The sequence below is a fragment of the Vigna unguiculata genome, chromosome 3 (genome assembly GCF_037176805.1).
Source record: "Vigna unguiculata cultivar grain cowpea cultivar isolate G323 ecotype 2 chromosome 3, ASM3717680v1, whole genome shotgun sequence".
Classification (NCBI taxonomy): Eukaryota; Viridiplantae; Streptophyta; class Magnoliopsida; order Fabales; family Fabaceae; genus Vigna; species Vigna unguiculata.
The window spans coordinates 8,041,472-8,184,601 of NC_140794.1; the positions used below are offsets into that span (position 1 = coordinate 8,041,472).

The 143,130-nt window shown below is 32.8% G+C and overlaps 14 protein-coding genes, 2 non-coding genes and 4 pseudogenes across 21 annotated transcripts; 7 read left to right on the plus strand and 13 right to left on the minus strand.

The window, feature by feature from the left end:
- Window positions 1-554: 554 nt before the first annotated feature.
- Window positions 555-3,682, plus strand: LOC114177897 (heat stress transcription factor A-4c-like). Of its 4 annotated transcripts, none has more exons than XR_014994000.1 (4): window positions 555-1,568; window positions 1,695-2,732; window positions 2,898-2,986; window positions 3,313-3,682. XR_014994000.1 is itself a non-coding variant. In XM_028063488.2 (3 exons), exons 1-2 carry the CDS (start codon window positions 1,353-1,355, stop codon window positions 2,685-2,687), a joined length of 1,209 nt encoding a protein of 402 aa, XP_027919289.1. In that variant the 5' UTR covers window positions 555-1,352; the 3' UTR covers window positions 2,688-2,732; window positions 2,898-3,682. The 4 variants fall into 4 exon arrangements, 2 of the variants coding, with proteins under 2 accessions (XP_027919289.1, XP_027919288.1); XR_014993999.1 differs by having other exon boundaries at window positions 3,327-3,682; XM_028063488.2 differs by having other exon boundaries at window positions 2,898-3,682.
- A 4,436-nt stretch (window positions 3,683-8,118) lies between these two features.
- On the plus strand, window positions 8,119-12,352 carry LOC114178716 (uncharacterized). Its single transcript, XM_085671441.1, has 5 exons — window positions 8,119-8,569; window positions 8,640-8,790; window positions 10,087-10,198; window positions 10,325-10,426; window positions 10,679-12,352. Exons 1-5 carry the CDS (start codon window positions 8,119-8,121, stop codon window positions 11,495-11,497), a joined length of 1,635 nt encoding a protein of 544 aa, XP_085527567.1. The 3' UTR covers window positions 11,498-12,352.
- Window positions 12,353-19,774: 7,422 nt separating this feature from the next.
- LOC114179355 (uncharacterized) lies at window positions 19,775-21,365 on the minus strand. The gene has a single exon (XM_028065678.2). The coding sequence runs from the start codon at window positions 21,225-21,227 to the stop codon at window positions 20,004-20,006; it is 1,224 nt and encodes a 407-aa protein (XP_027921479.2). The 5' UTR covers window positions 21,228-21,365; the 3' UTR covers window positions 19,775-20,003.
- Window positions 21,366-31,291: 9,926 nt separating this feature from the next.
- On the minus strand, window positions 31,292-34,303 carry LOC114176417 (U-box domain-containing protein 17 pseudogene; annotated as a pseudogene).
- A 4,196-nt stretch (window positions 34,304-38,499) lies between these two features.
- LOC114176418 (fasciclin-like arabinogalactan protein 11 pseudogene) lies at window positions 38,500-39,752 on the minus strand (annotated as a pseudogene).
- A 2,231-nt stretch (window positions 39,753-41,983) lies between these two features.
- LOC114176590 (fasciclin-like arabinogalactan protein 11 pseudogene) lies at window positions 41,984-43,148 on the minus strand (annotated as a pseudogene).
- A 3,615-nt stretch (window positions 43,149-46,763) lies between these two features.
- On the minus strand, window positions 46,764-48,344 carry LOC114176661 (fasciclin-like arabinogalactan protein 11 pseudogene; annotated as a pseudogene).
- An 8,825-nt stretch (window positions 48,345-57,169) lies between these two features.
- LOC114165301 (uncharacterized) lies at window positions 57,170-59,614 on the minus strand. The gene is made up of 4 exons (XM_085671446.1): window positions 58,784-59,614; window positions 58,474-58,697; window positions 58,132-58,389; window positions 57,170-58,043 (listed from the first exon to the last, which is right to left on the minus strand). The coding sequence occupies exons 1-4, from the start codon at window positions 59,612-59,614 to the stop codon at window positions 57,170-57,172; spliced, it is 2,187 nt and encodes a 728-aa protein (XP_085527572.1).
- A 1,993-nt stretch (window positions 59,615-61,607) lies between these two features.
- Window positions 61,608-66,292, plus strand: ERD2 (ER lumen protein retaining receptor family protein). Its single transcript, XM_028062043.2, has 6 exons — window positions 61,608-61,844; window positions 62,063-62,328; window positions 64,998-65,113; window positions 65,515-65,588; window positions 65,668-65,731; window positions 65,821-66,292. Exons 1-6 carry the CDS (start codon window positions 61,754-61,756, stop codon window positions 65,855-65,857), a joined length of 648 nt encoding a protein of 215 aa, XP_027917844.1. The 5' UTR covers window positions 61,608-61,753; the 3' UTR covers window positions 65,858-66,292.
- A 2,296-nt stretch (window positions 66,293-68,588) lies between these two features.
- On the minus strand, window positions 68,589-69,810 carry LOC114176697 (glutathione transferase GST 23-like). Its single transcript, XM_028061816.2, has 2 exons — window positions 69,467-69,810; window positions 68,589-69,107 (listed from the first exon to the last, which is right to left on the minus strand). Exons 1-2 carry the CDS (start codon window positions 69,779-69,781, stop codon window positions 68,736-68,738), a joined length of 687 nt encoding a protein of 228 aa, XP_027917617.2. The 5' UTR covers window positions 69,782-69,810; the 3' UTR covers window positions 68,589-68,735.
- Window positions 69,811-70,626: 816 nt separating this feature from the next.
- On the plus strand, window positions 70,627-70,822 carry LOC114180060 (U2 spliceosomal RNA). The gene has a single exon (XR_003603635.2). It is a non-coding gene; the product is annotated as a U2 spliceosomal RNA (small nuclear RNA).
- Window positions 70,823-74,710: 3,888 nt separating this feature from the next.
- Window positions 74,711-76,915, plus strand: UNE1 (intracellular protein transporter, putative (DUF641)). The gene is given in 3 exon segments (XM_085670739.1): window positions 74,711-76,384; window positions 76,687-76,723; window positions 76,725-76,915. Coding segments are annotated over 3 exon segments (1,386 nt in total). The 5' UTR covers window positions 74,711-75,060; the 3' UTR covers window positions 76,750-76,915.
- Window positions 76,916-80,970: 4,055 nt separating this feature from the next.
- On the minus strand, window positions 80,971-81,044 carry TRNAI-AAU (transfer RNA isoleucine (anticodon AAU)). Its single transcript has one exon. It is a non-coding gene; the product is annotated as a tRNA-Ile (tRNA).
- A 5,256-nt stretch (window positions 81,045-86,300) lies between these two features.
- Window positions 86,301-87,027, minus strand: LOC114179960 (B-cell lymphoma 6 protein). The gene has a single exon (XM_028066477.2). It carries the CDS (start codon window positions 86,798-86,800, stop codon window positions 86,510-86,512), a length of 291 nt encoding a protein of 96 aa, XP_027922278.1. The 5' UTR covers window positions 86,801-87,027; the 3' UTR covers window positions 86,301-86,509.
- A 6,331-nt stretch (window positions 87,028-93,358) lies between these two features.
- LOC146887451 (uncharacterized) lies at window positions 93,359-93,907 on the plus strand. The gene is made up of 2 exons (XM_085671455.1): window positions 93,359-93,463; window positions 93,590-93,907. Exons 1-2 carry the CDS (start codon window positions 93,359-93,361, stop codon window positions 93,905-93,907), a joined length of 423 nt encoding a protein of 140 aa, XP_085527581.1.
- A 1,442-nt stretch (window positions 93,908-95,349) lies between these two features.
- On the minus strand, window positions 95,350-98,083 carry LOC114176004 (uncharacterized). The gene is made up of 4 exons (XM_028060881.2): window positions 97,719-98,083; window positions 96,344-96,515; window positions 96,113-96,206; window positions 95,350-95,780 (listed from the first exon to the last, which is right to left on the minus strand). The coding sequence occupies exons 1-4, from the start codon at window positions 98,036-98,038 to the stop codon at window positions 95,428-95,430; spliced, it is 939 nt and encodes a 312-aa protein (XP_027916682.1). The 5' UTR covers window positions 98,039-98,083; the 3' UTR covers window positions 95,350-95,427.
- A 1,692-nt stretch (window positions 98,084-99,775) lies between these two features.
- Window positions 99,776-105,768, plus strand: LOC114179609 (NAD(P)-binding Rossmann-fold superfamily protein). Of its 3 annotated transcripts, none has more exons than XM_028066017.2 (16): window positions 99,776-99,929; window positions 100,350-100,595; window positions 100,720-100,881; window positions 101,034-101,084; window positions 101,474-101,608; window positions 102,057-102,080; window positions 102,226-102,337; window positions 102,772-102,897; window positions 102,999-103,048; window positions 103,715-103,873; window positions 103,954-104,049; window positions 104,134-104,249; window positions 104,338-104,461; window positions 104,837-104,950; window positions 105,114-105,194; window positions 105,365-105,768. In XM_028066017.2, the coding sequence occupies exons 1-16, from the start codon at window positions 99,870-99,872 to the stop codon at window positions 105,509-105,511; spliced, it is 1,803 nt and encodes a 600-aa protein (XP_027921818.1). In that variant the 5' UTR covers window positions 99,776-99,869; the 3' UTR covers window positions 105,512-105,768. The 3 variants fall into 3 exon arrangements, with proteins under 3 accessions (XP_027921818.1, XP_027921819.1, XP_027921820.1); XM_028066018.2 differs by lacking the exon at window positions 99,776-99,929 and adding an exon at window positions 100,076-100,096; XM_028066019.2 differs by lacking the exon at window positions 99,776-99,929 and having other exon boundaries at window positions 100,736-100,881.
- Window positions 105,769-107,288: 1,520 nt separating this feature from the next.
- Window positions 107,289-108,038, minus strand: LOC146887452 (uncharacterized). Its single transcript, XM_085671061.1, has 2 exons — window positions 107,660-108,038; window positions 107,289-107,518 (listed from the first exon to the last, which is right to left on the minus strand). The coding sequence occupies exons 1-2, from the start codon at window positions 107,899-107,901 to the stop codon at window positions 107,437-107,439; spliced, it is 324 nt and encodes a 107-aa protein (XP_085527187.1). The 5' UTR covers window positions 107,902-108,038; the 3' UTR covers window positions 107,289-107,436.
- An 8,227-nt stretch (window positions 108,039-116,265) lies between these two features.
- On the minus strand, window positions 116,266-118,144 carry WRKY65 (WRKY DNA-binding protein 65). The gene is made up of 3 exons (XM_028060347.2): window positions 117,830-118,144; window positions 117,295-117,441; window positions 116,266-117,136 (listed from the first exon to the last, which is right to left on the minus strand). Exons 1-3 carry the CDS (start codon window positions 117,958-117,960, stop codon window positions 116,638-116,640), a joined length of 777 nt encoding a protein of 258 aa, XP_027916148.1. The 5' UTR covers window positions 117,961-118,144; the 3' UTR covers window positions 116,266-116,637.
- Window positions 118,145-131,157: 13,013 nt separating this feature from the next.
- On the minus strand, window positions 131,158-132,102 carry LOC114179201 (transcription factor bHLH35-like protein). The gene is made up of 3 exons (XM_028065450.2): window positions 131,945-132,102; window positions 131,672-131,818; window positions 131,158-131,535 (listed from the first exon to the last, which is right to left on the minus strand). Exons 1-3 carry the CDS (start codon window positions 132,020-132,022, stop codon window positions 131,254-131,256), a joined length of 507 nt encoding a protein of 168 aa, XP_027921251.1. The 5' UTR covers window positions 132,023-132,102; the 3' UTR covers window positions 131,158-131,253.
- Window positions 132,103-143,130: the final 11,028 nt, after the last annotated feature.

The following is a 143,130-nucleotide window of genomic DNA, read 5'->3' on the forward strand; positions in this document are numbered from 1 at the left end:
TAATATAATTTTATCATTGATTTGATATTGTCTCTCACATTTTTCTTTGCTTTTTTTTATTTTTATTATTTTAGTAAGAACTTTTATAATGGCAGTGAAGCTTAGCATAAACATATTGAAAAAAAAAAAACTACTTGAATTTGTTCAACACAATTTTAAGCCAAAGAACTAATTTAGCCTTATTATATTGAAGTAAATATTTTTTTTTTTCAAACTTTCTCTATAAATTTCACAAATTACTTGAACCAATTACACACGATTTTCACAAATTATCTTAAATCAATGCTATAATAACGAATGACTCGTATTAAATAAAATATCAGTTAAAACTAAGTTTACTTTAATGATGTATTAAAGATAAATATTTATTGAACTAAACGTTTACCTTTATTAAATGTAGTATTAAATGTATGAATAATTTTATTTTTCCATTTTAATAATGTCTCACTTATATATACTCGCTGCTAAAGGAGAAGTTAACATCATTCATTCTAATTCTCATAGTATATTACTATAAATCAAGATAAGATCTTAGTATTTCAATTTGTTTTTCTGAATTGAAGTATAATATTATCAGATATTATTCCTAGTTCTTGTTTTATTACATCTCTGCTTGCATTTGTTCACTTTTATTTTCATTGTTAATCCTTTGGTACCCTTCCTTTTTCAAATCAAACACGCGTTGACCCTCGTTCAACCCCAAAAACAAAACTGGAAATTGAAGAAAGGATCCGAGCAATTAGAAATTTGGAATCAGCCAGAAACAGAAGGAGACCTTCTTTTTCTTCTCTGCGATTTCTCTGCTCTCTCTCCCTCCCCGTTTTCAGGTGCAAAGCTCCAATAGCGTAATTGCCATTTTTCTTTTATATAATTTAATCACTGTTGCTTTACGTGCAAGCTTCTCCAATTTTTCCCATCCAGGGAAAGAAGAACACTACGTTAACATATTTGGGGAAATTCAACCCACGATTCTTCTGTAAAATTTGTCCGAGAATAAACGTTGTTTGTCTGGGTATTTGGGGTTAGCAGAGGAGAGAAAGTTGAAAACTTTTTCTGCCTCGTGGTTTGGTTGATATAATGGGTTATGGGTTGTTCTCCTTTGGCAAATGGGGTTTTGCAATAATTGGCTGTTATTAATTTTGCTGAAAGTGGGAATTTTATGTTATTGGATTTTGTCTTGGTCAGATTTGGGAAGAAAAAAGGTTATTTTTTGGTGGGAGGTTCTATGGAATGTCCCATTGGTGATTAAGGGTTGACTTCTTTTGAAAGTTTGGAGTTTGATTTTGTGTTTGGGTTTTGAATCTGGGAGGCTGAGATTTGTGAGTGGGGTTGATTGAAGTTTGGTTTGAGTGATGGATGAGGCACTGGGTAGTTCATGTTCCCTGCCCCCTTTCCTGGTGAAGACTTATGAGATGGTGGATGATCCTTCCACGAATTCAGTTGTTTCGTGGAGTGCCTCTAGTAAAAGTTTCGTTGTGTGGAATCCTCCAGAATTTGCAAGGGATTTGCTGCCTAGATTCTTTAAGCACAACAACTTCTCAAGTTTCATCAGGCAGCTCAACACATATGTAAGCAAATTTGATCTTGCTATCTTGAAATTGTTGATGTGAATACTAATTGTCTTTGTGTTGTGTGTATTGCTCTGTTCTGCTTTTGATTGCTTAAACTGAATTGTTGCCACTTTATTTGAGCAGGGATTTAGAAAAATTGATCCGGAACAATGGGAATTTGCCAATGATGATTTTGTAAGAGGGCAACCTCATCTTATGAAGAACATTCATAGACGGAAGCCGGTTCATAGCCATTCTTTGCAGAATCTCCAAGCACAGGGTCCATTAGGGGAATCAGAAAGGCAGAGTTTTACTAATGAAATAGAGAAGCTTAAACATGATAAAGAGCGACTTCTAGCCGAATTGCAGAAATTTCAGCATGAGTGGCAGACATATGAGATACAAGTACATTGCTCGAACGATAGGTTGGAAAAGTTAGAACAAAAGCAACACAGGATGGTTTCTTCGGTTTCTCATGTATTGCAGAAACCTGTGATTGCTGTAAATATCTTGCCTCTGACAGAAACTATGGATAGAAAACGAAGGTTGCCGAGAAGTGGCCACTACTATGAAGAAGCTAGTATTGAAGATGCTATTGAAACCGCTCAAATGTTACCAAGAGAAAATGCAGATAATAGCACTGTCTTGACATTGAATGTGGAGCGATTGGATCAGCTTGAATCATCCGTAGCATTTTGGGAGGCTATTGCACATGATATTGGCGACAACTTCGCTCAAATTCAGTCAAACATGGATGTTGATGAATCTACAAGTTGTGCTGATAGTCCATCCATATCTTGTGCGCAATTAGATGTTGAAATTCGGGCTAAATCATCTGGAATTGATATGAATTCCGAGCCAACTGTAGCTGCTGTTCCAGATCCAGTTGCATCAAAAGATCAACCTGCAGGAATCACTGTCGCAGCGACTGGAGTGAATGATGTATTCTGGGAACAGTTCTTGACAGAGGATCCTGGTGCATCAGAAACACAGGAAGTGCAGTCAGAAAGAAAGGATTCTGATGGCAGAAAGAATGAAGGAAAACCTAATGACCTTAGCAAATTTTGGTGGAATATACGGAATGCGAATAATCACTCAGAACCGATGGGGCATGTTGGTCAAGCAGAGAAAACTTAGTGGCAATAATTTATTCTTCTTGCTTGTACTTCTGTACAATCACATGTAATAAATATAGGTTTGCATGGTTTTTTTATTTTGTCTACAATAAATACATTCTCCTTATTTTGGATAGGATGCATCCTCCATTGATTCGTTGCTGATCACGGTTTCTTCTAGATCTATTATACCTGTTCTGAACTGTGGTTGGTTCATGCTTTCAAATTGTAGATCATGTCACGCATCTTCAGTACTGCATTGTGCTGCTACTGCAACGGCAATCATGACTGCAATCATAACCTTAATTTAGAACCTTGATGGTATGGTTATCACTAATCTACCTTTGTTCTTTCTTCCTTTTGATCCCTTATAACGTTACTTGTACCATATGGCAGATTTTTTTGTTCACAATTTGATACCACGAGCACTGATTTTTTTGTTTCTTTCATTTTTTTATCGTCTCTAAGAACACTGATAGTATTTTTGAGAAAGTCTTGCTTCTCTGGAATGGAAAAGACTTTTGTTTTCATGAATTTATTCATATCATAGTACTGCATTTAGAGATATTACTGGAAATGGAAACTAGGATTTGTCATTTGAGAATGGGAATTGCAGTAGAGTACTTCTGCCTAAATTTTCTTCACAGAATAATTTTCACAGGGACCTATATTGTCAATTTCACTATTCTATTATCATAGACAAAAGCTGAGGCTGACATGAGGAGGAAAAGGTTCACAGGAAGAAATTCATGATGGAAGGGTAAAGTTAAATTACTGTCCAATCATCAAACTGCTGAAGTGAAAATTACATTGGATTGAACTGAACCTACGATTCAAAATTGACCTGGGTTTTGAACTGATGTGGGAAGGCCAATAGGTAATGATTGCTGACTAGTAGTTTTCAAGGACATGGAGCCGAAAGAACTTAGAAATATTTGGGATTTGTTTGGTTTTGCAAAACTTTCTCTGTTTCTATTTCTTGTTTTCGGAAATAATTACAGAAATGTTACCTTGTTATCACTTTGTTGTTTTCAAAGAAATCTATAGAAACGGTGCTGAAAACAACCGTGTCCACCATTTGTTATACAAATCAGTGAAAACAATGTAATATTATGGTAATATTTACAAGAACAAGAAATCAAAACCAAATATTTAACAAATCAAACAGGATTATAAGTTGTCACTCATTCTATGACATATATTGTTGAATAGCAAAAGGATTTACAGAAGGAGAAATAGAGCTGTTATAAGATGTGTCATACCATTTTGTAGAAGTTCATTTAGAGCAGTTATTCTGTGTTAGGCACATCATGTTTAATATCTAATGCTGAAGACAAGAATGGAAAGTGGATGCATACTGCATTGCATTTTGCTGCCATGCCAAGATAGCAAGTTTGATAAATTATCAAAATTTTGTATGCCAGTTATTTATTCATGTTTATGAATAACAGAACTATCCGTAGACAGTAAAAAATTGATCAGGTGATAAAAAACAAAGTTTTTGGTGTCCTGATTCAATTTCTTTTTAATGTTTTTCTAGTGAAATTAATTTTCATTATTCATTTTCTTAAAATACTACTACAAAGTATGAGAAACTTGATAAATAACATCCGCATAAGAAACTTGTCACTAATAATTCTAATAGAACAAGTTAATTAATATTGTAATTTAGCATCGTATTTTATTTTCTTAGGATTCAAATTAAACTACAAAGAAATAAATATAGATATGTATGTTAGCAATTAAATTCTTAATTCCTTTTTTATTTTAGACAACCTTTCAGTTTCTTACAAATTTTTTGAAAAAAATATCCTTGTCATTAAATTTTTCCATCAAATTTAAGGTATGCCATTATTACATGTCATTTATTCAAAATTTACAAACTAATGATATTGACATTATAAAAATATGATGTTATTATAGACTAAAATAATATGTTTGTAAGGATTACGGTTAAAAAAATAACATAACTATTAGAACTAAAACAAAAATATGTATATTTATACAAAGTTAAAATATGAATGACTTATTTATGAATGACTCAGGACACATCAGTTATGGTTATGGGTGTTGATTGTAAGGCCCCATTTCTTTCCTGCCTTAAAAGCTAGTGGGCTGCCCTACAGTATTGGGCCTAAAAGGCTGGCCCATGATATAAAGACCCTTAGCGTTGCCTTAATTCCACACTTCTTGCATTTTCAGAAAACCTTGCTGCAGCCGTCAACCCCCTCTGCTAGGGTTCCGCCCCCGCTGTTACGTGAGCCAGAAAGTTCCGTTACTCCATGTAAGTGACTTTCGAGTTCGTGCTAGCTCCCTTTTCGTAACTTTTTCGTGATCTGTTGTAAGAGCCCTGGCTAACCCACCTATCTGGTCTTGTCCCACTCTCACCGCAGCCCTATAGTGCATCCTTGGAGCTGCCGTGCTCGTGGTCACATAGTAGAGGTCTTCGCTAAGTTTTCCAGGTACGGGAAGTTAGAGCTCTTGTTTTCCAGTAGTTTTGGTCTGTGATTGCGTTGGTTTCTGCTTGTATGCTTTAATCCTGCGATTTGGGTATGAGAATGCTTTGCATGTTGGTTTGGTTCGATTTACATGGCTGTGGCAGTGAAGAACAGTGGCGAGACCTGTTAATCTCGCCCAAGCGAGTCCATCTCGCCTAGGCGAGATGGGCGAGATGAAACAGGGAGCTCGCCTAGGTTTATTGCGCGAAAAGTCGCCCAGGCGGCTCGCTCAACTTTTGAGCGAGCAGGCAACTCGCCCAAGCGAGAGGGATCTCGCTTCAGCGAGATCCCGCGTTGCTCATGCCCTTGTTTTTTTTTAGCCCTCGCCTAGGCGAAGGGGGGCTCGCCTGAGCAAGCCTGTCTCGCTTGAGCGAGACCCTTCAGCCTGAGCGAGGGGTTTGGGCGAGATAGCGTGGTGTTGGGTTGCATATTTGTTCTCTTGTGCTTGGACTTGTTTGGGTATGACTGCTAGGATAAGATGCATGTACTGATGTATGAATATATGCCTAATGGGTTGCTATATATGCGTGACATGATTCATGAATGATGAATGATGAGTGTGGTGGGGACTTAGCATGTGAAATGAGTATGTGGTTTGAAACTAAAGGAACATGGTATAAATATGAGACTAGGCCCCAGACTCATTGGGGTGGTGATGATCAGAGGTGTGGATTTGAGATGTGATTGATATGAGGATTAAACTTCAAGGGTTGATATGGAATTGAAAAATATAATTCAATATTCTCTTATTGCTGATTTATGAACGTTGGTCCGTGTCAGCGTGTAATTCTTTGGGGTCTCTAGGTGAGACCTCCGGGGTCGCGCTTCAGTGGTCGGGACGTAATTCCATGGCCCCTGCTAGTGGGTGTTCATGGTGGTGCCCCATCTGTATAACTAGGTAAGGATTCAAGGTAAGGTTGCATCCTGACGCTCCGAGGAGCCAGTTAGTCTCACTTAGAGTGAACTGACTCTTGTGGTGGGAGTAGCAGGAGGCCTGAAACTCACTGAGGGCTAACCTTGTGGTGGGAGAGATTTTGATTCATTGTAACACTGGTAACACATAGCTCAGGATCGAGCAGAGGTATCCACAACAAGTGCAAGCATCCGCTGAATCCGACCGAGTTATACGTATCCGGATGAGTCGAGTCGAGTCGAGTCGTAGTGTATTGAATGAAGAGTCATAACATGTTTGGTTGCTATGTGGATGAGATGATGAAAATATATTTAATTGCATGTTGAATATGTTGTTGGCTCTAGCTTACCCGTTTCGTTGCATGGTTGTGTTGTATGTGGCTGTTTTCCTTGCGATGATCATCAACTTGGTTGATGGGAGCAGATGGGCGAGGTTCTCATGGTCAACAAGCGAATGGTGGTTCCGCTGCTTAGCCATCTGGGCTGGAGTTTTCTTTGTGTTTTATTTAGGGCTATGGCCCGTGTATCCCTTTCTGTATTTCTACGCTACACTCTATGTCGTATTCGTTTTCAGCTTTCCTTTGGCATCGTGGTGTGCCCGAGTTTTGTCGGGGTTGTGTTGGAGACCCCAGGACTACGCTACTGTACTTATATTGTGTGACGTTTTCCTTTAATTTCGCTTAATAATTAAATTGGACGTTACATTTATGGTATAAGAGCGGTCATTCCTTAGGTCTGTGGACTTGGATGTCCGCTTAGCTTTCTCTGCGTCTTCTGAGTGTTCTTAGTTGATTTTTTTTTCTGTCTTTATCAAGCCTAACCAAGTGATTTTCTATGTGCCAGTGGACTATGGCACCTCCTCGTAGGAATTCGCAATCATCCCAGGGAGACGTACCTGATATCGCCAGAGCCATAGAGGCGATGGTAGCAGCTATGACGCAGCAGAGTGCTGCGATGATGCAGCAGCATGAGGCATCTATGCAGCGGCAGGCGGCGTCGCTAGAGCAGCAGCAGGCAGTGATACAGCAGATGGAGGCTGCGAGGATAGCTGCCGAGGATGCTCATCGGCAGCATATGGAGGCCCTTCGCCAGTTGGAGGAGAACAGGGCGACTGCCCCTGTGTTTGGTCCTGAACCACGACCTGCAGTTAGGGAGTGGAGCCTGGAGGACTTTCTGAAACACCACCCGGCGAAGTTTGACGGGAAGACCAGTCCTGACGCCGTAGACCAATGGCTGAAGGACCTGGAGCGCATCTATGATGCGAAGATGTGCCCTGCAGAGAACAGGTTGGCGTTCTCTGTGTACATGCTCACGGGGGAGGCGGAGCATTGGTGGAGCAGCACCAGATCCATCCTGGAGGAGAGGGATGAGCCCGTGTCATGGGAGATTTTCAGGGAGAGATTCCTATCGGAGTACTTTCCTGATAGTATCCGGTACGCCAAGGAGGTGGAATTCCTCCAGTTGACCCAGGGAGGGAAGACAGTGGCAGAGTATGCTGAGAGGTTCAAACACCTCAGCCGTTTCTACACCCTACCACTCGATGAGGAGTGGCGATGCAGGAAGTTTGAGAACGGGCTCCGCGGTGACATTCGCTTGATGGTGGCACCCTTGTCCATCAAGGACTTTGCTTCTCTGGTAGAGAAGGCCAGAGTAATGGAGAAGATGAAGCGTGAGGTGGAAGGTCAGCGCCCACAGCAGCCACAGCCGCCTCAAAGGATCAGTGGACCATCCGGGTCCAGGCCCAGACATGAGGAGCGGAGGAGACCATATGATAGACCACACCATCAGCCTCAAGAGTCTAGGAGCTTTCCTCCGCAGCAAGGCCGAGTTCGGTGCTACTCATGTGGAGGACCCCACCCGAGGCACGCCTGTCCACGTAGGGAGGGTTACCGTAGATGCAACAACTATGGCAAGGAAGGCCACTTTGGGAGAGATTGCCCCAACCTTGCTAGGGCAGCGACACGCCCTCCAGTTCAGGCACCCTAGCAGCATCAGGGGAGAGACAGAGGCAACAGGCCTCAGGCGACGGGCAGAGTCTATGCTATGACAGGAGCAGAGGCGACTGGTTCAGGTAACTTGGTTATGGGTTGCTGCTTGATAGCTGGTGTATCTTGTTGTGTGTTATATGACTCTGGAGCGACGTACTCCTTTGTGTCAGATAGTTGTGTGAAACGTCTGGGTTTGCCAGTAAGCGAGCTACAGTGCGAGCTCGCGGTGTCTACTCCGGCGTCGGGATTGGTCACGACGTCGTCTTTGTGTGCTCGGTGTCCAGTGGAGGTAGAGGGACGCAGGTACAAGGTGAATCTAATCTGCTTGCCTCTGCAAGACTTAGAAGTGATCTTAGGGATGGATTGGCTCTCTGCCAGTCGCGTCCTTATAGACTGCCGGGAGAAGAGGTTGTTGTTTCCCGATTCAGAGGATCTTGAGTTAGTGTCCCCCCAGGGGGCGGTGAGGGAGATTCAGAGTGGCGCGCAGTGCTTCATAATCTTCGCTCGTATGGAGGTGGGAGAGAGAGAGACCATCAGTCATACCTGTGGTACATGAGTTTGAAGACGTGTTTCCAGATGAAGTACCAGGGTTGCCTCCCAGTAGAGAAGTGGAGTTCTCTATTGACCTGGTACCAGGGACGGGTCCGGTATCGATGACTCCGTATCGTATGGCTCCGGCAGAGTTGGTGGAGCTCAAGAAACAGATAGAAGATCTGATGGAGAAACAGTTCATCTGACCCAGTACTTCACCTTGGGGAGCACTAGTGTTGTTGGTAAAGAAGAAGAACGAGAGTTCACGTCTGTGTGTGGACTACAGGCAGCTGAACAAGATGACGATCAAGAATAGGTATCCGCTTCTGAGGATCGATGACTTGATGGATCAGTTGCATGGATCATCAGTGTTCTCGAAGATAGATCTGCGATCGGGTTATCATCAGATTCTGGTAAAGGCTGATGATGTACAGAAGACAGCCTTCAGGTCGAGGTATGGCCACTATGAGTACGTGGTTATGCCGTTTGGTGTGACCAACGCCCCCGCAGTGTTCATGGACTACATGAACAGGATCTTTCGACCTTTCCTAGATAAGTTTGTCGTAGTCTTCATAGACGACATCCTTATCTATTCCAGGACTCAGGAGGAACATGCAGAACACCTGAGGTTGGTGCTTGGTGTTTTGAGAGAGAAGCAGTTGTATGCCAAGTTGTCCAAGTGCGAGTTCTGGATGGATGAGGTTCAGTTTTTAGGGCATGTGATATCCGCCCAGGGGATTGCAGTGGATCCGGCAAAGGTAGAGGCAGTGATAAAGTGGGAAAATCCTAAGTCAGCCACAAAAATTAGGAGCTTTGTGGGGTTAGCAGGCTACTATAGGAGATTCATAGAGGGATTCTCCAAGATAGTGGCGCCTCTGACTTTGCTCACCCGGAAGGACCAACCTTTCACTTGGACGGAGAAGTGTGAGGAGAGCTTTCAGGAACTAAAAAGGAGATTGACGAGTGCTCCTATATTGGTAATTCCGGATGTGGGGAAACCGTTTAAAGTCTTCTGCGACGCGTTTCATCTTGGACTTGGTTGCGTCTTGATGCAAGAAAAGAAGGCAGTGGCATATGCTTCACGACAACTTAAGGTGCATGAGCGTAATTACCCCACTCATGACCTTGAGTTAGCAGCGATAGTGTTTGCCTTGAAAATCTGGAGGTATTATCTATATGGTGCTCAGTTTCGGGTGTTCAGCGACCACAAGAGTTTAAAGTACTTGTTTAATCAGAAGGAGCTGAACATGAGGCAGAGGAGGTGGATGGAGTTCCTGAAGGACTATGACTTCGAACTCCTATATCACCCAGGGAAGGCAAATGTGGTGGCAGATGCCCTGAGTAGGAAGACGGTACATACAACACACCTCATGATAAAAGAGGTAGAACTACTAGAGAAGTTCAGAGACCTGAGGATACAGGTGGAGTTGGGGTCCGAGTCCATTAGGTGCAGTACCCTTACTATATCTAGTGACTTCTTGGGCTCGATCAGAGAGAGGCAGTTGTTGGATGCTAGTCTAAACAGAGTTAGGGAACAACTTGGATCAGAGGAAGCCAGAGACTTTGCTATAAGTGATGACGGCATACTGAGGTTTCGAGGCAGAGTATGCATACCGGATGATGTTGAGTTGAGAAAGTTGATTCTTGAGGAAGGACACAAAAGTCGTCTTAGTTTGCATCCTGGCATGACTAAGATGTACTAGGACCTCAAGGAAACTTTCTGGTGGCAGGGGATGAAGAAGGATGTGGCTCAGTTTGTATCCGCCTGTCTGACGTGTCAGAAGGCGAAGGTGGAGCATCAGCGACCCGGTGGCGTTCTACAGTCGTTGGAGGTACCGGTGTGGAAATGGGACAGCATCTCCATGGACTTTGTGACTCATCTTCCACGGACTTTCAGAGGACATGACACCATCTGGGTGATAGTGGACCGATTGACCAAGAGTGCTCATTTCTTGGCGATGAACTTGAGGATGTCCATGGCCAAGTTGGCTCAGTTGTACATTAGGGAGATAGTAAGACTTCATGGAGTGCCCTCGAGCATAGTTTCCGACAGAGACCCGTGATTCACATCCCGATTTTGGCAGACGCTGCAGAGTGCTATGGGTAGCAAGCTCACCATGAGTTCAGCGTATCACCCTCAGACAGATGGCCAGTCTGAAAGGACGATCCAGTCGTTAGAGGATTTGTTGAGGACTTGCATATTAGATCATCTGGGCGCTTGGGACGAAGTATTGCCTTTGATAGAGTTTGCCTACAACAATAGCTTTCATGCGAGCATTGGCATGGCACCATACGAGGCCCTTTACGGCAGGAGGTGTAGGACTCCTCTTTGCTGGTATCAGGATGGAGAGGCCGTGTTGGTTGGACCCGAGTTGTTAGAGCAGACCACCGAGAAGGTGAGGATGGTGAGAGATAGGATGTTGGCTTCGCAAAGTAGGCAGAAGGCCTATGCGGATCGCAGGAGGAGGCCTTTGGAGTTTGCAGCGGGAGATCATGTGTTTTTGAGGGTGACCCGAACCACGGGCGTGGGAAGGGCTCTCCGCTCAAGGAAGCTTTCGCCTAAATTCCTTGGCCCGTATCAGATCACGAGGAGGATTGGACCAGTGGCTTACGAGATAGCCTTACCCCCGCAGTTGGCGAACCTCCATCCGGTGTTTCATGTGTCACAGCTAAGGAAGTATGTATTCGATCCGGCCCACGTGTTGGAGGCTGAAGATATACGGATCAGGGAAAACCTCTCAGTGGAAGTACCACCCATAGCTCTTGAGGATAGTAAGGTTAAGGAACGTCGTGGGAAGAGTGTTAGCCTTGTTAAAGTCATCTGGGATCGGAGGACGGGTGACTCGACTTGGGAGTTAGAGGAGGACATGAGAAAATCACATCCACATCTGTTTACCTGGTGAGTCTTTATTTTCGAGGTCGAAAATTTTGTTGGTGGGGAGAATGTAAGGCCCCATTTCTTTCCTGCCCTAAAAGCTAGTGGGCTGCCCTACAGTATTGGGCCTAAAAGGCTGGCCCATGATATAAAGACCCTTAGCGTTGCCCTAATTCCACACTTCTTGCATTTTCAGAAAACCTTGCTGCAACCGTCAACCCCCTCTGCTAGGGTTCCGCCGCAGCTGTTACGTGAGCCAGGAAGTTTCGTTACTCCATGTAAGTGACTTTCGAGTTCGTGCTAGCTCCCTTTTCGTAACTTTTTCGTGATCTGTTGTAAGAGCCCTGGCTAACCCACCTGTCTGGTCCTGTCCCACTCTCATTGCAGCCCTATAGTGCATCCTTGGAGCTGTCGTGCTCGTGGTCACATAGTAGAGGTCTTCGCTAAGTTTTCCAGGTACGGGAAGTTAGAGCTCTTGTTTTCCAGTAGTTTTGGTCTGTGATTGCGTTGGTTTCTGCTTGTATGCTTTAATCCTGCGATTTGGGTATGAGAATGCTTTGCATGTTGGTTTGGTTCGATTTACATGGCTGTGGCAGTGAAGAACAGTGGCGAGACCTGTTAATCTCGCCCAAGCGAGTCCATCTCGCCTAGGCAAGATGGGCGAGATGAAACAGGGAGCTCACCTAGGTTTATTGCGCGAAAAGTCGCCCAGGCGGCTCGCTCAACTTTTGAGCGAGCAGGCAACTCGCCCAAGCGAGAGGGATCTCGCTTCAGCGAGATCCCGCGTTGCTCATGCCCTTGTTTTTTTTAGCCCTCGCCTAGGCGAAGGGGGGCTCGCCTGAGCGAGCCTGTCTCGCTTGAGCGAGACCTTTCAGCCTGAGCGAGGGGTTTGGGCGAGATAGCGTGGTGTTGGGTTGCATATTTGTTCTCTTGTGCTTGGACTTGTTTGGGTATGACTGCTAGGATAAGATGCATGTACCGATGTATGAATATATGCCTAATGGGTTGCTATATATGCGTGACATGATTCATGAATGATGAATGATGAGTGTGGTGGGGACTTAACATGTGAAATGAGTATGTGGTTTGAAACTAAAGGAACATGGTATAAATATGAGACTAGGCCCCAGACTCATTGGGGTGGTGATGATCAGAGGTGTGGATTTGAGATGTGATTGATATGAGGATTAAACTTCAAGGGTTGATATGGAATTGAAAAATATAATTCAATATTCTCTTATTGCTAATTTATGAATGTTGGTCCGTGTCAGCGTGTAATTCTTTGGGGTCTCTAGGTGAGACCTCCGGGGTCGCGCTTCAGTGGTCGGGACGTAATTCCATGGCCCCTGCTAGTGGGTGTTCATGGTGGTGCCCCATCTGTATAACTAGGTAAGGATTCAAGGTAAGGTTGCATCCTGACGCTCCGAGGAGCCAGTTAGTCTCACTTAGAGTGAACTGACTCTTGTGGTGGGAGTAGCAGGAGGCCTGAAACTCACTGAGGGCTAACCTTGTGGTGGGAGAGATTTTGATTCATTGTAACACTGGTAACACATAGCTCAGGATCGAGCAGAGGTATCCACAACAAGTGCAAGCATCCGCTGAATCCGACCGAGTTATACGTATTCGGATGAGTCGAGTCGAGTCGTAGTGTATTGAATGAAGAGTCATAACATGTTTGGTTGCTATGTGGATGAGATGATGAAAATATATTTAATTGCATGTTGAATATGTTGTTGGCTCTAGCTTACCCGTTTCGTTGCATGGTTGTGTTGTATGTGGCTGTTTTCCTTGCGATGATCATCAACTTGGTTGATGGGAGCAGATGGGCGAGGTTCTCATGGTCAACAAGCGAATGGTGGTTCCGCTGCTTAGCCATCTGGGCTGGAGTTTTCTTTGTGTTTTATTTAGGACTATGGCCCGTGTATCCCTTTCTGTATTTCTACGCTACACTCTATGTCGTATTCGTTTTCAGCTTTTCTTTGGCATCGTGGTGTGCCCGAGTTTTGTCGGGGTTGTGTTGGAGACCCCAGGACTACGCTACTGTACTTATATTGTGTGACGTTTTCCTTTAATTTCGCTTAATAATTAAATGGGACGTTACATTGATTATTGATCAACAATTTAGAAAATAAAATAATATTTTATACTAAATATTATTTTAATATTTAATTTTTCATACTAAGTTACTAAGGTTCATTTTCTGCCTCTAGTAAGGTAGCAATGATAAATTTTTGTTATTTCACATATAAATAAATGATGTGAAAGAACTACATTTTTCTTAATCACTAAGAATATTTATCCTTGACTCAGTTCTTGAACAAAAAAAATAGTAAATTTAATGATGGGTTGAGAGGGTTCAGACTTACCCAATCCATTAAAAGCTCCGGGTTCTTTGCTATTAAGGTGACCATTGTTAAATATATTTAAGTAAAATATTTTAGAATAAATTAGAAATAAAATAAACTTTCATTATATAAATAAGTACAATTTTTATTTCTTAAATCGATTTGATGAAATTGAATTAGCCATAAATCTACCTTTTAATAAAATATAATAATTTATCACACATTTATACATTATTTCTGAGTTTAAAAGGGAAATTAGTGTGAATAAGCTCCTCCAAATGCCTCTTGATCCCTTAATTTATGCTCATGTTATTTAAACAAAGTATTGTTTCAGATTAATTTTGATGCATTAAATCTTTATAATATTTTGTGTGTGAATTATTTAAATTAAAAGTAAAATAGAGAATGAAGAATACTAATAACAGAAATGAATAATAGATAAATAAAAAAAAAATTATTGTATGAATTAATGGGTCATATCATATAAATGTAGGAATATATATATATATATATATATATATATATATATATATATATATATATATATATATATATATATATATATACACACACGAAATAATGGTCTTATTTTATAAATTAAATACGATTTTTTTATTAATAAGATTTATACTATTTTTATAATTCATTAAATAGTCGTTTAGAATTATATAAGATTGTTTGTATACTTTACCTTGGATAATTTTTAAGTGTATCTTATCTCCTATAATCGTAGACTATATTAATGAAAATTATAAAGTCTTAGAAAATATTTTAATTAATTTTTTTTAAACAGAAAAATGAACCCATAAATCCCTAATAAAGAAAACTATATAATATTTGATTTTCTGTTATGAATGAAACCATGATAACAATGCCATTTTGTTTTAAAAAGGATAAAACAAATGTATTAAAGGTTACATATTAGAAATCTACATTCAATTAGAAGTAACAGTGGAAATGATAATGTATTAATATCTTTTCTACACATAATGGACTTCTGATCTGACTTGATTTCAAAGATTATTTTCCTTGATAATTCTTTTATTTTTTTGTTTAATTTTTGTCATCTAGCGTTTGAGTTTGGGAAGCAAAAGAAAAGAAAAAGTATATGAAAGTATTTTTATATTAATCCTAATTAAAAATATATATTTTCTTTATCATTTTTCTTAAAAAAACTAAATATTATTCTTAAAAAAAAAATCTGTAAAACTCAACAAATAGATTAGCATTTACCTATGTTTGATGCCAATTTTGGAAAACAATTGTTTTGCGGTGAATCTCATCAATAATTTCTGTCTTCATATCTCCCTTCTTAATGAAATGAAGTTATATTTTTTTTTTCCTACAGGATTTGTATTAAAGTAAAATGAAGTTAAGAATTGTGTTGTCGCGTCATGAATTGAATGCATTGATTGAATGTTAGGACAACACATTTTGCGCCTTGGTGTAGTTGAATCCATGATGTATATTGCTGTTTAATACTACTATGTAACTCTTAATTTGATTGGACTGCTTCAGGATCAATATATTTAACCAGCATCAGCCACGTCAAACTGTTTAGTTTCTATGCCAAGAGTGCTTAATTTTATGACTCCTCTTGCTAGACTTATGGGATGCTCCTATGATAAAATTCAATAATATTCTTCTTCTCCACAAGTCCAATCCAAATATAATAAGATTATTTTCTTTTAAAATGAATTACTGTTCAAAGATAATTATGAATAAAGATTTATTATTGTTCTTTTGTGTTGAATGGAGAGTAGTGGAAGACGCTGATTTGGGAGATTGATCTCATAACAACACCTCGCTTTGTAGGTGGGATTTGAGAGTAATGGTGCTCCTTTTACTAAAGTATTTTTGTCATTTTATTTGAATGAACGAATGGAAAAAGTTACACCCTTTCATTCCTTAAGGTATATCCTCCTTTTAACCATTGTTGTTTCCTCCTCTCCACCATTGTTATTGGTGGAGGCCTTGCATGGTTCGAGACAACATAGCTTGGAACTTGATATGTTTTATAACTAGATCGGTGAACGAATGGAACCAGTTCCATTTTAATTGGAACCTGTTCTGTTTTGGTACAACATTCATAAAACTGATTTCATTTGACTTATATCCTATTATGTTTTCATGTTTGTTTTCGTATGCTATTCTCATTTTTATTTATTTGTATTCCATGTTTTGAGCTATTTTATCTCAAAAATAACTTTCAATACAATTTTAACTAAAATATGACGGTATATATATATATATATATATATATATATATATATATATATATATATATATATATATATATATATATATATATAATTATAACAAGGTCTAACCCATATTATTAATCGAGCAACAATATTATCATACTTCATTTATTAGTACAATAAGATAAAATGTTGAGAAGTGAACATTAAATCTAATTTAATTTTACAAAATTAACTTATAAAGAAAGGTTTGCATTTTCAGGTGTTTATAAATTTATCTTATCTCTAGTCAAAGCACTTACATACCAGATGTGAGAGTAAACATTAATGGATGATCTAATAATGATCTTATAACAGATATCATGTTAAGAAATAAACTTCAAATCTAATTTAATTTTACAAAATCGACTTATAAGATAAATTTTACACCCAAATATATTCTATAAAACTCTTTAATTGATGTGAGATTTCAGAAAAGAAAAAAAGAAAACTAATCTTAACTTTTAGTAATTTTCACGTGTTGAGTAATTTTTACCTGTTAATGATAATTTTCCTAAAAACTAAAAACGTTCCAGTACCGTAATTATTTAAAAAATTCAAATAACATTGACAAAATTAAAAATTTTGTAATAACTTTTTCTTCTTATTATAGTGAAAACGATATATGAATATTCTTTTTACATTCATCACCTTTTTACTCGATTCTTTCTTAATAGTTTAATAAATCATTTAACTTGCAATGGAATGGTTTTACAATTTGAAGAAGGTAATTTAGTGTAATAATTAATTGTAGTACATAATTCCATGCATTAATTTCTTATTAAAGTATATAAAAGACATAGTCGGTTATGCGCCTCTTTAATAACAAATTAATACATGTAACTATATACCGTGTTTTATGTGAAATAAATAAAGTGAATAAATACAAAATCATAAATGTATTTTAAAAATTAAATTATTTACATTTTAATACTAAACATCATTTTACTTTATTTTAAGGGTTAAATATGTTTTTTATTTCTTGACTTTGAGTGAATTTTGAAATTAGTCTATTTTGAAACTTTGAACCAATTTAGTTCTTCATTTTTTTTTTTTCAAAATGCATGGATTTAGTCCGTTTAATAAACTTTTGTTAAGTTTCTTTGACATTTCAAGCACATTTCATAATAGTATTTGACTTAACATTAAAGTAAAAATATGTCAAACAACATAAACAGCTCAACTACAATCATGAAATGTGTACGAAATATCAAATAAACCTATCAAAATTTGATTAAAAGAACTAAATTCATATATTTTGAAACATATTTAACCCTTATTTTAATTGAAACAAAGTTAAGCTCAATTAAATGTTAATTTGATATTAATATTTTTATTTTTATTGTAAAAGAAATGAATAAAATAAGTTAAAGTTGTACAAAAGTATAAAGTTATATTAAAATTTGAATGATTCTTTAATTCCACGTAATTTCATGGAATGCTATTAAAAAATTTTAAAATTTGTTTCAATATTACAAAATAATTACTTTATATTTACTTATTTTAAATTTTATTTCATACCTATTTTTATTAAGTGAACAATGGTATTTTTTTGTAATTTATATATTACTTAAATAATTTAACTATGTTATCACGTCAATTAAATTTATATAATTTTTTTACTTATTTTATTTATTTATTCTGAATTCAAACTACTTTACTTTTTTCACTATATTTCTCATTATTATTTTTCCTTTTCACCCCACCCGCAATTCAAAGAAGGGAAGTAAATTTTGAAGTATATTATCAGTAAAATCCTAGAATAAAAAGCAATCCAATTTTTTTAATTTAAATAAATTGTGTTTTAACCTATAGGTTTTGATAGTAAATAAATAATCATTTTCTTACTTAAATAAATAAATTTATTAATGATAGTGAAAGTTTTACACTATCTCGCTTTGTCCAATAATATCGGGCGACTCACCACTCAACCATTTTTGTTAAAAAAAATGCTATGCAGTTTATTTGTAAATGAATTGACAAAGACGTGAGAATAGTATAAGAAAAATAATAAAGTTAAACACTATATAAAAATAAAAATACAAAAATACGTTTTAAAATTTTGACACAAAATACTTTTAATTATAAAATTAATGTTATATGTATATATATATAACTACGGTCTCGATCTCTATCGTGTATTTAATATTCTTTCAACAATCCTAATAGTTCGATTCCATTGTTTTTCGTGGACGAGATTTTTACCATTATCCCTACAAAATTTCCCTGTTTTATGATAGCTATGAGTATCCAATAATCATGAAGCCAAATTGTAGAACAGAAACCTTTACTGCTACTATGAATTGATCACATTAAAACCCATTGAATTCTGCATCTAGCAACTTCTGCTTACGTTGAGTGATGAATATGAAGATGCATCTATATAGAATGATCGATGCCAAAATCATAAATGAAAACATTAATTTGATCATGCAAAGGCTACCTGCAGCATGATTAAAGTAGAATCACCAATTTATGAGACCCTAGCAAGTAGGTTAACTTTATTATTACTTCTGCTTTTTTATAGGTATCCCAAGTAACCACCCAGTTGACTTTAAGAGTTGCTGAGGTCTCATGTGTAATTGGGACTCACTGTTATGTTATTACCTAATTAAGCATTGCGTAGATGTAGCTTAAATGCCTCACAAAAACTCATTAGGTCATGGATACAGGTTTTAGGTTTTAGGTAAGGTACTCAAATTATGTATAATTAATTTTTCCCATACTGTAGATGTAGATTATAATAATAATACACATGCATACTATTTGCTTCTATCATTTATTCATCCCTTATGGTAGATCATCAGAAATGGTACCATTTTATGGCCTCACCTAATGCTCCCAACCCACTTAAGAAAGTTTTGAGAATTTATACCAAGCTTTATTGCCAAAACTAACATTGTGAACGTAATTTCATCACTTCTCAAACATTTTCAAGTGTGTGTGGTGTCTTCAGAGGGAGACAAGCCAATTCATTTAAGTAGTTTGGTTTAGACTACATATCACACTGAAATAGGGAGAAGGAACAACATATTCTTACAGGGTCCTAATCAACCATGTGACGGTAGGACATACATACAATGACTCAAACATGCTCATCATGATTCTGCTTATTTGCAAAAACTCAAGTGATAGTTTTTGGTTAAACGAGTCCTACTTCATCTTGCGCATATTCAGCTCATTAACTTGCAACCATGACATTTTAATGTTTAACTAAGTTATAAACTTAAACCCTACTGATACTTATGGAATGTATAGTCAGGGATGCAAATAAATCACTGAGCATAATTGAACATTACCATTTATGACATTCTTGTGATAGTTTATTTGCATATTGCCGCGATTTTTCAAAACTAAATAATTAAAAGGTGCAGGTAAAGCTAAAGGTGTATCTGATGGTGTCTAATACTGATCACGAGGAGTGAAGAACAGTCTCCTTTCTCTTTCTTTCATTTCCCATAAATATTTAACCACAGTTCTTCCACCGGCATGGGCAATGTCTTATGGGTCTAGGATCATGCTGATGTGCATAGCAACAATGTCTTTTGTGTTCGTATGTGCATTCTCTGTTTTTGGAAATTTTTATCATTTCGAATTTTGGATTCCTTGTTTCCTCTAAAAGTTTCGTGCTTCGGCCTTAAAAACAGTGCTAAATGATGAACATGTTGATACAAGCTTACAAGAATCCTAGCTTCAACAATATAATCATGATTTGATCATAAAAAGCTTGGATTATTTAGATTTATATGCACAAAGAACTCCTACTGTTAAAATAACTCGTTATTATTAATCTAAAGTATGAAGTTCGCTGAGATGTTGATGTAACTCCTCTTGAATTTTATACAGAAGATGAGAATAGAGAAATTCTGGTAAACTTAGAGCATAACTGGAACAAGGGTAAGTATTTACAATTCTGCAAATGTTTTCCTACAAGCTAAACATTTTGTTGTTAATCACAATAACAGCATTGCTTGTGTGATTGAATACCCGAACTGGCTCGGCTCATGCAAAACCATACTTGCTTGAAGACTTGGATGATGAGATCATGGTACTCATTAGAATTCAAAGTCAGATAACATGCTAGCAGATCTTGCATTTCTTCTGGCTGCCTGATCTGTTTCTCTGTGATCATCTCAATCATTGAATCTCTGAAATCCTTCTGTGGATCCAAAGAACATTTCACCACCGCAAAGCTATCTAACCCTTCTGTTTCCTCCACGATTTCCTCTTCTTTCTTCATCTTCAGTTTTGCTTTCTTCTTCTCTTCTATTGCCTTTATTTTGCGGACTTCAACTTTGGAACCCATTCTTGGAGAATGTACTCTAACCTTGGAGTTCTGCTTTGGTTTCCTCCTCTGGTTTTCTCTGCTCACATGAAGCGATTGCATTTGTTGGTTACTCTTTGCTTTCAATTTCATCTCCTCAGTTTGTTTCAGATTATGCCACTCAGAATCCAATTGGGGACTACTCACTCTAGCTTCTCTGAGATTTCCAAGGCCAGAACTTTTGGAATCTACAAACAAATGCTTCCTTGGCGTGCAAATTGTTCTGGGTGACTCATATTGCAGCACATCATTTTCTAAGAACGGACTTGATGCAAACCCAGCTTCCTCTTCTGCCTTTTCCAATTTCAAGAGCTGCTCTTGCAAAACTCTTTGTGCTTTCCTCTCATATCTCCTCCTCAAGGATTCGAGTTCCTTTACACTCCTGGCAGCTTCATTCAGCAATGTTGTTTCTTCTCTCAGTCCAGTGTCCTTCTGCTTCAACTTCTGAGTGACTTCTCTTCTACCTTGTCTTTTAGCATTATTCAATCCAGCGGGGAAACTTGAGGATGGAATGACATGTTCAGCATCCAATTTGTACTTGGGTGGCTTCAGAATATCATCACTTTTTCTGTGCTCATTACCCTCTTCACCAAATGAGAGTCTCCAGAAAGCCTCATCATCCCCTCCATAAAACCTGCCTCTATTATTCCCACAGGCATAATGGGGTGAGGTATCTGATGGAGTTGAATTCTGCTTTGCATTTTGCTTGAGTGCGCCAGGTTTTGGCTCTGAGTTCATTCTCATATGCTTGAACTTGGAAAGCCATGAAAAAGGAGACACATGAGATGCGAAAGAAGGCCTAGAAGAGGAAGAAGGAGAAGGAGAAGGCTTTTTTCCACCCCACTTCATAATTTGCTCTGTTGTTGTGTTTGGAACTCTAGATTTGGTGAAGATTTTCACTTGAGAGAAGATAAAGAGAAGAAGTGAAGTGCATAATGGGTTGGGGTGTGTGAGAGAGTTGTAGCAGTTAGTGGGACGGTTAGGCTGTTAAATAGGAACGTGGGTTTCTTACTGGTTTTTTCTGCTATGTTTTCAAAAGAGATACCCGCCCCAATTCCTGTGACCACTTTTCCCACTTTTCCTGCTTTTTGGTTTCTACTCAAAAAAAGATTTGTGCCAAGGGGGGACCTCTTTCTTAGGCCCACACGCTAATAATAACAAATACACAAATTCTTAATCAGAAATTAGGTTGCGGATATCAGAAAATGGTTATGAACATGGTACATTGTAATACTGAGGTAGTCCTTTGTAGTAACAACAAGAACTAGAATTGTAGAGAGTTTGAATGTTGCAGTGTATTTGAATGAACATTAACTTTGTTTTCAATATGTAGAAGGCTCTGTAAAAGGTATAAGACTAAAGAAGAAAACAGTTTCTTTTTGGATTGTGATGGAGTGAGAGTGTTTGGTCTTTGTTCTGGCAAGGCAAAATCCTTGTCTTTGTCTCATCTTTTGCTTTGGTGGCTTTATTTATTTGCAGTTTTCTCAACTTTTTGTTATAGGTCAAAGAGTCTGAGAGCAGCAGCACAGTGAGCATACACAACTTATTACTAGGTTTAAGCTCAATGTTTGGCGGTTGGGGTGCTCCAAATTTAGTCCTGTCTGTCTAGGCGTGTAAATTCATCTTTCACCCGCCACCAAATAGTACAAATATTATTTATGGACTCTCTACAAATTCATCTATCTGCACTTCTTGTATACTACTAAACAGTTCAAAAAGTTATATTGAATTTCGAGAATAGTGATCCTTTGGAATGTTTCAGCGTCAAGAAGATTAAGTTACGAGAAATATTTAAAAATTTAGGGAAAAATATGATGTGATTATGCAAGAGAAACTTGACACAATACCTACCATTTTAGCAAATGGCCCTTTCTCGTAGTAGGTGTTATATCATGAGATTCTGCTTGTCTCCTCCAAATTATGCAGTAAATGTTAAGTTCCATTCCAACCCAAAAAAATAACATTCTTAAGATCAACTAGGGGAACTTCATTTCCAAGCAAGGTATAAGACCAAAAAAGCTATTGGGTGGATAAATATTCGGTTATTTATGAATTTCTAAATTGGTCGTGTTGTAGTTTGTCAACATAAAGAGGTCATCAAATTGCTTCTTTAGTTTCCTATTCGATCATAATCTTTTGCAAGTTATTTCATTTTCACACACTTCCCAAATAAATCCTTCAACTCATACCACCCCATTCTTCTTTTTCACTCTCACCTAATCTAGGCATTTCTTATTAACTGGAAATGAAACAGAATCTTAGCATCATTATATATATATGAAGGAAGAAAACTGCAAATCCTTTTTGTTCAACTAGAATTGTAGACACCATTCATGACTCTTTGCGAACATCATGCACATAATCTGTGGTCTTGAAGATGATTAGGAAACGTGGAATCTTCTTTTTCCATTTTCTTTATTTGTATAAATAAATAAATAAATAAATTCCTTTTTTATTTGCTCAATAATTTTGAATAAGTGTTTTATTTTAAATTATATTTTTAACTGGGCTAGAAGGAATAGAAGAATTTGTGGCAAATTAGTTTTGAGTAATTAGAAATTTGTGTTTAAATAAAAAATAATTGTTAGTTGCGTGTGCAGAATATATTTAGTTGAGAGTAAATTAAATGATAGATGGGTATTAAATTAAATTACATTAATTAAGTATTTGAGTTTATAGGAAGTTAGTTGGGTTCAATAATATCTCTCTTATGTAGCCCAAAATCTACAGCACACAAACCGTACTAGATTTTGCTCGTGGCTCTTTCTTTACTTCTCCACCCCTGTGATTACTACCTGCACCCGCATTCTAAAAAAAACAATAATACCGTTTCTTGTTGTATCATGTTACCGCAGCACCTCCAACTACATCTGAATTTTAATTTTTTTTTTGCAATGCTTTATCATATGTTCTAGAAAGTTTGTGTCAGAAATTTTATTCTATAAAGTTCATTGCAAAATATATTTCATTATGTTGTAAAAAGTTTGTTTTGTAATCCTGTTATGAAAATTTTGTTCCAAAATCATATTCTAAAAGTTCCGGTAAACTTATTCTAGAAATATTCCAAATTAGATAATCATGAAGTCACCTTTATAAGAATAAACTAGTTATTACAAATTTTAGGTGCAGTTTGAAATTATACAGGTGCAAGAAGAAAAAACTTTGCGCAGTTTTTCTTTTTGCCGATGGCTGAATTGTTTCTTTATTGCTTATGGCTTTTCTTCCTGCACTCCATATTTTCTAAAATCTCAATTTAACCCTTTCTTAACATGAATACTACTGAATTGTTTTCTGGCTTAATTATTTTTTTATCTTAACATTCATAGTTGATGTAATGTGATTTTTTTTCTTTCGAAATTCAGTCTCCATTTTATTTATTTATTTTTTTTGTATTTTTTCATTTCATTCTTTTTCTCTTCTTTTTCCACTACCCTCTTTCTCTTTTTTTTTACTCTCTCATCCACCATCTATCTTTATTTGAAACTATCGATTTTTAGGAATTTTATTTGTCTGGTGAGTTCTGAATCCAGGTGGAAGTGTAAGAATCTGGAACGTTCCTCCATACAAAATCTTGATCATTCATTAATGTTTGATGTTACTTTAATTTAAATATTGTTTGTTCAACATTGAAGGGTAGTAATGGTGCTGGACTTTGAACTCAAGTTTCAACATTGTTTAGTTAAATATAGGAATGAAGTTACATTTTTGGTGGCCAATTAAGAAAATTCTTAAAAACTATTCCAAAATCATCCAGACACTTGGAAAGATAATAACAATAGAAGTTGGTCAAATAATAGTTAGTATTGCATTCAATACCTGAAATTCAACGTCATTCACTTCAAAATAATACTATTTTAGTATTGAAAATTTCCATAAATTGAAAGATGATTCAAATTGAGTCATGGCAAATACTTTTTTTAATGCAACCAACGAATTGATTATTGCCAGTTCCATGATATGTTATTTTATTGTCGGTGTGGGTATTTTGTTATTGTTGTTAAGGATAATGTTTGAAAAGTTTTAAACTGTAAAAATTTAAGCATTACTTGGTACATTTTTTTGGGACTTCCAATGATTAAAGGATTCTTTAATTTCCATGTCGGTATACGTATATGTAAACAAAGTGTGTATGTAAACAAAACTCGATTAAATTAGACTTTGTTTATTTGTAATTTCACTTTTTCACGTTTATTACCGACATATAATGCTGAGTGGTGGAGATTATACAATGTTTTAGATTCAAACTTCATAATTATTATCATACTTTGGTCGTGTTTGATAAACTAATTGAAGTTAGCTCAAAGATGAAAAGTTAGCAGAAGATTTTAAAATGAACTGGTATTTGAAAGTTGAAAGGTGTTAAGTTAAACTATTAAGTAATAAAAGATAAAATTATTTCTTAAAATAGCTAAAATTGTAAACTACTAAATATACAGTTGTAGCTTTTTTTTAACATTTTAAATTCCATTTTTTTGTGGTTAAAAATGAACCTTAGAATGTTTGTAACTTTTATTTTTAACTCTTACAAACTTTATTTGTAGATGAATTTGGTAATTTTTTTTTTCACATTATATATTATATTTCTGAAGATTTAAAAATCGTTTAAGAGTGGAGATGATTTTGTAAATGATACCGCAATATTTTAATATTAAGAAATCAAATTATAAATAGAATTCTATTAAAAGAGATTCATTTTATAAAAATTTGAGTTAAATATATTTTTGGTTTTTCAACTTTTAGTAAATTAGTCCTTTTAGAAAATCTTGAATCAATTTAGTCTCTTAACTATGTAATCGTGTGGATTTAATCTTTTTAACCATTTTATTAAATTTATTTTATGTTTCAAACCGTGATAGATTTTGAAATATACTCAAATTTCATATATTTAATTATTATTACTAATATAACAAAAATATATATAATTTAGTATTGAAATATCCTTGTACGTTTTTTCTTAAAAGAATGATATTTTTGAAGTTGTATTTGATATGAAATTCATTTTAAATAAGTTTTTCTAATTTCTTCTCTTTTCCTAAATATTCACATATTTGAGAAAGTTTTCTTATAATAAATTTAAAAGAATTAATATCAAACTTTCCGCTTATAATTCAAAAGAGTTAATATGAAACTTCCCACTTATAATTCTTTGAATCTTAAAGAATGGTTCTCTAATTCAACAATTGAAGGTGAATAAGTAAATTTGTATTGTTTTCATCTTCAAGGGTATCTTCCTTTTATTACTTTAAGAAAAATAAATATGTTATTTTATTCTTCATCAATAAACCTATATTAAAAAAAAATAAGACTAAAAAATAATTTATCAAAATCTAATCAAAAATTGAGAGACATAATTACTAAAAAATATTATGATAATCAAGTCAAATATAAGAAATGGTTATGAAAAAACATATATTACATAACTTTTCTTTTTATATTCATAAAAAAATAATTATATAAAAAACCTATAAGATGAAAAAAAGAATATCAAACTAATATTTTTATACGAAGAGAAGAAGGAGAGTTACTTTTTTATCTTAAAAGAGAACGAACGACAACTAAAAGCGAAGAGAATGAATTTATGTCTAACTTTCTATTTATTTTTTAAAACAAAAAACAAAACAAAAGATGCAAGAGTGTAAATGTATATAATACGTGTAAGAAAGAGAACAAAAAAATATCTTAATAAATTTATTATTCTTTATTATATTTAATTTTTAATTTTATTATTTATTAACATTAAATATTATATTTTATAAAAAAATAAAAATTAATCTAAAAAATTAAAAAAAAATTAAAAATATTTAAAATTTCTTGTAGGGCCATGGCCTCCTACGGACCTTCTAAGGTCCGTCATTAGTTTCAAACACATTTCATTATAGTCTTTTAGTTTGCTTACACTGTTTGACACATGTCAATACAAGAAAAGGCTTCATTAGTAACCCATTATAGTAACCAAAAGTTGATAGTCACTATAGTAACCAATTTAGAAACCAATTTAAAAATTAAAAAAATATAATTTAGTTACTAAAATAGTCACTATTATAAATAAAAAAACTATAATTGGTCATTAATTAATTAGAGACCAATTTAGAAACTAAGTTATTTTGATAGTCAAAACCTAGGTAGCTAATTTTTAGTGACCAATTTCCTTTGGTAGCCAAACTCATGGTACCTAATTTTAAAGACTAATTTAGTGACCAATTATAACTTTTTATTCATAATAGTGACTATTTTAGTAACTAATAATTTTTTACTTTGTAAATTAGTATCTAAATTTGTCACTATAGTGACTAACAACTTTTGGTCACTAAAATTGGTTACTAATTAAGCATTTTCTTGTAGTGTGTTCGCTTCAATATTAGTTGAGAAACGGGTTTGATAAGAGATTAAATTGGTTCAAGGTTTCCAAGAGGAACTAATTTCAATTTTCACTAAAAGTTGAAAGATTAAAAACATATTTAACCCTACAAAAATTCATCTCCCTAAAACTTTCTTTCTAAGCCTTCTTTGTCATCTCTCTAAGTTTTTGACTTTATCTCTCATTTCTTTGAAGATCTGACCCTATCTCAAGACTTTTGCCATTGAGAGCAACACATTTATCCGATCATATTTATGAATAGATTTGCTTTTTTTTTTCTTAAGCCAATTCTGATCCTATTGCATAAGGTCTCTAAGAGGTTATCATGTGACTTTAGGTAGCTACTCTTTTATAGTCTTAAAGTCGTGTTCAAATTATTAATCTAAGCTTTCTTTTGTAGCTAGAATGACCTCATGAGTTTGATTGTGTGGAATCTCTATGAGTGAAAACTCTCATTTTTTAGGTAAGAGAAGTTAATTTAATTATATGGATTGATTTTTGTTTAATGAATTGATTGTGATGATGAATTGAAATTGTTGGCATGTTGAATTCAATTGACTGTTCTAAATGAATGAAATTGTGTTTGTAAGATTAGTTGGTTATGACAAAATTGTCGAATTTGCTCTAAGATTTATTTTGAAATAAACTATGGTCACTAGTGCAGGAAAGACATTTTATCACGGTTATTTTGGTCATTTAGCCTCGGTTTAAGACCTGAGACATATGCAGCCGAGGTAAAAAGGGTCATCTTTCTGCCTCGGTTCTCAACCGAGGCATATCCCATCATTACTGCCTCGGTTCTGATGGCAACCGAGGCATAATATACATTAAAAATTAAAAAAAAATTGCAGAAATGAACTTTCTCTCATCTTCTCCGACCTTCCACACCATCTTCACCACACGAATGACGACGGAACACTGCTGACGGAGCAACTCGAGAAGTGTGACCACGGGCATATCAAAAACGACACAATACCTTCGAACCACCATTAGTGTAGCTTCGTTCACGGTCCTGCACTCACGAAACAAACCAGTTCTTCACCAAAATCCCATTGCAGCAAGACGGAATGAACCCAAAATCCATAACGCGCCATGGATTTTTCCACGCAAACGAACCACTACGGACCTAGCCAATACACATCCACCACGCCAGAAAACTCAACGCTACAACATCTGAACCAAGCAATCACGAACCCTAATCGCGAGATTCACTACATAGCAACGCCTCCATCAGATCTTCATAACCAGCGCAACCAAAGTCACGAACACAACAACATCACGAACCCATTTAGAATGCAACGCTTTAGCCACTCCATTGCTACACTTCTCTGATGAAACTTACGCAGAGGATCGAAGAGGGAAATATGAGGGTTAGGGTTTTTTCGCACCAGAGGAAGGAGATGGAATGTTTCTGGTTTTGAAGATTTGTATCCCACCTTTTGCCTCGGTTCAATTGAAAACCGAGGCATATCACCATCTTCTGCCTCGGGTCCTAACACCTGAAACCATAGAGTCCGAAAAAAAAAGAAAAAAAAATTGCTGACACTTTACTGCCTCGGGTTAGTAGCAACCGAGGCATAAACTGGCTTTACTGCCTCAGGTCAATAACAACCGAGGCATAAACTTGCTTTACTGCCTCGGGTCAATAACAACTAAGGCATAAAGCATTGCATAAATTACAAAACTGCCACCGCGTGTTTATATGCCTCGTTTCCGCTATAACCGAGGAATAAAGCTCGAGTTAGAAAGTCCAAAATGCACTAGTGGGTATTTTGAAATAAAAAAAAAAAAGATAGAATTGTTTGGATAAGCAAATTAGGTAAACTATTATAATTAGTTCGAGTTTAAGTTGGTGTTGGGTGGCACCACAAAATCGTCAGGAGGTAAGCATAAAATTGAAATCAAAGAATTATAGTAGTCTAAGGCATTAGGTGCTACCGAGGGATTGCTTGGTTCTTACTTGTAGTGAGCTCTAAAGGTTTGGGGCATTAGGTGCTATCCAACGACAATGAACTTTAGAGGTTTGGAGCGTTGGACACCTATAGATATCATTGGGCGCTCTACTGTAGCGTTAATTGTCAAAAATTTTACATTGGGCGTCATTTGAAACTAAATTCGAGTGTGCTCGAGAGATGGAACAACTTGACGTAAGAGAGTTTTTTTTGGGCTCTACCTTCTTCTGTAATAGATAATTTGCATGTTTTAGATTTTATAATTATGTATATCTGTTGATTTATTGATAATATTGAATGGTTAATATGAGATATGAATGATAAGGAAGTGTTGAATACATATGTTTGATTTGTATGGATGATAATATGAGATATATGATGTTTGATTTGTATGGATAACATTGAATGGTGTATTAAATTATTTCAAGTTTTTAAATTTTATTTATATAAGACACTTAAAATTCTGATTGAAAAGAAAAACTCATTCAATTTTGATTATATATTTTTTTTTCACGTTAACAATTATATATTCTATATTTTATGCCGTATTAGAACTAATTTATTTTTTCACTGATAATATTTATTGGTTCTTCGGATAGTCGATTCTATAAAATTCCGAAAAAGATAACTCAGGCCCTCTGAAGGTACAACAACCAAACAATTTTTTTTATATAATAGTCAAACATATTTTTAGTATCTTACAAATTAAAAAATAGACCTATTGAACAAGTTTTTTTTTTTAATGAAATTGTTTTTGGTATAATCAATTCACGTTGGTAGCAAACAAATCTTTTTCATGCTCTCTAGTGTTCTCGTAGGTGCGATTTTCAATGGATAAACACGACCGTAGCTTATTAATAAGAGTCACTAATGATTTTAAGTCTTAACAAACTCTTTCGTGACAGTCTATTAATTAACAACCTAACCACACATTATTAAGTCTTATGCTTAATATGTCAAATCAATAAAAAAAAATCTTATACATGCTAATTTTTTTTCCTCTGTTAAACCTTTAAATCAATTTTGAAGGACAACTTAAAGAAAGTAACAAAAATATGATAAAAATTTCAAATTACAAATGAAAAAACAATGAGAACTCATGAGACTAACTTATGGTACTCGAGGACTTAAAATGATAGGTGGATGAATTTGAATGAAGCAATTGAGAATCATAGTGTTGTTGTCATCATTAGCAATCTTCTCACCAATTATTTAATTGTTTTAATTTTTTTTTATTGTGCACTCTATGTGCCCCCACTATGAAGAATATTCATGTAGTGGAATTGGCCTAAGCACCTGCAATTTTCCTTTTTCCAGAGGTTCATGGAAACCATTGACAAACTTAAAAGCTTTGAATACTGAGGAGTGGCTCTGCTCACTACACCATAAATGGTACAACATCTTCTCATAACAACCATTCTTTTCAAGCCTTTATGTGCTTTTCGGACCACTTTCAAATATAATTCCAGAATCGGAATCCTTCCAACTAATAACTATTTTACAGAGTAAAGCTTATTTTAAAATAATTATACTTTTAAACATAAAAACACTTTTTAAAATTTGAGTAAACACTGTTTTGCTATTTATGTGCTATACGAAAATTTGTAAACAAAATTTTACAAACATAAGGTTCTATATTTTTTTTAGAAGATAATATATAACATATTTGGTGGAGCGTCTTTTATAATTAATGCATTGAAGGTGAGAAGGTACTTGGTTTTACTTATGTGTCTTTTGCTAAATTTTGACAGGGATTTGACTAAAAATGTTCATATATGAAGGGACATTAGACACGAACTTGTTCAATTATTATTCCCTTGAAAGGTTATGAGGGCTTTAGTCCCAAATAACATGATTATTACTTGATTTATCATAACACCTGGAACTATTTCTTTTAACATGTTTGGACCAGTTTATTTATATCATTAAACGTAAAGTTATATCATTTAACCTTTTGAATATTATTTTTTTAACTCGTCCATCCTCCACCGCTGAATGCCACCAACCAGTTTCAATCTGTGAATAGCACTCTTTTTAATTGCCTCAACTTTTTTCCTCAGTATCTTCGTATGATATGCTGCACATTATTTTAAGATACCTCCTCATTATGATTCATGACGACACATATTCATTCATAGCTGTTTTTTTCCGAGCACATAGGAATGGAACAAAGCAAGGAAAGTCAAAATAAAAGAGCATCATTCTTCTCTTGCGTGATCAACATTCATAGGCCTCAAATAATATAACACATTCGTTCCCGTAATGATGCATGCACACGCATCAACCCAACATGGTATCTCAACTCAAAACTACAAATTTCATGACTCAAACTTAACAACACCGAGAATTTATTCCACCACGCTTTACCAAACATACATCTGACAAATCCCTGTAACAGAGCAAAAGTAGAGAACCAAATACAAATAGAAAGAATAGGAAAATGCTGTTTGACACAAATAAACAAGGAACAAATTGTGCGCAATAGTACATGTGTTGACTCCATGTAAATTTAACAAAACAAGTTTACTTCGCACGTTTAAACATAAATTTAGCACCAATCCTGTAAAATTGGCATTCTTGATGTTTGTTTATCAGTAGTGAAATGGTCTAATAATTCCATTTTCGAGCATTTTGTATTCGTTCTTGCAGAAACAGATTACACATGGGTTGAAGCTAACTGCTCAACAACACATCCTTCTCTGAATACATCTGGTATTTCTATACTTGTTGACTTTAAATGTCAACGAAAGAATCAATAGAGTTACAAAGGAAAAAATGAAGAACACCAGAAACATGGGAAATGAGTATTACCACTGTTATAAAACGGGAACAGAAATGGACATTGGAAGTGAAACATCACTCACAAAGTTTGTAGTATTCCTGGTTGAAGCTGAATCACTAGCAAATGCATAACCCACACCCAATCCACCATAATGCAGAGATGCATTTTCACATCTCTGAAACACTCTAGCAAGTGAAGCTGCCTTTCTTCTTGCCCTCTTTGTCCCTGTAAAAAGCAAGGTTTGAAGCAAGCCGGCCAACGCAGGCGCCCTAACCACCCTCTCAGTTGCGGCGGCGCCGCCACTCCTGCAGAGCTCCAGCAATGCTGCAACTGCATTCTCTTTACCTCTTGGCGTTCCACATCGCATAATCCCTATCAATCCACCTACTGCTGCTTCCTCCCTCACCACTGCCATGGCGCCAACAGGCTGCCGAACAATCAAGGCCAAGGCACCAGCTGCTTCCTCGGAAACTCCCTCATTCCCCAGAGCCAAGACCATAGCTTTCACTGCCCCTGCCTCTATCATTCTCAAACAATTCTCGGTATGGGTGGAGAGATTAAATAATGCTGTCACAGCATCCTTCTTCCCTCTTTGAGTTCCCTCTTGCAACAACCATGCCAATGCTTCAACAGCCCCCACATTATCCGCAATTCGTTTCTTATACTCGTGGACAGCAGAGAGGCTGAACAAGGTTGCAGCAGCATTCTCCCTTGCCTCAGTCGTGTGCCCGAATTGCAACACCTCAACAATTGATCCCAGACACCCTTCCTCCACGATCATACTCTTATTTCTTTCAAAAATGGACAGATTGAGCAGTGCAGTCACAGAATTCTCCTGTGCAACAGCATTGGGCGAGGAAAGCAACTTCCTCAGATGAGGAATTGCCCCTGCTTGCGCAATGAAGGCACGGTTTTCCTTTCCATTTTTCGCCAGCAATCTTATCTCCTTGGCAGCCACAGTCTTTGCAACTTGCGACCCATCGGCAAGCTGCTGAATGAGAAGCATCGCCGTCTCTCGGTTAGCTACAAGGGAAGCTTTGGAGGGACAAGCCGATGCAAACATCTCAACTGATGGATCAACCCCCTCAGGTGGATCATAGGGTACTCCATGTGCGCTGCACCACTGCATGATCAAATTCCTAAGAGCACGATTAGGAACAAGCCTGTTATGAGAAAGCAATATCCCAGTTTTGGGACAAGTGCAATGTCCTTCCTCCATCCACCTCCATATAGACCTCCTATCATAAGTTTGACCAGTAGAAATTATTACAGGATCACACATCAAGTCCAAAGTTATCGGACAGCAAAAATCCTTAGGAACAGTAAAAAACGTTTCTGCAATTTCCTGAGTAATCAACCTCTTCCTCGCCCTCTTCTGAATTTCAATTTCGAATTCTTCCTCAAACCCAAATAACAAAAACCTACAATACCTTGTGATAGCCACCATCCCGTTAAGCACAGGAACTGTTGGCTCAACATCACCCTCGTGGTTCACAATCTGCTCCTCCAAGGCCTCAACCTCCACCCTACAACTCTTAGCATCGAGCATCTGCAACTTATCCACAAAGAAACACCTCAAGTCCTTAGAATCAGGAACCCTCCCACTTTCAAATTCATCCAGAAACCAATAGAACCTTGTCCTAAGGGCGTCATCCTTCTTATCTATGAACAACTTAGCCCTTTTGGACTGTCTCCGCAACAACTCAGCCTGTTCCCTAACGTCATCACTGAGTCCAATCTCTCCAACGGGAAAAACATCCAAAAGGGTCGAAAATTCTTGACTCAAATCATGGAAGTGACCAGACACACAATGGTTCTGAAGCAAGAGCCACAGCTTGCTCGATCGGGCACAGTAATCAAGAAGAATCTTAGAGCGGTACAGTAGCAAATAGAGCTCCTTTAGGCACAGCGCCGCCGTGGGGTTTAGAACACCACCGTTGGCGGAGTCTCTCAAGCACTCCAACATTGACCGGAAAATCTCTACTTTTCCCACGAGGGCACGCGAGTTTCGGCGCTGGAAGGGGAACCGGTTGCCGGAGAAGCAGGATACGACGTCTCCGGAGACGGAGATAAGTGTCTCCAGAAGCGCCACCTCAGAGAGGTCAACCGGCACAAGAAACGCCTCCAGCGAAGGCGACCGGCGCCGCCGAAGCGACGAAAATATAGCCGCTGAAGCCATCGGAGGTGCTTCTTTTTCTAAACTGGCGGCGACCCTGATGCTGGTTTCAGGAAAGGAACGGGTTCCGCAAGGAAAGGGGAGAAATTTGGAAGGGTGGAAAATTTTCCCGGGAAGTGTTTTCTGGGTTTCGAAACGGTGGTGGCATGCTATGAAACAGTTTCGCGGTGGTTGGGTGAAGAAGTTTGAACGTTTAAAGAGGTAGGAATCAGCAAGTTAAGAAAGAGATGAATTTAGGAGTCGATTATGCTAATAATTTCGGCCGAATCCGCGTACGCAAGCGGAAAAAGATGGGAACAAAGGGACTGAATTTCCAAAGACTTTTGTTTTGGGTAATAAATAAATTATTTATTCTTTATTTCCCCACACCTTCTCTCTCTCCAGGAAAATTCAATGAAGCCGTCCAGAAAATGATTTTCCTTAGTTTGACGGATGATTGATTATGTACTCTATTTATTTATTTTTCAAATTGTTTAACCTTGCTGTAACTGTTTGAGGAAGGAAGATGATGATCACAGGATGAAGAGTTTAGTTTGGTTTGGTTTTTTAGTTTTTTTACCATTGTATGAAAAGTATGAAAGAAAGGAATTTTGGTTAGAATTTGCAAAAATAGATTATGAAGTTTTGTAGTTTTTGATTAGACAGAAGTGTTTTGAAACGGAGACCGGTGGGAATGATATGAATTTTGTATCCCCATTGTGGTTAGGTTTATGCAGAGCTTTCGAGTTTTGACTTTCTTTTGCAGAGTGATGGAGGGTGCGAAGTCCTTTTTCAGAACAATTAATGATAAAGATTTGGTAAGAAAATAGTTAATTAAACTAATATAAGCTATATTTATATTCGTTTGTTTCGTCACCAAAATTTGGATGTTACATTTAGTTTTATAGATTTTCTTAAAAAAGTAATTTTACTGTTTTTAAAATTATTTTACAGTTAATATTCAAAATATTTTCTCATTGATATATCTGTTTGCACCATGAAAGATTGAAGCTTGCATAAACAATTTCCTGTTACGTAATTCAGTAGTATACTTTGTTAAACAACCTTGCAGAAGATCATCACTAATTTAAAATTAATATTTAAAATATTCTTTTTATTCAATTCTCTCATTTCAATTATATTTTCTTCTAAAACGACAATGCATAATTTATTTTATGATTACTTAGCTTGAATGATTCAAGCAACTTTATTAGAGATCACGTTACAAAATTGAAAAAATAAAATAAAATAAACACTCACCGCTGATAAAAGTCCTTTATATTGATTGCTCCAAATCTATTTTTGTTGCAATGTTTCTAATGGAGTGATGTACTTGCAAAGTCTGGGATGTTCTTCAACAATCAATTTAAAATGTTGTCTTTTTTTGTAATTTATACTTTTGATTAATATTTTCTACGTTGAATTAAATAATTACAAAAAATTATCTGCTTTCGCAGAATTAGACAGCTGAATGTGTAATTAAAATTTAATGAAGCAAAGCAGAATAAAACACACACTTCAACTTTGGTTATTTTCATTCTAATTTTTAGAACTTTAGCCATGCTCACACACGGGTTAAACAAGTTATTAGCTAATTAAACTTTTTAACAAATCACTATGATTAGAGTTTTGTTTATACTGTTTCTTCTCTTTTTTTTAATTATACTATATATATATATATATATATATATATATAACTTTAATTGTTGTTTTCTGTGCAAGAAAGTGAAAATCGTGTGGAATAACTTAATTTTGGGTGATAAAAAAAGTAAAAAGTTTCTACCCTTTTCAACAAAGTCACTAATTTAACGAGCAACTTGTGTGAGAAATAATTATAAGGACCGACCACGGAATTTAAAATCATAAACAAAAACAAAAATTCTTAGGTAGTAATTTAGTACGGCCCGTCAACTATATAACATTTATTGTTCCTCAAAATTAATTCATGAACAAGCACACACACCCTTTCAGAAACGCAAGGTACAGAATTTTCGTAGGGGCTTCCAAAACGTTATACTTTTACATTTAAAAAAGACATTTAATTAATTCTTCATATCAAATACTTTTAAATTAAAAAATAACTCTCAATTTAAATAAAATCATATACATGCTGAATATTGTCGGAATTCCTTTTAATGTCAAATAGATATTGGTGATTCCTGATTTTAAAATATTATATAAACGTGAGGATCGAATAATTTTTTTTTAAATTAGATTACTAATTGCATTAATTTAAGAACAGAAATAAAATTTCAGGAGGGACAGAATAGAAACACGTTTTTCTTAAAAAAAATATATATATTTTCTATTAAAAAAACTCTGACGGGTAACCTGTCCTCACCATTAAATGTGCTTTTATTGTTTGGCGTTAAGAAGGACGGAGTTGTTTAAAGCTTGCACTTGCACATGCATGGCCTCTTCAGTGCCAAGAAGAAGAAGATGACTTTTGAACCACACCATTTTTTTTCTCTCTCTAAAATAATGGGTATATAAGAAGTGTTCAAATTTAAAACAAAAATTACTTTTCTCTCTTTCGTAATCTAATGACTAAATAAATATTTATTTATTTATTTATCGAAGTTATTAGATTGAGAGGAAATAGAAAATTATTAAGATAAAGAGATTAATTTTCTTAAATTTGTTTTAGAATTAATTTATATATATTATTTTATTAAATAGTTTCCAAAAGATATAAAACTTAAATTTATGCACAATTGTTATATGTGTATTGCTTACTCCCGTCCCCCTAAAAAAAGTGCTTATTTCATGTGGAGGTATGAACATTTGAGATGCATATAAAAAAAGGTAATTGTGTATAATATAAATATAAATATTCAAATACCATAAAGCTTGAATAGGTATTGAAGTTGAGTGCCTCCGTTAGGTGGATAAAATAATATTTAGGTTTAAATTTATTTTAAATTCCTCAAATGTTTTTAGCTTTTAAATTAAAATATATTACTTTTTACTATTTTTTGAATAATTTATGAAGTTCTTTCTGTATTGTGACCTATTTGTCTTGGAATCAATTTTATAGAATGTAAAAAGTAACTCTTGAAAAGTTTATTCTGTAAGTAATCGAAGAGGATAAAAAATGTATAGGTTTTAGGAAGTTATAATTGTGTTGATACCAGCAAGCATATCTATGCAAGAAAAAATTCCACGTACACCTTTTAATTTTCAGTCCACTTTTCAATATTCAATATTTTTTTTTTTAACTTTTCTATATTGATTCATTCTACATTATTTTTTATTTTAAAGTGAAAAAAATTTATTGATGTTAAATAGGTATTGAATAAAAAAAATGCATATTAATATATAGTCAACCAAACATGAGAGTGAAGTGATTAAAGATTTTTGTGATCTTGATATACAACGTAGGAATGTTTATGAAATTTGTTATTACAGTAGACATAAAACAATTTAAACACGTTCAATCAAATTAAACATTATTAAATTTGCTAAGTCACTCAACGAACTCGCAACGAGTAGATTCAATTCACCCTCTGTAAACATTGGATCCAAAATCATGGAAAACGTTATCATTACCCTGTCTATCTATATGTATCATGTGAACTTTGTTATTATATATAGGAAAATGAATTTTTGATAAATATTTTGTTGACAAACTTATTAATAGAGAATTTTTTATTTTTGTATGAAAGTTATAAAAATAAAGTAAGAAAATTTTAGGGAATTTTTTACCAAATGGTTGTTTGTTAAAGTTTTTCAAATAATTATTTTCCTTATTAATATAATCTACGGGCTACATCATTGTTGCTTTTGGGGCTTCCTGTTTACACCCCTATTTGGTTTGCTCTAGTGCCTAATTTTCACTTTGCTCTTCTACATAGTATTTTTTTCACCCGGAAATTGAACCTGTTTTGAATTCCCATAATTTTTTTAAATACAAAAAATGATAAAAGGGAAAATTAAATAATTTTTATATCCCGTCTTAAGTATGTAGGGAAAGAAAGTAAAAAGAGGAAAAAAGGTGCGACTTACAAAGAAATTTTTGTCTTCCAATAAAAGATAGAAATTCTTTTTGTGAAATGAAAAATTTACACATTTATTCATCGAGAGAGAATAGGGTAAGAGACTTAAAACATACAAAAATGGTTTTTTGACAAACAAATATTTTACAAAATTGACAAAATAAGTAAAATAAGGTAATTTTTTAATTTTTTTATAAAAGTTACAAAAATAAAAGGGTTAAATATGTTTTTGGTCCCTCAAGTTTTAGTGAATTTTGGAATTAGTTCTCTTCAAAACTTTATATTAATTTAGTCCTTCATCTTTAGAAATTTGTGAATTTAGTTCTTTTTACCAAATTTTGTTAAGTTTATTTGACATTTTAAACACATTTTATGATAATATTTGAGTTAACATTAAAGCGAAAATATGTCAAAAGGTGTAAACAATTCAAATACTATCATGAAATGCGTTTGAAATGTCAGATAAACTTAATAAAATTTGGTTAAAAGGATTAAATTCAGGTATTTTTAAAGATGAATGACTAAATTGGTTGAAAATTTGAAAGAGAGACTAATTCTAAATTTCACTGAAACTTGAGGGACAAAAACATATTTAATCCAAAATAAAATAATAAAATTTTAGAATTTTTTTTACAAAAAATAGTTGTTTGTGAAAGTTTGTCAAACCCATCTAAAACATATATCCCTCGCAATGAAAAAACATTTTAGTGAATATGTCCCGGTGCTTAATAAGAATGGATAACTATAAAATGCAATAACATTTTATAAAACAACAAACCAGTGTACTTTGTTAATAACTAATCATACAATATGTTATATCATCGACCTCTTCTAGAAAAATCACCATCTAATTGGTTATCATTGTACAGAAAATAACAATTCAAAAGCAAAATATATGGAGAACCTTTTCTTATATATATCCGCTTACAAAGCCAGAAATGGATCAATTACCAGAAAGTAAGAAACAACTTACAAAAACAAAAGAAGTGAGAAAAACCCATCATGGCATGCATGCATGCACACATTTTCACCCTACGCTATACCCACAAACCAGAACCCCAAGCACCAAACCATAAATATCACTCACAAATGCACAACAAAAAGTTCGAATCCCTCATTCCATATTCCATCCACACTCACCTCAGATCATAACTCCACTCACCAAACCCACCACTCCAACAACAACAACGTTATTCACCCATTTCATCGAACAACCTGCGGAAACACCCGCGGGCAAACCCTTCCCGTCGCTGCCATCATCGCTGGCGGTACTACTATCATCCGCCGCCGTGGAATTTCCTTTGTCAGCCTTCGGCAACCCTTTTTTTGCCAACGACGGCGCCGGAGCCGGCGCCTTGCTGGGTAGCACGAGATCGAGAGGGAGAAGCACCTTGTCGACCTGGTATATCGCCAACTTGTTGTCGGAGTAAACGGTTCCGGTGACGGAGGCATTGACGGCGCCGGTGGCCATGCTGACCTGGCTACCGCCGAAAGTGGTGACGTTGAGTTGCAGCCTCTGGGGGTCGTCACCGGCTTGAGTTTGAACCGGGTTGGTAAGAGTATCGAAGTTTGAGATGGAAATGAAGGAAGAGAGAGTGTGGAACTGCAGAAGCTCGACCTTCTGTCTGTCGGTAAGAGAGTTGAGGAACCCTGCTTTGAGTTTGGAGAAGGCACTGTCTTCTGGTGCAAAGAGGGTTAACCCTCCTGAGCTTGAAGTCACGAGCTGTGAGTTGAGCTGGTTGATGAGTTGGGTGGTTTTCAAGAGGCGAGTGAGAACGGAGAACCTTTTGGCTTTTCTTAGGATTTGGACTATGTCAATGGTGGGGCCTTTGGGGATGATCGTGGGTGTGGGGGCCCCAGTTGGGGTCACTGGGACAAGAGGGACAGTGTTGAATCCCGGTGCCGGCGCTGTTGCCGGCGGCGAGGGCTGGGGTAATGGTGGTGATGGTGTTGAAGGGGGTTGAATTGGTGAGAGTTGGGCTGAAGTGGTGTAAAATAGTGCTAGTAGTAGAATTGTGGTGGGAATAATGAAAGATTGAGATTCTTGCATGATCCTCATTTCTAGGTTTATTTTTTGGGTTAAGTTGGTCGGGTGAATGATAGAATGTGGGATGTTTTTGTTTTTGAGAGTAGTATATTATTGGGGTGTGAGAGAATGGGAGAAGGGGTTGGGTTTTTATTTTGGAGGGGAATGGTGAATGATTGTTTGGTGCAATGTTTAGTTGGAAAGATAGAGATTGTTGTAAAGAAGAAAAAGGTGGCGCATCAGAGTGTGATAATGGTGAGGTAACTATTTTCTTTCAAATCATTGTTGCAATGAGTTGGATGCATGGGGACAATGAGTGTGTGTATATTTTGGTTTAGAAGTTCCATCAAGTAGGAGGAACAAAAACCTAATATGGTAGCAATCTAAAGTGGCGTTTTCAGCGGGAGATTCAGGTGAGGATGGAGCCACCATGAAGACTTAATCACATACTATACTAGCTACTAAAGTGACACAGCTTTCGGAATTCTTTTATGCTTAATTTTAATTATTTTGATCTAAAATTGTTGATTAATATTTGTCATTTAATACCCATGTCTCTCTATTTTATTATATCCCAAAACTTAACACAAATTAAAAGTCAACAAAAGTGATTTCTTTTAGAAAATAACAGTTTTGTAACCTTCAATTAATTCTTTTAGAAAATAACACAAATTAAGGGCACCTTCAATTAATTCTTCATTAGCCTTATATATTTAATACTTCATTAGCCTTATATATTGAATATTTAACATATAGAGTTTTTTTTTCTCCTTAAAACACTGGATACTAGGCTTCCAACCTTATATAAATCTAATAAATAGGGGTAATTTTGATTCAGATAAGCTGTGATTATTATTTAAATACTTTTAATATTACTATGTGACGTAAAAAAAATGTGACGTAAAGTAGCTTAGTGTTTCTTGTCATCCTAATCATCAACTGAAAATCTTACCTTTTTCACATTTTTTACATTCCTAAAAATGACAATTCACCTAATAGATAAATAAAGAAGAAAGAAAAAAAAATTTGAGGCATCTTGGATAATATAAAAGACAAGTTAAGCTTAAAAAATATTTGAATTCTTAATTGTTCCAATAGTATTAATTGATAAAAACATTTTGAAATGCCTGGTATTCTTTGGTACCCACGACAATAACTTTTGAGTATTTCTTCAAGTTCAGACTGATATCTTTCTGAGTGAGGACAACATCTATTGTCTTCAATTTGAATTTATCAGTAACTTGTCGATACCATTCACCATGCAGTTAGCAAGAAGAAGTATAGTGTTTACTTTAAAAAATAATTTTTTATTCATGTCAAAACACACTTAGACTTTCTTTAATATATATTAATTAAATCATGAACTTCAATAACCTAAAAACCTTTATCTATCTATCGTAACAGTGTGAAATTTATTAGTTGCATGTGTGATGTACCAAACTTACCCATTTGATAATAAGGTAAAAAGTATTACTATATCATAAAACATGTTATTTTCCACCTTTTCAATTTTTGAAACACTTAATCAATATTTATAATTTCTCTTTGTATTTTTTTCTCATTACATATGACTTACACTATTCATATATTTTTGAAATCAAATTTAAAGATAATGTCGTAAGATCAATCCTCATAATATCTGCTATAAAGTTTGATGCTTCTTTAAAGGTTTTGTTATCTTTTGATGATATCAAACTACTTTTAACTTCATTTTTTACATGTGTACATATCTTTCATAGATTAAATAAAGATAGAAAAATTATACTTTCACTTAAATACTTAGTGTGAATTTTAGTATGAGTCATGATTTTTTTTTAAAATTAATAATATATTAATCAATAATTTATATTAAATCAAATTAAAAAATAAAATAAAAAAATAAAAAAATGAGAATCATAATATCATTTTGTTTTGATATTGAAAATTATACTTAATGACCATATATGTTTGTGATCTCAAATTAATAAAGACAACATAAATTAAATTCAATCACATATATTTTCTCCTCACAACATACTCGGAAGACATTTCAAAATATATATATATATATATATATATATATATATATATATATATATATATGACATTTGAAGTATTTATATATTACTTTTCTAATATTCAGGACTAAAAGTCTCTCAAGTATCACTGAAGTAACTAATTTTTGTGGATGATTAGTAGTGTAAAAAATTGTATAACACTTTTCTATTTATCAAAACTTACCAAAGATAGAAGTTTATACAGAAAGCTTTAATGGTTTCAACTGAATAATAATAATTTTATTATGCTACTCATTGACGATGGAGAGGAAGAAGATTTCCCGGCGGAGCACATAACTGATTAAAAAACAAACAGATATTCCTTTCTTCTTTGATAATGAAACGAATCACAAATATTTTTCCTTCATGACAAAACAAAAACAGAACAAGAGTTCACATAACTCACAAACAACGCTTCTCCTGCGCAATAAACAAGCCAGCACAACATAAACACAAGTCCACAAAAGTTGTCTGCTTGTCCTGAAAACATATCAGAAACGAAACATGGAGAAATGAATGGTCTTCACCACGACATTGTTGCTGCTGCCGCAAGGAGACCAACCCCAAAGGACACCAAGGTTGTTCCATGAGTGCTAACAAAACTGGTGGCTCCAGAGCTGTCCTTGGCTGCCCGACCCTGGTCATCATCTTCTGCTGAAGAGTTTTCCTTATCAGCTTTAGGTGCCTTCGCCACAGCTGGAGCTGGAGCTATAGTCTTAGGCTTTGAGAAGTCCAAAGGAATGAGCACCTTGTCGACATGATAGATTGCAAGAGTCTTATCTGTGTAAACGATGCCTGTGAGAGTGGCATTCACCACCCCAGTTGAGATGTTCACGCTGTTACCATATGCTGTCACGTTCAGCTGATACCCTGTGGGACTGTCACTGGCCAGTGTGAGCACAGGGTTGCTGAGAGCGTCAAAGTTTGAGCTTGACACGTAAACGGGGAGGACATGATACTGTATCAATGCCTTTTGTTGTCTGTCACCCAGGGAATTGAAGTACCCTGCTTTGAGCTCTGAGAAGGAACCATCGTCTGGTGCAAGGATGGTTAAGCCTCCATTCTTTGAGGTCACAAGCTGTGCGTTCACTTGGTTGATGATTTGTGTGGTTTTCAGCAACCGGATTAGCGTGTTGAAAGACTTGGCCTTTCTTAAGATCTTCACGATGTCTTGGCTGCCAGAAGTATCACCTGAAGAGGGTGACTGGGGTAATGCCGGGACTAGTGGCTTAGCGGGTGCCGGAGCCGGTGCGGCCGGAGCAGGTTTTGCTGGAGGCTTAGGGGCTGCGGCTGGTGACTGAGCTAAAGTGGTGATTGAGAAAATGGGAGCAATTAGAAGGAGTGAGAATAAGAGAGTTTGTTTTATGTTCATGTTGGCAATTGAAGGCTGTGATTGCTTTACTCTGCTGAATTGCAAAAGAAATGGAAGTTGGTATTGCAAAGAATGGTTTGATTTGTGGAAGGTGGAACGGGGGAGGGTGGTTATATAGATGGGAAGTGAATGATAATTAGGTACAAGGTTGGGTTGTAAAATAACTTATGGTTGTTTTTGTGGGGATATATGTCTTGATCATCTAATAATAAGGTGGAATATCAAGGAAGATAAAGTGATTGAGAAATGGATTTAGCTGGTTATGATATTGGCTTTTGCTTGAAATGCAGGGAAAATTGAATGAGAAGTGAGATCTGAGTTGGTTGTGGATGATAGAAGATGCAAACTAGTACAGAAGAAGGAAGTATCCTCTGTTATCATTCGGGTAAGCAGATGTGAAATTAAATCAATCACAATTAAGCAAGCTGTAGTAACTTTTAAACCCTTTCTTTTTTCATTTGTTTCAATTAATCGTCAAAAAGCCAGGGTGGAAGAACAATTAAACATAACACAAGTCATTTATGTTGTATCTCTCCCATGAAATCCCTTCTATAAATCTAACAAGTAATATCATAATAGTATGGTCCTTTTACTAGAAGAAAAAGTTCAAATCTTTTTAAACTCATAAAGATCCATAAACCCATTGTTTTAAATCTAATACTTCCTTTCTTCTTAAAATTTCATAACACAAGACAACACTGGTTAAGCAGACATGAAGAAGGTTATTTTGCTTTTAACTAAACAGAACAAGGAAAAACTCCTGATATTCAAATGGAAGATTTTTAAATAAGCAGAATCTAAACTTGTGACCGTTGTTGTTACACGTTAATTTAGAAAACTAATTATGATTTTAGTATATAAAATAATGTTTAATTTAGTTAATATAATAAATAATTTTTTTATTTTTAAATTTAATAACTGTTTAATGATTATTTTGTATATCTAAATTTAATCATCTCTTTATAGTGTTATATTTAATACATAAATAAATATTGTTGGAAACTTACATGTATGTGTTAATATTACCTGGTTATTGTGTGGACAATTTTGTATTTATAGTAAAGTAGTTTTTTTCTTTATCGTAATATATAATAGTGATTTTGATAAAGTTGTTGATTCTAATTTAGAATTTGTTATCATAATATAATGAGAAAGAAATCTCTTATAATCGGTGGCAATGATGCTTATCATTGCAACGAACACCGCAAAATAAAAAAGCAGAAGCTTTGAATAACAATGTCTATGTGAAAGAGAAAGTGAAAAAGAAACTATCTCTAGAAAAATTTAATAAGTTTTTACATTTGAACTCTTCCCCCTTAGACGTAAAAAAAAAAAGTTATCTAAAGAAGGTTACTGTTAAAAATTGATAAATTATTTACAAAAATATCATCGTGTAATTTTTTTTCATCTAATAATTTTTTAATTAAAAAATTACTTATAATATAAATGAAAAATTCTTTATCCCAATATTTTCGTGAAAAAAATAATTCAATTTCAAAGGATCGTTAATAAATTTATTAACTTATTTTTTTTATTGTAAGTCCTCTTTAATGTTTAAAAAAATGTTCTGGGTTTGGCCTTTCTAGTTTGGGTTAAGTCAGTCCACTAGTTATCCTGAACCCTTTCAGCTGCCCTTTCATTTCTATTTTGTCTCTCACGTAGCTGAACCACCTCCTCTCTTTTCTCTCCTTTCAGAAGCTCTATTAGGGCTTAAACCCCATTTTTTTCCGAGCTAGCTGAGTTTGTTTCCTTCCATCTCCTTAAGCTATTTCTGATCCTGGTTCTCCTTCGCTGAGGGTTGCTTAAGTTTAGCTCCACTCAAGGTAAGGGAAGCTATAATTTTTTTTTAATGGTTTCTTAGTATTTCATATATGGTTTATAGTCATAGTCATGGCATAGTTATGGTCATTGAGAGATTGTGGTTCTATATGGTTATATGACATTAGTCTTACACATATAAGACCTTAGACACCACTTTTACACCAAAACCTTAAGACAATGTTGTTATGGGTCTTTATTCTTATATAGTGTTTAACTTTGTCTTTTCAATCCAATGTGGGACTTTTTGACTCACACTTGGATTATTCCCAACAGTTTGCAATCTCGCCCAAGCGAGAATTTTAGCTTAAGCGTGAACTTTTAGCTTAAGTGAGACCAATCTAGCTTAAGCAAGAATTCTTAGCTTAAGGGAGACCAGTCTAGCTTAAGCGAGAATTTCTAGCTTAAGCGAGAATTGCTGCAGAATTTTAATTCCTTACTTTGTGGATTGATTCAGTTACTCTTAAAAGCATGAATCTATGATTATGTATGTTTCATGTAATATTGACTTGCTTGGTATGAAATGAAATACGAATGGGTTGGTCGGACATTGGCATAAGATTATAATGCTTGAGATGACATGTTGAATGTTATGCATAAAAGAGTTCCGTAGGAAACTCTTGGTGATGGTGTGGTTAGTGTATACCTTGATATAGGAGATGTCTAGATAAAGGAAGGTATCCTGAACTCTAATAATTGTTCACGCTAATATAGTGTAGAATGATTGATGTGGTGAGAGTGGTAGGAGGTCCTAGTCTTTGGTAGGATAATGGTCTTAGACAATCATATGATTAACCCTGGGATGTGGTTGGGTGATAACCCTTTGTGTCTAGACTCTATAGAGTTTAGAAACCAACATAGGCGCATACTTCCTTTAGAATTCTATATTAAGATTATAATTCGGATAATTGAGTCAGAGGGTCTTGCATTTGTTTGTTATCACATGTTTGAGTGCCTACTATTCCACCTATTTATGATCTGCTTTAATTATCTGCTTGCCATTACATGTTGAAAAATATTTTTTTACTCCACCTTACCCCTTCTGCTTGATATGTCTGTTTCTCTATTGGCTTTTCCTTTTTGCAATGATCACCAAATTATTGGTGTGAGTAGATGTGAAAACCCCTGGTGGTCATTATTTTATAAAAGATGATGGGAATGTTGCGGTTTAGATGAAACATGTGTTGGCTCATTATTGAGATCGAGGATTCATGTTTTCTTGTTTTGTAATTTTTTGTTATAAGGGCAATCCTTTTGGAATTGTTAACTTTTATATTTTGTATGGCATTTGTTTTGTGTTTTAACTTGGATAACTGTAATAGGTTAGTACATACACACACATATATATATATATATATATATATATATATTTAATGTTGTGTGCTTTTTATGTGATATTTTATTTAGTAGATTTGTTATATTTAAATGGGATGTCACATTTATCACATTCATGAATTTGAATTTGAAAGAAAGTATTGTTTATAATATTAAAGAATTATTTTACTTGACAATGTATTTATGATTTTTATGATTTAAAAATTATCTCCTTAATGACTTGAGTTAGAAGTTTAAAATATAATTTCTTCGTATAGGAGAAAAACATTTTTTCAGCTGTATAAGCTTATTTGAAAAAAGGAATAAAGTAAAATAGAATAAAATATTCTTTAAAATTAAAATATATTATTCAGGTATAAGTTCAAAATCATATTTGCGATAAATTATATCAAAATAATTAAAAGAATAGTTTTTATAAACTTATTTTACATGTTTGTTATTTATTTTTTCCTTTTTTAAATATTTATAAAAAATATATTCTAAAGTACTCATAATTGTATATAATAAATTTACTAACATTGAAAATAATTATTTTAAATTTCATATTAAAGATAATTTGTGATCACTAATCCATAACTATTAGAACACGCCAAAGATAAATATATATACTCTTTTTTTTTTAAAGCGAGATTTTCCATTTATCCTTACAAAACAATGAAGGAAACATTGAAATCTATATACTTCGAAAGTTAACACGAGATTGCAGCAGTTGCTGCAAGCAGAACAACCCCAAGGGACACCAAGGTTGTCCCATGAGTGATGGCACCGGAGCTGTCCTTGGCTGCCCGACCCTGGTCATCATCTTCTGCTGAAGAGTTTTCCTTATCAGCTTTGGGTGCCTTGGCCACAGCTGGAGCTGGAGCTATAGTCTTAGGCTTTGAGAAGTCCAGAGGAATAAGCACCTTGTCCACATGATAGATTGCAAGAGTCTTATCGGTGTAAACGATGCCTGTGAGAGTGGCATTCACCACCCCAGTTGAAATGTTCACGCTGTTACCATATGCTGTCACGTTCAGCTGATACCCTGTGGGACTGTCACTGGCCAGTGTGAGCACAGGGTTGCTCAGAGCGTCAAAGTTTGAGCTTGACACGTAAACGGGGAGGACATGATACTGTATCAATGCCTTTTGTTGTCTGTCTCCCAGGGAATTGAAGTACCCTGCTTTGAGCTCTGAGAAGGAACCATCGTCTGGTGCAAGGATGGTTAAGCCTCCATTCTTTGAGGTCACAAGCTGTGCGTTCACTTGGTTGATGATTTGTGTGGTTTTCAGCAACCGGATTAGCGTGTTGAAAGACTTGGCCTTTCTTAGGATCTTCACAATGTCTTGGCTGCCAGAAGAGTCAGCACCTGAAGTGGGTGACTGGGGTAATGCTGGGACTAACGGCTTTGCAGGGGCCGGAGCTGGTGTAGCAGGGGCAGGCTTTGCAGGAGCAGGTTTCTCTGGGGCTTTAGGGGCTGCAGCTGGTGACTGAGCTAAAGTGGTGATTGAGAAAAAGGGGGAAAGTAGTAGGAGTGAGAAGAAGAGAGTTTTCTTCATCTTTTGTTGCTAATTGTAGGCTGTAGTAGATTGATTTGCTGCTAAATTGCAGAAGAATTGGAAATTGTTATTGCAAAAAATGTTTTGATGTGTGGAGGGTGAAATGGAGGAGGGTGTTTATATAGATGCCAAATGAATGACAGTTAGTTACAATTTGTGGGTGTAAAATATTTTATGGTGGTGATTTGTGAAGGATATGTTTTCTCCATCTGTTAGGAAATTAAGGTGGTATGGTATATCAAGGCAGATAAGTTGATTGAGAAGTGGATTTGGCTACTAAATGCAGGGAAAATTGATAGAGAAGTGAGATCTCAGTTGGTTGTGAGCTGATAAAAGATGAAGACTTGTGCAGGAAAATTAAGTACCCTCTGTTATGATTCAGGTAAGCAGATGTTATATCAAATCAGTCACAATTAAGAAAGCTGGAGTAACTGTGAAAGTCTTTAACTATCGTTTGTTTCAATTAATCATCCAAATCCAGGTTGAAAAAGTAATAAAAGCCTCTCTTCTCTCTTATCTTAAATTTCTTTACTAATCTTTCTTAGATAGAAATCTCTGTACAAACAAGGTGTGAGTTATCCTTAGAAGTAAGGCTCACAAGAAATAGTTACTTGCAGTGTTGATTTGGTTGATCAATACATGAGCAGACCCCGATAAGAAGACTATTTTGCAACCTTTATGGTGAACTCCAAAAGGGATTCCTACCCTTTCCAAGTTAAGTGCAGCACATAGATCATTTAGAATGATGAGGATCCTCTGCTCTTTCTTGATCCTATCACACAGAAGTTCAGCTCTTCCACCCACAGTCTCCTCACCAAATCGCAAGCCTAACATCTTACCAAGCTCTTCTTGAATCCTCTTCAGTTCTGGCTTTTTTGTGACACTTGCCATCACAGTTACATCAAACAAGTTATCTCTCTTCACTCTTCTCGACATTTTCTCAATCAAGTTGTTGGTACGCAAAGTGCTTGATCCGTACACCCCAACCATGTCAATGTTTGGATTTGCTAGAGCCTCCATTGCCTCTTCCAGAGGCATGTTTACCAATCCGGAGACCTCTGTAGAATTGGAAATTATTGCTTTTTGATGTAAGAAAGAATCAAAAGGTACAATCGACATATTGGTCTCGCTGAGTTCCTGTTTTCGGGATTCTAATTTATGCTTGTCACCGAGATGACATGCTTGTCTCACAAATATTTTAGCAGTTGCAAGAGCAGCCCCCATTTATGTAAAGGAAAAAACAAATAGCAGAAGTGATATACTCCAATGACCGAAAAAGGGTTATGCGAGTTGTATATATGGTGCAAAGAGAGGCATTTGCGATGTATGTTATAAATTATAACCGCGTGAGAAGACTTGCGAAGATGCCCCAAATTTTACGTTGAAACCGTGTTATAATCCAGTGTTTTTGTTTTGAATTCAACAATTCCGATGAAGATCTCTACTCGTTTCCTTTCTCTTTTCTATATCTTGTTGATGCTCACTAGTTTCCTTTCTACTTCTGTAGTATTTCAATACGCTAAAATTTCTTTAATAATACCGGGACGCATGTGTATATTTCTTTTGGAATTCATTTGGTTAAACTTTAAGCATATTTCAATTCTATAAAATCTTAACGATATATATGTGATAAATTAATTTTATCTATAGTTCTATATTTTATTTGTGTTTACATTTTCTTTTCAATTTTATCTTTTAAGTATTTTTTTTTTGGCGCGTTTGGTGAGGAGAAATGTGAAATTTGTTTTTCTAGAAACCAAATTCTAATCTGTTTTTGCATTTTTTTATGGCATTTTTTTTCATCAAAAATCATTCTCCACCACCGAGCATAGGGATGGCAACGGGTTGGGTCGGGCACGGATAGTACCTACTCGCAACCCGACCCGTCACAAAAAAACCCGCCCACTACCCGCCTGTTTACCTGTCGGGTATCCGCTTAAAAAATACCCGTGGATATTTTTAAAACCTGCGGGTATATGTGGATACCCGATACCCGCAAATATTTAAAAAATTTATATTTTATAAAATTTTTAATATAGAATTATATAAATAAAATATAAAATTAAATTAAATTATAATTATAATTAAATTTGACATAATAAAATATACTGCTAATTTTAATTTTAATTAAATTTAACTTAATAAAATATAAATTAAATTTTCATTTTCATTTTTTTGCGGGTAACGGGTACCCGCGGGTACGGATAGTATGATACTCGTACCCGACCCGTTTATAAGCGGGTATTAACTATCCGTTGCGGGTTTTATCCGCGGATATCCGCGGGCACGGGTATTTTTGTCATCCCTAACTGTGCAATTGTTGAAGGGGAGGAAAAATAGAGAAAAAATAAAGCAAAAAGGTAATAAATAATGATTTAATTATTAATATATTTGTAACTATCAATAATTTTTTCTTTGTATTCATTCAATTAAGTAAAATAAATAAATTTCTTTATCAAAATATTTTTACTTTATACTCATATATTACGAACATTTTTTTAAAATATTATTTTCTTTTATTAATAATGATAATTGTAACATCTCATTTAATAGTTTTTCACGCTATCAAATAAAACATTATATCATGATCAAACATAGCATATAGTAGGAATAACAGTCATATACATATAAGTATATATAGCTAGTACAGTCATCCAAAATCACCACACAAATCCCTCCTAACAAGTGTAGAAATATAAGGAGAAGATCTAAACTACAAGTCTCAAGACTTTGCAGAATCTGGTCCAAAAACTAACACAACACTCAAGCAAAGGATCAACTCCTACTCAGCAGAGGGGTATCATCATCTGGATTTGGCTATGCTCACATCAACCGTAGGTGATCATTGCAAATGAGAACACACAAGGACAAGCAAACATAAACAAAAGGGTAAGCTAACTGAAATAAGAGAAAATGATACAATTTACAATATAAATATCATTCACCACACATAGCTCAATTGTATAATTCTAGACTCGATATCCAGATTGTGTAAGCGACATTGGAGCTCTTAGTGGCTTGCATCTGTAACGGTTCCCAGACTCTGCAGAGTCTGGACACAAGGAGTTATCACCCGACCGTTCCCAGGGTAAGTCCCCTTCGCGTCTAGGACTTGATCAAGTCCAAAGACTAGGACTTCCTGCTACTCCTCACGACATAATTCATTCTGCTCTATTTGAGCGTGAATGATTATTGGAGTTTCAGGATACCAACCAATATGGATTCCACACGTCCTTACACACACTAACAAGTTCACCTGAATTTCCCTTGAAATTCTATTCCAACCACAACTCCTCATAATTCATATTCATCCAATATCATCACGCAATACATTGATAAAGACAATCCAAGCATATAAGAGACTAATTCATATTCATCCAATATCATCACGCAATACATTGATAAAGACAATCCAAGCATATAAGAGACTAATTGCACAAAACCAATTTAGAACATGTAATCCCACTCTTTAAAATAGAATCTGAAGTACCCCACTGCAGTGGCTCTCACTTACACTACTACAAATATGTTAAATAGTGACCGAAATCAGTAACTGAAAATTTCAGTTACTATCAGTAACCGAAATAGTGACCGAAGTTTTAATCACAAAAAATCAATCATTAAATCAGTTACTATATTATTTAATTATTTTATCTTTTATTTTTACTTTTATTTCCCTCAAAAAATTTCTCCTTCCCCCCAAAATTTTACTGAAAGTAAATGTTTACACCAAATGAATCCCTACCAACCATCTCAGCACCTTTTCTCATTGCTTGTAACCTAGGCACACCATCCTCACAATTTGTCGTGACGGTCTCCTCACAATTTCAAACTCGCTTCTCGTAATGACTTGCCCCTCACTGTGATTTGTCCCTTGTTGTGACTCTTCCCTCACCGTTACTCGTCCCTCCCCGTGTCGTTACGCTCACGAGGTAACCATTCTCACAATCGTTTCATCCTTTCTATTTTATCTGTTTTGTTATTTTAAGAGTTTTGAATCATTGATTTTATTGTTCAATGGATTACTAAGAAGTTTGAATCAAGGAAGGTTTAGGTTTTCTTTCCCAGATAAATTTGGGGGTTTCTTCAGGGAAAGACATGAAGGTTTCTTCCCAAAAAAGAAGGTGTTAGAAAACCTTGAATAATTGCATAGGCTTGCTTGATGTTTAATATCAGATTAAATTTTTAATACATGAAAGAATTGTTAACTTATCATCTTTGTAAGTATTAGCTTCATATCCTCTGCCCCTGCCTCTGTGTGCGCCTGACTGGAAACTAAGTTTTGATGGTAAGTTGAAAAAATCATAATGATTTTGGTTTCAGTTATATGACTATTGAAGGCGAGAGGCCATCTCGCTTAGGCGAGTCAGTCTCGCCTGGGCGAGGCTCTAACAGTGGCAAAAATTAAAAACTGGGTGAACTCTCGCTCAGGCTAAGCTGTTTCGCTTAGACGAGATTGTCTCTCACTTAAGCGACTTCAGCTCGCCTAGGCGAGACCTCGCGCAGGAACAGGGGTGGGTTTTCTGGTGTTTTCGCTTGGGCGAGAATTACCCGTCTAGGCAAAAATACCAGATTACTCACTGTTCCCACATGCAAGAGCACTGAATTCATGTCAAACAAAAATCAAGCAACCACACATGCGTTTCAGACATCAATTTAGCACACAAAGCTTCAATCTAACCCACCAAACATAATTCACGATTTAAATAGAAAGAATTACAGATAGCTTCTCTTACCTTTAGAGATTGATAATTAGTTATAACCCTTCTAACTAAGAGCACTTCAATTGCACAACCTATTGAGCTGGAATGCAGGTTCATAAAGTGAGAATGGTTCCCAAATTGGCTCAACAAGAATGGAGTTCTAAAATTTCGAATTAAAGAGAGATAGGAAGGTTGGAATTAACTTACATGGAGGAAAAGGAATTGTAGCTGAGGGGAGAGGTCCTCAATTAGCCTTAGGTTTGAATTCTGCAACAGAGAGAATGATTCAAATTTTTGGATTGTAAAATTCAGAATATCTTCTCGTAGAGAGAAGGCAAAGGAAAGTAGAGAGGGAGAAGGGTGCAAGGTGAGGTGGAGTGTTGTTCTGTGGTGTGGGTAGCAGAGAGAAGAGAGTATATGGGAAGAGAAAATGGGTTCTCACAATAATAATTAATTTTTATTTATTTTTTCATTTATTTATTTTACAACATATACAAATTGAAAAAAAAAAGAATTTTATTTATAAACATACACCTACCCTTATTATAATTTATAATTTTACATAGTCCAAACACTTATATAATTACTTCTAAATATATTTAAAGTAATAAAAAATTCTTTAACTAATTTACATTTATTTCTTAAATTATTAACTATCCACAATAAATATGTTTTTCATTTTCTTCTACTAACTTATTTTTAAATAAATTATTTACTGAATAAATATATAATTGTCAATTTTAATGTAAAAAAGTCAATGCAGTTAAGAATTCAGTTCTTTATTTATTGGTTAAAATACTTTTTTTGGTCCCAATTTTCGTCAAATTTTTTTAAATAAGTCCTAATTTTGGTTTTGTGTTCAAATAGGTCTTAATTTTCGTCAATTTTATTCAATTGGGTCTTTTTTTGCTAACACCGTTTAAATCATTAACGGCCATGAACAGTGACTGCCACGTGTCACTTTGTGGTGTTTTTGAATTTTTTAATTTTTTTGAAAATTTTTTTGAACTTTTTTTTAAATGTACACGTGTCAACACAGTAGCATGCCACGTGTCACTTTGTGGTTTTTTTAATTCTTTTTAATTTTTTTTGAATTTTTGTTTTATTTTTTTTTTAAATTTTTATAAATGTCCACGTGTCAACCCAGTAGTGTGACACGTGTCAAAGTCAATGTTCTATATTCAATTTGGTCCCAATATTTGTTATTTTTGTTCAATTAGGTCCCAATTTTTGTTAACATTAACCAATTTGGTCATCTCCAAATTAAAACCAAATTTAATTTTTATATTAAAATTCACATTTTTTATTAAATATTTTTATATAATATATTAAAATTCACATCATTATAACTTTGATATAAAAATTAAATTTGGTCACATCTTTGATAGGGACAAAATTGGTCAATTTTAAACAAAAATTAGGACTAAATTGAACAAAAATAACAAATATAGGGACCAAATTAAATATAGAACATTGACTTTGACCCGCAGCACGCTACTGGGTTGACACGTGGACATTTATAAAAATTTAAAAAAAATTCAAAAAAACCACGAAGTGACACGTGGCATGCTACTGTGTTGACACATGTACATTTTAAAAAAACTTTAAAAAAATTTAAAAAAAAATTAAAAAAAAATTAAAAAATTCAAAAAATTCAAAAATTCAAAAAAATAACGAAATGACACGTGGCAGTCAGTGTTCATGACCGTTAATAATTTAAACAGTGTTAAGAAAAAAAATTTAATTAAACAAAATTGACAAAAATTATGACATATTTGAACACAAAATAAAAATTAGGTCTAATTTAAAAAAATTTGATTAAAATTGGGACCACAGATATATTTTAAGCTTATTTATTTATACTGAATTCTGCCTGTTTTTGGCGTCCACATAACCATTTCAAGCTTGCAATTTTTTTTTTAATATTTTTTGCACTCAATCAACCACTGCATAACAGTGCTACCCGGAAAACAATTTTCCATCGTGAAAACATCGCGGAAGCAGAAGTTTTTCCTCCGAAAGCTCATGGAATAGAAAAAAAAACACAAAACTTTGCCTTAAATTCGGGCCCGGGGAAAAACATTCCGACACAAAGAAAAACACTCTGATATTAACAAGTTAATCACATAAATATATCGTTTAATATTAATATAAAATAAACGAAAAGATAAAAAGTGATGAAGTATAATAATAATCATTTTACTCTAATAATAAAACGAATTAGACGATAAGTACTCAATTAAAAAATATATAATTTTTTAATAAAAAATTAATTTAATAGAAATTCAAATTTATTAGAGATTTCAATTTCAATTAACCTCTTTTTATTATTATAAAAGTAAGTATAGTGTTTTCAGATTTGAAGAGGTGAATGTATGCTTTTATATGATAAGTTTAAACTAATGAAACTTTTCTCCTAAACTTTTAAAAGAACTGGATCCTTAATGTAGTTTAAGAAAATTCAAAAGGTATGGATGTAATCCATTTTAAATTATTCAATATTTGCTTCTTAAACTATTTGAGAATTTTTCAATGTGGTCTCTGTACTATCCCTGACCTGAACTGTTAAAAAATATTTAATATATGATAACTTTAAAAGCTTGATGAATTCAATACAAAAATATTAACTAGATTTTTTAGTTGAAAGGCCTACATAAAAAAAAATTCTCAAATATTTGATAGACTAAATAAATAATGTAACCTTTATTTTATAATAATAATAATAATAACTTATACAGTTATGAAATTGAATGTAAGACAGTTTATTATTTATTTTTATTTTACTAAGGGATTGCATCTCATTGGTATTTTTGTCAAAATTAGGGATGGCAAAAATATATGCGTCCGTGGATATCTGCGGATAAAATCCGCGGCAGATAGTTACTACCCGCGGGTATTTATTATCTGCGGATAACGGGTAGTGGGTATTTTAATACCCGCTTATAAATGGGTCAGGTACGGGTATCATACTATCCGTACCTGTAGGTACCCGTTATCCGCAAAAAATTAAAATTAAAATTTAATTTATATTTTATTACGTTAAATTTAATTAAAATTAAAATTAACAATATATTTTATTATGTCAAATTTAATTATAATTAAAATTTAATTTAATTTATATTTTATTTTTATAATTTTATATTAAAAAGTTTATAAAATATATATATATTTTTAAATATTTGCGGGTATCGGGTATCCGCAGGTTTTAAAAATGTCTGCGAGTATTTTTTAAGCGAATACCTGACGAGTAAACAGACAGGTAGTGGACGAATTTTTTTTAACGGATCGGATTGTAGGTAGGCACTATCCTTACCCGACCCAACCCATTGCCCCTAGTCAAAATGAACATTAATTTACAAAATAGTAAAGTAATATATTGTTTATAAACCGGAATTTACACGAGCTAGATATTGAAAAGACCGAAAAAGAATTAGTAATTAATAGGTATAAATACTGATTTGGTACCCAAACTTTTTCGAAATGTTCATTTTGGTACCCGAACTTTCTGAATGTTCAATTTAGTACCCAAACTTTTTAAAGAGGATTATTTTAGTACCTTCCGTTAAATACACTTTGACGCCATTTGGGACCTGTTGAGCTGGCAGTGTGCAACAGATACGTGGCAGAAATAAGGGTTCGCATAAAATGACTTGGATTGTATTTATTTGTGATCAAATTAAAGTGCCCCTTTTGTTGTGGAGATTGACCTAATTTTAGGTTTCTCGTCTTCTGGTTTTTCTGAAAGGGTGAAGAGATGTCAAGGGTTCAATCCTCTTCTTCTTGCTCTCACAATTCACGGGTGATGCGAAATCAAAGCTCATGTTGTAGTAGTGGTGGCTGTAGAGGCTTGGGAGAAGCACCCACATGCAATTGTGGAGTGGCAGCTGTGCTGAGAACAGCTAGAACAATCAAGAATGGTGGGAGACAGTTTTGGGGATGCCCTAATTTCAAGGTTAGTCATATGGTGTTATTTTTTTGGGTAAGTTTATGTTTGTGTTTGGAGATAGTTGCATAGTAAAGTAATTCTTTGTTGTGTTGTTTTTTGAACAACAGGGTGGAAGTGAAGGTTGTTATGGGTGCAATTTCTTTAAATGGTGCATTGAAGATGGTGATGACGAAAAAGATGCAATTATTCTGAGGCAAAGGCGAAAGATTTATATTCTAGAGAAAGAAGTTAAGGGATGGAGAAAGTGGGTGAACTTGTTAATTGGATTGGTGTGTCTATTGGTTGTAGTGAATCTGATTTTAGTATCCATGATGTTGATGTAGATTGATATTATAGTGAAAGATTAGCTGTTTAAAATTGTGTAATGAAAGATTAGCTGTTTAAAGTTGTTTGACTTTAGGTGTGCGGAAGGTTATTTTGTAATATGAAATTTAATGAAATGAATTAAAGTTCGGAGTTATGAAAAATGTGAACCATCTTTTAAAGTTCTGCATTTATTTTTCTGGTATTTGAAATGTTACATGGGCTGAAATAACAAGAAAGAAATTTAAATTTGAACAAAAGCAGGATAAGTTGCCACAAATTCATTGAATATCAAATATGATATAACAAAAGGACATTGTTCATAGGTATGGATAACAAACATCCGACAAAAGTATTGGTAACACAATACCAATCCAAAATAACATAATACATATGAAATACTTCAAGTGAAGTTGCAGACTTAAAGTCATTACAAAAAGTGCAGCCTGAATTCTTAAAACTAATCCTAAAGTCATGGTTTCCATACAACGCCTCTCCTATGCTGGAGTTTTTGCCTTGAAAAAGGTCTACCACGTGTTGGTTGAGGAATGAGATTTTGGTGGACTGGTTGGGATGATTCTGTTCCATGAGTTATCTGTGTTGCTTGTTCATGTGTTGTAGAAGGTGGTGGAGGTCCATTCTGTGTTGCAGACTGTGATGCGGTTGCAGTTGCAGGTTGTGTTGCAGATGCAGGTGCAGGTAATTCAGATGCAGATGCAGGGTGTGTTACAGGTGCAGGTGCAGAGTCTGGTACAGAAGCTGGTTTAGGTGCAGGTGCAGAGTCTGGTACAGAAGCTGGTGTAGGTGCAGTAGCAGATTCTGGTGCAGAATCTGGTGTAGGTGCAGTAGCAGATTTTGGTGCAGAATGTGGTGCAGGTTCAGGTCCATATTCTTTAGGCCGTAGGAGGCAAGTTTTTCTGAAGTGGCCAATTTGCATACATATGCCACATTTTTTTCTTACACCTGATCTATTCACAGATATAACATTTTTATCTTTCTTCTTTAACTCCCAAGCTTCTAGACGTCTTTTCTTCTTTGGCCTGCCTGGTAGGATTCTTTTTGGTGGAGGTAAAACATCTGGATATTCTGTGACATCCCACTGGTGTTGTCCATTGGTTGGGTATATTATTGGCTGGTAAGTCTCCTCATATGTTGACATCTTGAAGCATAAAGGTATGAAGTCTTCTTCATCCAAATTCAGGAATTTCATTGCAGCCAATGAGTGACAGCAAGGGAGCCCTGTGATACTCCATTTCCTACAGCTGCAGTCCCTGGTATCTAGGTTGACAACATATTTCTCCCCATTGAATGTGTGCCTAACCTCAAAAATTTTTTCTGCAGACCACCTGCCATGATAAAAGCAAAGTTGTTGACCACTTAAAATGTATATATGCAATACCAAATAGCAAATAGCAAATAGCAAATAGCAAATACCTTGGTAACCAGTTTTTGGTTTCTTTAGATTCCTGTTTCATTCTTGATTTAATTTTCGGGCAGATTGGCCCTTCTGCAGCAGTCACCTTTGATCTGTTTGTGGCCCATCTATCCATCAAGTAACCTCTAATTTGTTCCATCATACTTATGATAGGCTTGCTCCTCGCCTCTACAATTACATTGTTGAAAGCCTCACTCATATTATTCACTAATGTATCAGACATAGGTCTTGGGTTGAACCTGGACCTAGACCAATACCTATTTATGCACAAAAATGAGAATAATGTATAAGAATGTATCGACAATGTTAAAGTGACAGCAATATTGTATAAGTTCAGTTACCTAGGGGGTATGGCTATTAGATGCTTGAATGCGTCCAAGTTAACTTCTTTAATCATCCGCATAGTTGTTTCCCATTGTTGTGGATAAGTACTGACTGCAGCCTGCCACATCAGATTTTTCAGATTTTTTCCTGGGAATTTTTTCCTAAAGTTTGCATATAAGTGACGCATGCAAAATCTCTGATCAGCTCCTGGCAAAAGGTCTTGTATAGCAGGCAACAAACCCTGTTCAACAATTCACTTCATAAGTGTTTAATCCATATGGTTGATAAATGAAAAACAAACAAGTGTTTAATCGATATGGTTGATACCTTTTGCTGGTCTGACATGAAAGTGATGGAAGAACATATATTGGGACCACCAAGATCATCAACTAACAATTCCAAGAACCAACTCCATGTATCTTTATTTTCTACTTCCACCACAGCCCATGCAATTGGCAGCATTTGATCATTTGCATCCCTCCCAATAGCTGTCAACAATTCACCTCCATATCTCCCTTTGAGAAAACACCCATCCAAACCAATAATAGGTCGACAACAAAAAAAACTATCCTTGCAGGCTTTAAGACACATATAAAATCTCATAAAGTATGTTTTCCCTTCAATTGTATCCACTTTAACCTTTGCAGTTGATCCCGGATTAGATCTCAAAATTTCATGGGCATAATCATATATTCTTTTAAATTGTTCTTTAAAAGAACCTTCAACTTCCTCATTGGCCAATGCCCTTGCCCTACGTGACACTGACTTACTCACATTCACGTTCCACTTTCTTGATATCTTCTTACGAATATCCACAGCCCTAGTCCTTGGATTATCTCTAATTGTGTTTTTCATCTGCCCACTTAGCCACTTTGCATTTATTAAATTCACATTGAACTCTCTACTACATGTGTGTTTGTCAACTACTTTCCTTAGTTGCCAAATGTTTTTAGCAGGAACATATCCACAATATGCAAACCATTTACATTTTCCTTTAGCTCCTAAACAAATAACTCTAAGTCTGCGGTTATCATTTCTTTGAATTTTCAATTTCAAACCAGAATGCACACCATACGTCCTAATTGCATCTACAATTTGGGCCTTATCTATGAAGTATGTACCAATTTCCCACTGATAATCTTCCATGTTTATTGGCATCCGAAAGTTCATGAAGCTTGACTTAGTGTTTTCTTCTTTCCCCACTGTGTCCTCACTCTCTTCACCACTGTCCAAGTGGTCTGACACCCATTCGTTATCAGATAATCCCATTTCACTTTCCTGACTTGCCTCACTGAAATACAGATCTACTTCAACACTGCCCTCACACAAGTTATGGTCATGTGTAGCATCTCCATCATAAGCAACATTGACATCAACTAAACCTTCTAATTCCTGATCCCCTGTAGCATCAGCAATATCAGGTTCTGATTCAGTCCAACTGTGGACTTCAACATCATCAACTCCCTCATCATGACGTCCCTCCATATCACCCTGCACATCATCATCCATTCTATCTTTATCACCTCCATCCACCTTATCATACCCAACTTCATCCGGGTTATTACCATCATCCTCCATCCCATCTTTGCATGTCTCATTATTAGCATCATCCTGTAATTCAGGATCCATAACCTTATCACCTCCATCGGGCTGTTCAGAGTGAACTTCTTTGTCATTATTACCACCATCCTGCAATTCAGCCTCCCCATTATTGCCACCTACACAAGCACTATCACAATCCATCTGCCCCTGTACCTCAACATTTCCATGACCAGTTTCTACATTGTCATCACCTAAGGGGTAGTATTCCAAAAAGTTATCAACTACTTCAGTCTCAGAAACTGTGTACTACAAACAAGTGCACATTCCCATTTCTTCGAGCAATATCTGCCATGTGCAATGCTCCCTTATCATCACACAACAACTTCAACTTATTTTGTAACACTGACCCTTTTCCAACTTTATACCACAATTCCTTCACAGCATGATAACCCATCTCTTTCAGTTTCCCTTTAATCTCAAAAAAACTCCACCAATCCGGGTCACATACCCATGTAGCTGTTAACCCATCACTATAAGTTAACCTACCAGTTTGTATAAAATGGCCACCATGGTGGAGTACAACTTCAAAACAATCATCAGACATCACAACCAATATAGTAAAACCACTTACCCTGTCAAATAAGAATACCCAAAAAAACGCCACAAATTACAACCATACCACAAAAAAAAACAGTATAAAGTCATAAAGGGGACCACAAGCCACCCACCCACCGCATACTTTACTTTACACTTCACAGAAACTCACACAATTTATCAAATAAATCACTAATTCCAAACACAGAAGGACCCCCACAGCATAACCCCCCACAACAGAACCCCCCCCCCCCCCCCCACCCACAACATTTATGCAATATAATACAAACCCCAAAACGAGTACAGCTTCGAAACTATAAAACAACACCACGCATTCATCAACACACATTCATCAGCACGAAGACAAAAAGCACAAAAGAAAACTCACCTTCCACGACTGCCAAAGATTCTCCTTCGTCGTCTTCCACTGCCGAACCTTCTTCTTCCCAACTTCGTCGATCGTCGAACCACAATCCCAATTTCCGCTTTCCGCTTTCTGCCCTGATTTTTCCTTCTCCACCCAATTTCATGTATTGTGCCCTAATTCTCTCTAATGTGCTGTGCCCTAATTCTCTCTCAACGTAATATTTTCCCCAATTCACTCAGTAAACACGAACCAAAAATTTTTACTTACATAATTATTACTTAATTCCTTTATTTTTACATCTTAATCCACGTGCACACCCACTGATTCTGCCACGTATCTGTTCCACTGTGCCAGCTCAACAGGTCTCAAACGGCGTTAAATGGTATTTAACGGAAGGTACTAAAATTAACCCGTTTAAAAAGTTTGGATACTAAATTGAACATTCTGAAAGTTCGGGTACCAAAATAAACATTCCGAAAAAGTTTGGTACCTAATCGGTATTTATACCTAATTAATAATAGCACAAATAGAAGGAAGAGGTGAGGGGGAAGGCCAGTGTTGGGTGACTCAGCTCCATAGTTTATGCGTATGCCACACCTTTGTCAAAACATCCAAAATAATTAAATAATTAATTAAACAAATAGGAAAAGGAAAAAGAAAAAGACAACACAGTCACGTAATTTTCTTTTGGGTTTCTTTTCGTTGCGTTTCGTTTCTCCAATTCCTTCCTTTGTTTCTGGTTTTCTCTGGTTTTGGAACGTTTTCTCTGAGCCTCTCTTCGTTAGGGCAAAACCATGAACGTCTTCAGGCTCGCCGGTGACATGACCCATCTTCTGAGCATTCTCCTCCTCCTCCTCAAAATCTACGCCACCAAATCATGCTCAGGTCACTCCTCATTCTTATCCGTATTCTCTTCCTCTCTTTTTCTTCTGCTTCCTCCAAAATTCGGACTAATTTGCATTCTGTTTTCGAATGTCGATTCGCGACTTCACTCCCTTAGTCACATTCCTTCGCCAACCAAAAATTCAGGATCAATTCTATAACTAAATCATTTCCGTTATTTCGCCTATTTAACGGAACTGTTATTCTTTCTGGGGTTTCAGGGATTTCTCGCAAGACTCAAGAACTGTACGCTATTGTGTTCATGGCTCGTTATTTGGATCTGTTCACGGACTTCATCTCCGTTTACAACAGCTTCATGAAGGTGATTTTCATCGGCAGCTCCGTAGCCATTGCTTGGTGCATGCGTTTCCACCCCGTGGTCCGGAGAAGTTACGATAGGGAACTCGACACTTTTCGCTATTTTTTTCTTGTTGGGGCCAGCTTTGCTTTGGCACTCATCTGGCACGACAAGTTCACCGTTCTAGAGGTCCGTTACTAATTTTTAATTCAGTCCCCCTTTTTGCACCTCTATTCTCTTTTATCCTGTTAGGTAGAGGCTACTTTCTAATTATTCATTTTGAATATTATCTTCTTTTTTTTAGAGTTTTTGCATTGTGTATGTGTGCTGTAAGTAGAGTCTACTACGCTTAGCCAGGCATCTTCTTCTGTATTTGAGTTGTGGGATTTTACTGTTTTCCATTTGGTTTTGCATTTGTATATGTGCATTGTTATATATCTGATTGACTAGATAGATGATTGATTTGCCCTGTTCCAGTGACTGGGTTTAGATAAGCAGGGGAAAGTGATGGTTGAGTTCGTGAACGAAGGTGCACCCTTGTTTTTGTTGTTTTTGGGTACTGTAGTTATGTTATGATGATCTGAATCTTTGCACCATTGTTTTACTGCTCAGAAATGTTATGACTATGAACTTTTGTTGATAGGAATGAGTCTTTACCCATGGAACCTCATTTTTTATGGTGTTTTTTTAATACATTTTTAGGAGATACGTTTTCACTAATAATTACAAAAAATGCCTCTCTATATTCTTTAGTTCATTTCCTACTTTGAGTGGAAATGCAAATGCGGAAAACAAATTGAAGTGGTGTTTTTGTAAATATTAATGTGGTCATATTAACTAAAATGGAAACAGAAAATAAACCAAATACTATCAAGTTATGTTGCAAATTTCCTTTGCTTTTGAAATTTATTAAGAACTGGACCTAACTCAACCCCACAAAAAATGTCTCTCTATTCTTAGTTCATTTCCTACTTTGAGAGGAAATGCAAATGCATAAAACAAATTGAAGTGGTGTTTTTGTAAATATTAATGTGGTCATATTAAATAAAATGGAAACAGAAAATAAACCAAATACTATCAAGTTATATTGCAAATTTCCTTTGTTTTTTAAATTTATTAAGAAGTGAACTTTAAGCCTAATTAACCCTACAAAACTGACTTGTAAGGTGAGGTTTGCACCCATTTATATATTATGAAATTGCCTTATGTCTAGTCGATGTGTGATTTTCAACAAAATTTGAAACGGTTGTGTTTTTCACTTGAAATTGTGAAATGTGATATGAGCGTTGGCAAATTAACCATGCCTTTGATTGAATGTAACTATACACTATAAAAATGGCTTAGAGATAGTGGTGGTTCCTAGGATCCTATATTCTTTTTTAGTGAGGAATTATTACAATTATGGTTCAACTTGAGTTCGGCAAGTGGAATAATACAGCTATCATGTTCCAGGGCTTACTGCTTACCATTAAATTAGAATGGTACTTGGATGGATCTTTTGAAACCATTCCTATGTATGTCATATCTAGAATCCTCCAAATTCCTTCAAACATTGAGCTTCGGTTTAGGTTTTTGATTTTTTCCTCTCCTTCGATTTGCATAATAATCTTTCAATACCTGAACATTAGTTTCTTGTGAATACAACTCTTGGTTTGAATACTTCATTGGAGAGTGTTGAATTTTTGTGTCATGGATGGAATCTGATGGTATTCCCTAACTTTTCTGAACAGTAGAGTATCAGTTTATGTTTTCTGGCTGGAAGATCATCTTTCGGTCTTTGAATGCTTCTCTTACAAGATTAGAAACTATAGGAAAAGAAAGTTTTATGATTGAAGTTCTCAATTGCTTCTTCATGTAGAAAACTCCTCATTCTTCATGAACACGGTATTTACATCCTCTACTCTCCTTCTCACCTCGACTGCTCTTATCCGGCAACTGCCTCTGTCCGGCAACACAATCTGTTTAGCTACTCACACTTTGCCAACCCATCTTTAGTGAGTGCATGTATGATTTTCATTTTTCTTAATCTTTTATCTTTGTTTCTTTTCTTTTTCTTTTTGTTTTTGGATTTTTGTTAGTGCAAACTGTTATTTTCGTTCCGTAGTTGCTTTTTTGTATTTTTAATTCTTTTTTTGAGTTCAATATTTTTTTTTTAATTTGGGCTTTACATTGTTTTTTCTTGACTTTATACTCTATATCTGTTCAAGGACCGTGAGTTTTTTCTATAAATAATGGTTGGTGTATGAATTTTGATAGAATAGCAGTCATTCTGCTATCCGAATTTTGGGGTCATCCTACTATCTTCTATACACTATCCTGCTATCCCATTTTTGGAGTCAGCTGCACAGCTCTGCTATCCAGGAATGACAACTGTGGCCCAAATAGGTTTGGAGTGCTCTTAACATTTGGGTGGAAATCTAAAAATTATGTTAGGGAGCCATGTGGTATCATGCTTGAAAAGATGATCAAGTTTCACATAATATTTAGCAAGCACTTGGGCGAAAATGCATATTGTTGGTAGTTTAAAAAATTCTACTTATGCATGTCTTATGTTTTATGGCCCTGATACATGATTAATTGGGAAAGGCTAAAAAAGCCTTTAAATGGTAAGGTAGGTCTATGCTTAGTGTGTTATAAAACTTCTGCGGATATCTATTTCCTTTTGGAGTCTGTGGCATGTATAACTGGCTGTTCCATCGCAAGATTTCAAATGTTCTTCGTGTCCAAACATACATTGTTTTCCCTTGTTGATTGCCAATCTGAAAATTGCTTTTGTGCATTACATGTCAGCTTTATAATAATTCCGTTACACATTGTAACATCATGAATGATTATACTTTATGTACATTCGTTAACAGGTTTTCTGGGCATTTTCAATATACTTGGAAGCAGTTGCAATATTGCCCCAGTTGGTTTTGTTGCAAAGAAGTGGTAATGTGGACAATTTGACCGGGCAATATGTATTCTTTCTTGGGTATGCACACTTATGTTGAGATAGTTCTCTTTCTGGGATCTGCATTTATACTTTGGTATCTTACACTATGTTCTCTTTTATCCTGTTTATTAGCAGATTATCCTTTCTAAGTTATTGAGATAACTTATATTGACAATGGTGTATTCATATTTGCCATATTGAAATAGCTTAGAAATTGAACTCGTCCAATGTGTTGTATTATAGATTATACCTCTATTTTTACATGTTTTTCCTAACTTTTTTTATCGTACCCGATTTGCAAATCCTGTTTATTGGTTTGAATTGGCACTTTTATGCTTATGCATTTTTACTAGTTTGTCACTTGATGTTTGCACAATTACTTGAGAAGTTAGCATGCTTTACAGATTTCTCTGAATGTAGTGATTATTTTGAAACTGCAGTGCGTATCGTGCATTTTACATCCTGAACTGGATATACCGCTATCTGACCGAGCCACGATTTACTAGATGGATTGGTAATTAAGGCTAAAAATAAAAACTTCTTTTGGAATTATATGTTTACATTAGTAATATTCTGACTTTCTTTCTTTACAGCTGGCATCTCGGGTGTTGTTCAGACAGCTTTATATGCAGATTTCTTCTATTATTACTTCATCAGGTAATGCTGTTGTCAGTTAAGGTCGATCTTATTTCTCATTTTTAGTATGTCGTATGGCAAATAGATGATATAAGGAGTTTTTGTTTCAGTTGGAAGAACAATTCGAAACTGAAGTTGCCTGCCTGAATTATCTCAAGTTTGTTTAGGAATTTGCACCCCGTGAGGTGAGACCAGTCACTGCTAAATTTTACAGAGCGTGGTTTGGATGATGTTGATGTTGATGTTGAGAAACGGTATAGACCAACTCTTCTCCCTGTTCTTTAGTGGGGTAAGTGGGTTTTGTTTTTCTGGTACAAGGGTAAACGAACGGGTTTTAACTTCTGATAAATCTAACCATCGAAGCAATTCAAGTATAGGTTAAAATGGAAGTCTCCATTGCATATCACACTGTACAGTATGTTCTGTAAGGTAGCTGATTTTTGTTATGATACGAACGATCGTTAGGGCAAAGGATTACACTAAAATTATACAATTTCTTCTTTTCACGGATGTGACTAAACCAAAATTCAGACGGATACACACCGGAACGTGATTGCTTCTATTCTATCCATAGTTATACTATACTTTGTCCGTAGATGAGAAATTCTTAGTTAGGCTTATTAATCACATACTATGTAACAGTAAATTATGAGAGATTTGAACATGCCACATAATACTACCCATCTTAACTCCACATCTGATGTAGTTATTATTTCAACCAAAATGTCACAACGCTATCCTCTACGCTTTTCAATTTAAAATCAATTTGAATGATAAATTTTCAAGGTTATAAAGAACGTGTTAGTTAGAATGGAAAAAGCCAGACACTTGAAGAAGTTCAAATGCAATTTTGGTACCTCTAGTGTGTCTAGGCTTTTTCACGGTATTCTAAAACGTTAACAAATTTGATTCTTCAATTTAAAATTAATTTGAATGATGAATTTTCCAGGTTCTAAAGAACGTGTTGGTTAGAATGGAAAAAAGCCAACACTTGAAGAAGTTCAACTGCAATTTTGGTATCCATAGTGTCTCTAGGCTTTTTCACGGTATTCTAAAACGTTAACAAATTTGATTCATTCGTAATTTTTCGTACGTAAGGATGACAAGTCTAATTTATAATTTGATAATATAATCTAAATAATGAGAAAATAGATTATTTTGAGTTACATGTTTAAAGTGTGATTTTAGACGGGTGGCAGTTCAAAATAATCGTAAGCTTTAGAAACTACGTATCATGATTCTAGTCAGTTTCCATTTTATTTACTCTATTATTGTATATCCTTTTATTTATTATTTGATTCATGTTTCCTTCTTTTGTATGTATGTTTAACTACATTGTAGACGTCAATGTTCAAAATAATTACAGCTCTGCAAACTTTGAAGTGAGATTAGTCGCGGTGAAGAGTTTTTGTAGTATAGTCTTTTTTTCATGATACGATACGATTTGCATTTCCCATTATATAAATCATACTAAAACTCATGTTTGTTCTGGAATCATTGTTGTATCATTGGTATCACACATTGAGTTGCATTGATTGTGATTCTATCAAGAAACACATCCTCAATAGTTTGAGTTTCACTCCAAAGCCGGTGGGGTCACATGATCTGATTTGAAAAACTTTACTCTGCTTCGTTTTATTGCGTGAATTGAGCTGGAAAAGATGCATACTAGTTCCTGCTCTTCCGTATTACAATTGTCATGACTCGTAATGCTCATGAATAATGAAGACGCAACTGTGCGCATGAGAGAAGACAACCCTAATTTGTCTCTTTCTTTTTCATTCTTTTGGGCCATTTTTTTTTCTTAATTTAACAAAGGAGCTGGGACACACAATCCAACTCAATCCAATTATTATAAAGTTAACCTAACTTGCTCTCTAATAAAACCTATCTTTTTAAGGATAATAATTATTATTAATTACATCTTCACATTTTTTTTTAAATCTTTACATTTTCTTTTAAATTTTTATGAATCTTACGATAAATATGAAATATAAGTTATTCAATACAACCCCTCTTTTTTAGTATAATAATTATTATTAATTACATTTTTTTTAAATCTTTACATTTTTTGTAAATGTTTATGAATCTTACTGTACAAAATGATTTATAATATGAAATATAAGTTATTCAATACATAATTTGTATGGAATTCAACTACCATGATTCGTATATCATATTACTCAATTATTTTTGCATATTTCAATTGCTATATTTTAAAATGTTGTTTTACAAGAGAAGAAAAATAAGGAAATTGTTACTTATAATTCTTTATATAAATAAATCATGACAATTTAAAAGAAAATGTTCAGTTAATTTTAATTAATAATGTCAAATTTTTAAACTTAATTTTATAGATTAAAAATTTAAGTGATAGTTATATTTAATGAAACTATTTATCATTCAATAAATAATCTCTCGTACTAATGAGCGTGATTTATTTGTGTTATAAAATAGACTTATGACTATATACATCCAATTTCACGTGGAATAAGTGGATGTCACTTAAAATTAGTAATTTATATACCTAGAACTTGCTTACATATTTTGTTTTATAGATTTTCTTTATAGAAATACCTTTTTTTTTATAGCTAGAACCTATAACATATACATATTAATCTCTGATATAAAAAGGCTAGAAATTATATCATGTTCACACAAACACATATATGTATATACTACTAGTTTTTTCTTTTAGAAGATGTCTCTGTTATTACTATTTTTATTCTTTTATTATCGTTTTCACATTTTCTACCTTCTATTTATTTTCTTAGAATGTTTTTCATACATTTTTCTTATCTTTAGTATTAGAATTGTGTGTGCAAATCACGGCTCACCACACTAGTAATGCGGCATTTACATTTTAGTGCCATTAAAGTGAGTAACACATCCAAAAGTGGTTTATTAGCAACACAAAGAATCCAAAATACAAACATAGACAGTATCATTCCCTGTTCTTATTCTTATCCCACAAACATCTAACATCTTTGCATGCCCTTTGAAACATGGACAGAGAAGAAAATATCTAAACCTTGAACCAACCCTTAAAAGATGAAGAAAGTGCCTTTCTGCGACTGTGGAAGTAAACAAGCATGTTGTCTCTGGGGGGCAAGTTGTCCTTGATCACAGGGTGGCTCAGAAAATTGGTGATCCATGCAGCGGTGGCCGGAAATTTCAGTGGGTCCATTATCTGCATGGATCCAACTTCCTCAAAAACAGGAAGCCAGTAAGAGATCCATCCAAGGGCAAGATCAAGGTACCCAATGTTGTCTCCTCCAAAAAACTTCTTCCCCTTTATCTCTTCTTCAATCTTCTCCATTGCTTCTCTAGCTACTTTCAGAGCCTCTTCCTTGTCCTCCCCGCTGCTGCACATTGCAACCCATGATGGATTCAAAAGCTGTTATACACACAAACACACCCATTGAAAAATAAGTTAATATAGTCATACACACAGCTTTACTTTTATAGAATGGAAATTCTAATTATATAAGTTGAGATTTGTTTTTGAGATGTAATTTCCAACCCACATCCCTCATCCCTCACTTATGTTTCAAAAACAAACTTCACCTTGTTTTGTTTTAAGTTCAAGATTTCGATCAAGATGTGGATAATTCGGTTCGAATGTAGATAAAGGGTGGAGTAACATAACACAACAGCATGCTGATTATTTGAATTCAAAAAGTGATAAAAAAAAAGGTTTTAATGCAGAAAACAAAAAGTAGATAACAAGTGGTGGGTAACTGATTAAGTAAGTACCTTTCGCTCACCAAAATCGGCCCAAAAGTGAACAAGTGCTCTCTGATAAGGATGTTGTGGCAGTAGTGGATACTGCTTCCAAGTTTCATCAATGTATTGAAGGATGATGAATGACTCGGCGATGGGTTTGTGGGCATGGACAAGAACCGGAACCTTCTTTTGAACCGGGTTCAGCTGGAGAAGGAGATTGCTCTTGTTGAAGATATCTTCTTCTATGTATTCATACTCTATTCCCTTCAGCTTCAAGGCCCACTCCACCCTCTTCCCAAATGGACTCACCCAAAAGCTCACCACCTTCACTTCTTCACTTCCCATCTTCTTTCTCTCTCTCAACGTTTCTTCTCTCAGCCTCACATTAAATCATCTGTCGTCGGTTCTTTCGGTAATTTCTGCAAACTATGAATCCAATTTTGCTAGCTCTCGCCGACAAATTTGACCAATATCGACTACAAATTTTGTCAAATTTCAGCCTAACTGGAAGACCTCTCACTTGGGGTGGGGTAACTTTGAAAGTTCAAGAAAGGTATTTGATAAGGGATGTTACTTCTTGAAATGCAAAGATTTCAGGCTTAATATCTCATTGTCATCATGCAAGTAAACTGATCTCGAAGGTTTATGATTGTGATATAATAATAAGGGATAGAAATCGTTTCCACCATTTTAGTAAAGGAGAGTGTTCATGTAAAGATTATTGGTAACTACAACTGTGATCAGTTACCAACTCTTTTCTTTTGCTTAAAATGAATAAATCCTGTACATTTCATTTGAATCCGAAAGCAAGAAGTATGTTTAACGTATACCTATGAATCTAATCATCAGTTAAGCTATAAAACTAACATACTGGATCATATATCTATTACAAATCAGTAGCAAAAAGTTTCCTTGGTTGGTTCTTGTATCCTCAAATTTAACTATATAGAGGCCTAAATGTGGATAAAGAGTGCTCCCAGGTAGTAATCTCACCATTAAAAAATAACGCTATTTAATTTTAACTTATCATCAGGCAGTAGATACTTTGGAATATTGAAGAGAATACGTATAAGGAAGAGAGGCATCTGGTGCATAGTGTTGAACTGCAGTGATAAGTCCCACATTGCTTGGTATTAGAAGAGTCCCTCTAAATCTTATTATAAAACGAACTTTCCTACCATGTAATACTCATACCTTTCTCGGCCTTTTGGCTAAGATCAAGTGTAGTATCTGTTCTTATCAGTTTAATATCTGATATGTGGGCCAATGGTTCACACGATATTAAATTAATTTTTTGATGGGTAGATCTCAATAAAGTGGCTTGCTACTGGGGATCTCTAGTGTCGCTCAAGTCTTGCACTACAGCTTGAGCCTGGCACACCCTACAATACAGTATTAGAGTTTTTGTCTTCATACTTATTATTTTCGTAGTGTATGTCTATCATGTTATTTTGTGAGCCTGATATACCTTAGGAATTAGAATAAAGACTTTGATTTATGTTCCTAAATTTGTATAATGTAGGTTAATATGAATGGAATAACATAGTATTCAGACAAGAAGACTAGACTAAAATGATTCACTTTTTTTTTCATAAGTAGCCAAAAAGATGAGTGGTTTGATGAGGATGGTAAGGTTACAATGGATACTGCTTCCATGTTTCATCCATGTATTCAAGGATGATGAGTGATTCAGCAATGAGTTTGTGGTCATGAACCAGATCAGGAACCTTTTTGTGAACCGTGTCCAACTGCAGAAGAAGATTTCTCTCGTTGAAGATATCTTCTACATACTCATTCTCTATACCCCTCAGTTTCAAAGCCCATTCAACCCTTTTACCAAATGGAGTCACCCAAAAACACCATCTTCACTCCCCATCTTCTCTTTTCAGACCTTCGCCACCTTCTTTTCCTCTTCTTTTCTATATATATATATATATATATATATATATATATATATATATATATATATATATATATATATATATATATATTATGTGTTCTTGCTTTAAATTCTACCCTATACAACATGACTTTATGTTCACTTTCCAAGGATTTTTTTTATCAACTTTTAATGTAACAATAAGAAATTGTAGTTCTTTAAAATAATTAATCCATGCTTTAGAAGTGAGAGGCCAATTTACTTTTACGATATTAAGGAATATAGTTTAAATTGTATAAAAAAGAGTTTGATTGTGTTTATTGTGTTTTCAACGTTTTCTTTACAATTTTTTAGCATGTAATACTTACGCATTAAAAACAGAAAAAACATATCAAAAACTTTTACGAATACAATATAAAGATATTGCTTGAAATACAAGATTAAGCTCCATATGAATATGTCTTTATCAGTAATATTGAGACCATATTTTAATAAACCGCTTGAGTATATGGTAGGTATAGGCAGAATAAAATAATAAAAAATGGTTAAATTTTTTTTTTTAATTTTAAGTGAAAATTAGAATTAATTTATTTTCTAAATTTTAATTTAATTTAATAATTGGAATTCAAGTTTTCAAATCTAAAGTATTCAATTATTACTCGTTTACATAAATCTCAACAATTTGCTCATGAAAAATACTGAAAGCCTGTCTGAATTGGGCCTAAAGATCGGTCCACACAAATAATGGGATTTTATGATATCTGGTCACCGGTAAAAACAAATTATGATATTGGTTTTGGTCTTATTCAAGTACGATGAGTGACCAAAGAACCGGAACCTTCTTCTGAACCGGGTTCAGTTTCAGAAGGAGATCACTCTTGCTGAAGATATCTTCTTCCACGTACTCCCAATCATCTTCAGCATTGTTCTTTCTATTTATTGTTCTACACTATTATCTGTTAGTTTTGGTCACCACTAACCTCACTCACACATTTTTTTTTTTCATTAACAACTTTTTAAATATTAAATTTTTAGTCATTGATTGAAAATATTAAACCCTATACCTAGTGCATTTTTTGAACATATTTTACTTACACATTATAGATTCATGCAATGAAATACACAAATTTATCAAACCAGCGAACATTCACATTATTTATAAACGAATTAATCACTGTTTAGTTGTTTCGTGGCCGGAGAAAAATGGAAAAATATATATCACTAAAAGGATCAATAACAAGTTCATTATAAAAGTGTGTATTGAATTTCGTGAAAGGATAATAAAATATATGATACTGTTTAGTACTGTTTGAAGGTATTTTAGGCGACAATTTATTTATACACACTTGAGATAATATATTTTTAAACATAGTGATGTAATATTTTATTATTTTCAATATATGAATCACGATTTGCATATTTATACCTTTAATTTTATAATCCTTTTAGGTTGATCCGCCACTCGGACTGTCAATTTATTTATACTTTTCAACATAAAATGTCGGCCTTGGTCCAATAATATAGCTTTTATATAATTTTGTAACTTCTAACACGTTTTTTTTTTTTTATTTAGTACTAGTGATTTTTGTAGTTTATACTTTCACAAAAGAAATATGGAATGGAACCTGAAAATTTTATTTAAAAGAAGACTCTCAAGAACAAAATCAAATAACTTGTGAAATGGTATGTACTTTTTATTAAATTTACAGTTGAATCTTTAATTCCAAATTCATCTCAATTGAACGAGCATTTACCAGTAAATAAACTTTACAAATATCCATAAAAGATAGAAATATGATTCCGACCTAATTGTGAATCATATGTTAGTTATACGTTGATATCACATTTCTTCAGTTTTCAAGAAGATAAAGCAAAATATATTATGATAATCCATTGTTGTCCCAAGTTGACTATGTTGTACCCCATTTCTTGCATGTTTAATTAAGAACTGAGCCTATATTTCAGTCACAATCATTCTTTCGGCTCATGTTTTTCCACCATTGCCACAACCTTGGTCCCATCCTTTGCTTCTGTGGGATTAATTTAAGTACAACTAATATACCAACAATATAACATACAAATATAATCAAATTCAAATTTTCATATCAAGGAAAAGCCAAAGTCCTTTACCCTAAGAGTGGAAACACATCGTTTTGTTTCTCTTTTTCTTCTGCCAACTATTTTCCAATTATTCACAAAACCTCAAGAAAAGGTTTGTTTCTTCTTCATTTGCTGCATTCGGACACAGACAGAGACACAACGACACTTTTTTTCTGCTACCTTCTATTTTTATTTACTTCAATAAGTTTTGAGTTTAAATTTAGAATCCAGATTCTTGTAGTGTGAAAAGAATCTAACTACATCGTTCACACATGTCAATATTTGCTGCGTAGCACTTGCTCATCTGGACTTGGCAGTGTCCTTTATTACTGCAGAAATTAAATTGCGGGTAATATTATACAAATTGAAATATTATTATTACTTTAAAACATTGTTACATAGAGTTATGTTACTTTATTCAAGTAGAATTACCTTTTATAAAAGGTATATGAGATCTGAATGGAACTTAATAACTTTATGCATTAGTTGTTTATTTTTGACTTTTACTGAATACAATGAATAAAAAAGAATGCAGGCAAAGCATTTTTCATGCTTCTGTTTCTGCTGCAGAGCTGCTTAACTGATATTCCTTCTCTTCATCTCTAGAGAGTTTTGATAACCATTGAAATAGCTTTTTGAAAACCACAATAATGTTTCTGACTGTAGTGTCCCCCACAAAATAAAAGCTATATATGCGTACGTATTTAATATTTTTAACATAAAGCCTGGATAATGGTAAACTTTATTCAGGTTGGCTACATAGCTACAAAATATTTGTAGCCGTTCATGTACCTACAGCTACAATGAACCACTTCCAATAATGAATCGAATCTTTTCTTGAGGTACCAATATGGAAATAAAAAAAATGAAGATAAAAGAGGATTCAAAATCTTGTTTACTGTTGCTGTTTATCTGCATAAACAATTACTGTGGAGTGCTTAATAACCATCATTTGGTTTTCCAAACCAGAAGATATTTAGCATGCTGGTAAAGACAACATCTCTAGCTCCTCACATGTTTCATAATGTTTTCCATCAGACAAGCATCACAGATTCACAATGACACTTTTACCATATATGTGCATGAGTATTAAACTCATAACTCTCACTGTGTATTCTTATGTATACCTAATAGTTTGTGGGAAAAGCTGAATCGTATGGTTGGTAGGGTCGACAATTAGATGATACCCATCAATCACGTAAGGCTACAGGCCCCACACTATCATCTCTCTGGGTACCTCTACAGGTATTATTCCAAAAAACAAGTAAATAGAAAAAGGAAAAAGAGTAAACAATCACTACCTTGGCTTCAATCTCAAACTTCTTCTACTACAAGCCTACTTCCAGTATTTAACATCTTTCATCACAAAGCTAAACCATTCCTCCTTTTTCTTTTCCCGCGCTTTAAAACCACTCTTGTTTCCTTAATTTTCTACATTATATTAATATCACCCCCTTCTAATCTCTATCTGATAGCATAGTCAAAGATTTGGGCCTGCTTTTCCAACCAAAATCTCCTTTTTCTGCTAACGTTTTCTCTCACACAACTTCCCTTTCTTGGATTTCATTGATTTTTGCTGTGAACACACACAACACACGTTCCCCCCAAACTCTTATGCTTCAAACAACAAAATCTGTGTGTGGAGATGGAAACCGTTAAACCAAAATCAGCACTGAACAATAGGAGCAAGAAACTGGCGAAGACGTTCCAGAAGGTGATCAGCCTCCGAAGTGCAACCAAACTCGCTTCTAACAATGGCATATGCATGCTCAACTCCCACCTCAAAGTCAAGGAGGATCTCTTCTCCGATCATCAGAGCAAAACCCACCAAGGGAATGGCAGAAATAGAGCCGTTATGGAGGCTCTCATTGCAAGACTCTTCGCTGGGGTCACCACCATCAAAGCAGCATATGCAGAACTCCAAATGGCGCAGCACCCGTACAACAACGAGTCCATTCAAGCCGCGGATCAAGCCGTGGTGGATGAACTCAAAGCCATATCAGAGTTGAAGCGGAGGTTCTTGAAAAAAGAGCTTGATCTTTCACCCCAAGTCACCATTATGCTCGCGGAGATTCAGGAACAGCAGAGCCTGATGAAAACCTACGAAATCACCATCAAGAGGCTCGAAGCCGAGGTTGATTTCAAGGACTCCAACATCTCATCGCTCAAAAAACACCTCGACGACTGTGTTTCCTTCAACAAAACACTTGAAAAGAAGCTCAACGCGAGTGGCTCGTTGTCACTGTTCGATAACCTCACACATTCAGCGTTGATTCCAACCCATTTCGTCCATTTTCTTCACCACACTTTGCGATCAGTTCGAAGCTTCTCCAAGTTGATGATGGCGGAGATGGAGTCTGCTCACTGGGATCTCGAAGCCGCCGTCAAGTTCATCCACCCAAATGCCGTTTTCGCCAAACCAACTCACCAGAGCTTCGCATTTGAATCATTTGTGTGCATAACAATGTTTGAAGGCTTCAACAATCCAAACTTCAGCGTGCAAGAAGACCCGCCTCAGAAGCACTCACTCCAACACGGACAAAGTCTCTACTTTGACAAATTCAAAAAGCTCAAGTCTCTAAACCCGAGACAGTACTTAACCCACAACCCAAACTCTTCCTTCTCCAAGTTCCTGAAATCCAAGTACCTTCAAGTGGTGCATGCCAAAATGGAGTGTTCCTTGTTTGGCAACTTGAACCAGAGGAAGGTGGTGAACTCTGGAGGGTACCCAGATTCCGCGTTCTTCATCGCGTTTGCAGAGATGGCAAAGCGCGTTTGGACCCTGCATTGTTTGGCATTATCGTTTCACGACGACGTTACTGTTTTTCAGGTCAAGAAGAACACGAGGTTCTCTGAGGTTTACATGGAAAGTGTGACAGAGGAAGCTGTTTCAGCTTCGGGGGAATCCTCTGATTCCAATTCCGGCGAGCTTAGGGTGGGTTTCACGGTGGTTCCGGGTTTCAAAATCGGTAAGACAGTGATACAGAGTCAGGTTTACCTCTCTCTGGTGGGTTCTCCGGCAAGTTCCTGATACGTATCATTATTAGTATTAATTACTGTATTAGTATCCCTTGTCACGGTAATGCTAATGTTATGAGTATAATACTCATAATGAGTTGTCAAGTATATTACTAAGCGTTAATTTACAAAATAAATGTCTAGAAATTTATTAAATATATAATAATGAGTATTATTAAATGAATACTTGACAACTCATTTTCTGTATTATTACTTGAGGGAGAGAGCAAAGTATTAATTCCTGTATAATTAGGCATTTTTGAGGTTATTATTGTATATTTGGTCTCAGCGTAGGATGCTTCAGGTGCTCTGTTAGACACTCTCCAAGGAAATTATAGTACTATACATTTGGTATATACACTTTTCACACTCTGTTTTCTTTTTCTTCACTTATCATTAATGTCAAATGTAAATCATCTTGTATTATGGTGCTGTAGTATAATAAATGACGGATAAGTCTCTCTCTGTTGATTATTGCTTCATTTAATTGGCCAAGTATAGGAGTAATGATTCAAAGCATAATCATTGTGTTAAGTTTGCCTAGAGTGTATGTTAAGTTTTACTTTAATAAGCACAGCCTTCATTACTTAACCAAGTGTTGCCGTAGTGCTCAATCATAAACCGTTGTATAAAGTTAAAGTCCAAAGTTTATGGCTATTTTACGGGAAAGTTTTCGATGTATTATTCTGTAATAGAACCATAATGTGTATGTCGTATGTTTTAACTACCTTGTCATGGGCGTGTTTGTTTTACTTTAATCTTTGAGAGGGGTTTCATTTTTAGGTGGTCTTGTAACTCAGTAATGTTTTGTTATAACATGTTTGTGTTATGATTTAGAATCTGAAAATGATAATTTAGGCAAAATAACAACAAATATTTATTTCCTTAAACTGGGTGGAGAGGTGGAGAGAAGAGTGTTAATGATTGAATTTGAATTGAAAAAGTAGGATTTGATAAGAGAAGAGTGGGGTGTGTGCATGATTGATGGGCCAGGGGGTGCAATGAGAGAGAGAGGCCAATCAAGTGCTTCAGAATCGATGACAATAGGGAGGCGCGTGGAATAAGTGTGGGTGGAGGGGAGCCACAAAGGGGTGGATACTGTAACTAAAATTGAGAGCAGAAAGAGCAGAGAGAGACAGAGCCATAGGCATTTGGGACCCACATGTAAATTGGGCAACAGGGTGGTGCTGCTGGTGGTGCCACCATTATAAGATTTAGGGACCCACAAAAGAGAAACTTTGAGTGTCAGATTTGTTTCTTCTTGCAAATACTTCCATTTTTTATGTCAGAAATGAACTCACCGGCTGTTGGAACAGTAATGGTTCAAACTTCTTGATATTTGAATTTGATGCCACAAAAGTAGGGAATATGCTGCTTAATTTGCTGTTAACCTCACACGTTAATCAATGTGGTTAACCTTTAAATAAAGCCAAATTAGGGTAGTGATTAAATAACCATGGTGGAGAGATAAGAGTTGAAGGATTTGATAGAAGACACAAATAAGATACGATAGAGACTTGGGCATATGATAAATTTGAAATATTACGAGACATGAGAAGGGTACAAAATAATACGTTACAGGAATATAAAGAAATATTGAACTTGTTCGTGCAATGTCTGACAGAGGTACATGTAGAAGTGTACGTTGGAAATTTGTTATTTGTTTGGGGAAACTTTTATACTATAGTTCACGAGATGGCTAGGCAAACATGTGAAGAGTCGATGTTACTCCTGCTACACAATAATTTCTGCCGTTTCCATAGCAAAATCCCATTCAGCAATTTTATTAGTGTAAATGTGAAACTAAATATTGATACCAATTCAAGTGTAACTTTAAGATTCTTAAGTTTTATTATGATGAACAATGATAGTAATAAAGGGTATTCGTGATTTGAAGAATTTTACTTGAATGATGTTGTGACTTCTTTTACTAGGATTTAGACTTGTTAACAAATATGAATTTAGCAACTAAATTTTGTGATCGCATCATTGGTGGGAGAGTGGAACAAGAGAAAAAGAGTTTTTTTTTCTTGGTATGATATATGATGGGAGAAAATAATAATAATAATACGTAGTTTGAAATTAATTTTGAAGAGTTGAGCATGAGGAAGCATATGAAAGAGAGTAAGTGGGAATTGTGATGCAATTGGGTAAGAATGTTTACCGATTTAGATATTTTAGTTTATTCGAAGCTTGATGTGCACTCCAAATACCAAAGTCCAGTGAATAAATACTAAAGACCTCATCAATCAATCCCTTTTAACAAAAGATGAAATGTTTGAGAGCATCATCACCAAAGGAAGCCTCACTCAACATATTTCATGAGGATCACACAATCCCTGTTTCTTCAGTTTCTTATGCCATTTACACAAAAGATGACAACAGGAAGATATAAGGTTAGTAGTTTAGTGGTAAAGTTGAAATAAATGTGAGAGAGGTTATAAATTCAACTTTTCTATAATGGTTACATTTGAATGATATAAGATTGATTCAATGGGTTTGAAGAGAGAGTGACATGTATTCATCAATTTTGTTTAATTTGGTCTTTTTGGTAATGTTGTTTAAAAAATTAACAAAGGGTGATGTGCCATTTGGTAAGTTTTTTGTTTTTTTCTTTTAAATGTTCACTTGTCAAGCTATTATCGTGACGTGTCAATGTCAGATTTTTATATTCAATTTAGTTTTGATATTCCTTAATTTTGTTCAATTCAATCTCATTTTTTTTTAAATTGAGCAGTTTTGAATCTTTTCCAAATTGAGATCAAATTTAATTTCTATATAAATTTTATACTGATATTTGTATTAAAATTCACATTTTTATCAAATATTTTAATGGGTTAAATATGTTTTTGATTCTTCAACTTTTGGTGAAAATTGGAATTAGTCCATTTTGAAAATCTTGAACCAATTTAGTCCATCAACTCTATACATATGTGGATTTAGTCCTTTTAATCGAATTTTATTAAGTTTATTTGACGTTTCAAACACATTGTACTATAGTATTATAGTTTGTTTACACTATTTGACACATTTTCACTTCACTGTCAGCTAAGAAACGCGATTGAAACCTCAAATAAACTTTAAAAAAATAAATTTGGTTTAAAGAACTAAATTCACGCATTCCTAAAAATGAGGAACTAAATTAGTTTAACGTTTACAAGGGGGACTAATCCCAATGTTTACTAGAAGTTGAAAGACCAAAAACATATTTAACCCTATTTTAATTTAAAGTTAGAGTTGATTTAAAATTAAAATAAAAATTTTAAAGGTATAGAATAACACCATTGGTTTAGAATTCTAAGAAGTTAAGAATCAAATATAGAAATATAATCGATTAATATAATGTTATATGATATTTTTAAGCGATTTTGAATACTTTGTGATTTCTAACATCTCAACATTTCAAATCAATGGTGTTATTTTCCACTTTTAAAGTTTTCATTTTAATTTTAAACCAATTGTAGTCCTAAAACAAAATTACTTATTTTTTATTAGATTTGAACTGATCCGAACAAAAACAAAGAGTATCAAAACCAAATTGAATATAAAAAATTGACCCTGACACGTGACACAATACTGACTTGACACGTGAACATTTTTTTAAAATTAAAAAATTGGAAAAAATAAAAGAAAAAACAAAATGGATTACCAAATAAGGATATTTATGTGAATCAAAATTTTGATTTTGAAGGGAAAAGACTCGAAAAGAAGGTGTATAAATTGAATAAGGTTTTTTATGAGTTAAAACAAACTTTTTGGAAATGAAACTTAGTCTTTATTATTTTTAAAAATTGACATATGTAGTTAAGAAAAAAAAAATACAAATGCTTGACATATTATATAGAGAGAAACTTAATAGGTTTATGTGTTTTTTTACGAGTTTATTGAATTTTATGTGATTTAATATTTGTATTCTCAATTGAATTACTATTTTTTATTTAAAATGAGTCAATGTATTGGTGTTGATAGCGTTTGAAATATGATTACATGTTAATCGTGATTGTGGGCTTCTTCAACCCTTGATTATGTCCTTTTATACTTACAACATCAGTTTCTACTATTTTCAAAGACTCTCATAGAAGTAAGATAAATGAGTTAAAAATTGGAGAAGTTCAAAGTCACTAATATTTTTTAAATTGTGTCAACAAGGACTAAATCAACCACTTTTAAATAAATTGACGACTAAATGAAGTAAAAAAAAAGTAAAAGATCACATTGAAAATAATATTTTGTAATTTTTGTGTGCATTATTGTATTCGTAAAAAAATTGGTTCTTCTTGATGCCACAATTTTCCGAAAGGTAAATGTGCTGTTATTGATATTAGATTTTGAAAAATAAATGTTACCAGTGTTTTAAAAATAAATAAGTGAGTATAACATTGTTAAATTGGAAGGAGTTAAATAAGTAAATTAATTTTTTATTTTGGTAATCAGGTCATTGAAAGGTAAATGAGCCGTTAACATTAGATTTTTGAAATAAAAGTTAAACTCACAAAAACAAAATCCAGAGTAATCAGGTAATTGAAAAAGAAAATTTTGGCCCATGCAGGTCTCGAACCTGCGACCTTGGCGTTATTAGCACCACGCTCTAACCAACTGAGCTAATGGGCCGCACGTTAAAGCCTTGAAATATTACTATTTATATTAATCTATAATAAATTTATGTGATGGATTCGCACTTGGAATATTGCTATTTATTGTAATAGTAAAGTGTTTTTAAAAATACACGAGACAAAGTGAAGTGAAGAGATAAAATGAAACTAAATTTAAGAAATTGAGTCTACATGTCTAAAGTACTAAATTAATATAAAAATTAATTAACGTAAACAATAATATTAAGATCAAAATGTAGAATTTTATTAAGAATAATATATCATTACTCAATTTGTTTACACACTTTAAAGTCAGCAATGGAATACCTGATGCGTCCCGAAAGACCCAATTTTTATTGGGCCTTCGCAGCTCTTTGAAACCCAACTTCTCCATATCTTTATAAACAATATTTCAGTAATGATATTTTCTTCATATATTATTATAATTAATTGACATATAGTTATATTAATAAATATAAAGATTATCAAAATAATTTTGATTTTATTTTCATAATTATTAATATCATTATATTATGGATCAATATTTCAATTTGAACCACTTATTTATATCTAACACATATTCATGTTTAATTTTTTAAAATACTATATCAGTTAAATATCTAATTTATAAAATAGTAATACTTTTACGATAACAATAATTTATTTTTTTTATGTTAACAATTTTAATAATTTTAATTTTGATTAACACTACATAATATATATTTTTTATATTTTTAAAATTTATTATATATATATATATATATATATATATATATTTATTTATTTATTATTTTCAAAATAAACATTTCGACGTATTCATTACATATCATATCTCATACAAATATTATATCTATCCATTATCACCTCATTAATACCTACGTTAATAAACATTTCTAATTCAAAACAAACAACGTGGTCCAATAAGTGCAACAAATTATTAACATGACTAGATATAGCAATCTAGTGGCGGAATGAGATCATCCATCTACTTCTTTTCCTTTTCAATTGAGAAATAATAATTCTTGGAAAAAAATGGCAACAGAGAAAGTACTCTTTTTTAGCAAACACAAAACGTTTAATTATTGAATTATTGATAGAAAATAAGACGCATAATAACTTTGGACAAGACTTAACTCCTTCTTAATGAGTTGGAAACTTGATAACCTTACCTACGGTTCTTTTTCCCCTGAAATTAAAGCAAGAAGATAAAGACCGAAAACTCAATCAGTATGAGCAGAAGCACATATTTCTGCATTAATATCTTAACATCAAATTAAATATAGAGATAAGATATTTACAATATGCAGTGAACAAGCATTACAATTCAGTGAACAATCACATTTTATAAATTGAGTTAAATTTATAATATATATATATATATATATATATATATATATATATATATCCGAAGATTATATTAAAATTCATCCTAATAAAAAATTTTATTTATTTTGGACCTATTGTATTATTTGTTATTGGAATATTATTGCATTAGTTAATGTTTAATCTTTTGTTAAAGATGAATATGTCTCAACGTAGAAAAATGAGTTAAATAATGCATATAAATTAATCATGAAAGATTAAGTTAAATTTAAAATTTTCTTAAAACCAAATACTAGTAAAAAGTAGTTCAAAGATGAAACATCATTAGACCTAAAATAAAAATTTTAGTACTAATATTTAATTATTAAATTAATTGTAAAATTATGTTTAAGGAAAAAGACCTCACAACTCTTGTTAGTATTTATATATCTCTATAAAATAAATTATAAAATCATGTTTAAGAAAAAAAAAGTCTTAAAATTTTTTTAGTACTAATATAACTCTATTAAATTAATTATAACTTTATATGTGAGAATAAAATTTAATTAAATTATTATTGATATCTGTTAATTTTTATTGATATTAAAAATAATATGTAATAAGTTAAAAAAAATCAATAAATTATAATTTTGTTTAGGAAGAAGAGAATGATTAGAGTTATCTTCATTATTTTATAATTAATTTTTATTTCTATTTTCTTCTTTTACCCCATCTCTTTGACTTCTTATCAATTGATTTCACTATTCTGTTCTTTCTTGCTTTTTTCTATTATAAAGTTCTTCTTTTGAATGTTTAGACTTATTCAATTTTTTGTATCTCATGTTATATGTTTCTACCAATATTTTAATCCTCATTTTTGGTTAGTATGTTTTTCTTTTTATTTATGTTGATGTTGTTTTTATTCTATTTGTTAAATTTGTATTAAGATTATAAATGTGTATGTTTTGCTTGATTTTTGTTTTTCAGTATTTTTTAAATTATGAATTTTGAAAGTTTTTCTGCATATATTTTAATAAGAAATTAAAATATATGCTAGGATTGAAAAAAACTAGTACCTAGAGCTTAGCTTATGGTGGATAATGGAAATGAAATTCCTAATTAAACAAGTCTAAGTAACGTAAGTTAAAAGTAATTTCGTTATAACTTTTAAAATACGAATCCTGATTTAATGACTTTAGAGTTTTCAGAAAAAATAAAATAGGAATTGAATGTGCTAATAACTCAAGAACAAACTCAAAAAACACAGGTGTGGAGACTTTGAACCCATAAGACTTTGAACTCATCATGATTAATGTGTGTGAAGGTGTGGAGATGGCAAAACACAGGCCAGTGACGGTGATCCCCTTATGAGAAAAACAGGTGGGTGAATCTTTGTTCGTTGGACGCGTTTTCAGTGTTCTGTGATGCTATTTTTTTCCCCAAAATATATGCAACCTTAATGGCAGACCAGTAGTTGCAGACATGGACCATCTCCAACACCATTTTTCTCTTCCTACTTTGTACTTTCAACTTCAAGATCTCACCTACCATGCTTTCTCAATTTCAGTATATCCAAAACACCTTTTCTTACAAACACTTCTTTCATGGAAATAATATTTCAAACTCTTACACCTGCTATAACAATTTTTTCAGATTCAATTTATTAACATATCTGGGATCATTGCAGTTTTTCTCCCACAAAATTATTATACCTTACAATCCTCATTAAACTTCCTTCTCTTCTACTCTTCTTACAAAATCACCAATCAACATAATATGTCTATTGTGTCTTCATCACATGGCCAAGAAAATCAACAACTTAATTCAAAGCTATAACGACCAGTTAGAGGTCTTTAATAAATTAGCTTTTTAAATGATTGATAAATATAAAATGACATTAACAAATATTTATATTAAAATCTTAAAAAAAATATTTTTAATGCATGCTTTAAGTTTTTAAATTAGTTTTGCATTTTGAACTCTTGTAATATTTCTTTAAATACACTTTCATTGATAGTATATTTCATTGAATAATTAAATTACAGCAACTTAATAAAATGTATCTAAACTTTGGGTTACGTGGAATTGAGGTTAAAAATCGTTAATAGCACACGTACTAGTGAATAAATAATGATTACTATTAATTATCAAATAATAATTAGGAATTTACGTAACTTCTCCCCAATGAGTATCATTGGATTTGGATTATGTGGATGTTACATACAAGCACCATTTTTATATAAGAATTATTTTCTAATCATTAAAAAATAATTTGTAATACCCATTTTAAAGAAATTATATATAACATGTGAGATATACAGCAATCCATTTTAAATTCTTAAAAAGTGTTATAACTGAAAAAAAAAAAAGTATTGAAATTATTAAAACGGATCTTGCGCATAGTAAGATTAATAAAATTATAAAATCTTTCGGGATTGATTATTGGAGTGCTTATTTCACTACTTTTATAGAAACTTTTTTTTTTTTCATTAGAATTGAGTGAGAACTTTTCGAGATGACCTCAAATTTTTTATCACTAACTTATAAAAAAAGAAGGTCCATCTGTAATAGATTCTCTAATATTCAAGTTAATAAAAACATAAAAATACAAATAGTTCTAAGAAAATGTATCAGATTGAGTGAGCACTCCCTTATGAGAATGGATCGCATTTATAAATAAGTATAGACTGTTGCTGTATTTAATAGATAATGTTTTTATTGTTATATGACACATTATATATATGATAATAACATTAATTAACATATTACGCTTTTATAATATTATTGATTAATATATTATGATTTTATAATATCATTGATTGACGGATTGTATTTTTATAATATCATTGATTGATTGACATATTATGCCTTTGTATTAGATTATTTAATATAACATGATATTGCAAATACTAAAAAATGATTATTTGAAGAAATATTATTACGATCTAATTAATTTGCTTAATTTGGGTTATAGGGAAGGTACAATTCTATATTGTCAAGATTTTATTGCAAAAAGTTTAACATTGCATTATGAGTACTATCCTATACCTTTACGAACGAAAAATGAAGTTAATAATAATGTTTGGTATAATTAATTGGTATTTCTAGACATTTGAATTAAGAAGGCAGTGAGAAAGACTTTTCTGAGATGTGGGAGAGAATTGAGATTAATTATTAGTTCTTATAATAAGTAATTAAAAATAATATAAAAATTATATTAGTCATTTAAAAAATATTGTGAAGCTTTTTTAGGTGATTACATATAACGTACAATTTTTCTCTATCTATGTTTATTTATATAATTTAACTTTTTTTTTGTTGGTAATTCAAATTTATTTTAAAAAATTTCGTAAAAATGCTTCATACTAAATACATTTGTTTTGAAAAAAAAAATTGTTTGTGGAAAGTGACATGTCAACAAAAATAACACATACAAATCGGGAGAAAATTTTCTTTTTAATCATGTGTCACGTCTTAATTAAAGAGACTGAAAAGGAAGGTGAAAAGTATATAAAAGTAATTTGGATCTCTAACCATCGAACCATATCATCACCGAGTCATATCATCACCGAGTCACAAGTACGTACTAAAACACACACAATTAGATTCCTTAAAACACATTGACTAAGATTTAACTTTTACTTGTGTGCATGAAAAAAAACTTTATTACAAAAGACAAATCACACTTTAAGAAAAGCTATGCCCTTAATAATAATAATAATTAAGCATCGGTTTTCAAACAGAGATACCATCGAATCTTTGCACACCAACTCTTTGTGAAAAAAAAAAAAGTAAGTGGAAGCTTACTAACAATTGTCTGAAATGGAGTTTTTTTTTTTTTTTTCATTTTTTAGAATTTCTTAGTATGACAACAAATGGAGTTATGTTATCTCTGGATTCCAGAAAACGTTGATGCAAAGGTTACTCATTGACGTAAAGTTTCAACATTTATAATTCATTTATGTTTCTCATTGATGTAATCGTAAAGGGAAAGCAAATAGTCCCAAAACAGAGGAAATCACATACACATATATATTCATTCCACTATCTTTATTTATTTATTTATATCACAAAATCACACTCCACCATGCAAAGAATCCGACTTATAACAAAACTGAACCAATAACAAAAAAAAAATGTCGTGTCCTCTCAACATAGGAATTAAAGAAGAAAGAAAAATGATTAATGGCCAGCACCAGGACTAGGGACAGATTTGAGAAGAACACGATCGATAGTTATAAGGTGTCGGGATATGAGCTTCTCTTCAACCTCCGTGTCGTGACCTTTCTTGCTTGGAGAAGACGGTTGCACAGTACCCTTAGGAAGGGCATTCAGAAACAAATTGTCCCTTCTTGAAGATGGACTCACTTTGTTGTGGTTGTTTTGCAGAGCAAGTTTTCTTGCCTCTAAACAAGAGCATAGTGAAGCCAAGAGAATCATCGAGAGGAGTAGCACAGTGCTGGGTCGTGCCATGTTAATTAATTGGACCAAACGATTGAGAAGGAACGAGAGAGAGAGAGAGAGAGAGAGAGAGAGAGAGAGAAAGAGAGGTTGTTGTAATATATATACACACACTGAGAGAATGAAAGAGAGAGAGAGAGAGAGAGAGAGAGAGAGAGAAGTTGGAGATGAAGCTAGGTTTAAGGGATTGGGCAAAGTGAAGAGAAAGTGGCGTGGGGTTTGAAAATCCAAAATGTGATTCAGAGAGGAAAATGGAATGGAATTGAATGGAAATATTGGTGAGTCTATATAGTTAATTAATTGGGATATTTCATCATAATTGATAATATATTTAAATGTTACAATCCCACACGTAGTCATCAAAATTAAAGCATTTTTGTTAGTATCTGTCTTCTTAACACCTTTTTCTTAAAGTCACATATTTAATTATTTAAAATAAAAATGTTAATATTCAATTATTTAGTGTTACAGGTGTAATATTCAAACTGAACATTTTTCCCAATACTTTCTAGGTGAAGCTTTAATAGTGTACCTGCAAAATTTCAACTCTCAAATAAGTGAGCATACATGATACAGGGGATGAAGTGTACCTCAAATCTTAAGGGTATGTTTAGAGAATCTACGTAATTATGTGGTGTCTTTATAAAAAATATTATATAATTAATATCAATTAATAGTAAAGATTGTTAGTGTGATTTGTAGTACAGTAATTATAAAAGTTAATAAATGATTATATATATAGTTATAATTAGAATGATTCGTCTCTTGAACTATGATTTATAGTTTTTGAAAAAATAAAAGAGATTTGTAGTACGAAGTGTGGACGATCTAAGTTAGGTGAGGGCAGCCGGCAGGTTGTCTCTTGTTCTTTTGTTGACAGTTACTTGTCAGGATAAAAAAAGTTAAAAAAACATTTCTTAAACTATTTTATTTATTTATTTTTTGAAAAATAAATATATCAAGGAATTGAGAAAAGAAATATACAAATAACAATCATAAGTTACTGAATGCTATAACCAGTTCGAGTGATTTTTTAAAATATATTCACCTATTAATAGAAATATTTTTATTAGTTGTAATTTCAGAAATATTTGAAATACGCTTATACTATAAAAAAAATTTAAAAGTGAAATTTGGGAAAAATAAAAGAAAATAATTGAGAACTTTGTACTTAATTTGATTGATATAATAAAAAATTACACACATTTAAAAATTTATACTAAAGTTATAGTTTTAAGTTATAGTTTTGATGGATAAATAAACTATATATATATATATATATATATATATATATATAATACCTAAGCCATTTTTATTTTTCATATAAGTGAAGAATACAAGTTAATTTTTTAAGGAAACAATACTTTGGGTGCACATCATTTTGTTGTTATAATTTATTTTATAGTTTGGTTTGGACTTTCGATTTAAGTTGATCATCGGTCCGATCGTATTCAACATTTAGTTCGACCTAACTTGACCTTTGACTCGGATTGATGTGACTCGACTTTTAATTTGGATTGACTCAAATCGACCTTTAACTAGAACTAACTCAATCTTTTGTTCGACTCAACTAAACTTTGTGGACCTATAGATTATTTTTTTGTCCTAACCAATGTTTAATTTCACAACTTAGAAAATTCCAATTCCTTTATTTTTTTTAGTGAATTTCTAATTCTACTATTTTAGTTATTTGAAATATTTTCTTAAAGATTTTCAATTTTAATTTCCTTATCCAAACATATCATTTTCCTTGAAAAAAATTTCAAATTTTCTAAATAAATAAATTATTCTCTTAAATTGTTTCATCCAAAAACACCATTAAGGTCTTGGATTAAAAATGGTAACAATCCTTTATGTGGTTGGATTCAGGTTTCATTAATGTTGTATCTCTTTAATGAACTTATCTCTCTGTAGACCTAACATAAAACATAAACAAATACAAGTATTTTGTTGATATAAGTTTTTTTTTTTCTTTCTGTAGACCTAACATAAGTGTTTTTTTTTTTTTCTTGAAGAGACATAAACATTTTACTTATAAAGATGCTTGCACTTTGCTTATATACCTCAGCAGAGGAACTTTTACTTCAATGATAAGTATACATAATGTGAAACATTTTACAATATATATTGAATACTTACAACTTACAAGTACTTGAAGAGATGATAAGTATACATAATGTTGTGAAACATTTTACGATACATGTTGAATACTTATAAGTATTTATTTTAGGATTGAAAAAAATGTTCATCTCTTCATTTTTTACCGGATAATCTCACGTTGAAAAATCTATATAAAAATCTCATTAATAGTGCATCTAAAGTTAATCAGGTAAATAATTTTACTAAAAAGGTGAAATGTCAGTTTTGCAAAGTCAAACAATCACATCAAAGTTACACACCTAGCTTACTTTATGGTATAACGTATATTAAATATTCTAATTAAATAATTATATATGTATATAATATAATATAATTAAGATCCAATAATATTTTAATCAATATGTTAATATATAGTAATTTATATAATTATATAGCTGCTTTATTTTATATAAATAGTATATAATTACATAAAGATAGGTATTTTATGTCCGAAAGAAAAAGATAACGAGGTGTATGGGATAAATTCAGATTTATAATACCTAGACTTATTTCGAAATAAATAAAGGTATATGTTTAGTATTTTTATTCACGTGGATATATAATTAAAAAAATGTTTCAAGTGATCCATACACATGATTTATATATATAATCATAAATAAAATTATAGTTTTTGATATCAAAACTATTTGTTATAATACATATTTGTCTCTTTCTTTTAATCAAACTTATTTTTTGCCTAAATAAAAATAAAATGATGTTTTTATACTCAGTTTCTCTCTTTTTCCATTTCCATCCACACCAAATATGAATAAGAAGGCATAATTTTGACTAATAAGTTAATAACCACCCTGAACTTTCTTAAGTCAGTAGGATTCAGAATCACGTGAAGGCTTTATAACAAATAAATATTGAATTAGAGATAATTGTCATATATTTATTTCGTTAATTATGTGATCATCATTCCAGAAATAGATTGAAATCACTTTACCAAATAAAAAAATAAGTAGCCATGATTATAATCGTGGGCGTGGCCCCGTGTGAAACTGCCTTTTGGGTTTATGGTGGGGTGGTTAGAACTTTCACTCCTCGTGGGCCAATACAACCAATCACTTCTTTATCTTTTTTCCATTCATAAATTTCATGGATGTAATGTTAAAGACCACTTATGATATTTATAAAATTATTTCAAAAAAAAAAAATCTTATGATATTTCATGACAATAAATTTAACTTCACATTAAAGTTAAACTAGACAATGTTTTACTAAAGGCTAAAGTTTGTTGTTGGATTGGCACAACACAAACAAATCATATTTGCCAACCATTTATTCAATGGTGCTAGTGCCTTGACCTATATGAGAGTTATATATAGGTGACTTTATATGATTCCATTACAAGGACATGTTTTATGTTTTTGTTGTAGTAATTATGGAGGAAACATTTGTATGAATTTGGAATTGTTTTGAGTGCAATATGCTCGGTCTCAGTTATTGAATTAATATTCTATATATATTATGATAATATGATTTATACATTTATAAATAAATATAGAAAATAAAACTCACTTCTATATAGCTTGTATGGAAAATTTCCGTCCATAATATTTGTTAATATAAGATACACGGATACTTTTGTTATACCTAACATGCCATTGTAAATAGGTGCTGACATTCAATCATGATTTAAAAAATTACAATATGTAATTTACTTTTTCAACATTTACTAGAAATTAATCAAATAAAATTATAAAATATTTTATTTTTCTTGAAAAATGAATATTAAGTTTAACTCAACCATACAACCCTTCACATATAGATATATACATTCCGAGTGTGAAACTAAACATTAAAAATGATTTGATAAAATTCGACAAGGAAATACACAATAGACTTAATAAATAACAAATATTGCTATGATGGACCTAGAATGTATATGATACCATTATACTTCAAACTTAACTATACTCTCCAAAATTGATCTATAAGGTAAAATTTACACTCAATTATATACTACAAATTTTATCTTTAATTAATCTAAATCTCCAACGATTTATAGTTCAATAAAAAAACTCATTCAACCAATCGTATCAACACATCTTTTATAGGTAATGTAATCGTACATTATTTTCAATATATTTCTTAAACAAAATAGTGAGAAATATTTGTTGAATAAGATAGAAAATCACAAAATTTTACAATGTTAACCAGTAGAAGAAGAGTATTTTACTAGTATTTGAAATGATAGTAATATTAATATGGCTGACTTATGCTAATTAACATAACATGGAAGGAAATGTTGGAAAGAGTAAGAGAAGTCAAGCTTTGATGTTGGATAGGGTTACGTGTATGGCAAATACTTTTTTATCTTCTTTTAAAAGAAAAAGTGCTGTAAAAGAAGAAAAAGGTGTTGGGAACTATGGATACAGAGAGAGCCTTAATCATTGACACATGTCACAGTTCAGGTGTTTTTCTTGAGACATGATTTACCTAATTACCGAAAGTACTCTACCTTGTCTGGTTTTATGTCATCATAAAGTTGAAACACCATGAACAATGGCAGAACCACATTATCATGACAACAACATGATATCAGTAAAAGCACTGAACAAAACTGCTATTTCCTGGAATCAATTCCCGTGAGTAGATACACACTATCATTTCCATCTCACGAATTTTTTTCAATTCATGAATATTGTAATAAGATAATAAGATAGTGTTCTTGGAAGTTTCTTGATTTGCATGTAAACATGGAGAATGTTTTTCAAAATTTCCTACCCTAAATGACTTCACATTCATCGTGTATTACTAATTTGATGGCGAATTAAAGTGAAAAGATATATATAATTTTAAAGTTCAAATTACAAAATAGAGAAAAAGAAAAATAAAAGAGAAAATAAAAGAAAAGAAAACAAGAGAAACATGTGAGAAAAATAAAATAGAGTATATTTCAGTATTTATTGTTGATTTTTATTTATTTATTTATTTATTATTTTCATTATTATTATATATTTATTGGAAACACTTACTATTTGTAGTAATAATATTTATTATTTCTGTCATTATTATGTTATTGTTTTGTATTAGTTATTGGATTATAAAAAAAAATAAAAGATAAGAAAGTTTACTAGTAAATGAAGGGTGTGGGTGATCCATATCTTAACAGAGATCCCACATGAATATTGTAATTTTTTTTTAATTAATATAGATTTCAAACTTATTAAAATATGATTAACTTCATTTTCTTCCTTTGAACAATCATGTTGAATGAAAAATTTAGAAGGATTCAATTCTTATAAAGTGAATTTAAAATGTCATACACCAAAAATAAATTATCTGCATATCATAGGATTAAGAAGAAAAAATAGATACATCATAAAAACAAAAACAAAAACAGCAGTGATGAAAACAAGACATAATTAAAGGAACTAAAAGTTAAGAAACAAAAATGGATAAGATAATGATGAATGACAGTCTTTTTGTTGAGCCAATAGAAGCCTCCTTTTTTTTTTCTTATTTTTACTTTATCTTATTTTTTTCAAGTGTAAAACAACACAGAAACAACCACTACAAAATCCTCAAAACTTTCCCTTTAACCCCATTCCTCCAATTGAAAATTCAACCGACGTAAAATGTCAACCAAGAAGAGGGGTAGTGTGAAAACAGTAAAAAAATGGGTAGCTTTAGTTATGGATGCTCATAGTTATTTTTTTTCCCTTAATTAAATTGAAATATTTTTATGTAATCTATTTCAACTTTTGTTAAAATATTTGGTATTGGTCCATTTTGTTTAAAATATCTCTTGCCTTCGGTATACTCATTATTTTTATTTGACATAACCTTTCGATAAAAAAAATTATTAAAATTTCCTTCTACGTTCTTTCTAAGGGTTCATGTTGGAATTCTGTGTCTATCAAGGTTCAGTTGACAATGCTAAACTGAGGAAAAAAAATGATAAAAACCTCTTTTGACTCAATATTTGTGACCATCTTTAAGGGTCTGTTCTCTTGGGTGAAATTTACTGTTAAATAGAATAAGGGAGTACAGATTCAATTTAAATTTGTGTTCCATTGCAGTGATTAGGGCCGATATGGGACGACTGATTTGAGGGATACACAAATATTTTCATCCACGGTAGAAGCAGAAGATTAGCGAGTATCACCGCACATTTTACTATATTATCCTCATTTTTACTTTCCCACGCGGTACTTGGACTGGCAATATTCATCCTCTGCCATACGCGTCTACAAAGATTCCTGAAAGATTCCTCTGACCAGAATCTTCACCACAGCTCTCGCTCATTCTAAAATGGTTCAACACTGGTGTTTGGTTGTTTGATTTTGTGAAGCAGAAGGTCATTAAGAGGTGAGTTACGTGAGTTACGGTGTGTTTGGGAAGAAGATGAGGTTCTTTGGGGTGTGGTGGTGGTCGTGAGGTGTTGCAGTGGTGCCGTGTAGGAGGTGTTGCAGGACTGGGATGGTGGTGGGAGGTGTTGCAGCCTGTGATAGGGAATGGGATGGCACCGGTGTACATGAATGGCACCAGTGCTGTGGATTTCTAGAGAGGGATGGCACCAGTTACGTAACCGGTGCCATGTTTTGAAATAGCGACACTGGTTACGACACCGGTGTCATGGTTATATATATATATATATATATATATATATATATATATATATATATTCATGCATTTGTTTGTTTTGTGCAGGTGGAGCTGGACGTGGAGGAAGCAAGTGTGGAATCAATAGAATTATTATATGGAGAATGCAATGATGAAGTTGTGGTAACTGGAGAGGAAGTGTATGTTGTTCGCTTAACCAAACAGATGAGAAAGAAGTTTCGTACTAAGCTGATAAGGGTGGAAAATATGAAAGAAGGAGGAGAGGAGGGTGGCCAAGAAGAAGAAGACGAGACCATAGCAGACAAAATTTATCCTCCATCTTGTCCAATATGTAGTAGCACTTCTATTATACCTTCTTTCATAGTTTATGATTATACATACCCTAATAACTGCTCCATCCTCTAAGCTATTATAGTTACCTCTCATGTAGTGATTGTATCAAGAACCACAAAATCATGTTTATGACTAAAAGTAACTAATTTACAAATTATTTCAATAACATCAATTCAAAAATTCATCTTTCTTTACACAAGGGTATTATGACAACTTAATAAATATATCTATTTTAACATATAATTTTATCTATCACATCAATCAAATCTTTTACTAACTTTCATAAAAATTATCTCCAAATCCACTCACTTTACACTCTAAATCCACTCAAAACAACACAAATATTCATCCACCTAAATCTACACAAATCCATCTTCACACTCTCCCCCATGTCTAGGAACACACCCTAAGTCAAAATTAGTTTTTGGTAAAAATAATTCTGTATTTTAAACATGAGTTAGTATTTTATTTACAAACAAATAATTTACAAATAATTTTTATTTCTCCAAATCAAAAGAAAATTTTAGTTACATGAAATAATAATAAAAGTTCAAAAGATAAAAATAATAACGACTTATCTACTATTAACCAAATTAGGCTTGACCCAGATTCTCTCGAAATATCTTTTAGGTCAGTCTCTAGCCGTCAGTTCGACTCTTTACCTTAATCCATAATTATAAGCTTAAATTTTTACCAGGTCGAAATTGAAATGACCATGACCTCAACTATGTCATGAACGGGCATTGCCTTTTTAAGATTTGATTGGTATTACCCGTTCATGAATGTTTTTGTGGCGTTTGTAATCACTTCTTATTTAAGTTTTTGAAATGCTCTTACAACATTAATGAGCGTTGTTGAATTGTCTCAGGGGTCATCATGTTTAAAATGACAATTGTTGAACTAGGGTTGTAAGTTTGAAGTGACTCACAGTCACGCAACACTTGGTTTTGTTGTCGTTTTGTCATCCAAACGTTAGGCTTTTCTCTATATCTTTTTGTACAAGTGAGTGAAAGGTGCAAATGTTGAATTACTGTTGGAGTCAATTAATATGTCTTCATATAAATAATTGGGAGTGGCTCTGTCCGGGTTTTGGGTGCATTACACTAAATGGCATTTAGACAAATATGAAACTGTTCTGTAAGTTCATTCATGCTTAAATCCAAAAGAAAAAAAATGCCATCACATGAGAAATAAAATAAACATTTGGTAAACTTGAAAGCATTCCAACTCTTGGTCATCTCCTAAATTAGCTAAGAAAGCCATTCACCAAAGAAGGTAGAAGTTAATGAAATCATCCTTGCCTAAATATTGGATTTTTAAGTGATTTCTTTCTCTTGAAAATTTTCCTACCTTATTCACACTAAAGTTTAGCAAGACTACCGAGGAAGACAATATATACATGAGTTTTAAGACATGTCTCAGGAAGTAGAAAATTTCAGAAAACGTTGAAAAAACCAGAACCAGGTAGGCTTCCAAATGTTAACAAAAACAACATTACCTAGTGCAAGACAGTGTTAATTTGAAGGCAGTTCATATATATTTACAGGCTTCAAATAGAGAAGTCGACACATTATAGGTTTGCTTCCAAGAGTCTAACCTCTCTTGGCCCCTATGGCCATTAAGACCAGCAGTACCAAACCTACCAAAATTCCTCCCTGGGCATATTTACTATCAAAGAAACTTGTTTTAGTGTTCCCATCGGCCTCAGCACCAGCATACATCTTCTCTTTCTCAGTATCAGGTGACGAGAATATGTTCTGAAGGAAACCAGGCACCCTACACCTACTTACCAATTCAATGACTCTAAGCTTTACATTCTGCAGACCACCACTGATAGTGGAAAAGATGTTTCGCGAGTGAGACTTGGATGATGCTTCCATTTTTTCAGGTGTTTCAACTGCTTCAGAAGCACAACTTGACAACTTTTCCACTTCCTCAGTTTCCTCTGCTCCAAAGTAATGGGACAAACATTAAAAACAAGAACAATGCCTATATCCAATTCCTTGTATACTTTTTTATGTTGTTTCCCAAGTAGAATTGGACTATTAGAATTCTACCTTCGTAGTTTATGCTAAATTTCAGTGTACACCTTTATTATGTGAATAACTGGAGTAAAACTCCAATTTTGGTTGGAGAAAAGTTCTAAAATCACTGAAGGAACAGTTCAGTTTTAAGTTTTGAAATAAAAAAAAAAAAAACAATTTCAGTTGGGGTTTTCAGTTTTTAAAAAGATCTATCCTACAGAACAAAGACCCGTTAACTAGGAAATAGGACTACCTGTCAGTTGTGATTGCAAGAAACTGCTGACAGCAGGATTTTTCATGACTGCATTCAATACATTTGGATCACAAGCGAGTGAAGCCACAACAGCCTGGTTGAAACCAAGGACAAATGAATTCTATCTATTAATTCAAGAAATGAACCAAAGCCTTCAATTAATAGCGTTTTAGATATCATACACAAAACGCGATTACTAAAGAGACTGTAATTTTGACTTCATCAGTTTACCTGAGCCTCAGGACTTGTGCTAAGTAAGTGAAAAGCCTGAATGACATGCTTTGGCCCTGAAGGATTTGAAATTACACAAGATCTGTTCACTGGCTCATAAAGTGTAGGAGACAGAGCAGAGACTTCACAACCAGGAGATGAATAATAAGAAGATTCGGGAGAAAAATATACTCTGAAAAAGAAAAACATAAGATTTCAGATAGAGATAAGTATCATCAGATCTAACACAATGTATGAAGGAGCTATAAGGTTGGCTTAGTGGTAAAGTTAGAAGGAGAAGAGTGGCCGAGGTTGTGGGTTCAACTTCCCCACTAACTTGGGAGTTATGATGTTGGCTTGGTGGGTTTGGAAGTGAAGGTAAGAGAGGTTCTATGTTTGACTTTCCCAGTAACATAATAGTAACAACTAACATTTGGCTATCTAAACAAAACACACCATGTATGAGTCTGTGAACAAGAAAATCATCCTCCAATCAAAAAAACAGCATGGTTCAAATGACAAAACTAATAACCATGGTTCCCCACGATTGCATTCTTGACCCAAGAAAGGGAATTTACACAGTATAACTTCATCAAGCAATAATTTCTGCAAGACCAAAATAAAATACTGGGAGTGAACTGATGACAGATAAAGAACGTGAACATGTTTGGATAACTGTTGAACCCCTTCCAAAACTACATTCAGAACAGAACATATAAAAAGTATTCTTCTTCAAGAATCTGCTCGGTGTCTAAAGTACGTTCAAAATGGTTATCCAAACATGCACCAGGTCCAACACTTCCCAAAAGCCAATACCTTTAACAGCACACAAATTACTGAGATAATAATCATATCAAGAAACATGGATAAAACACGTTGAAGGAAAGAGTTTCAAAAAGGGAATAATAGGCAAAGTTAACAAAGGCAACAGTTTTTATCCCTAATATTACCAAGAACAATAGCACCTGCGAACATTTATAATATCATTATGCTCAAACTTACTTTACAAAGGTGGACAAAGCAACAGCCGAAGAAGGTATCATTTTCAATAAGATGCGAGTTTCCACATTTACAAAAAAAAAAAAAAAAACAGAGATTTACTTAAGGAATTTAATTGCGATCCTCCTAAAGTGTCGTTTACAATATCAACATGAAAAAGATTAAAAGTTTCAACGTTCACTGATACTGTGCCAGCAAACTCAAACGAATAACAGTTAAGAAAAAAGACCCTCAGACTAACAATAAAAATGAAGCCTTTGGAAAAAACTAAGCACAGTTAAACACTAAAACCCAAGCAAGACTTCAAAACAGAGATTGAAACCACAAATACAACAATATAAGAAAATAAATTAAATTTATATCACAACAATCATCATCAATTAAAAAAATAATATACTGATCAATGGCGTCCTTCAATTCTGCAGTGGCTTCCTTGGCTTCCTCGAAAGTGGGGGCAGAACCGAACACCATCCTCGGCAAGGACAAATCGCCGTCGTCAGCAAAGTCCCACTCATCCCACGATGCCGCCGTGTGCACCGGGACAACCTCAGCGGTCTTTGCTCCCTTCGACGATACGCCAGCGACCAACGAGGGTGGCGACGCGTTGCCAACCGATTGCTCGGTCGGTAACGCCACTGGAAAGCGCCGGAGACCTGGCCTGGAGACGCCAATGCCTGCAATCTTCGCCGCCGTCCTCATAACTCCTCCGCCACCCATTTCAGCAATAAGTAAACTGAGAGTCGCACAGAAAAGAAATAATATAATTCAAATACGTCTGGGAGCACTTCTATATATTCTACTACCCGGCGGTACACATTCCCAAAAGATCACAACATTTTTTTTATTATCGCGTTATCTTATTTTAAATAGATAACATTTAATATTTCTATTAATTTTATATACTTTTTAAATGAAATATGTATTGTTATGTTTCATTGTGTGTGTAAATTATAATCTAAATGAAAATAAATCAGACAGGGATACTTGCAGTCTGAAAGTAAAAACTTAGAAAATGAATATTCTATTTTTTTTTATTTTACTATTGTATATGCTAGATAGTTGTAAGATTTAAAATACTATAATTCTAAAATATAAATAAGAATGAATTGGACATTAATATTTGTTATAAGTAGCAGTGGAATCACTTAATATATTTATGTTTGTAGTGAGTTTATTATTTCTATTTCTTTAAACTAATTTAATCATGAATTTGTAAAAAATAATAAATAAAAACATCACAAACTAATACATTTAATGAACTAAATTATTGTTTCACCACAAAATACAGTTGGAATTATTGACATAAGAAACTAAAAAATTTAAATAAATTATTTAGTTAAAAGACAACAATTAGAAATAAAAAAGATATTATTTTATTGGTCCTACTTTTGTACAAAAAATCTTAAAACAGTCTATTTTTTTTTATTTGTATAATTTTAATCCTTATTTTAAAAAATTTGTTGAAAGCATTATTTTCATTAATTGATAAGTTCAAGAAAAATATGAATAAATAAGAGGATCTTTTGATTTCTTTTATAATAATTGTATTAAATTATGTTATTTTTGTTGTATTAGTGATGAAAATATAAATTTTAAATATATTATTTTAATTTTTTTATTGGTTATAATTTTTTAGATTATATATATATATATATATATATATATATATATATATATGTTCCTGCAGAGAACAAACAAGATAAGTTAGACACAAGCGTCACCTTACTCATGTAGTCCGCTATCTCTTCAGTTGGCCTATTCCCGGTTGGTACATGTCGGCTTGGACCCAGGAAGGGTTATCTGCAGAAGGGACTCCGAACCTCAAGTGAGTCAAAACTCTCAAAATGTCAAATCAGGTGATTAATGGAGTAATTTTTTTTTTTTGTATGCGTACCTTTAATGACTGGGTCCACGTGTATTTATAGAGTATTAATTACGTCTGGTTATTCTATGGGTCGGGCCCTGGCTTAGGCCTTAGCTTGGGCTGTAAATGAGCTTGGGCCCTAACCCAAGCCCCGAGGTGGACTCATTGAATACTAAGGGAGCTTTGATTTTGCTAAGTATATTGGGGTTGCCGGCCTAAGCCGACTACTTTTCTTGACGGTTTGTGTTGCTTATGTGTTGTCTTAGGCAAGTTGTTCCTCTAGGTGTTTAAGTTACCGGTTTAGGCCGGTTAGGCTTAGGTCAGCCAGGCCTAGGCTGACTACTTGAATGCTTTGATATATAGACCTCGTTTTATTACTATTCTGTTGAGTTGGCTTGGTGTGGTACACGAGTCCCCAGCCTTGACCGATATAGGTGTTGGTCAAGGGTGATATGTGTTAATATGCTAGTGGGGCCGGCTAGGTGTGGTATAATATATATATATATAAAATAAAGGGAAAAGGGGAAGAAAATGTTAGAAAGTAATATAAATTATTATTATAAACAATTTGATTCTAGACCCAACTGAAATGGACACGTTCGGTTTGTGGTTGATATGAATCCAACACTGTAAATATCACGGCAACCTTAACTTCCCAACATATTGCTGCGATCATTTTCCAAAATGGAAGCGTTTTGCACAACTCAATCCTCCTCTTCTTCCACGTCTCTTCTCAATTTTCAGGTATTACTCTCACGTTGGAACAAATACCAACCCTCTTATTTCATGTTTTAACACTTTTATACTTAGTTTTATGCCGAAGAAATTATCTTCACAACCAATGTCGTCAACATAGTTTAACTTCCTTGAATGTGCTACCACTTGGATTTTACTGAGCCAACATAAAATAGGTTATCTCATATTCCTTGCATATTATCCTTCTACTCTCACCGTTCAGTAAAATTGGGTTATCCCGGAAGTTCATCGAATGCCTTTTGTGAATTTGGTTGGATGTCAAAATCATTTCTTGAAATTGAATTTTGATTCTTATTGCTGTTGTTGCTGAAGATGGAACTTCCCTTTTCATCAGAGGCAGTGAAAGTTTGGTTCTTGTTGATATAATTCTGCTTCATCTTGATGCTCTTCTGTTAATTCATACTGCAGGGGGCTCAGTTGGCTAAAAGAAAGTTCTGTAAGAATTCTCCACACACTATTTTGGCATCACCTACGCTACCTAAACCATTTCTTCAGATTTATGGTAGACCTCAGCCATTAATTTATACGTCAACGAGAATTACTTCTGGAGCACACAGAGCAGCAATATCGGCTGAAACTGGACGACAAAATTGGGATTTTGGAAGATTTGTAAAAACACTATACTTCTTCAATGGGTTTCCATCTCCTGCAAAGGTAACACTGTCTTCAACTTTCAACTAGTATAACTACAGAGTAATAGTAAGGAAGGAAGAGAGATAGAGAGGGAAAGACTGGTATGAATCTACTAATGAATATTCTTCATTTCTGAATTGTGAAGTTCTTTGACTTTCTAGTTGAGAAACTTTCTGTTCCTTCCCCGAGTGAAATGGTTAACCCAATGAGAACTTCTGATATCGTCCTGGTAGCTGGAGCCACTGGTGGCGTTGGTCGAAGAGTAGTTGACATACTGCGGAAGAAAGGAATTCCTGTCCGAGTATTGGTATTGTTGTTAACTTACCTTTTTCACAAGATTTCATAGCATATAATAGTTTCTACGTAAATAACATTGAAAAGAATTTAGAAAGTTTTGGTCTATTAATACTTGAATTTGGTGCATAACAAATATTATATTTCTGTGTCAATATTTACCAGGTTAGAAATGAAGAGAAGGCAAGAAGGATGTTAGGCTCAGATGTTGATTTGGTGAGTCAGTTTAATAATGCACTGATAAAAAAACTGCCACCTTATATTTGTAGTTACCATTTTTGTTCACAATGAGGTCTTATTGGACCTAAACACAATGAATCCAGCAATGATGGAAGATAGAAGTTAGCCTGGTGAGCATGTGTTTGCGTAGGAGGAGATAATCAATTTGACTTCTGGCCATATGAAGTTCTTCACTGATTTTTCTGTGGAATATTTGCTAATATTTCAAGATTTCGTGGAATATAATGATGTTCCTCAGTGCAGACTTACCTGTGTTATTTGTAATTTTTTTATCGAGTGATTGCAAAGAGTGCGCTACGTAAATTGATTGTTTCTTTATCCATTACTTTTCTCTGCTGCCAACTTACCTTTATATGTGCACTAAGGTTGTTGGAGACATTACAAAAGATAGCACTTTGATCCCTGAATACTTTAAAGGCGTGAAGAAAGTGATTAATGCTGCTTCTGTTATTGTTGGCCCTAAGGAAGGAGACACTCCAGACAGAGCAAAATACAGCCAAGTATGTCCATTAGCTTTATTAGGACAAACAAATTCGATTTTTCTTACACTGTAATTAATACTTGTCTTTCACTGAGAAATAGGTGTATAATATCTACTAACGATTCTATTTGGACAAATTTTTCCATAAATACTTACAAAATCAGAAGAAAAGAATGAGATAAACTTCTCTCATATGCTAAAATTAGGTCATGAATATGTTAGGATCATTTTTTGAAGAAACTTAATGGAGTATCTTCTACAAATTAACTTATGCATAAGATAATTTTAACTTGTACGAAAACAAATATTTTTCTCAGTTCATTCTCCTATAACTGTTTATGGGAAAATTTATAACAACGGGGCCATTATCAACTTGTTACTTCTCTTAATTGTTCTAGTTTTGTGATTTTTTGGTGAATGCTTCATATTTATTTCTCACTAACAGAATGAAATTATTTTTGGTGCAGGGAGTCAAGTTCTTTGAGCCAGAGGTAGCTTACTGATTTTCCTTTCTGTTGAAATTATCTTCAGAATCAGAGGTTTTGTTGTCTATTTAATTTGGAAGTACAGTTGGTCTGAAGCTCATTTGTGAAGTTCTTGAAGCTTATTTTCTTAGTTATTGGTTGTTGAAAACAGATAAAAGGTGATTCACCAGAAAAGGTAGAGTACATAGGAATGAAAAATTTGATCAAGGCTGTGAAGGACAATCTTGGACTTCGAAGAGGAAGGCTATTGTTTGGATTTGAAGGTAGGTTCCTAGTTGACAAAACATTAAATTGATTCAACGTAATTGCCAGATCAAACTTTTTATATACATGTCCAGTGACCACCAAACTTAACTTTGCTGCATAAAAGGAAACTTGTAGAAGCAGAATTGATTTTTATTCTTTCTTGAGGGTGGAGGGTGCGATAGGCTGTGAGGCACAGTTCATGCATTAAAAAGTGTTCTGAATCCACTTGGCTAATTGTAGGAAGAGCAATTAAAGGTTGATATATTGGATTGAGCTTTGAACTTTGAACATTAAGTTGCAAGACTGATTGCAGCGTCTCTGTTGCATGGCTTTGTGTTTGCAACATGCTATATTTAATATTATACTTCTGGTTTTTAGCTTTGTTTTGAGTGTTTCAGTTTTAATGCTGTGCATCCTGTGAGTAGAATTTTCTTTTCTATTTTCCTTACAGGCAATAATTACAGGCAACTTCCTTGGGGTGCTTTAGATGATGTGGTAATGGGCGGAGTTAGTGAAAGTACTTTTCAAATTAACCCAAATGGGGGTGAAAATGGTGGGCCAACAGGGGTTTTTAAAGGTATGTGTCAAATTCTTGACAATGTATGTGATTTCGCTTTTGGGGGAATTTGTAAGCTGTATTTTACTGCCCAAAATAATACAACTTTGTGTCTAGTTCAGGTGTTGTTTCAACGGCAAACAATGGTGGCTTTACAAGTATTAGAACTAAGGTAATGAAAAACATTTATATTAACTTTTCAATGAGTTCAGGCAAATGACAGTGACATATGTGATTCACTACTAGACCACTATATGAAAATAAAAGATTACATTTTGATTAATGTTATTTGAACCAACTCTGACGTAATTTTGTTTTTTTCGAAATCTTGAAAATGACCTCAACTTGTTCTCTTCAATAGAAAAGTGTCCTGTGTGTTCATTCCTAATGTTCCTCTAAATTCTGATGAATGGATATAAACTCGGAATTGCTGTACTGGTTCACTTATAGCTTTAGATAAGTGTTCTAAAACTGCCTTTTCATATGGTTTTAACTTTATATCACCCTTAAGAATTTCTTAGCAACTTAAAGAACCATTTGGTTTGAAACAAGGAAAGCACTTATTTATTTGGTCAGTAAGAAATGAATACAGTTTTCCCTTGAAAGCATATAAAATATTTTGCACTTATTATTTTTTCTAGGACCATATGTTTCCATTAGTTGGATTATTAACGTTTAACTGTATGACTATAATTATTTCTAAGTTTCTGGAGTTTATACCTGCCTATGGCTAACTGTTATTGCTGTGATTATAGTATAATATGATTTCACTTTAACCAGTTACTTAGTGAAAAAAAGTTCTTATTTAAAAAGGAGAGTTGTCACAATTGGTTTTCAGAATTTCTCAGAACCTGAAAATCTTTCTGCATATGATGGTTTGGAGTTCCGCCTAAAAGGTGATGGCCGTAGATATAAAATCATTGTTCGCACAAGCAGTGATTGGGACACTGTTGGTTACACTTCAGGCTTTGACACTGAGAAAGGAAAATGGCAATCGGTAGGTATCATCTATTGCAGTTGCTGCAGTTTATATTATCTAATACAAGCTCAAGTGTTTTGTTCTTTTGTCTTTCATAGATTCAAGTTCCATTTTCTTCCTTGAGGCCTGTATTTCGAGCAAGAACTGTATCTGATGCTCCACCATTTGATCCAAGCAATGTTGCATCATTACAGGTATGGCTTTGCTTGTATTCCATTATGTCTTTTGGCTTAGAAATCCCACACTGGTTCTTAATGATGGAGCTAAATTCTCTGCAGCTCATGTTCAGCAAGTTTGAGTATGATGGTAAATTAAATGAAACTTTTGTGGAAGGTCCATTTGAGCTTCCAGTGTCTAGCATAAGGGCATATATAAAGGATCCAATAACACCCAGGTAATTGCCTTATATTTTTGGTTGTCTTTTCCATGCATTTGTTACCCTAACTTTATCTTTTTTGTACTCCTTTATGTGTCACATCCAGGTTTGTACATGTGAGCTCAGCAGGAGTTACAAGGCCTGAAAGGCCTGGGCTTGATCTAAGTAAACAGCCCCCTGCTGTTCGATTAAACAAGGAACTGGGTTTTATTCTCACATTTAAACTAAAGGTAAAATATCTGGTGATGGGTTCCTTGTTTAGCACAGATACATTAATATTACTAAATTTATAAGATCAAGTGTTTGTTCTTGTTTAACTCAATAACTACTCGATTTTAGAAGTTTGCAGAAGAGAAGTATTCGCCCTCTATTAACATTGTCTCAAGGAACCTCCTTTGTTGGAGATCCTACCCGAAATATAACTAAAATAGAGTATACAAGTTAGAGCAAATTTTACCTTACACATCAATTTTGTTTGGTAGAGTGAATTAGTGTTAAACTTACTCTGAGATCCTCATTGCTTACCGTAACCTATTCTATTATAGACTTCATATTTGTCTGTCACATACTCGTTCATTTGCTAAAAGTGGTTAATGTTGCAACAGGGCGAGGATTTGCTCAGGGAAAGTGGCATTCCTTATCTAATCGTGAGGCCTTGTGCATTAACTGAAGAGCCTGCTGGTGCCGATCTTATTTTTGATCAAGGAGATAATATTACGGTATCGTGAAAACAAAAGATGGATGCTTTTCTCAGTTTACATTCTCTCTGACTAAACTGTTTATCTCACAATACGTTTATTCTTGGTTTGTTTTAGCAATTCATTGTTACTATATATATAGTAGCATTTCTCTCATTTCCGAATGCTATGCAAAAATTAACAGGGTAAAATATCAAGGGAAGAGGTTGCTCGTATGTGTGTAGCTGCACTTGATAGCCCTTATGCGTGTGACAAAACATTTGAGGTCAGCCTAATATTACCCTTTAAGCAAGCTGTTTCTGCTTCTATTATGAAATAGCAGTCATATTTGTATTTTATATGGATCATATGCATGTAATCACATGGATCTAGTATTTGATTATGGACGTTCTCACTATACTTTACTAGCTACACAATCTTTAACATACATTGCAGGTCAAAAGTGTGATTCCATTTAGCGAGCCATTCACTGTGGACCCACAAAACCCTCCTCCAGAAAAAGACTATGACATATATTTTAAAAATCTAAAAGAAGGCATTACAGGGAAGGAAGCTCTGCAACAAGATCCTGTATCTGTTTAGTGTTGGAGTATTGTACAGTTCAGCTATGAACATTGCATATGCCAGAATACGTTGAGAGCTACACAGTCTTTTGATCTATAGCGATCTAAACTTCAAAAATTTGTCTACCTTCTAAACCAAGTTACATATGACCTTTACTTTACAAGATGCATGTATACTTTGTCTTTAAACAAGAACCTTTTTCCTCTTTTGTTCCAGCAAATAGGAAAACAAAATTCAAACTGTAAGGTAAAATTATCGTTTTTTATTTCTTATAACAGTTTAAGTCTTTTTTTTTTTAATTAAAGTGAGTTTAAATCTCATTAAATAAGATGAAAAAATGGAATATCTTATAAGAAAAAATATCTAAAAAATTATTGTGTTCGACATTAGGTTGGAAACAGTATCGTTTTCATACGAGAATTTGATTCAAGTCGTATTTTTATTAAATTTTGTAGCGATTTTTTCTTGAAATACTAGCTAGTAATATTTTCAAAATGTATTATGACGGTTTAAAAGTTAATTTACTTATATTCAACTTCTTTGATAAATAGTATTTTGTCGAAATTTTGACCAAACACTAATTACAGAGCTTTGTTGCTGGTGTCTGTAGTTCGATTATGATCATCCATGTTTTTCTAATTCAACGGATGTTTCCTTGTCTAATCAAAATTATATGGATTGAATTTTATGTTATTTATTGTACGTTAACCCAAACTAATTCTGTCCTAAAGATATTGGTTTACGTTAGAGTTAATAGAGTTTAAATATTTTAATTTTTTTAAGTCAGAACTTCTTTTATTACCTGAACTTTAAAACATTATAAACTCAGACATCGATTTGTATTTCCAATCATGGCATCAACTATTTTTTAAGATAACAAAACAATTGACCAGTCCATGCTAATTCTCTACAACTTTCATATGTTAGTAATAATTATCATAAACTTCTGTTTAAAGAATAAATTATTTTTGCATATCATGTCAGTGATTAAGTGTAATAAAAAAATTAAAAGAAACAATTGTTTCATAGTTACAATTTTTACAGATGTACCAAAATGGATTGGACTCCAAATATTACATAATAAATAAAGAGCAAAAATAATTATTTGTAGTTTAATGTTCTAAATTAAATAATATATAAAAAATAAAGAAAATAGAACTTGTTTTCTTTTAATGGATATAAGGTTGTTCGATAAATATTGAAAGAGAGTATGAAATAAATTGTAAGTTCAATTTTTACAATTATCATAATACTAACTGCTAACATAATTAATTACTCAATAATTTTATATCTCTATAAAATTGAGATAAAAAACAATTTAAACAGGGGTTTCGGACTCTAAAAGAGATATACCAATGGCTTTCTCTATTGAGAAAATCATACATGCTGATGATGGGAAAAAAATACAAAGGTGTTCTTACTCGTCTTTGATCTTTAGTGTATTTTCAAAGTTAAACAAATGATTTAAGAAATTAAGAACATTTTGTCGATATAGAATGTTTCACAGGAACTTGCTAATTAACTAGTGCCTCTATAAGGAAATCAACAGGTAATCCTTTTGTTCAATACCAATGAAAATGTATTATTAATATTTTTAAATAAAATCACTTATTTTTAATTTCATGTTCACATGTTGGTCACAGTGGATAATTTAGAAAGATATTAAAACATGGTATTGATAGAGAAGCGAAATTGTGTTGACCCAACCCTATACGAAGATTTGACTATTAGTATCTTAATCAAAGATGAAGAACAGGAAAAAGAGAATGCTAGGGGACCCAAAGGTACAGTGGTATGAAAACAATGGATCAGAAATTGATATTCTATATGATATTTTACATAAAAATGCACACATATCTTTTTCGACTAAGCAAAAAGAATAGAAATACAATTAAATTCCTGTGAAAATGGTACTACAATCATAGCGAAAATTTTGGATTAATTCAGTTTTGTATTGTAAACAAGAAACAGTGTAGAAAAATCTTCCCACTTTGTTTACATTCAGTATGAGGCACAGCATAAGACCTGCAAAAAGGATAAGGCATAGAATTTTTCAGTGGTAATCAGGTAAGAAGCAGAGGAAATTGAGATGCAGCACTAGTTTGGAACCAATGGAACAGGGAAAGAACCAAGAAGTATCACTGTACAGTGAAACAAAGTCTGAACTTTTTGGCATGTTTTCTTGAAGCAGTTTTTCTTCTGAGTCTTTGAAGCATCTCTTGCTCAGTCAAAATCCTTCCGGGTGAGTTCAAGAACACTGTGCGTGGAATCGGAGGAGACCACAACCCACTTTGTTCATAATCAAAATCAAACAGTGACTCATCGTGGAACTTCTGTAGCAACCTATCAGACACGGGCTTTGAGACATGCTGAACTTTGATATCTTGTGAAGAGGTTTTGGGCAGCATTTGAGCGATGGTGAATGAAAATTTGAACGATATTGATAACGAGGAGGCAATGTGGTGGGTGAATGTGAGATAACGAAAATAGAGACAAATTTGATGAGGGGCTAATGATGCAGAAGGTGGGAACTGTGACAGGGACGTGTATGGCTGTATACAATCATAGATAGGTCGTGATCACCATAATATCAGATAATGAGATTCTTTTGCTCTTTCAATGCCAAGTCTTCACTTTGTTTCTTTCCACAACCTGCATTTAAATATACCAAAATACTTATCAAAGTTTCACAAATCAATTTTCAAGTGAAACGTTTGGTTTCAAAAACCATATCAAAATCACGTTGGAAAAGAACTACAAGTAATGGATGACAAACCACATTTCTGGCCTGGTCCTACTTAGTTGCTTATTCTAAAGCCCCTCTATTTCGGTTGGTGGTGTTCATAGAAGCATGTCTACGTTAAGTTTAGAGAGAGGTTTTACCAGGAAAATACAACACGAATAAAACCTGAGTCTAATCAGATAAGACATTGACACCACTTTTAACCCAAAACTTTAAGATAATGGATTTATGGGTCTTTATCCTTATATAGTGTTCTGCTTTCTCATTTCTAGTTAATGTAAAAATTTAGACTCATACTTAAATTCCTACCAAACTAAACACAAAAAAATATAAATGAGTGTAAATCTCATGAGTCAATTTTATAAGAAAGAATTAGACTTAAAATTTATTATTGATAAATTACCATTTATATTACCAAAATTTATTATTTAAATATTCTACATCGACTTTTTACACCTTCCTGATTTAAATATGTTAGGCATTGCGTTAAAATAATATTTGAAATTTTGTAGAAACACATGACATTAAGCGTGTTGATTTGTTGGATGGATAAACAATGGAAATGGGGTAGAGTTTGACCGAAACTAGACAACGCCAGCCAGCAACTAATGTATATTATATTCCTTTTTGTTGGTATGTTTTGTGGTTTTGATTTATTATATAAAATGAGTATAGTGTACTCGTTTTTTCCCTCAAAGGCATGGGAAAAGTTTGATTCGTTTATTCTCTGATGGTACTGTGTTTATGCGTGTAAAATGGGGAGCTAGGTCTGGTGTTTCTGTAATCTCTGAGCGTTAAAATGTCAGATTTTGTTTGCATCTTTAAGGTACAAGGAGGAAGTGAAGATGAGGAATCAGTTACATTACACACAAAAAAATTATCATCATTTCACTAACGGCTTGGGTGTCAATAATGATGGCCGAGAATGATGCCTCTGCAAAGTTGTGTTTGGTATTTCCCTCCCTTTGTCTCCAAAAAAAAATGAAAGAAAAACTTGTATTATTAGGATTATAGTTTTAACGTGAGATTTGTAATGTGACTTTAACGTTAACTTTTTTAATATATTTCATGTATAATCCAAAATGCTTTATTATAAATATATAAATAAAAAGAAAAAATTTAATCGTGTATAAATGCATGTATTTTAATTATAAAAAAATAAAAAAGTGTAATAATAGTATAATTATGTGTAATTTATTAGAATTGTTTCTTTTATTATTATACAATCACTTTACTTCGTTCAAAATATCAAATAACTTTTTATGCTGAGTTAATATATTATAGAAGTTAATAGTTAATAGTTAATGTTTATCCTTTTCATTTTCACATAATATATCTCATTTAAAAAAATGGAAATTCATATTTGGAATATAATTATTTAAATTTAAAATTTAATTCAATTATTTAGATTGCATTTTTAAATATTCAATCCATTTTTGGGGGTTTTTCCTGCACCTCAATATTTATTATTTCTTTTGCACCCAAACATGCTTTGAATTCTAATAATACCCTTTGAAAAGTTAACTATCAATAATTTTTTTTTAAAAATCAAAAAAACAATCTCATCCTCTCTCCTATTTAAAAAAAAACTAACTCTTTCACCACCACCCTAATCTTAAATGTGCAAGCCACTCACCCCCAAGCCCCCACTTACCACCCTCACTCTTTCTCTCCTCTTTCTCTTGTCCTCACTTCCAAACCCCACTCACTTTCTCTTCTATTGTCATTCTCTCTCTTCTCCTCTTGTTGATACCACTAGGTAATAATTTGAAAACTACCTTTTTATTTATTTTGAAGTAATAATTTGAAATGGGGATTAAAGTAGAATGTGTGCTCACAAAAATAATTACTTCTCAAAAGATTTACGAGGATTTCACAGAGGATCCGAGAATACTTTATTTTCCATTTTAAATCATTACTTCAAAATAAATAAATAAGATAGTTTTCGAATCAATCATTACGTGTGGTATGAATAAGAGCATAAGAGACCCCACGAGAATGACAATAGAAGAGAAATAGGGTGGGGTTTGGGGTGAGGACAAGAGGAAGAGTAGAGAAAGAGTGAGGGTTCGTGGAGCTTAAATGGAGTAGTCTTGCGTGGTTAGAGTTAGGATGAAATATGGATAGAAAAGTTAGTTTTCATTAAATAGGGGTTTAATTATTCTTTTGGTCCTTTTTATCCAAAAGTATTAAATTGGTCATCCAATTTTTTTAAGTTTCAATTTAGTCCTGATTTTTAAAAGATTGATGCAATTTGGTTATTTTCGTTAATTTTTTTAAAATGAATCAATGATTTTTTTAATCAAAATTGGCAATATGATTGTGTTAATTATATCAATAAAGCAATTTATCATTTTTAACAACTTCAATTTTGATGAAAAATCCTTAATCTGTTTCAAGAAATTTAACGAAAAGGACAAAATTGCATCAATTTTTTAAAAATGAAGATTAAATTAAAACTTAAAAAGAAAAAACTGGAGGATCAATTTGACACTTTATTACAAAAACAGGAAAAAAATAATTAAACCTTAAATAGGAGAGAGAGGGTAAGGTTGATTTTTTGATTTTTTTTTTAAAGGTCTACTGCTGTCAACTTTTCAAAAGGTATTATTGGAATTAAAAAATATTTCTGGAGTGCAAAAGAAATATTGGGGGTGCTGGAAGAAAACTCCCTTCATACTGCATGCACGTTGGCCCGTTAAGTAAGCAAAAATTCATTATAAAGTGGGAGTGTATTATAATATGTAGACAAGATTAAGTTTTTTTCATTGGCAATAAATAAAAATTAAATAAACTATAATAATGATTTAAATTATTATATGAGTATATATTTTAAAATTTTAATTTTAATTTAATTTAATTTATACTTATTTTTAGTAAAACCCCATTGCGGTCTTCTACTTTTTGAATGCTCTGTTTGGGTAACATTTTTTTTTCTGTTCTGTGTTGGAATTGATTTTTCGCACAATTATTTCATACTTTTTAGCCTTAAAAGATCCAAAGTGAGACAAGCATAAATTAAACTTTAAATCGATCAATAGAAACTTTAACCAAGTTGAACTTTTGAGTTTTAATTGTTTTTGTATTTCTTTCTCTTCCCGTTCAAATCATGAAATTTTGGATGGATGGATTTAAAAGCTTTAGTTTTTCAAGTAAGAGTTTGAAGAAAAAGAAAAAAAGAGACTTTGTGAACATGAGGTTGTTTTGGGTAATTAATCGTTAAATTCTATTTCTCGATGTTACTCGAAGGTTTTCTACATATTCTGGAATTTTTATTTGATTGATAAAGTTAACTTCAAATAAAGGAAATTAATTGAAATTTGATTCTGTGGAATTATAACTGAAGTGTTAAAAGTTGTTTCAAAGTCATGGTGTTTAGTGCTGAAGCATCCATGCAGATTGATTGAACGTTTCATGAGCCAATTTTGAGCTAAATTATTGTTAGTCGGTCATGTCCATTACAGTGACATTTTTTGTTGTACTATTATTTGTCAAATCATAATTTATGGGTTGGTCAAGACCAATCAATAATATTTGTTTATCTTTTTCCACAAAAATCATGAGAAATTGACGCCTGTCTTCTATTTATATATTTTGTAATAAATTAAGGGTATAGAAGTAATTTAATACCTAATATAAATATATATTTTTAAGGTAACTAATATAAATATCTCTTTCTTGTATCTAGAAAGAAAGAAAAGTTCATATTTTTTTATGAAAAAAATAATAACACTTATTTTCAAAATACTGATGTCATTCCAACAAGAAGAAATCATTAACTATTAATTGTAATGCACATATCCATAGCCCCATCTGGTTCTATAGCCATAGATATGATAGTTGTCATTGATCAAGAAACAAGGAGAAGAGGAAAGTAGAAAATGTTTTGTTTGAGATAATATAGTAGTGTTTTAATGATATTCCTTAATTTCGTAAGTTTTAACATAAAGTAGTGAAAAATGTTATTTATACTTTCACTTTTTATTGTCATTTCCTTACATAAAGCTATTCATAATTCGAAGCAATAATCAAATCAAAGTATAAATTTGACCCATTCGCTAAATTCAGCTTTTTTTAACTTCCACGTCTACATTAAACTCCTTACCTAAAATATAACCACAAATTAAGTTAGGTAGTAATATAAATAGGCCTTTAATAATGATCTGAACATTACCAGAATTTAAATTACTACGAACGGTGAAAAGGTTGGAAAAGATAGATTATAAATATTAAAGTTTAGGGCGCAACTTTGACAACTTAGAAATTAAAAAAGTTCAATCATCATAAAGAAGATTAAATGTTAAGATCCAATGTTAAAGTCAAAGTAACTTTTCTGTCGATTTGGGCAATATTTCCTTTTAAAATTTTGTTTTCAAGTTATTTCAATTACATTTTATTTACCTTTAAGATAATAATTATAATTATATTTTATCCAATAATTATACTGCATCATTCACATAATTAACGTTCTTAAAAGTTATTCTGATTCATAAATATTAAAATTTAGTAGAAATAGAACCTACTTTAATGAGATTACATGAAATATTTTATTTATCAATATTTAAATTTAGGAAAAATATACTACTAAATTGCATTTATGACCCATTTAGTTATATATATATATATATATATATATATATATATATATATATATATATATATATATATAAATATAAAAATAATAAATTTAAACAATTAAGCCTCGATCATCATATTACAAGAGCATCATCTAAATTTTTGTTTCTGAGAGAACTAGTGTATTTTGAACAAATTCATGAGACTCTGCACATGTCATACTAACCCTCTCCTCTCTCTTTTTTACCACTTTTTATCAAGTAGAACTCATATATTCCCTTTAGTACTGACACAAGGTTAATTTTAACAGCTCCTTGAGTATGATCCTTTTTCATAACTGGTTGCTAAGTGAGGTCTCCTTTGACTCTTACCCTTAGTTATCTTTTTGTATGTGAGTTAGATACTAGTAAAGTCATGATAGTTTCACGTAACAAATCTCCTTCAATACACTTAGACTCATTTTAGATTAACATTTCTCCTTGAAAATAACAAATTTGACAACTATAACACACTAAAATTTTCACAAATGATCCTATATTATCAAACATAACTCAATACCATTATAACTATAAGTTGTGGCACGCAAAGATAACTATTTAGTAAAATATAACCCACCTATACTAGGAAAGAAATTTCACAGAGTATCGCTGATAAGTGTCAATAATAAGTAAATTTTCCATTTGAAATTGACACTTATCATGTATCAAATGGTGCTATTGTGTACAAAACAAACTCATTGGCTTAAGATACGAAATAAGATATTGAGAAATAGAGTTTTATGAATTATAATGATATTTGATTGTTTTGCAGTAAAAAAAATAAAAAATATCAAGTATCCAACTGAGCCACAATATTGGAGCTAAGCCATGAAAGTAGAAAAGACAGGACAACATATTTAAACTTTTTGGCTTAGCACAAGAAATGGAGCTAAGCTTCGTGAGGAAACCCTCTTTGCAAAGAAAACTGGAGCCCAAATCTATGAGGCTGAGCAACCAAGAAAACTCTTCCAAAAAAGAAAGGTCGCATGCTAAGCACCAGGACAAGGGGTTGAGTTGAGAAGGAAACCCACTTGTGAAGTAACCCCTGTGGCTGAGCACCAAAAGTAGGGCTGAACACCGCCCAAAAATTCTTATAAATAAAGAGCTTGGGTCCTCATTTCAAGCATTGAGTGGTGGTTGAAAAACGTGGCAATAGTATAAAATATGGTCTATTAGGCATGAATGAGGTGCTCTTAGTATAGATCTTATATGTAGATGTTGTTGGAATTGCATTATAACATTCTTTGAGTAGTTGAACTACCTCGTGCCTAGGTTTGATGTAATCAATTCAGATTCTATTCACTTATACTCCTTGGGTATTTATCTTTGCTTTCCTTCAATTGTTTGTGGTTTGATTTATGCTTAATGATGACTTGATCACTCATCTTATTTCACAGGTTTGATTTGAGTTGAAAGATTGGTCTCAAGTTGTGTGGATGAATTGATGACTCATCCTATTTCACTCGTTGGGATTGAGTTGAAAGACTAATCTTAAACTAAGGTCCAATCAATCATCATACATGTACTTGTGCTGATTCAGTAGCTAGAGGGGATGCTGGAGGACAAAGTCTTACATAGTAAAGTAATGATTCATTCTACCTGAAGTAGATGAATCACATTGGGGTTTGGAGTCCTTAGGTTCTAGAGTATCAAGGATGAACCTAGATCTACATAGAAATAGTACTCTCAAGCCATTGAATGATTTGCAAGTAAGTGAACAAGATGATTGTGGTGTAGTAGAAGAAGATGAGATAAAATCAATTCATAGCTCTTACTCCACTCAATCTATCTAATAACTACTATCTATTTTACTTGCACTCTCTATCACAAACACAAAACCCAAAAATCAAACTACCAACATACTTGCTAAATTCATGTGGATACGATACTTGTTGATACTACTTGTGAATACACTTGCTAAGAAATGGTTGTTGAAAAATAGTCATCAATCGCCCAACACCATGTAACCGTCACCCAATGTCATAGAGTTAGGGGCTCACTGACTCACCAGTGCCTAGTTATAACTAGGCACCGCCTAGCAGTAAGGCCTTGGAACACCCTATTTCCAAAATTTTGTGGTGACGCCCAACAACAATGCAACAAAAATTGAGTTGTAGTGCAACCTAAGGTATTTTCGTCTAGCTTTAGCTAATTTTCTTTCCCATCTAACAATCAATCACAATTTACCTAAGACACAAACCACATTTTTCATCATTCAAAAGAACACTAGATATTTGTTAAAGTTTTAATTGAATCTTTCTATGCTTCTACTCTTTTTAAGCATTACCCTTCATATAATGATAGAGTCATAAGTATAATTATCTCACTGCATCAGAGACACTCAATCAACCAAACCCAAAGAAATCACTTAGTCATACAATCATAAGAATCACATTCAATTAATAAAAGCTCTGCTAATCCAATTCTTCCATCACTACTTTCATACCAATTTCATAACATAATAGCATCAACCATGACTCAACATATCAAATCCGACAATGTCACCCCATTTAGAAACTTCACAGTACAAATCCAAAACCTTTTCCTCTCATAAATTAATAACTTTCTCTAAACAAAAGAAAAAAAATCACCATTATGAATATTATGCATTAAACTTACACTTTTCTTGAGAAATTCTCATTTTCTATAGCAACATTCAAACACAACTATCATATTATAAGTTCATATCTTGTCAAAATAAAGCATTAAATTTACAATGAAATTAACTTCCTTTTTCTTATAAACTTTGCCTAACATTTGTTCTTTTACTTTAAACAACTCCACATACAAATATCACTCCATCAAAACGAAACGACCAAAACAACTATGATACAACCTTAGGATTTCCGTTAAAAGAAGTTTCATCAAGAATAAAAAGAGACAACATGCAACCAAAAAGAGACATACATGTATAAGAAACATATTGTTCAATAGAAAATAGTAGAAATTCGAGTTTACCTATAAGAGAAATTGATGGATTTCTTTGTCTGAATCATTATGTGATGTTGGATCTTCAAAAAGAATGTATAGATAAGTTAAAGATTAAGGATAGAAAAGGAAGATGATTTGACTACATTAGATTTTGAGAAAAGAAAGTTTTCTACAAATAAGGATTCTCAATTTTATTGTTTTTTAAAAAAATTATACAATTTTGGGAATTCAGTAAATTGTGATTAATTATAAACCGTTTTTTTATCTGCATGATTAACACTAAACCGTGCTAGAAACAAATTAACAATTTTTGGAAAAAAAATTACACCTACTCCGTCATATAAAAAATGCATACAATTAATATTACATAGTTGATATAATCATCAATTTAAACGAAGATTTTTGTTCATTCTGGCCATTGATTGCCAATTAATAGAATCGGCGCATTATTAATATACTGTTCTAGAAAGAAAGAAGATATGGGGTCCAGTGAGTAATATACTATCTTCATATATATTTTTTCAAACATTGTGCGAGATGTTGAAACGGACGGCCAAAGTTACGCTAATTACAACCACTTCCCGACACGCACACACACACACGTTGTCTCATCTCTTCCATCATTAACTGCCCCAAACTTCCTCTTATTCTGTTTCTCCCCACTCTACTCATCTCTTTTCCTTTTCTACTCAACAAACTATCTTGTAATAACAAAAAATCATTTAAATAAAAATATATCAAAACTAAAGTAAAAAAAAATGCTGGTATCTTTTTCTCGTGCCCGCCGCATCAACAACGTGTCAAACAGGCACCTATTTTTTTTTTTTTTATCTTTTCTCCTTTTGACTTTTTTGCCCTCAACTTGTGGTCCCGCACCACGGCGCCGTGTACCGCCGCCGCTCCGCCAGAAGCCCCTGCCGGAACATGACGGAGCACTCCGGCAGCTCCCCTAGGTCCGCGAAGAGCAGCTCGTCCTCTTCCCTCATCGGCAGCAACGCCGACTCCACGTCAGCGTGGTACCCTGCGGCAATAATTGGGCTTTCGAGAACAGTGGGCGTCGTCGTTTCCATCTCCCCCAGCCACCCCATCTCATCCGCGGTGGTGATCATGGATTCGTCCCCGCCCAGTTCCGCAAACTTGTCCTCCAGTTCCGGTTCCGTCTCCGGCTCGACCGGGTCCTCCGTTACCGGTTCGGGCTCGGGCTTCTTTGTGGGCCTGGTGTTGTTTCTTGAAGCTGGCCAGGGATGGTTGTGGTCGGAGGAGTAAGTGACGACCAACATTGTGGGGTCCACGCAGCTCCTTTCCACTTGTTTCCGTGCCGGGCACCCCTTGGAGCTGCTACACCTGTAGTACCCCCTGTTGTACCACAACGATTTCTTAACTTCAATCATCAAATTCACCAACTAACAAGACAGTTACACTAGTTATTTCCGTTTCTTGTTTTCAGTTATTTTGTACACAATAATAACCAAACATGAATAACAAGACTGAAACGTTTTCGGAATGGAATTAACCTTGGATAAGGTGAACCCTTGATCGGTTTCTGCCCGTACTTTCTCCATGCCCATGAATCCGACGGCGGGGTGTTGCTCTCTCCTTTTAGCCTACACCCTTCTGTCTCCTTGATCGGGATTTGCACCACCCTTTTCTGTATCGCCCTCCTGCATGTTTCAACAAAGCCAATTCCTCTTTTCATTCACCCTTTTCACATACATACACAGTCACTCTTTCGAAAAACCACACCCATATGACGTATGGCAAAAATGAAGCGGAAGAGAATTGAAGAAGGTGCTGATACACACGTACGGAAATTCTGGTATCAAGAATTGTTACAGTACTAGCGAAATTAAGAATTTTGACAGTGGTAGTTTAGGTAAATAGTTTCTTTAACACTGAAAAAGAGAGAAGAAAACCAAAGGTTTGTGAATACGAATAGAAAGTGTAAAACTTTGGAGAGTAGCATACAATCTGTGACATCACGGCTAATTCATTGGGAGCAGTATTCCTTGCAAGATTTAAAGTTGAAAGGAAGGTGGAAGGAGTGGTAACCTTCTCTTGGACGAGGAAGAGGGGGAGGCGACAACGCCATCGATGTTGAAGAGAGAAGAAGAAGGAGGAGAGTCGGCAATGTTTTGCTGAGGTGCATCTTGTTGGTTGTTGTTGGTGAGTTTAGTATCCATTTGATGAGAGTTGGGGTTGGATCCCACGTAGAAGGTGGCGATGGTGATGGAAAAGGGTTAGGTGGTAGATTAGCAGAAGAAGAAGAGAATTAAGAAAGAAAAGGAAATGGGGTTTAAAAACGGGGCATCGTGTTGACAGACTGGCCTGGTCTTTGTTTATTAGAGGACGTGAGAGCAAATACCTCATCATATCCGAACCAACACCAATTTATATGAATATGAATATGTCATTTGAAAGCAACCCCTTGTTTCTTTACTACTTATTTTATATCATATTTTTCCTTAAGGATAAGCCCATTCATTACATTAATGTAACTAAGTCTCCTCTTTTTGTCATATCTGCCCACCCTTTCCACCACCATTACTTACTCTACTTTTTCTTACACATATAGTGTGCCTACTATTAACTCCTAATTTTAATTACCTGCAGGCTTCTTATATCATAATTCAACCCTTTTACTGCTTCAAATCTTTTTTATAAAATAAAAACTGCTTCCGTACTCCAACTGCGTTCGATGAATTCAAAATATCGTTTTTTTTTTCTTATTCAACAAGTCCCTTTTATTACAATTTATAATGTTTAAAAACGAAATCTATATAGATAGTTATTTTTATAAAGATTTAAATTAGAATATAACATCTTATTTTTTATGGATTAAAATTAGAATTCAGATTTTTTATTGATTTTTTTTACTGTCATATGCTTAACATTAAAAATATATTATGTTGATATTTTAAATATATTTTTAATATATTTTAAAACATCAAAATTAGTGATAATAAGTGTATTATAAAGTAGAGAATCCAAATTCTTAAAATTATACTTAAACTATGTAGAAATTAATAAAGGTGCCAAACTTTTCACCAAACATAAAAGGCCTACGACGAAGGGGCAGAAGGAAGAGTAGTGTGTTCCAATGAAATAGCATGCATACTTTGAAATTGTTGTCACTTTAGGCTCCCTTAAGCCAAACCAAAGGGAACCTTTTCCATGGTAGAGGTGATAATAACTAAATATATTATATTATGTATTGCATATCTTCATTTGAAAAAGAAAAAGAAAAACACTCTCACTGAGACTACAACAAAAAGAAATTCAATGGTTGGATACGGAAAAAAGAAAATAGGAAAAACAATCAATTATAACACAAATTAGGATATATTAATTCGGGCTGTTTGATTCAAGAGATATTTGGAGTGAAATTAAAATGAAAAATATTAAATGATTTACCACTAGTACTATTAATAATGACATTTAAACGACTCACAAAAGAAAATTGCCAACTAATTTGCATAAAAATGGAAATAAAATTCACATAAATTCAAGCATTTAGAGTGTAATATACTGACTTTATATTTTTATGATGCGTGGTTGTTACTCAATAATTTACCGTGATATTTTGTAACATTTAATTTTTAAAATGAAAATATTTTACACACATGCTTGATGATTAAATTAAATAGAATTTTCTTAAAAGTGAGCTTAACTCTACAATTATGATTGATTAGTTCAATGGCATTACGTTTAGAACAACAATAGTTACACCCTAATGTTGCCACGGCCTTTTACTTGGTGGAGGTAGAATCTTAGAACTCTTTCCCAAAGCACCGGAAGACATTATGAAAGTAATGAAAGAAAATAGTAAATTGGTAAGCATTTAAAGGAGAAGACAATTGGAGTAAATAAATATTTGAGCATCATAATGATGAAAATATATCAACTTTGAACAGACACTTATAAACAATGTTACACATGTTCAGACCAGACATTAGATCCTAAAATAACCAAACAATACGAATCCATATATAGAATAATTCCAGCTCAGTATGCTAACTAGAGATTGTTTTGGGTCGACGTCTTTGGCCCAAACCCAAACAAAGTAAACACATTTACCTAAATTTGAGAGACACCTTATTACACTCAAATGCAACATAAGCAAATCCACCTTCAACATACGACAGAAAATATGTCTCGTAACAAACTCATGATGAGAATCCTGGGAGGTAGTGCAAACATGTCGCTAATTCTTCTAGATGGCGTCACTCATGCAATCAAGTTTCCACAATTAAAGGTGGACATCCAAGGCACAAGGTACAATTATTAATAAAAAATAAATTTTAAATTTAATTGATACAAGATTTCTAACAATTATGATTTTAATTCTCTTAAATATTAATAAAATAGAGATAAGAAAAAGAAATTATTTTATAGAGGGCAAATGTCTTATGTATGAATGGGTTGCATATACTAATAAATAAAAGGGATCTTCTTAGTTAACATCCACTTTTGATGTTGTTAATCATATATAAGAAATGAATGAATGATTTGTTAATTAATGGGATAGAATAAAAAGAAACAAAAGAACATCTGTATAATATATGGGTTTAAATATTGATGATTGTGTGTGATCACATTTATTTGGATCTAAATTGTAGAGAATGGGTAGCAATCGAAAAGTTGAAGTAACATTTAGATTTTTGTGATGACGTGGCATTTAATATTGAGATCTCATTAGTTTTGACTGAGTCACTTATGGCTGGATCTGTCGCTCTCCGATGGGAAAGGGGTTGGAAGTAGCTATTGGCCAATATGTCATAAAAAATATCAAACACCAAAAACAAATCAATTTTCTAATGTGCCTAAAAGCGTGAAGCAATGTAACAACTCTTTTATATTATCCATCATTTATTATCTCCAGCAACCCACATTTTATATTCTCAACAATCCATTTTTCTTTTCCACATTTTGTCAGAAAAATAATAACTATACCAATCTGCAAATCAATCGATGCAGAAAAAAAGAAAAAAAAAACGTATTTCATAGGTTTCTTGTTCCCCAAATTTTGACTTCCTTTCCTTACGGCATTAGTGATGCAAATTATTCTCCACCTTAAATAATTATAATTTGGCATCATAGTACCATCTCTTCATATCTTATATACATTTTCGTTTTTTTTTTGTTTATTTTAAGAAAGATTGTTAAGGAATCTAAATCTTTTTATCGGCCTGTTTATGACTCCTAATTAATAGATGTTTATTATTTGCTATTTATATAACACTCATACTTAAATTAATGAAATTTCTAACCTTTTTTTTTTCTTAGATCGTTTACCATCACTGTATTATTTTGCCCCGTCAAAAGGGTCGTGAAATCACCGCCACCTTTCAAGAAACAGATATTTCTTTATTTCTTAGTTTCAAATTGCAAACCCCTTAAGTTACTTCTTGATCTAGATTTTTTTTTCTTCAGTTGTTCAAAAGTACATTAAATCTCAACACATCCATATATATTATGTCGGATAAATCTGTTTAAGAAGCTAAAAATTCTCTTAATATTCTCATTTACAGCATAAATCTAAATCCTTAACGTAAGTATCTTTAGAAGTTATTCTCCAATGAGAATGTTGTTATTCCCACTGTCAGTGATCCTATATATTATTTTTTTTCTTTTTTAAAGTATGTTTTTTTTATTTTAATTTCAAAATTAATTCAATTAATTCGTCTAATTACTTTCATATTATAGATTTGAATTGTTACATAGAAGGACATCATTGTTTACTTCTATGTTATAAGTTTAAACTCTCGCACTGAATCAGAGTGTTTTAAAAAATTATTATTATTCAGTAAGAGTGTTGTTGGGATTTTTTTAACATGAGAGCCACTAATATATTTTTACACACTATTATTTTTATTAATATTTTTAAATTAAATTTTATTATTTTAAAAATATTAATAACTAAAGGTAACCTTTCACTGTTTATTTAAAATACAAAATATAATTTACATGTTCAAATTTTTTTATTTATTACAAATTTTATTGTAATATATTTATATATTTTAAAATATTTACTTAATATAAATTTAAGTTATGTAACAATGATTTTCTTGTGAACTTAATATTTAAGGATTTGCTTTATAAAATAATTTCAAAAGCGACACTTAAATTTTAACTATATCTGAGCTCTAATTTATTTAAAAACAAAATCAATGGGTTTGTGAGATAGATGGGAGTTGGTTTTAGAATTACACTATGGATTGTTGACATTAGCCTCGGTGTTAGCACTAATATTAATATTTACAGCATAAATATTATTATTGTTATTATTGGTATCATTATTATTTTTATTATCATTATTACTATTCATAATGTTGTTATTATAATAAGTGTGTTTTTTTAATTATAGAAAACATCGTTATACTAAATACTTTTGCTAAATAGAGTTTTAATTTTTTGAAATTTTTATAATTTATAATTTATATTAATATTATTGTTAGTATTTTTAATGGTTAAATAAATATAATAACAATTATATTATTATTCTAAAAAAATTAAAATTAAAATAGCAAAAGAAAATGTTCACGGATCATAAACTATTTTAATTATTTCATAAAATTAATTAACTGTATTATATTGTAATATCAATTCTATTTATTATATTTAAAATTGAAATTATTATTGCATCACTTAGATTTATTAATTACTTTAATAACAATATTTACAATAATATAACTTAATTTTCATAATATTTCATTACATAATACTTTCATTATTTTATTATTTTAATATACAAAATAAAACAAATACGCATCGTGCTTATATGTCATTGTACTAGTTTATTTAAAAACAAAATCAATGGGTTTGTAAGATAAATGGGAGTTAGTTTTAGAATTACACTATGAATAGTTTGGCCCAAGTGAGTGATATTAGTAATTTTAATGGGTCAACAATAATCCAACTTCTTTCTTTTATTTTTTTTAAATATTAAATATGTTTTTTTTTTTAACTTTAACTCAAAATTTGAATTTGTCTTTATCATCAACTATGATATAATTGAATCTCAAACTTTAAAAATAAATAAATACACATAATCCTCTTATTTCAGTTGCAATAACGAATTTTGACATGTCAAATGATATTTTATATTGATATTTAAGATATTTACAATGTTTGACATATTTCAATTCAAATCCATTTAATACAAATAAATTAACATCATTGGATTAAGAAGATTATATTCATTCATTTTTTAAAAATTTAAAGATCAAAATACATAAACATTAAACGAATTCAAATCCCATGCCAGTATATAAACTACAAACCTATCTAACTCTTAAAAAAATACATAAGATCATTAAATTTTTTTAAACAATTTACCTTGAACTATTCAATTTCCTCATTTATAACGAAAACAAAAACCCGATTCATTTTCCATTTGTGATTTTCCTTCATCAAACTATAGCTAAGTACAAAGCATCAAATCTTGAATTTTTTGCCTTGAGAAATTTATTTTCTGTCTCCTTTCTTTAATTTCTTTTTTTTTTTTCTTTAAGGAGTGCATTCATGATTTGAGAATTTGTGGGATGTGCGAATTTTCAGTTTTTGACTTCTACACCTAGGTGTGTACTTTTTGAAGTGATAAAAAAGATTTTGGTGTTTTTATTTCATCATTTTCAACAACTCCTAGTTTTATTAGAAAACTAGTTATTTTTTTTTTAATTCCAATTTAAGTTCTATATGATAATTAGATCGTTTTAATGTTGTTTTTGCATGTACATAATTATGGATCAACTTGGATTTTTTTTTATGATTTAAATTTTGACAAAACCTTTTTTTTATTTGATGAGTTTTGTACTCCTGTGAAATCCCAAACTTTAAAAATTAATTGGTATATGTATATATATATATATATATATATATATATATATATATATATATATATATATATATATATATATATATATATATATATATATATATATATATATATATATATATATATATATATATATATAAAAGTTTTCCAATCCGATGACGTTAATCTTTTTTACGTGTTAAATGATGTTTTACGTTAGTATTTGAACTGAAATGTGTCAAATGATGAAAATAATTTAAATTTTAATTTGGATTATTGTTTGACATATTAAATTTTCTTAATACATTTGGATTAAAAAGAACATATCTATTTATTTTTAAAGTTTGGTACAAAGATGAATTCCAATTCCGGATTAAAGTTTAGAAACTAAAGACATATTTAATCCTTTTATTTATTACATGTAAATTGGTGTATAAGACCTATTTTTTATTGTTTTTTGTGATGGAACAAAGTTCAGACCAATTTTTTTTGTATGTATGGATGATAAATTTACCAATTTCCATAGATATTATATTAACTTGTTCTGGATTTGATGGGGAATTCTCACACTTATTGGATATGAGTATGACTAACATTTAATTTTTTAAATTGAAAATGGATATGCACATATCTATGATGCATAGATACTTTAATTTGGGTCATGTATCTTTCTCCGACATGTATTTGTGTTCGATATCTTAGGATGTTTTATTGATACTTATTAGTGAAGTATCTAATTTATAAAGTTATAGTACACTACAAGAAAATTTTTGAATAATAACAAATTTTAGTGACAAAAAATAATTAGTCACTATATTTTGACCAATTTAGGTACCAATTTAAAAACTAAAAATTATTGACAACTAAAATAGTCTAAAAAAATTATAATTAGTCTTTAAATTGATAATTAAAATAGTATTTTTATCATGAATTGGTTTCTAAATTGGTCATTAACATTAACTAGTTGTGGCCACCAAAATAATTGGTCTCTAGTTAGTAAATTGGTCTCTAACATATTTTGGGTTACTAAAATTGATCATTATTTAAGAGTTTTCTTGTAGTGGTACTTTTATGATGACAATAATTTATATTTTTTATATTGACAACTTTAGTACATATAATTTTAATTTGAATTCACACAATAACAATCATATATTTGTTATATTTTTAAGAATTGTTATACACTTTTCAATACTCATACATTGCCTATTTATTATGTATCATATCCTATTATTCTTAAAATAAACGTATCAATGTATCTGATATCAGATATCATATATGATATATGTATTGTATCCGTGCATCACACCCAAATCATGTTCTCATGTCCATTCTAATATTGTTTTAAATTACTAGATATAAAAACTTATATGAATTTTTGTTTCCTTAGTTTCATAACTTACTTTTAAGGTGTATATTAAATCATTTTATATGTATATAATTATTTAACATTTATCTAATTTTTATTTGAAATTTTCATTATATTTATACAATTATAATTTTTTTCATATTTGACATCAGAGAAAACAAAATCATGTTAGTCATCAATATCAACATTGGGATTTTATTTTTAAAGTGATATCTCAACAAAGGGGAATTAAATTTTTATTTAAAGAATTTGTACAAGTGATATTTTCAATTGCATAAGTAATTTCTAACTTGGTTTGACGATCTAAATCATATAAATAAAAATGAGGTGGAAAAAAATTGACAGCGGTTCTTTCTCTCAATTCGAGAACGAAAAGTTGTCAAGAATTGATAAATATGTAATAAATTATGTTTTGGCATGTGGATTGCAAATTGAGATTAGAATTTTGTTGCAAATTAATAATTTGAGATAGAGTCAAATATATAGAAAGTGTTAAAAACAAATATTCAAATTTAATACAATTTTTTGAAAGTCGTCTATTCTTTTAATTATTTATATGATTTTTTAGTTCCTTTGATAAAACATAAATATCCATGAGATAGCTTTTTAAATTTAAGTATATGTGTCCCTTTTTACATTTATTAATAAAAACATGTTCAACTTAATATTTTATGTTTGTCAAATCACTATAAATTTCAATTACGTAATGTCTCTAATTTTACCTGAAAATGACATGCATTAATGGTTAATGGAACGAAATTAAATGAATTTAGGTGTTAAATTTATAAAATAGTATACATTTGAATTGATTTTTACTTATAGTTTATTATTTACTATTTCATGTTGTATTTTAAATAAATTATAATTTAAGAATTCAACTATTTAAAATTCATACTTTGGTACAGAGGACTTATTTGAAATACATTTAAACAAATACAAAAAGTTTTCTCTAGTAGAAGGGAATTTGTGCAGTGAGGCAAAATCTATAATAAATATATTTTTATCAATGTTTTAAAAGTAAAAGGGAATATGCGCAACGAGGTAATAGTATATACTAATAAGGTCTTCTTCTTAAAACCATTGAATTCGGAATTTAACTGCTTTTTCTAATCGTCAACTTTTTGAATTTTTGTTATTTACCTATCATTTCTAAAGTTTAAGATAAGATTAATTATTATTTTATAGATTATATCTTTTTATTTAATTTGTGGAAAGTCGAAATAAAATAAAAGTCTTTTAAGAAAAGAAAGTAATAAGTTACTTGTTCCTGAATCCTTGAAGTGTGTATTGTTGGAGTTTATAAAGAATAATGGCAATTTGATGATCCCAATGTGCAGAAATGTGGTCGTAAACCAGTGGAATGTAAGTCACATGCTGTGTAGAATCACGATCCGTGTAACCTGCTAATAGCATTTAATTTAAAGATTTTCTCACCATTTTTTTAATTACTTTCTTTTCAGTTTTTCAACCACACACCATAATGTGGATATTACTTTTTTCTCGAATCTAACATCACAACCAACCATGTCAACCAAACTTTAAAAAAATAAAAAGATTCAAATTGAAAAGGTCTATGTTAAATGTATTCTTTCTCCCATTTACAACTACTATAAGAAAAGAAACACAGTTCATTAATTACAGAAATTCAGTGATAAATGTAAAATTTATGGCTAATAAACACAAGGTGCGACTTATTTTTATTCTAATTAACTTTCAAGATAAGTATGTTTTTGGTTAGGAAGAATTACGAAAAATTGTAAATGTTCTATTTGGAACTTTGACATTATTGGATCTTATACTTTCAAAAAAATATTGGTTTTAATCTCTTATTTTCAATTATGTTAAAAGGTCCTTTTACTTTCAAAAGTATTGATTTTAGTCTTTTGTTTTTGACAATGTTAAAATTCATCGAGTAAACAACGTTGCACTTCAATGTTAGGATTGTTGATACGTGTGGTGACAAGTGTTTTTCACGTGATATTTCAATTTTTTTTAATGAAAATCAATTTTTTTAAAAATACATTACACCATTTAAAGGTTTTAATAAAACGATGCATTTAAGTAAATTGTATAACATCACGTGAGATTGAAAAGTTTGGAATTTAGGTTTTACTTAATAAACAACATTTTTAGAATCCTTTTACGAAGCGTTTTACGAAATTAATGGTGAAATTTAAGATTTTTATTTAATTTAGGTTTGTTTGTTCAATCAAAATATTGAGGTTTATGTAAATTACATAGGTGGAAGGGAGTTTTAGGGATTAGGATTTTATGGTGTTATACCTTTTGAACTATAAAGAAGAGTTATGGATCCAACTGTACGATGTTGTCATCCTCATCTTCATAGTTGAGATCTTCACAAATTGGACCAAAACTTTGTGGATGTGAGAAAAGACTATTGTTTCTGAAAGCAACTACAATGAAGAACAATAGAAGAGTTTTTTGGAGATGTTGAAACTGGACAGTAAGTAACAAAGGTATTTGTAGTGTTTAGATTTGTGGTAGTTCATTTTGCTGAAGTAATTTATTTTTTCATTGTAGAGTGAAGCTCATTGTAGCTACTTCCAATGGGATGATGAGGTAGACCTTAAAATGAAGGATAGTTTGAGAAAAAGAAGAAGAAAGAGTTTGTGGTAGTGAAGTATTTTTTTTGTCATTGTAGCTCATTGTAACACCTTCCTCCCTAGATTCAACACCACTGCATCCTCGTCAACAATCACATCACCATTCCCATCTTCTCCATTTCCCCCTTCAACCTCCACATCCATACCAACAACCCCCTTCTCAGCATCCCCAACTTTAACCTCTGTATCCTCATCATTCACGCTAGCAACCACTCCTTAACAGCTTCAACCTCAACCTCCACAACCTCATCATTCATATCAATAACCTCCACAACCTCATCATTCACATCAGTAGCTTCATCCTCAACATCATTAGCTTGAACCTATACACCCTCATCATTAACATCAACAACCCCCTTCTGAGCACCACCTTCAACATTTAGTCCTCATCTCTTCGAACCTTCAATAAAATCAATTATTTGAGTTGTACTAACCAAATGTTCAACATAAATCTTCACCTCCTCTTTCTTGTATTTTGCATTAGACAATTGCAAAGCATCCTTATTTACAGTCAGAGGCCTCAAATCTCTATCCATCTTACCTCTCTTAGGCTTCCACCACATATTCATCTCTATGATATTTAAACTTCTCTTGCACGATTGACAATGCCTCAAAGTATGACCACATATTAGGATCTACTCCTCGCACAACATGTTGCCTCCCCCCTTCCCCTTTTGTAACTCAAAAACCTCCCCCTAAATCTTTCAAAATTTCCCATGTGATAAAATACAATCGTGAAACCCATCTCCTATAGAAAAAAATAACACGTGCAACAAAAACATTCACCAACGTCGTTAATCCCTCATTGAACAAAAATAACAAACCACACATACAAGTTAATTCCATATTGAACGAAAACAAAGAACACTTACGCCGTCACCTGAAAAAACCCTAAATGCAATGAAAACAAGCAAAGATTCATCTATTTTGTATCACCCTTGTTCTTCAGCACATGATTCCACATTTGTTCCTCGCACAAAAAACCCTTCATCTGCTTGTGATGCAAACAACACCTCCACCTCCATTTGCAACCAACCTATGTTTGTCAAACATTTTGGTTTGTCAAGTAGACCATAAACTGATTCAATTTTACAGAGTCTAATTCAATTTAATTAAACACATTGTTTGAATAAAACCTTTAAACGATAGTGTTTTAAAAAAATGACTTTCATTAAAAAGAAAAAAACTGAAACAACATGTGGCAGACACATATCAGCAGTCCTTTCTACTGCTGAAATGAAACATCGTTGAAAATAAGAGACTAAAACCAATATTTTTGAAAGTATATGAACCAAACAATGTTAAAATTTAAAGTAGACACCATTTGTAATTTTTCATAATACTTTAAGGACTAAAAACATGTTTATTCCACTTTTAAATTGTAACATTTTTAGTAATTAGATAATTAAGTTTAATTTCGCGTTAATTCATCTGTTAAATTTATAATATCAATCATTCATGACTTCTTTTTATTTTTCAATTACAGCTCGTTTTGTCATATATTCAAATGAAATCATAACATTAATTTCGATAATTGAAAATAGTTAAAGTCTCTTTTTTTTTTCTTTTTAAATTATAAATTTAGTATATTTTAATGTGACAAATATTTAAAAAATACAACTTCGTAACAAAATTTTACTTACTCAAGATGTCTAAAGAATTTCATCTTTACTTCCTTCTTCAACACAGACAGATGAAGATAAAAGAATTTGACTTAACAGCAAAAACGGAAAGTTTACATTATCAAGTATTTATAAAATGTTAAACAACTTCAATAATCTTTAGGTTGATAATGTTTGGAAAAGGATTTGAAGAATTAGATCACCTATTATAATTAAAGTTTTTTATTGAACAAATTACACATGATAGAATTGTTACTAATTTGGGTATATCTAAAAGGGAGCTACAAACTCAACATGTCAACGTTATTTATAAATAGAGGAGACAATTTACATGCTTTGGAGATTGTTCCATATAAATTTTGAAATATGTACCACCTCACAATGCAGAAAATAGGAGTAGGTTTTTCACTACCAAGTCGCAAACTTGGATAAAACTAAATTTAGTTCATTCTATCAATAATAACTATATATTTGTACAAAGATAACATAACAAAATTGTTCTTTGTTTATCAACAAAGAAAGATTATTTGATGTTAGAAGAATTTCTTTTTTATCTACTTCACTTACTCCTATCTAATATCTTAGAAATGATCATTTCTAGAATAGTTTTTGTTCTTGTGCAATTTGTTTTTGGACTTCAATCTCATTTTAACAAAAAAAAAAAAAGATAAAAAATGAAAATGATTAATCTCTTAAAAAAATTAAAAATAAATAATTTCAATAATTTTAATTTAATATTTATAAGGTAACAACAATATTTACAACTCCTACATACAATTATCCTCAGTAAAATCGTTAGATAAGTAATATTTTTATAATATATTTATTATGTAATTAAGTTGGATTGAGTTTAAATTTATTACCATGTTATCTAATCCAATCCATTCATCCAAACTCAACCCATACAAATATAATTGAATTTACGTAAGTGCTGAGTTAAGTACAACTTGCTTAAACTTTTATGGCTAATAATATATGAGACTTGTAAACATAGAGGGAAATCTTAAAGAAATATTTTAATTTCATTTTAAAATATGGAAGTGATATTTCACTTTGTAGAAATCTAAAATCTTTGGAGTGGATGCCTACTTGATAGCCTATGGATAACATAAATTATGTTTTGCATAAATACTATACCTCACAATTATCAAATAATTATACTAAATATTAAAACAGTCTTTTAGTCTCCAGTTTAAAATTATGTTTTACCCTTATTTTTAATTATGGATTTAATGCTTATATTAAAAAATTCACAATTTTGATTGAATTTTTAATCTTTCATATGTTTATTTCTTTTATTTGAACTAGAACCTAGAAAATCAATTAATTAAAAAAAATAAAAAATAACAGAGCATATGTAGAATTAAAAAAAAACAAAAATTATAGATATTCTAGAACATGAAGACTATAATCATAATAAAAAAAAATGAAGAGACTAAAATTACTGATGAAGAATTAAAAATAATTCAAAACTACAATTTAACTCATACCATGTGTTATAATAAAGTACAAAAGAAACCAAAATTCATCTCAAAAGAAGGAAGGCACATAACCTACAACAAAAATCCTTTGAGTAGTAATAAATATTAAGAAGAAGCAAACTAAGGTGTAAAAATTGGGTTGGCCCAACTTTCTTATGGACCACAACTTTGTTGTTTATATTTGGTCATTGATTGATCCAATTAATCCATTTCCCCCTAAATTTATACCATTCTTACAATATTATTTTAAAATATCAAACAAACAACTTCTACCGAATAATTTATATGACTTATTCACTGGTCCAAGTGATCCTAATCATTCTCATGGAACTGTTCTTTTTCTCATTGCTGAAACTTCATTCATTCCCCACCACAGGGTGTGGATGTGCTGCACTTGTTTATAATTTTTTACCACCATTATGAGTCTAACACAGTTATGTTCCAGCACATAGAAAACAAGCCAAAAACTTTGAGAAATTGGTTTATATAAAGATGAAAGTGAAATTGGTATTAACCAGTTTGAGATACACAAGATGTTGAGCAGCCTAAGTGATTGAAAAGAAGTCAAAAATCACAGCTTTTGTCAAACTTCTGCGAGTTCTCACCACTCTGTTTTCCGATAGCTTTCAGAAGCGCTTCAGTGACATCCCTCAAATCAAGGGTCTGGTCCTCAGCCACAACAATGGCTTCCAAAGAAAAATCCTTTTCGCATGAAACTTTGGCTTGTTGAACATTCAGACACATCTCATCAAATGCCTCTAAAATAGTCACTAGCTTGTTACTACCTTTCTCACAGGTGACCTTCACCATAAAAGTTCCTGCCCTTACCTTCTCTATTTTCACATCCTGCCACATATTTTTCCAACATTAAACATAGAAACAACATTCGTGTATATCTAACATGTTTTTATGATTGGTGGTTTCACTTTTGTACACAAACCTTGTTTTTGTAACGAGGAAAAGGTTGAGAGAATAAACCTACCTTGTTCTCTTTGACATGGTTCAATAGGTTAACGTGCTCTCCTCTTGCGGCTAGTAGGTTTTCATAATGTCGTTTGACAGTTTCCAAGGCGAGCTTTAGCTTGTACAAGCGCAGAATGGTGGTATTGGAAATGGAGGTTCTCTTGGCCTACGAAACAAAACAAAACAGAAACAACTTCAGTGTGTATGAAGAAAGAAAGTTAGTTCAGTTTTGAAATCATGCGAAAGAAATTGAGAAAGAGAGGTTGTAATAGTTTGTGTTAGATTGCCTTACAGAGTTTGAGTTGGTAAGGACTCGCAGAATATGAAGTTTTCTGCGCAGTGATATCCTTTTCTGCACTCTGCAAGCCATCTTCTGTGTTTATCAGTCTTCTCTATCTCTGTGGTGAATGTTAAATTGAGAGCACTTAATAACTCTTGCTGGGTATTTATAGCTGGTGATTGGAGTGATGTTTCTTGGATTCTTGCCGTTTGAAATTGATAAAAATCGTCCATTGCTACCATGTGTTTCTCTGTATGAAAGTAAAATAAAAAAAATAAAAAAATAAAAAACATGAGATAAAGAGTTAAAGACTATCTGACACCACCATACCTATTACACATATAGAGAGACACGGGGAAAAGAGGAAAAACAAAGGCACTGACTAGACTGTGAAATGTGAAATGATAAGAAAATGAATAGCGACAAAGAGACATAAGGTTGGTGCAAAAACCAAAACTTGTCATCGATAAAATTTATTTGAACAAAATGATTTTTAGTTACCAGGCTTGATTGAAAGGGTATTTTACATTTATTCTCTTTAAAATGATGGGATTTATCATTGGCACAGACATAGATTTATCATTTAATACTATTCATGTCATTTCCATCTTATCTTTAAAATTATCATTAATCATGGGTAATTTGTACAATATTTTGTTTAATTTATAAGATACTTTGTGAGATGAATCCATTAATTAGTGATGAAAGTATTATTATTTTGAAGAGGAAAATGAGGCACAGTGGAAGAGGTACATTGTAAATGAAAAAAGGTGTTTGAAGTACAGAGTTGAAGTAATTTCTCATTTCTCAATGTGGTTGGTGAAAGGGATGTGTAGGAAGCAGAGAAAGTGAAGAGGGAGCATGAAAAGGTGGATGATATAGTTGTGATATTGAGTAAGAGAGTGTTAAAAATTGCATGAAGCAATCCAATGGACAATAAGAGAGGATGGTCATTCTCAGTCAGAAATAATGCATATATGAGTTCAGTCACTGCCAATGAGACATAAGCATACATGCATGCATATCAGTCATTCATCTTCACGGGCCTCTCTGTGCTTTTAGCCTTTGCCTTTGTCTCTCTCTCTCTCTCTCTCTGTGCCAAACCTTCACTAGCTAGTGGCCACTCTTGTATCACATGTACTGACACACTTTCTGTTTTATTCTTTATATCCTTCCCTTTCTCCACTTCAGATTCGCTGTCTTCGTTTCTACCTACTTCAATTAATTCATAAAGTATAAATTAGGTACTCCAACCCATATGTTAAACTTGAATGGATAATGGAAGAAGGAGTTTAAAGAATTTACAAATGGTGGTTTAGTAGGTTATATTATTATAAAGCAAGTTGAAGGAAACCAAGCATTTGGCATAAACTGTGGATTGGGTGGTCATTCTCTAAAGGTAGAAATGACAAACAGAAAGGAGTTGTCGAGTAGTGAATCATCTCGTTGTTGCAGAGTGAAGCACTAGCAATAGAAGGCAAAAAGAAGGTTTGGATTTTAGTAGTTGCATGCCTCCTTAAATTGCTCTTATTAGCCTTGTTTTGTTGTACGCACTAACATCTCTTTTTGAAGACTATAAGCTACGTGTGAGAGAGGACTACTTTATTGTCTCCTCATTCTTTCATGCACCAATCATAAAAAGTTCATCTTTCCATCGCTTTTGCTTGTCTCTTTCTGCTTGACATGTCTCTCTCTCAATGGGAAAAAAGAAGCTACATTTGTATCTATTCATTGGCTTCTTGCTAAAAGCTCTATGCTTTTCATCTCCTTATATCCTTCACGGAATCTACACTCACATGCTCTCAATAAGGAAGCAATATTTTCTATACCACCCACAACATTCTATGCTCTGCTTTCACCTTCCACACAACCCAGTACTTTCTTAAGTTCATTGTGCAATCGATCGAAAGTTGATGGTTCCGACTCCAATAATTTTACAAGATGCATTATTTTTAAGGAGAGTTAAACCTCCATCAACTATTTTAACCATAAATGAATAAATGATTTGGTGTCTAATGGAATGGACATTCCAAATCTGATATCCATTTACAATCATCAACACTACTAAAGAACTTCTAATGATTCGTAATCATCTTCTACCAAATCTATTTTAACATGATTAGACGGTCTATTTGGTATATATATGACTTAACAATAGAGAAACTCCTGAGCTAAGACATAACACAGGGTGCAATATAAATCTTAGGAGATGCCAACTTCTATTTACCACAAACAAAACTCATGCATGTACAATTAGTCTAATAAACAACTTCTACAAAAATTACAATTTCACTTGAATCATGTCTATAGAACCAAAAAAATGGCAAGTTGCAAAACATTAAGTCAGAAGCAAGGAGCAGGTAGTTTCTTTCGGCACCTCCATGACCTTTTTTCCTGCATTCTCATAAGTTTTTTGTTGTTGTTATTTTACCGTTTTGGCCTGTGCAATTTAAAGTTAGTTTTTGAATTCTGAATTCTCTAATTTGAAAGTTTTCCGAATTGTATAATACAATACAAAAGTAAAAACTAATTTTCAAATTACACAATAAAGTCGTTATTGACTTTCGAATTACACAATTAAAAAAAATAACTTTCGATAAAAAAAAAAGCAAATGAGAAAAAAAAATTATGTGTGCAGAAAGAAAATTATAAAATTAGACACTGAAGCAAACTAATCATATAGCCTATCATATAAAACAGATAGGACATGGCGACACATCCACCAATACTCTAATTCAGGTTCATACATACACTCACGGATCATATTAAAAATATAAAACTATTATAAAACAAAGTTAATAATAGAAAAAAAATAAAAAGAAAGAATAAAGTATCAAATACTAGTTTTATGAGTATAATTGTTAAGGAAAAAAATCAGCATTTTTATATTTTGGAGTCTCTTTAGAGTGAAAATTGTAAAAATAGGTATGTTAATTTTTTTTTTTAAAATACGGACAAGTCATCATATGAGAAGACAATATCACTAGGAAAGTAGTCTTCTCTTCAGCCGGTTTCCTTTTTCTTTTCTCCAAAAACAAAATCGTCTTGACAGATACCGGTTTCTTTTTAAATAAAAGGTTAAATCATTCCAGAGGTCCTCATTTTTGTAGCGAAATCTCAAGTAGGTCCCCCCATTTTTATTTGACTCAATTGAGTCCCTATTTTTGAAAATTCGTTGCAATCAGTTCCTTTCCGTTAGTTGTCCAGTAACGGTGCTAATTATGTGACATGTGTCAACACGTGGTTTTTTTGACTTTTTTTAATTTTTTTTAATTTTTTTTTTAATTTTTAATTTTTTTTAATTTTATTTTAAAAAAAATTAAAATTGCCACGTGTCAATCTGACATTGTGCCACGTGGCATAGACAGTGTGATGTGGCAGTGACAGTGCCACGTGTCACTATTGGATGTCAAAAGTCTCAATGTAGTCCCTGTATTTGTTTATTTGTCTCAATTTGGTCCCTATTTTTTTAAAACTAAATCAATTTCATCCCTATATCAAATTTAATTTTTATATAAATTTACAATGGTATTTTTATTACAATTGATATTTTTAACAAAATTAAGTTTATTTAAATGTATATTTTGCATTGAACTTTATTTAAATATTGTTTCAAATATTTGTATATCAATAATTTTTATACTTCTAATACTGACAAATGTTAGAATTGTTATAATTTTTTTTAAAAATTTTATATTTGAATTTATAAATTTTTTATTTTTAAAACAACTCTAACATTTATCTATAAATTATGGATATAAAAATATTTAAATTTAAATTTATATAAAATTTAAATTTGATACGGGATGAAATTGATTTAGTTTTAAAAAAATAGGGACCAAATTGAAACAAAATAACAAATGTAGGGACTACATTGAGACTTTTGACATCCAATAGTGACACGTGGCACTGTCACTACCACATCACACTGTCTCTGCCACATGGCACAATGTCAGTTTGACACGTGGCAATTTCATTTTTTTTTATATTATAAAAAAAATTTAAAAAAATTTAAAAAAATCAAAAAAACCACGTGCTGACACGTGGCACATAATTAGCACCGTTACTGGACAACTAACGGAAAGGAACCAATTGCAACGAATTTTCAAAAATAGAGACTCAATTGAGTCAAATAAAAATGGGGGGACCTACTTGAGATTTCACTACAAAAATGGGGACCTCTGGAATGATTTAACCTAAATAAAAAAGTGAGTTGTCATGTACTTGGCGACTTCACTTTTCACTTTTTTTTTTCTCAAAAGTTGCAGTTTTGAAACCTTACAGTTTTTTTTGACAGCACAAAAATAAATTTTGCATAAGGTTAGCTTTCCTATTTCCGATAAAATAATGTCCTTTATCTTCTTTCGATCAATAAGAAACTTGAAGAAGGATAAACAACAAAGAAGAACCTTAGCTATACTGCAAAAAGTAAACCAAAGCACCATCATTTTATGAAAGAATCAAGTATTTCAGTGCACGTGGGACGTGGGACGTGAGACGTGTTACGTGGACGAAGGTGAGACGTGACATGATATGTGGAGCATGGAACGTGCGACATAAGACGTGAGATGTGAGACTTAGGACGTGGGATGTGAGACGTAGTACGTTGGACGTGAGAGGATGTGGAAAGTGAGACGTGAAACGACGTGGGACGTGAGACATAAGACGTGGAGACGTCAGACTTGGGACGTGAGACGTGTGACGTGGTACGTGGGACGTGCGACGTGAAACGTGGAACGTGGGACGTGCAACGTGAGACGTGAGACAAGAGACGTGAGATGTGAGACAAGAGACGTGGGACGTGAGACATAAGACGTGCGACATTAAACGACGTAGGACGTGCAACATTAGACGACGTGGGACGTGGGACGTGGGACGTGAGACGTGTGATGTGAAACGTGAAACGTGAGATCTGAGACCTGAGACCTGAAACCTGAAACCTGAGACGTGAGACGTGAGACGTGGAACGTGGGACGTGACACGTGGGACGTAGGACATGAGACGAGGGACCTGAAACCTGAGACGTAAGACGTGAAATATGGGACGTGAGACGTGGGACGAGGGACGTGGAACGTGCGACGTGAGACGAGAGACGAGAGACCATAGACATGACACGTGAGACGTGACACGTGGAACATGGGACGTAAGACGTGAGACGTGAGACATGAGACGTGAGACGTGGGACGCGGGACGTGAGAGACGTGAGAAATGTGAGACGTGGGACGTGAAACGCGGAACGTGGAAGGTGAGACGTGACGTGATACGTGGGACGTGGAATGTGCGACATGAGACGTGAGACGTATGACGTGAGACGTAGGACCTTGGATGTAAGACGTGGGACATGAGACCTGAAACGTGAGACGTAAGACGTGACACGAGAGATGTGAGACAAGAGACGTGAGACGTGAGACCTGACGTGAGATGTGAGACCTAAGACGTGAGAAGTGAGACGTAAGACGTGAGACGTGAGACGTGAGACGTGGGACGTGACACATGGAACGTGGGACGTGGGACGTGAAACGTGAGATGTGAGGCGTAAGATGTAAGACGTGGAATATGGGACGTGAGACGTGGGACGAGGGACGTTTGACGTGAGATGAGAGATGTGAGACCAGAGACATGAGACGTGAGACGTGAGACGTGGCACGTGGGACGTGAGACGTGGGACGTGGGACGTGAGAGACGTGAGACGTGAGGGACGTGAGACGTGGGACGTGGAACGTGAGAGACGTGCGATGTGCGATGGGAAACGTGAAACGTTAGACGTTAAACGTGAGACGTGAGACGTGCGACGTGAAACGTGAGACGTTTGTAAACACTAAACCTTAATATTTATATTCATAAACTTTAAAGCTTACAATTTAATTAAAAATTTTAGAACTTTAATAAAAGAATTGTTAATGTATCCATAAATTTGTACTAACAAATTTAAATTATACTCTTGTAAAAAAATGTATTAATAAAAAGATATTAAATACATATAAAATTGAAAGGATAAAAATATGATGGTAAAAGTAATAATTAATGTTTATTTAACACATAAAAATAAAAATTATGAGCATAACAACAATAATTTATATTTATTGAACTCTTAAATGAGCAAAAGGAAGTAGAGAATGATCTGAAAAGTTAAACTAAGGATGGACAAAAAATCTAATTTTCATGATCCAATCCATTTTTGCTATGATCCAATCCATTTAATATTCATTTTATTAAAAATGCAATCCATTTTATTGGATTTGGATATCAATCTGATCTACATTTTATATATTTTATAGATTGTATATCCATACTCTAAATCTAGATTTTCAAAATGTATAATCCAAAATATTCAATCCAAATTTTCAGATTATATTTTTGGTTAGGTTAGGTTAAAGGTTGAGACGGACTAGCCCAAATTTAGTCGTATTTGATTGAGTTGGTGTGACCCTATACAAAATTTGGTTGAATTAGGCCAAATTCCATCAAGTCGGTCCCAATCGAAATTTGGCCCAACTGGTCCTGGACAAAAATTGGAAGTATTTGGTTGAGTTCACCCGACCTAAATTTGACTGCATTGGGCTGAGTCGACCTAGACAAAATTTGACCGTATTCGGCCGAGACAACCACAACCAAAATTTGGTTGTATTTAGCCTAGTTGGCTCCAGTTAAAATTCGGTCGAATTCAATCAAGTTGGCCCCAATTGAGATTTGGCTGAGTCGGCCCTGGCCCAAATTTGGTCGTATTCGGTTGGGACGGCCTAGGATGAAATTTGTCCGTATTCAAATGAGTCGGTCACGATCAAAATTTGGCCGTATTCAACTGAGTCGGCCACGACCGAAATTCAGCCGAATTCAGTCGAGTCGGCTCCGGTCAAAATTCAGTCGTTTTGGCCTCGACCAAAATTTGACCGAGTTGGTCCTGGCCTAAATTTGGTCATATTCGGCAGAGTCGATCAAGACCGAAATTTGGTCATATTTAGGCGAGTATGTCCTGACCTAAATTTGACCAAATTCAGTCGAGTTGGTCATAACCAAAATTTGGTTGAGTCGACACTAGCCCAAATTTAGCCGTATTCGGTCGAGTAAGTCCTGAACGAAATTTGACTATATTCAACTTAGTCGGCTGTGATCGAAAATTGGTCATGTTCAGTCAAGTCGGTCCCGACCGACGAATTTAGTGGAGTCAACCCTGACCAAAATTTGACTGATCAAGCCCTGGCCCAAATGTGGCCATATTTGGCCAAGTCGGCTTTGGCCAAAATTTGGTCGTATTAGGCAAAATCGGCCCTGGCCGAAATTCAGTCGAATCCAGTCAAATCGATCTCGACTGAAATTTTATCAATTCGACCTTGGCCCAAATTTGGTCACGTCGTCCCCGAGTGAAATTCATTCGAAAGTCATCCAAGTTCATCCCATGCTGAAATTTGGCCTCGTTGGCCCCGACAAAAAATCTGTCAAATTCTATGGTGTCAGTCCCATGGACGCAAGTTTTAAAAAATTTAATTTGAATTTATTTTATGAAAAATAGATTTTGAATTTTGAACTTGATCCAAATATTTAGATATGGATTTAAACTTGATCTAAATATTTGAATCTGGATTTTTAAAAAATCCAATCTACTTTTTTTGAAAAAATGAATTTGGATCGAAAATGTAATACAATTATTTGGATCTAAAATGGATGTGGATTGGATCATTAAAAATCTAATCCATGATCACCTCTAACGAATACTCTAATTGAGGTTCATACACACACTCACAAATCATATTAAAAATATAAAACTATTACAAAACAAAGTTAATAATAGAAAGAAGAATAAAGAGAAAGAATAGAATATCAAATACTAATTTTATGAGTATAATTATCAAAGAAAAAATCTCTATTTATAAGTATAAAAGACAACTCAAAAGGTACAGAGTTACATATTTAATGTAAATAATATAAATATCATTAATAGTAATCAAGGTGAGTAAGTATCAACAACTCAATAAACAATCCATAACTTTCATCAGAAGACATTGTGATTTATTTTTTTCATGTCCAAGTTTCATAAAAGTGCGAATTTAGAAGCTAAACACCGAAAGTTTTAAACTTGCATTAAGGAGCTAATCACAACTAACAATGATTTATTAAATTAATCCTAAACTGCAAAAATTGATGAATCCATCACATAAATGAAAAAATAGAAGAAACAAACCCCTCAGTCATCCTCCTGTTGAAGATAATTTGGAAAATCTTCTAGAATTCTTGTCATAACTATAACTATAGTTTCCAATTTTCTTTTCTCATTTGGAGGCTTTTTCAAATGACTCGTATATACCATTTTCCAACTTTAACTGTGTGAAAGTAATTCTTACCACATCAACATGCTGATGAAACCTAAACGCTCAAAATTCAATTCTAAAGCATTATTCACACTGATCTATGAGCATTCAAAGATGTCAAAGTAGTATTCAATCATTTAGTCAATCTGATCATCGGAGATTCTACTCGATTTGAAAAAAAAAATTATTTTTTTAAATATGATCAAATTAGACTCAGCTCATTTAATTTATGTGGTTAAATGAATTTGAGCGAGATCGAAAATGTATCGAATCATAATCGAATAATAACAACCTTTTATTAGTATTTTATTAGTATAAAATATTTTACATTAATATTTGAAAATAAGAAAAACTAAAATAAGATTTTGCAATGTCATTTTAGCTCCTAGACTTGAGTATTTATTATTATATTAGTCATTAAAAATATCTTAATTTTATTATTTAATCTCAGCCTTTTGAGTTTCACATTAGAATGAGTATAAATTATAATTTTATATATTTTCAAATATAATTACTTTTAAATACTATAGCGAGAGCTCATATTTTCTGGATTTAGTTAGATATTTAACCCCATATTCTAACTATGGTTTCTTTTTGCAATTTTCCTAGGCATGCATCAATAGGGGCACTGCAGTGGTGTTGTCCCCTTCCTTTTTTTCTTGGACTTGAAACGCCGGACTCAAACCCTATTTAATCAAAGGCCGAAATTATTTTCAAATACTTAAAAAACAAAGAACTCGGGTGTTTGTTTCTTCCTGTACCCCATTTTTTTTTCTTGCATCTCATATACTTTAATCAGCAAACTATCCCTCATTAAAATTAGAATTAATTAATCATTTGATCCTTGTTAAAAGTTTTCAAATTTTCAAGTAATTTTTTTATTTTTTTTTTCAATTAACAATTTATGAAAAATTGATTTAATATGGTCATTTTTTTAGTATTATACCAACCTTTAAATTGTTATCAAGAGTCAATAAATATGTAGTTTTTTTTTCTTAATTTTTTTTATCCATGTGTAAAATTCGTGACATGTCATCTGATAGTGTGAGTATCACCACGTGCCAGCGTGAGTATCACCTGTGTCAAATGTCATTGTCTTATTTCATTCAGTCCTTATATATATATATATATATATATATATATATATATATATATATATATATATATATATATATATATATATATATATATATATATATATATATTTTGATTCAATTAAGACTTTTTTTAAATGGAATAATGTTGTCTCTCTCTAAATTTATTATTTGTAAAAATGTTATGCTCGTATTTTTATTAAATTGACTTTTTAACATACTAAATTAAAATAATTACACAATAAATACTTTATTTTTATAGCAATAATAATAATAATAATTAAAATTTAATTTGTAGATATTAAAAATTTAAATTATTATATCTATTTATATTTTAATTTTGAACTCTATATTAATAATCTATTATTTTTATAAGATTAAAAGTAATTTCTTTAAATAGAATCCAATAATATGATCACAGCTCGTTTAAAAATTATTCCAAAAATATTTAATAAGGTCAACTTTAATATAAATATCAACATAACATCAATACAAATATTTAATTTGATCCCAATTTAGAGATAAACAACATTGCTACATTAAAAACAATGATTGAATTGAATAAAAAAACACATATATGGATTAAATTGAATACATGACACTAACATTTGACACTATTGACACGTGACATTACCCTTGTCACGTGACACTAACACTACCATATGTCACACCATGGACCTAACACTTGGACAACAAAGAATTTTGCAAATAAAAATTAAAAGAAAATTAAAAAACTACAAACTGACATGTGATGGTGATTTAAATGTCGTTGACAGAAAAGACCAAATTGAATTAATTTTTCTAAAATTATACTTAATTGAACTAAATACAAAAATGGAGACCTACTTAATTTTTTTACACCAAAATTGACACCAAATGATTAATTAGCCTTAAAATTATAATAAAAAAAATATTGTATTTGCTTTTTTATTTTTTTTGGATTTGATGTTTAGAAATATATTTCCAGATTTAGAAATATCTTCTAAAACACTCAATCTAAAATATATAAAGATATGCATTTTGGATTTACTGTTCCGGAAGATAATTTTGAATCCAAAAATACATTGTGAAACATCCAATATATTGTTATTAATGTTTTTTAAATTGTTTATATATTTTTAACTTTTTTAGCTTTAATAAAGTCATGTTAGACATCATTATGAACTTAGACATCTAAGCAATGTTGATAATTCAAAGCACATTAATCATTTGTCATGATATAAAAGTTTAATAAAAAGGGAAATTAAATTAAATAATACAAAGCATGGAGACAACACAAAATCTATGATAAAATTTATATTTTACACAACATATATGAACTATGAAAAAAATCTAAATAAATACATGGAGAACTTTTTGGATCTCAAACATTAAATTTTTTCTTTAAATATTGTAAAACAATAATCAAATTTAAAATTTAAGCATTCACAATTTTGTAGTTAAATAAAAATAATTGAATTAGTTAGAGACTAACTTAAAATATCTAATAATTTTATAATTAGATAAAAAAAAAATTACAGTAACTATTAAGGATAACAACGCAGACTGACCCGCCCCGCATTTGGCCCACTTTGCATTTAACCCATAAAAAGCGGGTTGGGATGACCCATACATAAGAAATGTGGGCTAATTCCTTTGACCCGTCCCACATAATTTTTTGTCAACAAGTTTGCTGATTGACATGCGTAAGGATTTTTATAAATTTATTTTTATTTAATTAAATGAGTAGAAATAATATTTTCTATAAGCCCATTTCTTAAAACAAATATTTTTCATATTATTTAATTTATATGTACAA

What these genes read in the sequence shown, in the direction of transcription:
- LOC114177897 (XM_028063488.2), top strand. Translation starts at nt 1,353, where the DNA reads ATGGATGAGGCACTGGGTAGTTCATGTTCCCTGCCCCCTTTCCTGGTG. An exon ending in TCAGGCAGCTCAACACATAT is followed by an intron (nt 1,569 to 1,694) that starts GTAAGCAAATTT and finishes TTATTTGAGCAG; the next exon opens with GGATTTAGAAAAATTGATCC.
- LOC114178716 (XM_085671441.1), top strand. Translation starts at nt 8,119, where the DNA reads ATGACAGGAGCAGAGGCGACTGGTTCAGGTAACTTGGTTATGGGTTGC. An exon ending in GTGCTTCATAATCTTCGCTC is followed by an intron (nt 8,570 to 8,639) that starts GTATGGAGGTGG and finishes ACGTGTTTCCAG; the next exon opens with ATGAAGTACCAGGGTTGCCT. An exon ending in GAAGATCTGATGGAGAAACA is followed by an intron (nt 8,791 to 10,086) that starts GTTCATCTGACC and finishes GGGCTCGATCAG; the next exon opens with AGAGAGGCAGTTGTTGGATG.
- LOC114179355 (XM_028065678.2), bottom strand. Translation starts at nt 21,227, where the DNA reads ATGAAGTGGGGTGGAAAAAAGCCTTCTCCTTCTCCTTCTTCCTCTTCT.
- LOC114165301 (XM_085671446.1), bottom strand. Translation starts at nt 59,614, where the DNA reads ATGCCAATAAACATGGAAGATTATCAGTGGGAAATTGGTACATACTTC. An exon ending in CTAATAGCCATACCCCCTAG is followed by an intron (nt 58,390 to 58,473) that starts GTAACTGAACTT and finishes GTGCATAAATAG; the next exon opens with GTATTGGTCTAGGTCCAGGT. An exon ending in ACCAAAAACTGGTTACCAAG is followed by an intron (nt 58,044 to 58,131) that starts GTATTTGCTATT and finishes TTATCATGGCAG; the next exon opens with GTGGTCTGCAGAAAAAATTT.
- ERD2 (XM_028062043.2), top strand. Translation starts at nt 61,754, where the DNA reads ATGAACGTCTTCAGGCTCGCCGGTGACATGACCCATCTTCTGAGCATT. An exon ending in CGCCACCAAATCATGCTCAG is followed by an intron (nt 61,845 to 62,062) that starts GTCACTCCTCAT and finishes CTGGGGTTTCAG; the next exon opens with GGATTTCTCGCAAGACTCAA. An exon ending in CAATATGTATTCTTTCTTGG is followed by an intron (nt 65,114 to 65,514) that starts GTATGCACACTT and finishes TTGAAACTGCAG; the next exon opens with TGCGTATCGTGCATTTTACA.
- LOC114176697 (XM_028061816.2), bottom strand. Translation starts at nt 69,781, where the DNA reads ATGGGAAGTGAAGAAGTGAAGGTGGTGAGCTTTTGGGTGAGTCCATTT. An exon ending in CCGATTTTGGTGAGCGAAAG is followed by an intron (nt 69,108 to 69,466) that starts GTACTTACTTAA and finishes TGTGTATAACAG; the next exon opens with CTTTTGAATCCATCATGGGT.
- LOC114179960 (XM_028066477.2), bottom strand. Translation starts at nt 86,800, where the DNA reads ATGGCACGACCCAGCACTGTGCTACTCCTCTCGATGATTCTCTTGGCT.
- LOC146887451 (XM_085671455.1), top strand. Translation starts at nt 93,359, where the DNA reads ATGGTGGTGGGAGGTGTTGCAGCCTGTGATAGGGAATGGGATGGCACC. An exon ending in AGAGGGATGGCACCAGTTAC is followed by an intron (nt 93,464 to 93,589) that starts GTAACCGGTGCC and finishes TGTTTTGTGCAG; the next exon opens with GTGGAGCTGGACGTGGAGGA.
- LOC114176004 (XM_028060881.2), bottom strand. Translation starts at nt 98,038, where the DNA reads ATGGGTGGCGGAGGAGTTATGAGGACGGCGGCGAAGATTGCAGGCATT. An exon ending in GCACAAGTCCTGAGGCTCAG is followed by an intron (nt 96,207 to 96,343) that starts GTAAACTGATGA and finishes GGTTTCAACCAG; the next exon opens with GCTGTTGTGGCTTCACTCGC. An exon ending in CTTGCAATCACAACTGACAG is followed by an intron (nt 95,781 to 96,112) that starts GTAGTCCTATTT and finishes ACTTTGGAGCAG; the next exon opens with AGGAAACTGAGGAAGTGGAA.
- LOC114179609 (XM_028066017.2), top strand. Translation starts at nt 99,870, where the DNA reads ATGGAAGCGTTTTGCACAACTCAATCCTCCTCTTCTTCCACGTCTCTT. An exon ending in TAGGCTCAGATGTTGATTTG is followed by an intron (nt 101,085 to 101,473) that starts GTGAGTCAGTTT and finishes ATGTGCACTAAG; the next exon opens with GTTGTTGGAGACATTACAAA. An exon ending in ATCAAGGAGATAATATTACG is followed by an intron (nt 104,951 to 105,113) that starts GTATCGTGAAAA and finishes AAAAATTAACAG; the next exon opens with GGTAAAATATCAAGGGAAGA.
- LOC146887452 (XM_085671061.1), bottom strand. Translation starts at nt 107,901, where the DNA reads ATGCTGCCCAAAACCTCTTCACAAGATATCAAAGTTCAGCATGTCTCA. An exon ending in TCAAGAAAACATGCCAAAAA is followed by an intron (nt 107,519 to 107,659) that starts GTTCAGACTTTG and finishes TCCTTTTTGCAG; the next exon opens with GTCTTATGCTGTGCCTCATA.
- WRKY65 (XM_028060347.2), bottom strand. Translation starts at nt 117,960, where the DNA reads ATGGATACTAAACTCACCAACAACAACCAACAAGATGCACCTCAGCAA. An exon ending in TCTTCCTCGTCCAAGAGAAG is followed by an intron (nt 117,442 to 117,829) that starts GTTACCACTCCT and finishes TGAAACATGCAG; the next exon opens with GAGGGCGATACAGAAAAGGG. An exon ending in AAGGGTTCACCTTATCCAAG is followed by an intron (nt 117,137 to 117,294) that starts GTTAATTCCATT and finishes GTGGTACAACAG; the next exon opens with GGGGTACTACAGGTGTAGCA.
- LOC114179201 (XM_028065450.2), bottom strand. Translation starts at nt 132,022, where the DNA reads ATGGCTTGCAGAGTGCAGAAAAGGATATCACTGCGCAGAAAACTTCAT. An exon ending in TCCTTACCAACTCAAACTCT is followed by an intron (nt 131,819 to 131,944) that starts GTAAGGCAATCT and finishes TTTGTTTCGTAG; the next exon opens with GCCAAGAGAACCTCCATTTC. An exon ending in ACCATGTCAAAGAGAACAAG is followed by an intron (nt 131,536 to 131,671) that starts GTAGGTTTATTC and finishes AATATGTGGCAG; the next exon opens with GATGTGAAAATAGAGAAGGT.